The sequence below is a fragment of the Physcomitrium patens genome, chromosome 1, assembly GCF_059467195.1.
Source record: "Physcomitrium patens ecotype Gransden chromosome 1, ASM5946719v1, whole genome shotgun sequence".
NCBI classification, from domain to species: domain Eukaryota; kingdom Viridiplantae; phylum Streptophyta; class Bryopsida; order Funariales; family Funariaceae; genus Physcomitrium; species Physcomitrium patens.
Window position 1 is genome coordinate 22169753 of NC_143410.1, and position 144179 is coordinate 22313931.

A 144179-nucleotide genomic window follows, 5' to 3' on the forward strand; every position below is an offset into this window, starting at 1 on the left:
AATGCTTAAAATAACTCACTATATCATGCAAATATGTATGTTGTGTATACACTTATTATCACATGATCCCAAGTTAGTAGAATATGGTTCATTCAATTGAAAATGATACTAATGCAAGAACTATGTTGCAACAAAAAAAAAAATAGATCCATTATTGGAATACATCAAGTGCACCTCATTAGTGAATAGCAAAATTCTTGCAATCAATATTTTCAAAGTTTTACTTTCATCAATAAAGTTGAAAATAAAATTTAAATAGGAAAATTTTGGTATAAACTTATTTTTTATATTTCAATGTATTCAAGCATGAATGCCAAATGTTTTTTTAGAATCTCCAAAGTTTAAATAGAAGTTACCGCTAGAGCTAATTTTGATGCTAGATGGAAGCCATCCTAGGCAGATTTTGATTTTGTCTCTTCTTTATTCTTTTTTTTTTTAAAAAAAATATATTATTATTCTCTTGATATCTGATTTAGGTATAGTTGTTTGTATATAGTCTCAAATCATGTAATTCTAAAGATACTCATTTAAACAAGCTTGTAATTCTAAACCTTCAATTATTATTGGAAATACTCTCAAGTATATCAAAAAATAATTATTAAAAAAAGAAAATCTTTACATGATGGCAAAAAATAAAATTATCTATAAAACCATTACTTGATTTTTAAGTTTTTTTATAACACATATTGATTTTTATATAAAAAGATATTAGATTAAAATGTCAAAATATTGATGCTAAAAAAAGGTATATATAAATTTTTAGTTGATGCAACATATTACCTTATTAAAATGTTTCAAAAGTCCTAACAACAACAACAAAAACTATGTATATAATAAATTAAAATCTTACAATTTTTAATTTTGATTTAAGATTTAAGATTTAGAACTTAGAATATTTTAGAAATAAAGTGTAAATAAAAATTAATTTATATTTTTTATTTTATATCCATAGTATGAATAGAGACTAACTCAAATTAGATATTTTAAATTCATAAAATATTTAAAATTAATTTAAAAATTAAAATTTTACCAAAATTATAAACTTTAATCTAAAAGCATAAAATTCTAAATTTTAAGTATAAAATCATATTAATTCTAAACTTAAAAGTAAAAAAAATTCAAATTCAATTTTACATATTTTTATAAGTTTAATTTCTAATGTCTATAAATCTAAAATAATTTACAATAAATTATTAATATCTATGGAATCTTAAATTTTAAAATATTAAAATAAATTAATATAAAATTTCTAAAATTCATATATTTTTATAATAAATTAAAAATAATAAATTCAAAAAAATTATAATTTAAAATCTAAGAGCATATGTATTATATTTTTTAGAATATTTAAATCCTAAACCTTAAGAACAAATAGTATAAAAAACAAGAGGTTCTTTTAAAGAAAAATAAAGAAAGATGTAAGAAGATTGAAATACTTATGAAATTAAAAATCTTAAATTATAAATTCTAAATTTAAGTTTAAGATTTAATTTAATTTAATAAAAAAATATAAAAATAAATATATGATCTATGAATTTAACTTGCTCAAGTAACACTTAAATTTTGTTATGTGATATATAAGATTTTTAGGATATCAAATCATATCTAATAATAGGCTATTCTATCCTCTTACATAAGTTTTAAAAATCTTAAATCTAAATTTTTATGCCATATATTTTGGTAATAAGATTCCATCCAATATTTTTGGTAATAAAGTTAAGCATGAATACTAGCTTATATCAAAAGTAGTAAAAAAAATTGTGAGATTGTAAAATTTATTTGGTAATTTTATCATGTTTAAGTCTAAATTCATATTAAAAATAGTGAAATATGTGAGATTGATTAATTTATTTGGCAATAATGTCAAGTTTGAGTACAACCTCATATTTAAGGTAGTCAAAGATGTGAATTTGTAAAATTCAATTAGTAGTGATGTCAAGCTTAAGCACCTTGATATATTTAAGATAGTCAAAGATATGAAGTTGCTCAATTTATTTGGCAATAATGTGAAGCTTGAGCACCTTCACATATTTAAGATAGTGAAAGATACGAGGTTGTCTAACTCATTTGGCAATAATGTCAAGCTTAAGCATCTATCCATGTCAAAGGTAGTTAAGGACATGAGGCTGGTTAATTCATTTGGCAATAATTTCAAGCTTGAATACTTTCTTATATATATGGTAGTCAAAGATGTGAGGTTCTCTAATTCATTTAGAAATATTATCAAGCTTGATCACCTTGATATATTTAAGGTTATCAAAGATGTAAATTTGTCCAATTCATTTGACAATGACGTCAAGCTTAAGTACTCTATTATATCTAAGGTGGACAATGTTGTCAAGTTGCTTAATTCATTTGATAGTGATGTAAAGCTTTAGCACCTTTAAATATTTAAGGTAGTCAAAGATGTGACATTTTTAAAATTTATTTGGCAATAATATTAAGTTTAAACACCACAACATATTTAAGGTAGTCAAAGATGTATATTTTCTCAATTTATTTGGTAATAATGTCAAGCTTAAGAACTCACTTATATCCAAGGTAGTCAAATATTTGAAATTCTCCAATTCAATATTATTACAAATTGAATTTCTTTAAAAATCTTTTTATAAAAGTGCAACCCTTTAATTATAAGACATTCAAAGTCTTAAATCTTTTCCAAATATCTTTTTAATTTAGCATTTATCTTGCTCTGTCTAATACATCTTGATCTATATAATATATAGATGACATATTTAGTAGAAAATATTTTAAATTAACAAATATTTTTTTCAAATTATAAAATGTGCTTAATCTTCTTGTGTCATCTCTTGATATAAGATTACTAACAAATATTAACAATCAAAGTGTTTAAAAACAAATTCTTCGAATTTTATCACATATGTTGTTATTTAAATGTTGAAATAGAATCCCTCCAACTGTAAAATAACATAATTCTAATGCACAACAAGTTTTAATTTTTTCATACATTTCAAGCACTTCCTATACATCTAAAATTTAATAACAATGAAAAACAAATAAATCAATATATAACTTTGCATCAACATATACCTCAAAAACACAATAGCACTTGAATTATATTACTATGTCCTACCTCTAAACTCTAAATATATGTCTTTTTTATTATTATTTACTCTATACTTGCAATATAAATAACTGCTAGATAAATTTATATTTTTAGAATTTTAAGAGATTCCTCTATATTTATATTTTACATTTATATATCTTTATATTCTATTTTTGTTTCAACAATCTTTCTATCTATGTCTTCTAATTAGTCATGCATTCTTATAATTCTATCTTTATCTACTTTTATCAAAATATTAAATATATATTCTATATCTTTTTCAAATAGCTTTTTTGTATTATTAGTCTATATTTGTAATGCTCTTTCTTTTAATATCCCATTTGGATATACATCATTACAAAAGAATAAACATATGTCCGAAATATATTTTTTTTCTTCAACTTTTAAGTTATCAAAACTTATTTTTGATACATTCCAAATCTTATGGCTACTAATTTTTTTTTAATCCCCTTCTAAATCCCTTATCCTTTTTAATCTTTGTAAAGCTCTTTTCTAATACCTCAACCTTTTTTTCTTTCTTAAAAATGCACCCATAACTTTTAAGCTCAATGATAGGATATTACAATATTTTATAATTTTTTTTCTAAATTTAGTAGGTTCATTACATAACTTATCTTGGTTTCTATAAAAATAAATAATAAACAATCTTAAATTTGTTTCTTTATCAAGTTCTTAAATATTCACTTTATAATTTTTTTTAACGCAATACTCCATGGCTTTTCTATCTCAATTTGCCTTTGATTCTTTACATTATCAAATTACTATTAACCAAACAATATTTCTTCAACACCCTTCAAATCTTTTGGTTTTGTTTTAATTTTTAATTTCTCTAAAATATTGCGAGGAGTTTTATAACAATCACAATTGCTTTCAATGCACTCAACAAAACATGAGGCATTATTCATAAGCTTCACATAATTCAATGTGGCCTTTGCTATTACAATCTTGCCTATTCTACATATTCCAACAAAATACAATGTCTTCACTTTATTTGCACATAGTTTTATTACTTGCAATAAGCATTGTATTCTATTAAATACTTATTTTTTAATTTTACCAACCTAAAATAAGATAAAAAACCATCTATTAACAAAAATAAAAAAAAACAAATGCATAATATATATTTTCTATTTAAATATAATTTTACAAACGTGTTCTTATATTTAAGTATCTAACCATCATCATAATTTATAAGTATTTATACAAAAAATAAAAATTATAAAATTATAAAATTAATCCACTTAATTTAATAAGTAAATATCATAAATTTTGATATAAGGCTTACTAATAGCAATCCATTATATGGTTGTTGTAATTCTATATTTTAATAACTTTTATCTTTTGACACATTAAAATATAGTGCCTTTCTATGAACTATTCTAATCATAAATTTCTTCTTAAATACAATTAATTTCTTACCATTATAAATTAATAAATATTTTTTATTCTTTCTAATATATCTTCTATTGAATAGGAATCATAAAATGGATCTTTCTTCGAAAGCATCTTATAATATACTATTGCAAATAAATAAACATTTGCTTCAAAAGAATACATAGTCATTGTTTAAAATTTATTCTTTAATTCCTCAAGAGCCATACATTTTGCACTACTATACACATACTTATTCTTTGTACCTTTTTGATTTCTTCCAATTTCATTTTTAGACATTTTAAGTAAAATATTATCAAGTTTCAAATCACAATGTGCAATATGCATGTCACATGAGTACAATATTCTTCTTGAAATTTGATATATGATATCAATAAGAAAAATGTAAAACAATTCTCTATTTTTTTCAACCATCTTGCTTATACTTTTTTGCATCAATTCCATTTCTAAGTACAAATTATATATTTTTTTAGTTTTTAGATAGCAACAATCTCTACTTTTATTTGTATTATCTTTTATTCCAAAAGATATTCTATAAATTACCTTTACATATACTTCTCTACCAATAAATGCATTCAATCTATGTACAAAATCTTGCATAATCTTATACTACATCCTTGGTTGAAAATTAGCTACACGACTTTTAAAACACCACATTTTCTCCTCAACCATCAGTAAACACTCTAAATATATATTATATTGATAGTAAGTATGTAATTCCTATACATCAATTATAAAATTAATATTATATATTAATTTTACTTTATAGTTTGTTGGTACTTATTTATACTTAATAAAGATAAATAAAATCACAATAATATGATTCACATAAATCACTAAATCATAAGATATCATAAAAATAAATTTAGATTTTATGATTTCTAATTCTCTACTAAATACATCACAAATAAGATTAGTACAAAAGATAAAATCTAAAAAAATTAAAATCTAATAGATTATAATTATACTACAAAAATTATTTTCAAAAAATTTACAATAATAAAAAAACATCTTTAAATATTCTATACCAAATCCATATTATATTATAAAATATTTTAATACTTAAAAGATTTTTAAAAAAATCTTTAACTTAGTAATACAACCTAGCAACATTTGACACTTTTTTTCAGTTATTCAAAATTTTGCATTACAATACCTATACTTACAACATTTTATATTTGAGTACCAATCTTAATAATTGTAGTTTATTTATTACAATATCCAAAATATTTACCATACTATTTTCCATACTTTCCTTCGATAACCTTATCTATATTTAACTAAATTTATGGTTGATCCACAACCTACTTCAAATATTGCTAATCACAAAAATACCAAATTACATATTAATATTATTATTTAATTTATATCCAAAAATATATTAATTATACTATTTTCGACCCTCTCTACTTTTCAATGTCTCCATCTAAACATAATGTCCATTAATTTCTATAATAGAATATGTCTTAAATTAGGAATCCTAAACCCAAATGTTTTTACTTATGTCTCATTGACAAACACATAGGGAGAGAACTCAATCCTATCTAGCATGTAAATGTGTGAGATGTATACCAACTCATTTAACAACAATTAAAGGTTAGACAATATTATGAAGTAATAATATGCTACATCCCATCTAGCATGTAAGTGTGTGAGATGTATATCAACTCACTTAACAACAACAATTAAGGGTTAGTCAAAAGCAAAGTACACAAAAACTTGTACACAACAATAAATGAGTTCACTACGTTGAATACAAAGCTACTCCTACTGTAAATAGATTTTCAGAATATGCACCCGAAAAAAAGAAAGAAGGGATATAAACTATCGAACTAGACTTAGAATCCATGACCTCGTTGTCTCCGTCCTCTTCCTTTCTCTGAAGCTGGTGGAGCAACATGCTCTTTTGACAAGTCTTCCGGCACCTCGACTACAACCATTGAAAAGAAGAAAATTTGGCTTTCGTGGAAATCATCGTGCAGAACTTCACGCAAATTTCGAGAAAATCCAAATCGACTTGAAAAGTCAGGGACAACTGGCTCTGAACTCCGTGAGGGTAGAGCAGTAAGTTTTCGAAACAATTTCCGACACTACTCAGGTGAGTAAGAGGGCCTCGATTTCCACGGACAAGCACAAACAATGGAAAAGCAAGAAGAAAAAAAATCAGCATTCATTCAAGACTGCATAGCAGAGCATGTCAAAACTGAGGCATAATACGCGCACCATCTGGTCCTCGGGCCATCATACTAAAAAAATGTGTTAATGAGCTTCTCCATCTTCCTCAAATCCTGGGCTTGTTCGGTCTTGAACTTCAGACACTGCAGAAACAAATGGCAGTAGAATACACAAAGTTAAAATAAAACTACGCAATTTTCATACTCTAAAATCATTAGGAAGATGAACGTGAATTAATGTCGTGAACACGAAGAGGAATCACGTCCACTTGTGTAGGGTATGGCTGTCAACATATGTATTGACAAGCCTGTACATTCAAGTATCATTCTTCCAGGTCTCGCATGCAAACCGAGCACCGCTTGGCTTGAACAAATAAACTGCTCCAACGAACAGGCTGCCTCGATACCCTCTGGTATAGGATCTCCATAACTTTGACTTTCTCCAACTTTTAGCAACTTGGACCAACTTGAGGGCATGTTCAATTGGAAACCATGCTATCTTCTGTTTTTTTTAAGCTTCCAGTGACAAAAAACTATTGAAATCTGACTAAAAAGGGGCTTCTAAATCAAAACATAATGGTTACAAAGGCTGAATTACATCCTGTTTTGGGGTGGAAGGAGCCCACTCCCCTGCAGTTTCCTGCTCCACTCTGAGCAATTTAAGGCTCCACTCCTTTCACTGTTTGTTTTAGTGGATTTTGTTTTTGTTTTTGTTTTTGTATTTTTTTTCTTACTCTTGTCTGCTTGATCATTCTTGGTATTTAGTTTAGCTTCAGGTGCTTATTCTCAGCTCATTTGATTTTTAATTCAACCGAAAATAACTAATATCAGAACTATATCTCATCATGTTACACCTTTTAACTTGAGAATATCAAAAACATGTGAAGAATACAACAAAAGAAACAAACCATAAGATTTTCCAGAATAGAGCTACAAATTACTTGGAGAGAGCCTCTGCCCTCTAATACAATGTGTTCTAATTCTGGCCATATAATATATATATATATATATTTTTCTTTTTTCCTTTTTTTCTTTGTCATGTTGGCATAAGTCTTCATTGAAAAAAGTTTAAATTGAAATGAACAAGATATAAGAATTATAATGAAATAAAATATTTGTATTGTAACTTATAAGTAAGCAATGAAATTTTATAGAATAGATATCCAAAAATGTATATCTTTGCAAAGAAGACAACTTATATTTCTTTTTTATGTATTGTCAACTTATAATCTTCTAAAATATGATAAATTTTGTTTTAAAATAGTACTAAAAGAATCAAATAAAATCTTATTAAAATAATTAAATAAGACCTTATAATATATTAAACCTATTTTTTTAGTTATAATGTTAAAGACAAGATATGCAATTCATTACTACTTTGAAATATGTAATGGGATATAGATAAGATATTTGTATTGTTAACACATAGGGATAGATAGTTAGAACCATATTTGAGAAATTATAGAAGTTTTTAGAATTAGGGCTTGGTTAGTAGACTATATAGGATCCACTATGGAACATTCTAGAAAGAGCTTAGGGCGGTTATTTAAGTAGGGCCCACCATATAATATTCTAGAAAGAACTTAGGATGGTTATTTAAGTGGGGCCTATCATAGAACCTTTTAGAAAGAATTTAGGACACTTATCTAAATAGGGTCCATTATTATGAACAAAGTATAAATAGGACTAGCCAGGGCCTTTTGGGTAGCTCATTAAGTATGGCTTTGAATCTTTTCTCTTAGTAAAGTTTGATTTTGTATTGTCACGGACATACATATAATTACCTATATGAATAGATAAAAGTATGTAAAAGTAGGTTAATTGTGTAATATCTTCTAGAGAAGCTTCTTAGAAGCTTCATAGATTCTGCTTTGACTTTATAGGAGTCTATAGTTGACTTTTAGGTTAGAAACTTGGTCAACAAGTTAGCCATGTGCCACGCATGTTGGAAGCTTAAAGAACAAGCTAACTACGTGGTCCATCCATAGAAAACTTGCCTTGCAAGCAAAGGCATGTGGCCTAGAAAGTCAACATATATTGGAGGTCTTATAGAACATCGCCACGTGGCTTCTAGTTAGATAGTATATATAGAGGCAAGAGTGAAGCCCTCTTCACTCTTGTCAACTCCTTTCTTGCTTCTAGTCTAGTTTCAAGGGTCTCTAGTTTTCTTGTATTTTGGCAATAGCCATTCCAGTTTCTTTCTTAATATACATATTTCTATTTTGTCCTATTTCTTTTTGAGAAAAGTCTCACTTACTCTTTAGCTTTCATCGAGTTCTTGTCCTTGACAGATTGACAAGAGTCCACTTACAATATCAGAGCTTTGTCTTTTCTTGATTAAGAGTGGATTACCCCTTTTTCTTGATAAGACATAAGCGCATTAGAAGTTGCGGATTACCCTCTTTTAAACTGATATTGTTCTTAGTATTTTCTTTGTTATTAATTCCTCTCTTCTATTTGTTTTGAGCGTTATTAGGCATCTTCTCTTTTCTAAGTGCTACTATGGCAGAGCTTGTTGAAATGAAGAGTGCAATGGCACAGATGCAAGAACAATTGAGGGAGTTAATGCTTGCGATGCATCAACTCAATTTACCACCACAAGGAGCAACAAGAATGGTAGGAAGTGAAGATATAGAGATGATTGGGGCTGCTTCAACATCTGCACCAAACCATGTCCCTTCTCCCAGAATGGAACACCCTTCGAGTGTTAGAGAACCGAGAGTTGCCTTGCCCGAGAAGTTTGATGGTACCAGATCCAAGTTTCGAGGATTCATCAATCAGGTCCAACTAGTGATTGAACTTCAACCCCAGAGCTATCCAACTCCAGGGTCACAAGTAAGATTCATTGGTACACTTCTTTCAGGTTCAGCATTGTCATGGTTTTCATCTTTTCTTGAACGACGAGATCCAATATTGGATAATCTGGAGGCTTTTTTGGCGGAGTTTCGATCCATGTTTGGAGAACATGATGCAATTCGTGTTGCAACCAACAAGATCCGTATTTTGCGACAAGGCAATCGATCAGTAACATTATATGCTTCGCAATTTCGACAACTTGCAACTGATATCAAGTGGGATGATGCCGCACTTGTGAGTCAATTTCTCTACGGATTACAATATGAGGTAAAGAAATTGATGCTTAATTTACCTGATCCTCAAACATTGAGTCAAGCAATTGACTTTGCTGTGAAGTGCGACAATCGACTTTTTGAATTTCGATCCGAGAGTCGCACAAGTGGGCCTCAACGTTACTACAATTCAATGGCAACACCGACGTCTCCTCAACACATACCTTCAGAAGTAGAGGATATGCAAATTGATGCGGTACGTTTCAAACCTCTTACTGAGCAAGAAAAGTCTCGTCGTCGACAAGAAGGATTGTGCTTATATTGTGGAGAACCTAAGCACACTGCTCAACATTGTCCAAAGAAGCGACGTAACTACAAAATGAGGAGTACGGCTGTCAAAGAAGACAGTATGTCGGAAAACGAGTACGTCCAGCTACAATAGGGACCGTGCGGCTGGAATCTTGTACAACTTCTAATAAAGGTCCTATCCTCTCCTCAGAACCATCTCCTTGTTTTATAATAGATGTGCGTTTAGGACCTAATAATTACAAAGCCTCTGCCTTGGTAGATTCAGGAGCCTCATCTTGTTTTTTAGATGAAGAATTTGCTAGATGTCATAGAATATCATTAATACAAAAAACTAAACCTGTACACGTAGAAGTCATAGATGGTCGTCCGTTGTCTTCTGGAGATGTAACTCACGAAACACTTCCTGTAGATGTAGTAATAAATGGTCATAGTAATTGCGTAATTTTTAATATAATTAGATCTCCCTCTAATCCAGTAATTTTAGGCTTATCATGGTTAGAAAAGTATAATCCTCGAATAGATTGGATTTCTCGTAAACTTGATTTTCCTCAGAGCATTAGTAACAGTTCTATTAACCAAGTAAAAAACCATGAGTCTAGTATAGTAAAACTCGCACCTATAGGTGCAAAAGCATTTATACACGCAGCAAAAGAAGGATCAACTTTTGCTATTTATGCTGCACCTATTTCTGAAAGCGTAAAGACTTCAAGTGGCATTCCAAGTCAATATCAGGATTATCAAGACGTTTTTGAGAAAAAGAATGCAGATATTCTTCCTGAGCATCGCCCATACGATTGTTCAATCGATCTCAAGGAAGGAACTCAGCCACCATTTGGACCAATTTACAGTTTATCGCAAGATGAGTTGGCTGAACTCAAGACATATATTGACGAAAATTTAGCGAAGAATTTCATACGCCATTCAAAATCTCCAGCAGGAGCTCCAATTCTATTCGTAAAGAAAAAAGATGGATCTTTACGAATGTGTGTTGACTATCGAGGACTCAACAAGATCACAATCAAGAACATGTATCCATTACCTTTGATATCAGGACTCCTTGACCAGTTAAATCAAGCTAAGATCTATACAAAAATAGATCTAAGAGGAGCATATAATCTAGTACGGATCAAAGAAGGAGATGAATGGAAGACTGCGTTTCGAACCAGGTACGGGCATTTTGAATATAATGTCATGCCTTTTGGACTCACGAATGCACCAGCTGCTTTTCAACATCTCATGAATGATGTATTTCGTGAATTCTTAGACAATTTTGTCGTCTGCTACCTAGACGATATCCTGATTTATTCTAAGAATGTTGAAGAACATGAAATACATGTTCGTCAAGTATTACAAAAACTCAGAGATGCAGGATTGTACGCCAAGATGGAAAAGTGTATATTTCACACTACTCAAGTTGACTTTTTAGGATACATCATTTCAAATGATGGTCTTATGATGGATTCCAAGAAAGTCCAAACAATCATGGATTGGAAGATTCCAAAGACTGTAAGAGATGTCCAATGTTTCTTGGGATTTGCCAATTACTATCGGATCTTCATCAAAGACTTCTCACGAGTTGCAGCTCCACTTACACGCTTGACTAGTAAAGATAAATTCCAATGGAATCAAGAAGCGGAAGCAGCATTTGAAGCCTTGAAGACATCGTTTGTCTCTGCACCAGTCTTATATCGTGTTGACTTTTCCAAGGCATTTTTTATGGAAACAGACGCATCAGATTTTGCCTTGGGTGCAGTTTTATCACAAATGGGAACAGATGACAAACTTCATCCGATAGCTTTTCATTCAAGAAAATTCTCAGCAGCCGAGATCAATTATGAGATCCACGATAAAGAACTTCTTGCAATCGTGGATTCTTTTCAAGAATGGCGTCATTATCTAGAAGGTGCTTCTAGTCCAGTCATTGTGTATACAGATCACAAGAACCTCGAGTATTTCATGTCAGCACGCGTGTTGAATCGTCGTCAAGCTCGTTGGAGTATGTCTTTGTCAAGATTCGACTTCATTATCACTTATCGGCCAGGAAAACAACAAGGTTTGTCCGATGCCCTGTCTAGACGTTCTTATTTTGCACCAAAAGAAGGAGATGCAGCTTTTGAGCAACAAAGAACGGTCCTCTTGAAACCGGAGCAATTTCATCTCCGAGCAGTGAAATCAACATTGACTGTTGATTCAACTTTTCTCAAGCAAATCCAGTCCAGTATGTCCTCAGACCCTCTTGTTCATGATATCGAGAATAATTCTTCCAAGTCTCATGATTCTTCTAAGTTCGAGTTCAAGAATAATCTATTATATTTTGAAGGACGCCTATATGTTCCAGAAGGAAAAGCACGTTTGCGTGTTCTTCAAGCACGTCATGACTTTCCAGCAGCAGGACACTTTGGATATAATAAGACTTTGGAACTCATATCAAGAGATTTTTGGTGGCCACAAATGTGGAAGTCAGTCAAAGACTTTGTACAATCATGTGATATTTGTTCAAGATCAAAAATTCCTCGACATCGACCTTACGGACTTCTTCAGCCATTACCTATACCAGAACAACCATGGTCTTCTGTTTCTATGGATTTCATCACAGATCTTCCAAACTCAAGATCTTATGATTCTATATTTGTGATAGTAGATCGTTTCACCAAGATGGCACATTTTATGCCATGTACAAAATCTATCACAGGTGAAGAAACAGCTAAGCTTTTCATTGATAATATCTATCGCTATCATGGATTGCCTAAAGATATCATATCGGATAGGGGAACTCAATTTGTGTCGAGATTTTGGAGGACTCTTTTCAAGATTTTAAAAGTGGACATAAAGCTATCTTCAGCTTTCCATCCTCAAACTGATGGACAAACAGAGCGCGTAAACCAAGTCTTGGAACAGTATTTAAGGTGTAACATCAACTACCAACAAGATGATTGGACAAACCTTCTGCCATTGGCAGAGTTTGCTTATAATAATACGGTACATTCCTCCACGCAACAAACACCTTTCTTTGCCAATTATGGCTATCATCCACGACTTGATACTTTTGATTTTTCAAAAGTTGATAATCCTGCAACAGAAGATATGGCAAATCGGTTGTCAGAGTTACATGCAATAATGAAGGCACAGTTGAAGAAAGCTCAAGAACGACAAAAGATAAATGCAGATGTATATCGTAAAGAGCAACCACAACTCAACGTGGGTGATAAGGTATGGCTACTTCGTCGCAATATCAAGACCACTCGACCTTGTGACAAATTGGACTATCGTAGGCTTGGCCCCTTTTCTGTTTCTGAACAGATCAACCCAGTTGCATATCGGTTACATCTATCGGAGTCAATGAAGATCCATCCTGTATTCCACGTGTCTCTTCTTGAACCATATAAGACAGTGGATATACAAGGAAGAAGACAAATGCCACCGCCTCCTATAGAAGTAGATAATAATGAAGAATTTGAGGTGGAAGAGATATTAGACTCAAGGCGGCGCCGAAATAAGCTGGAATATCTTGTTCATTGGCACGGATATGATATTAGTGAAAGCACATGGGAGCCATCCAGGAATCTAGCAAATGTATCAACTAAAGTCAAAGTTTTTCATCAACGACATCCATCAAAACCAAGATGAAAACCTCTCTTATAAAAGAGACAAGATTGAGGAAGTTATGAAGGCCTCAACAGTGATCAAATAACAGGGTGGTCTTCTCGCCCTGGAATGGGACACTATCGATGGCTAAGAGGACCCATCAACTATCTTCGAAGAGAACAAAGATCAGAGTATGTAGCAAATACAATTCGCCGCATATTAGATTTTCTCAATATATAATCACCGCTCCTCGTGGAACTCGTCCCTAGAAGGGGGGGTAATGTCACGGACATACATATAATTACCTATATGAATAGATAAAAGTATGTAAAAGTAGGTTAATTGTGTAATATCTTCTAGAGAAGCTTCTTAGAAGCTTCATAGACGCTGCTTTGACTTTATAGGAGTCTATAGTTGACTTTTAGGTTAGAAACTTGGTCAACAAGTTAGCCATGTGCCACGCATGTTGGAAGCTTAAAGAACAAGCTAACTACGTGGTCCATCCATAGAAAACTTGTCTTGCAAGCAAAGGCATGTGGCCTAGAAAGTCAACATATATTGGAGGTCTTATAGAACATCGCCACGTGGCTTCTAGTTAGATAGTATATATAGAGGCAAGAGTGAAGCCCTCTTCACTCTTGTCAACTCCTTTCTTGCTTCTAGTCTAGTTTCAAGGGTCTCTAGTTTTCTTGTATTTTGGCAATAGCCATTCCAGTTTCTTTCTTAATATACATATTTCTATTTTGTCCTATTTCTTTTTGAGAAAAGTCTCACTTACTCTTTAGCTTTCATCGAGTTCTTGTCCTTGACATGTATCTGTTTATTCAATTTTGTTTTATATTTGTCTTTCGTATCTTATTTTGATTAGTTCTTTTTAGTTTAGTTTTGGTCCATTTTGTTCTATTTTGTGATAAGGCTTTATATTGCTATGGATTAGAAGAATTTTAGACTCTTGAGATAGACTAGTCCTATTTCAAAATCTTTTACTTTAATAAAAATAGAATTGGTTAAATTTTTAAAATATATATATTTATATATTTATGATTATTTTATACTTTATTTTTCATATTTATCTTATATACAACTTTAAATTATATATATACATATATATATATATATATATATATGTATATATTCAAAAATCTACTTTTATAAGAATTTTTTCCATAAATATATAATAAATCTATAAGATTTTTTATTACATGATATTATATTTATCTTTTCTTTAAATATTTCTTTAAAATTATTTTAAAACATAATTATTAAATATTTAAATATTTAAATATTTATATATAATATAACACGTCTATTGTATTGAATTTTATCATTATTTTAGATATTTAAAACACTGTATTTGTTTTCTTATATTACCAATCATTAGATTTTTATAATACGTTGAAATAAATTCATTTTTTTATATTTTTATATTTATGTTTTATTTTAATCTAATAGGGCTATGATATAGAAGGTCTCAATATTAAATATATTGTTTTTTTTTTTTTTTTTTTTTTTTTTTCTATCACTTCTTTAAATAAAGAGTTTTTTAAACTTATGTGGTATTAAACATAATATCCATTGTTTCTAAATATACATTGTTACTTTTTTATATTATCATTTTCTTTATCTGAAAATATATATACATGACAGTACTTAGGTCAAAACAGTAAAAATATACAATGAAATTTTTTAAATAGATAAACGTGTATTATTTTAGGAAATAACCAAAAATATTACAATTGAAACTACAATAAACATTTTACATACAACTAAGAAATTAATATATTTGTCATAGCTTGATTATGATTAATTAAAATAATAATAACAAGAAGAAGAAGAAGGAGAAGTCAGCTCTGGATTTTTTCTGAACGGTAATAAAATAAAGGAAAATGTCTTCAAATCCTACAATAAAAGTCAACCTCTCTTCTTAGATCGAAGTATATGCAAACCTTCCAAACAAAAGTCATAATAGAGAGTTCAAAATTTTTTCTCGGAAAAGTCGAGCAGTATTTTATTAGAGCCCTTCGAGGATTTTCAAACATGTCATGGAATAATTCTCAATAAGTCGTATGAATGTTGAAAAAAGCCTCGTTGACCTAATCATTTATTTCAAACAATTCCTCCGCATGTCCTTGGAGAAATCAAAACACGATAGACATCCTCACTATCATAAATAGTAGTGATACTAAAACCATGCTACAGGTAGAGTTTTTCCTTTCTTATCACTACATTTCACAATATCAAAACCTCATTACCACAAAATTACAAGAAGCATCACAATTCTGATCTTTCTTATTCCCACAAGAGTACAATACCAAGAAAAGCACAATGTTAGTGCTATGCCCAGTTTTCAGATGTTCAACAGCACCGATGCCGCACAATTGTGCAATGAAGCTGTCGATATTTTCGCAGTGAGACTAAGTTAATGACAATTGCAACGGTGCCGTTTCAAGCATTCACTTGGGATTCTTGTCCAATGGCCTGGTCAATGACACTGAAATAGTGTAGCCTGTAGCCAGCTTGATCTGAAGTGTGTGTGTGAATGTTTTATCATTTGATACAATTCTGACTCGAAAGCCACTACTGCCTACTGGTTCCTGCAGCAAATTTCCTTGTGTAGGAATAGGCACCCAGTAACACACCCGTGGCAGGAGCCAGAGTGCTGCAGAGGGTTATTGCTGTAACACACATATGCACAAGACGAAAAGCTTCACCAATACTCATATAAAAGTTCAGTGACCGTAGCTGGGGAAAAAAAGTGGCTCGATTGCAGTAAAAGCTTAGATTGTCTACAAAGAAGAAACAGTCAAAATTGTTCAGACTAACTATGAGCCTTGTGAGTTCATGGTGTGCATTCATGGAAAGGTTAGTGGTGGAATGCTCGATGAAATCCCTCTCATGTGTCAATTGATTCAGAGGCTGGACTCGGTGAACAACATCATCGTGTCGCTCTGAAGACTCGTCGAATCGCAGGGGGGTCACTGTCACATCTTCGGCATTTCGCCTGAACTTTGCCGTCTAGTTGAAAGCCAGTCAATTGATGCGACCATGATCGCCCATCCTCAAGGTCGGTATCGTAGTCTCAATAACTGAGTAATTCAGTAAAGGCAACTGCAGGTTATGGGTAAGTGGGATCATATACTGGACTAGGATTTGCTGCTGCCACTATCTCCCCGTAGTCATTTTGTAAGAACATTAGCTGTTCTTGATAGCGGACCCATTTCCTGTGCTTGCTGGCGTTTGAAGATGTGGGCACCTGAGAATTATTACCAGCCGCAAAATTTTGGATCATTGTCGTTTTCAACTATGTTAAGTGGTGGTCCTTGCATAAAAGTGACAAAAAGAAGAAAATGGAGTAGCAGACATGCACATATGTAACTACAGGCAAGGAACTACAAACGAGTAAATAATGGAATAAAATAAGACGCACCGAATCGTCCCCAGATGCTTGTTCACTCCAGTTCGATGCTCGCCTTTCCAATTCATAATCTTCTGCGGCTAAGCTCCTATCTGAGAGATGGAGATTGCAATATACGGGCACATATCAGCATAATGCCATCACCAGAACTGCCAACAGTCACGAGTGCTAGATTACAAGCGTTTTGTGTACAGACATCATAATACGTAGGACATTTGTAATCCATACCGCAAAATACGTAGGACATTACCATAATTCAGAATCGGGTAAAATTACACAAGAAGCACAATGAATGAATGACCTTCCCTCCTAACCTTCTATTGCATGACTTCTGATGAACTAGCAAAGTTTCAGATCTACCAGAACGTTACTTAATTCTAGCTCTGACTTTCCTTATATGGACTTTGCGAACACCGACCTAGTTCGTTAATTAAGTTTGACCCAATAGCCACTAAGGTCATAAGATATTATATTCTAGTTCTTCAGGTCGTTATATGCTGCCTAAGGTAGACTGCACCTGCGTCAAATAAAACCTATTTGCTGCAACCCACCTAAGATTCATGCACAGGGAACAATACTTCAAAGAGTTATTTTGTAAACCGGCAAGCGATGTTCAAGTACTAGCGCTGATTCACATTACTCACGCAAACGGTTATAACCAACTAGCAGGAGTTCTCAGAATTCATCACCTGAGTCACGGAGGGTGCGGGCAGCATAGCACGGGGTCGACACTAGCAACACTACCAAGAATACACACAGCAGCGTGGACGTGGTAACTGTCCTCGCCATCCTAGCGCTTCGAGATGGATTGCATGCCAAGCCCATACGCTGCAGAATTTGAGACCAGGGGCAAGGTTGACGGAGCGAGTGTCAAACCCAGAAACTAGTCAGCCACACACACTAGCAAATCCTAGGCGCGGCGAATGTCAACGAGCAAGCAGAACTGAGTGGGGTCTGGATTCCCTTAAGCGGCAACCAAAATCATGGCACTGAGTGAGGCTAGATATTCAAGGGAGCATGGACGAGGCAAGTGCGGCGGCATCTTCCTTTTCTCATTTGTTAATTTGCCTGCAGCAATCAAGTTCCCTTCTTATTGCCCCGTATATCCGCAATGAAGTCTATTAAAACTGTGCAGGCCGATTTCCTGCTTTAGAAGAGTCAACGTGAGTGCTAAACTTAGCATCCATAAGGCTGTCGCTGGCAAATCCTTGCATTGTCCACGCTTCTCACACTCTGCGGCACTTCGCGGCTTATTCGGCGTCGTTTCACCCCTGGCCCTTGACGCCGAAGCTGCCGCGAGCTGACGCGCGATCGCTACGCCGGTGAATGCCTTGTTGCTGGCTATTTTATTTGGGGATATTAAAGAGGTAGAATGAATGGGCTGGAGAATAATGTTTCAATAGAATTCTGCAATAAAAAGGCAATTCTGTCTAAGGGAATGTGATTTTTCGGGGGATTGGGAGAAGGGTATTTTTTCAATGAAGGAGATACTTGTTTGGAATCTAATTTGTTGGGTGATAAGAAAGATGTAATCTTGCAATTTTAATTATGAATTTTCCTGAGCCAATTGGAAAAGAGTGATTGAATGAATCATTGACATGTTCTTTAAAAAATACATTCTCCTTTTCCTTTAGCACGTTGGATTCTTCATTGAATTTTATGGTCGCACTATGTCGTTGGTCTCTTAGTTTAGGAGGATTTTAAATGAGATCTCTTTCCAATTTTTTATGGTATGTTTTTCTATGAAGATTCATTAATCCTTAATTTGGCCATGAAGATTGCATAGGAATTATATTATTTATTAAAAAGCATAAAGAAGATCATATGTTTATAAAAGGTTCAAATACCACATTTAAAAAATTTTGAACTTACATTTCATGGAGAAAAAGAAAAAGAAAAAGAATATATATACTTATACATGTAGTTTTAGAATTTTCTTTCAAATATTTGAATATATTTTTAATTAAATACAACAAAAAGACATTACAAACTCTATACATTCAAAAAAATATATAATAATATTTTTTTATATTTTCCTAAAAAATCAATGTTACTATAGTAGGAAAAATAATACTCCTCAAAAACAAATTATCAGGTTTGATTTTATAATATTTTTAATCCATTCAATTGTAATTTTTTTATCACAATCTTTTTCAAAAATAGGACACAAAAATTAATCTTAATAAAACACTTTTTTTTCAAAAATCAAGAAAAATTATATTTAATTTAAGTATAAACCATTTATCATAGAAGATAGATAAAAAAAATATATAAATTTAAAAAACATATATATAAGGGAATGGTAAATAGGCCCATATTTTTACTAAATAGACCCATTCTTGATGAAGAACATGGTAATTATAATAAATGTGGTTGGTTTTTATTGGTTGCAGATTCAATAGTAGAGAAATGAATCTAGAGTTTTTTTTCTTCTTCTTCTTCTTCAGATCGTGTAATCAATCACGCTAATTCACAGACACGTTGTGAACAGAAACCCTAATCACAGTGACAGAAACGAGTCACTGCCATTCTCGGTGGTAGTGGCAGAATCATCAACCATCAGCACACATACACACATTTGACTGAACCAAGTTAACACAGATTGCAAGCGATGTGGGGGTTCAGTATCAATATCAACAGCATTCTGACGATGAGCACAATGACATGAGGGAGACATAGTTGCAGCATCCCGAACAGCTAAAGGACCACGCGGTGACCTCGAAGCACTACATACACATGCTTTTCTGTTTTACTGCACAGAAAACAAAGTGAGTGTTGCGTAAAACAGTGCTGTGCCTGCGAGAGCGTGGAACCAGCGCAGCGTTGACATGGGATGGGTAAGTTTAAACCATCGTTACTGCAGTGTGGACGTGGGTCCTTTTCGTTTTCAGTTTATTTTATTTTATTGTCTTGTACATGACGGCATCGTTTGCCGCGTCTGAGCGGCACCTGACGTGGGAAGCACCAGTGCAGTGAGCTGTCTTGTGCTCTGTAATCCTGTAGCCTTGTAATCTTGTGGCTCGCTCATGCCCCGAAATCCGCTCTTTGTTCGGTGTGTTGACATGGTTCGGGGATGCACTGCAAAGCACATCCTCTCGACGCTCATGCGACAGTGCATTAGTCCAGCCGTGCAAACAACCTCGTGCCGAAATCTAGACAAGGAAAGTACCCAGGGCACAGCTTGTGAGACGAGCGCTGGATGATGCCACCAGTCGTGGTCCACGAATTACGGTGTATGATCGAAATAAACGACTGGACTTTGTGTGTGAATAGCGGCAAAGCGCACGACAACATCGATCTGAAACGGACTGTCGAAAGTCCGCCGGGAAGAGTTTAGTTCTGGTCAGTTCAGGTCAGTGGCGATGAAGGCCTTTCTTCGACAAGGGTCATCAGATCTTCGAGCGTGTTGTGTTGGCACCTAAACTTGAATTCGAACATGACTGCAGAGCCAAAAGCGTCTTGGGAGCGCTGACCCGACACCGAGATTCATTCCGCGTGGTGGGATGCGGCCCTGCTTGCAAATGAGGCTCAGATCCTTGACAGCGCAACTGATTTCCGGCATTGTCTCTTGTGATTCTGACTCCACTGGTTGTATACTAGGTCATAGAAGCAGCGTTGGGGGAGTGTTCCCAAGTTGCTACTGCAATTGTGTCGCCCTTGCACTTCGGAGAATCGGCTTGCATTGCGAACCCCCTTCCGCTTTCTGCCTCTGGATTCTTCTTCATCATGCCTCCCTCAGTTGCTTACTCCGTCGGTCCACATGTGTGTTGGGTTTCATCGCCGAGAGTTCTGGTTTTTCACATTTTCTTCCGCCTGATTGGCAGCCATGGACTGGTTTCGGATTGGGGTGAGACTGCCGAAGAGAGGATGTGGTTTATCAGGATAGAATAAAAAGGTGAGGCCTTTCAGGTTCAAATCCACCAACGCCTTCTTGCCATTTTTGTCCTCCGCCTGCAAAATCCTTTCCACTTTTAAGAAAATGCGTTCACGATCACCAAATAAATGAAGCTGCTCTTGGCATGTCTCCCATCTAACCGTGATCGGCGTTGGTGTACTATTAGCGCAACACACACAAACCTCTTCAAGTTTTTCTTTTTCAGACTGTTGTTTTAATAATGTAAATGTCGTTGTAATTTATTCGTTGCATGAATTAGGTTGATGTTATTTTGGCCAACTCTTTCTTAAGATTTTAAAATATAAATGTGGTATAATTGGGAAATTTGTTTAACAAAAAACGCATGTTATACAGTTCTTTTTATTCATAACAATTCAAAAGAGATATCAGTTATTTCGCATGCTAAATTCTAAAACTAACATGAGTTTGCAGCATGTGAGAATAATTTACAAAATTAAAAAAACGTTTGTGATGTGTTAAGGAATTGGAATTCTTTACTCTTTCTTGTCCTGGTTAGAAAGTCAATCAATTTTGAATATTTAGGTTCCAATGTTCAATGGAAAAAAATAACAATACGTTCCTTATTTCATAGTTAAGAATTTGAAGATCATTCAGTTTTCATTGAATGAATTTGTCCTATAACACATTTTAAAAAAATGCCCATAAATTAAATTTTTCAACATTCAATGTTTTTTTGTGCACAAATTCTCAAATTTTACCAATTTCATTCATATGTATACAAATGCACATGTTCATGTGTACAACTGTTCAGAGATTCAGAGAGGGTTTATAACTTTAATATATTCTTAGATGCAACGGTTTCTATACTAGCTTCTTTAAAGAACAATAGTATAACTTCAATATATCCTTAGAAACATGCATGCACTTCTATATACCATGTATTAGCAAAAAGAATGACACCTAAATGCTTTTATTTGTATAATATTTGTATTCTATTTTAATCCCACAAATTAATAATGGGTAACATTTTTAAAAACCTATTACAAAAGAAACAAGCAGTAGTAATAAAAAGAGTTGAAATATGATTATTTACATTTGAGATACATTTATAACAACAAATACCATTAATACTTACAGACAATAATTCTAAAATTCGAAGATCGGACGGCTGGGATGCCTCGGTCTAGTCGGTAGAGTTGCGAGGAATCTGCAACACGTATTGACGAGGTAGTGACGAGGGTTGTGAAGAGGGAGATCTCGAATTCGACCACGTCGAGATGATCCAATCTCTAAACTGCAGACACTATCTCCCCGCAATTTGTGTTGCAGCATCTACCACTTGCATTGCCAACGATCTGTAGGGTTTCGTGGCGACTCTATCCCCACTCCCACTCGCTGTGCTTCTCATCGGCTTCTTGCACTATCGCAACAGCTTATGCGTCCTCGACAGCATGGGTTTGCTGAGTTTTCTAGTGAGAGTATCGAATAACAAGGTCATTCTCGCAAATAAAAGTATCTGTTCTTGGCTTTTCAAGGCCTGTAGTCCTAGATGTTAGGTTATTGTAAATGAACCACACAGCAAAGTCCAAGAGTGTCACTCACCTCAAAATCTACCTCCAAATTAAGTTGCAAGTCGGATTCAAGCGCACATCATACGCTGTGTCTTTCCGTTTCCAGGTTAGATAGTGATTGAAAGCAGCTTACAGAACTAAGATGCAGGTGCTACATTGAACGTTCTCATTCTTATTAGAGAGGAGCACTGGCCCTGCCTAGTTCCATGAGAATTGGGTGCGTGGAAGATGGCAAAGTTTGTCTACAAGAGCATATTCAGTTTTATGGCCACTTCGGAATATGGTAAGTTCCGCTCATTTAGGGAAGGATGCGTGCAGGTAGGCGTAGTTCGAGCATCAGGTTCATCTCCAAGTGATGTGTGGTTGCACTTACAACATGTGTACGAATGTCGTGATATTCAATTTGATGTTCAGTTCTCTTTTCCTTGACTGAGTACGACTTTCAGGTATAGTTTCCTTGTTTTGTGTGTCCTTTCAAGATCGGAAGACCTAACGCCGGCACAATGTGCCGAATGATGTGGTGATTGTGGTCTTTACGCAGCCGACACTCCTGAGCAGTTCCTGAAGCTCACCAAAGAATGCAGTGAACGAGCTCAAAAGATGAATACGCCAAGTTCGTTTTCCAGCCCACCTAAAGTCAACTCTGAACTGTGCAAACATCTAGCTGATAAGCTGAAGTCGGCTGTCGAGAGGGCACAGTCGTTCCTCCACATAAGATTTCTTTTATATGGGGGCACGCCTAAGTATGTCGATGCTTTCAAGCTGTTTTATGGTTTAGCTAACATGGCAGTGGAGGTCATCCGAAGTTGTTGCCAAGAGGAATGGATTCAAGCCGCGTTTCTGATGACGAATGTGGCGAAACATATTCTGTCAACAAGTTTTGACTTGGAGATGTTAACTCATTTCTTTTCTGGATGCTGGACATCGTCTAAAGTACTTGAGAATATTTTCAAAGCTGAACTTGCAATTGTCAACAAGAAAGCCTCACAAGATAGAGAGTCGTTGGTAGAGGATTTGAATGCATTGCTCCAGAGAAGAGAAAATGTGAGCACAGAAACGTATCGGCTAGCTTCTCTTCTTCTGGAGAGGCTTGATCCCCAAAGGCAGAACTTGGGAGGCAGCTCATCAGGGGCATATAGCGTGGACATGGAGAGTTTGAAAGAGATGGAGCAGTTGGGAAAAGGTTCCTTTGCTACCGTGTTCAAAGCAATGTGGCTGGGAGTTGAGGTTGCCAAGAAGACGTTCTATGCACCAAGTTCCCCAGATTTTGAGCAGGAAGTGTCAATCCTAGCACGGCTGTCTCATCCCAATATAGTGTCGTTCCTTAGTTATGCAGAAGGTAAGCGGGAGTGCTGCATGGTGATGGAGTTGATGGATCATGACCTTTGCGGGTTAATGCGGAAGATCATGGCCAAGGACAAGCATCGCAGTAGTCCATTTAGCATGTTGGAAGCAGTTGACCTCATGCTTCAAGTTGGAAGAGGCATTGAGTACTTGCACGAGATGAGGATTGTTCACCGAGGTTTGAAGGCGATGAACATCCTTGTGAAACAGGTGAAAGGAAAAGACGGTAGAAGTTGGTATATATGGGCAAAGGTGGCAGAGTTTGGGATGTCAAAGACGAAAGAAAGGAGTGTAACTTACAGTAACCAGACTCTGAATACGGGGACAACACGATGGATGGCTCCTGAGATGATGAAAGAAAGTGTAAATGAAGGGCAAGAACAAGTGTCAAATGTCGGTATGACAGCAAAGTATCCTTTTGGTGGTGACGTGTGTAGTTTCGCAATGGTGTGTTATGAGATTTTGACTGGAGATGTGCCCTTTTATGACATAGCACAACATAATGAGGTGAAGAAGAAGGTATTGAAGGGTGATCGTCCTGGGCTACCAAAAGATTGTCCAACTTCATTGGAGCGATTGATAAGGAGGTGTTGGAGCCAAGATGCAAGTGCACGGCCTCGATTTGATGAAATATGTGTTGAATTGCGGAATGTGAAATGTCAACTGCTCAGATCAGTCCCCATAGCAATAAATTGGTTCATGCTGCCTTACTTGTCTCTAGTTTGTTTTCTCCCGTCCGGATCAGTCTTGTATCCCTTGTTTTATTATCTGTTGAAGTACGTTTCAAGATCAAGTTGGTCGTGTCTTGTTTATGACAGTCGCCAACCGAAAGTGAGCTTAGTCTATCATGCCACATGACTGGCTGCATTTGTTGATTTAGTCATCCGCAGCGGTCACGAAGGGTATTTGTCTTCGGAAGTTGGATTCACAGAGGGATTTTTGTATTTGTGCTGTATTTTTGGCCTCAAAAATTGGGAAATCCTCCGTGAATCTCTAACGTTATTAATCGGCCAGTAATCGCGCAAGCGCTAAATGTATCAGATGTTGGAATTCCATCCTCTAAAGGAGTGACGGCTCTGTGAATAACATTATCTGGCCTCACTGATGCGCACATGTGACATGTTGAATGACGTGACTATCGCAGAATCAACGACTCAAGATCTGTCGAGCCATCATTCCATAAGCAGACGTATCTCCCCAAGTCCTGGATTCGAACAGGGAAAGACTGGGGGAATGGTGAAGTTTAGAGTTGCTGAATTGAAAAAAATTACTGGTAACTTTTCCGAATCTCACTTGATCGGAGAAGGAGATTTTTGCAAAGTTTACCGAGGGAAGCTCAAAGATGGTAATGTGCTTGCTACCAATCGAACCAGGAAGGTAAAATTGGTTGAGGGCTTTGTGATGGGATTCATTATTCTGAAATGTAGATTTTTCTGAACCTGTGTTGGTTTTATCATAGTTTATTTTACATGTACTGTACTTTCTATGCTTGGAATTCTGAAGGAGTGGATGTATTTCTGGTGCACATTGATTTTGAGGAATTATTGAAGAAAAAGAAGTCTAAAGGCTACAAACACTTAGCATCAGCAAGGATTGTACTCTAAGAGAAAGTGTGGAGGAAGATAATTCTTACTTCCAACACTCTTTACTTATAGGTGGTGGTTTACGCAACAACGAGGCAACTTCCATCCATTTGATATTACATCCATTTCTACCTCATCTTACTAAAGCCTCGGTACTACTACAATAACTTATTTACCTCTTTGCTGTCTTTTTACTATTAACAATATACTATGCTTAAACTTTATGTGATTGTAACTAAGCAAGTACTTGCTATTCTTCAACACTCCCACTTTGCTAATATTCAAAAGGCTTTTAATTTAATCTTTAAATCAAGTCATGATGACTATCCTTGACCAATGCCTTTGTAAGCATATCAGCAAGCATGTCATTTGTAGCACAATACTTCAGACCTATTATTCCGTCTTCAATCTTCTCTCGTATAAAATGATATTGAGCATCAATGTACTTGGTCCTTGAGTAGTGTTTTTGGCAACGGGTGCATAAGTCTCATTAAAAACAATTCCAGCAACTTGTGAGTATCTTTTGGCAACTAATCTTGCATTGTGCCTCACCACCTCACCCATTGCATCTCTTTTAGTCCTAAACACCCATTTATAACCAACACTAGATCGATTTGGTGGAAGAGGTGCCAATTCCCATGTACCATTGTCTATAAGAGATTGGTACTCTTCTTCCATAGCCTTCTTCCACTTGATTGCATCTTCACACTTCATAGCATCACACAATGACAACGGATCAGCAAGAAGAGCAATGTTTGCATGTTCTTCACTTATTTGAGGGAAGATGTGATCCTTCCACCATTCACCATGTTGCCTTCTTTCTCTCAAGGGATATCTCCTTTCACTTGTAGAAGAACATTCACCTTGTTGCACTTTATCAATCTTCTTCTCTCTTAAACCTTGTCATTTTTCATCCAATGGTTGGTACTCTTCATCATTGTCATCATCCTAATCTTCAACATCTTCATTTCTTTCATTGCTAGTCCTTTCAATTGTAGGAGCCTTCATCTTTTCAACCTTCTTTGGCTTTTCATCTTCATCATCTTCATTATCTTCATCTTCTTGTGTCTTTGCTGAATTCAAAGATGTGTCCACAAACACACCATTACTCCCACTTGGATACATCTCCAAGTGCTCACAAGCACTCTTATGCTCCAAAAACTCCACATCATGACTTTTGATGATCTTCTTGGATTCCAAGCACATTAGCCTATATGCCTTAGTACCTTCACAATAACCAAGAAATACATACTTTGTACCTTTTGCATCAAGTTTGGACCTCATATAATCTAGTGTTTTTGCATATGCAATGCAATCAAAGGTCCTCATATGAAAAATGCAAGGTTGTCTCCCACTCCAAGCTTCTTGTGGTGTCATTGATGCAAGAGCACTTGTTGGACACCTATTTCTTGTGTACACTGCATTCACTACAGCTTCCGCCCAAAATTCATAGCCAAGGTTTTGAGCATGTAACATATTCCTTTCCATTTTTACAATGGTTCGATTTGCCCTTTCAGCAACACCATTTTATTTTGGAGTGTATGGAGTTGTGGTTTGTCTAGCAATTCCTTCATTCTTCAAATAAACATCAAATTGCTTAGACATGTACTCACCTCCATTGTCTGTACGCAGCACCTTGATCTTGCATTCACTTTGTTTCTCAACTAGTGCTTTAAACTCCTTAAACCTCCAAAAGCATTCACTCTTGGCTTTAAGAATGTAGATCCAAATCTTTCTTGAATAATCATCAATGAAAGTGAAGAAATACCTTGATCCTCCAATACTTGTGTTCTTCATAGGTCCACATACATCTAAATGGACAATCTCTAGCAACTTGGTAGCACGTATTGCTACACTCCTTGGAAATGAGGCACTTTGTTGTTTGCCTTGTATGCATCCTTCACATGCAAGTTATTTTGTATTTTGGCTTCTATTTCCAAGATCTAAGCTACTTACCATGGTCTTGAGCTCTCTCATGCTTTTCACATTCAAATGGCCAAGGCGACGATGCCATATATTCAACTTGTCTTCGTTTGATGTAAATTCAGTAAATGCAGCTACCTCCACTCCATTCACCTTCTTACAAATGAGGTAGTACAAATTTCCGTCTTTCAAGCCTTTGAAGACCTTGTCTCCACTCAATGATCTTACAAAACATCCATTCATGTCAAATTAAACTTTAAAACCTTTCATTACAAGTTTACTCACCGAAAGAAGGTTTTGCTTCATCTTAGGCACATGGAGGACGTTTTTGAGTCTGATCCTATTGGTTTGTCCATTCATAACCACCTCCACCATAATAGAGCCAATTCCAATGGCTTCACATGTTCTACTATCCTCCAACACCACATTTGATGTTGGAATAGCCTCATAAGTGTCAAATGAACACATATAAGGTGTCATATACTTTGAACAACCTGAATCCACAATCAAACTTGACATGGCAGCCATAGAGGTTCCATTTGTTGCCATGAATGCATAATCTTATCTTCCAAATTCATCTTGTACATTATTTGCATTCTCCTTCTCCATCCTTTTGACTTTGTAGCAATTTCAAGCAAAATGGCCTACTTTTCCACAAATGAAGCAAGATTTGATATTACCTAGTTGATTTGGATAGTTGCCCTTGCCTTGACGTGAATAGAGTACTGAATCTTTGCTTTGGGGCTTCTTTTCTTTCTTCTTGGTTACTTCATGGGTAAGTCTTGCCGTCACATAGTCCATTGTAAGTTCTTTTACCTTGATGGACTCCAATGCCACAATAAGGTAGTTGTAGGATTCTGGAAGGTTCATTAGCAAGGTCATGACAATATCACTTTCTTCTAAAGGCTTGTCAACAATTGCTAGTTGGTTTGCAAGAGCCTTTACCTTATTGACATGAGCCATGAGGTCTTCACCTTCTTCCATCTTGCAAATGAAGAACTTTCTCCTTGTATACATGATGTTGGATAAGTTCTTGCTCTCATAGATGTTGCAAAGAGTCTTCCATGCTTCTACTAGTCCTTTACAAGAGATAATGTGAGAGAAGTTGGCTTCATTCACATTTATTGCAATCAATCCAAAAGCCTTCTTTTCACGACGTTTGAACTCCTTCTTCTCCTTCATATCAGCATCTTTGCTTGGAGCCTCTTCACTTTCATCTACAATATTTCAAAGATCCAAAGACGCCAACAAAAGCTCCATTTTGACCTTCCAATGGTAGAAATTTTTACCTCTAAACTTCTCAATAACTCTCAATCCTTCACCCTCACTTGATGCCATGTCTAAAGAAGAATTGTATCAAAAAAGATTGCAAGAAGAAGTCCTAATGCTCCCAAAATCAGCAAAAAAGTTTTACTGCCTTAGAATCCCAGAATCCTTCTTTGTGAACAAACTAGTGTTTTAACTCTCATAAACACTTTCAACTTCACTTCTAAGACTTCTCACAAGTTTGATGACCTTTCCAAATCTAAATTGTTACTCAAATATCTCTCTTATATTCACAAATCACCTCTCTATATCGAAAGAGGCCTTTTAAGGACAATCAGCAACTTTAGGACATGAAATTATAAAGTAAGGTCACCAAGGATCTATCTCAACAATAGCACAATGCAAAGTTTGTCTTTAGGTGATAAACCAACCAACAACACCAAAATTCTCTTAACAACAAGTAAAGAACAAACCAAGATCTAGATCTAGATCTGAATCTAAAAGTTAGGTACTTTTAATGCCTAACATCAGCAACAACAACTTAATCTACTCCACACTTACAAAATAAAATACTTCAAAGACTTTAAAAGACACTCAAGCAAATGTGAGTGGGTCCATAATCTATTGAAGTAAAAGAAGTCTAATGTCACGGCCATAATCATGTAAGTTAATAATTACATATAGAAATAGGTAGAAGTAAATAAAAGTAGATAAAAGTAAGTCAATTCTATAATATTTAATATAGAAGCTTCTTAGAAACTTCCTAGATGCTGCTTTGACTTCATAGGTGTCTTTAATTGACTTTTTGGATTAGAAACGTGGTCAACAAGTTGGCCATGTGCCACACATGTTGTTAGCTTGAAGATCAAGCTAACTATGTGGCCCACACATAGAAAAACTTGCCTTTTAAGTCAAGGCATGTGTCCTACAAAGTCAACACATATTAGAGGTCCTATAGAACGTCGCCATGTAGCCCCTAGTTAGATAGTATATATAGAGACAAGAGTGAAGGCTTCTTCACTCTTGTCAACTCCTTTCTTGCTTCTAGTCTAGGTTCAAGAGTCTTTAGTTTCTTGTCTTGTGGCAATAGCCATTCCAGTTTCCTTTTAATATACCTACTTGTTTATATTTTGACTTATTATATCGAGATAGCCTTTTTGTGTATATTTTCCCTCATCGAGTCTTTGTCCTTGACAGATTGACAAGAGTGCACTTACAATATGAGAGCTTTGTTTTTCTTGAGTAAGAGTGGATTATCCCTTTCTCTTGACAAGACATAAGCATATTAGAAGTTTGCGGATTACCCACTTCTAAACTGATATTGTTCTTAGTATCTTCTTTGTTATCAAGTCTTTCTTTTCTTTTGTCTTGAGCAGTATCAAACAAATTTTTCTTCTTAGTGTCATTATGGCAGAGCTTGTTGAAATGAAGAGTGCAATGGCACAAATGCAAGAGCAAATGAGGGAGTTAATGCTTGCGATGCATCAACTCAATTCACCAACACAGGAAAGAACAAGAATAGCAGAATGTGGGGATATAGAGATGATCGGAGCTGCTTCAACATCTACAACAAATCACGTTCCTTCTCCAATTGTACAACACCCTGTAAGCACTAGAGAACCAAGAATTGCCTTACCCGAGAAATTTGATGGTACGAGATCAAAGTTTCGAGGGTTCATCAATCAAGTACAATTGGCAATTGAACTTCAACCGCAAAGCTATCCAACTCCATGATCACAAGTCAGGTTTATTGGCACTCTACTTTCTGGTTCTGCATTATCGTGGTTTTCGTCTTTTCTTGAATAACGAAATCCAATATTGGACAATTTGAAAGCTTTTTTGGCGGAGTTTCGATCTATGTATGGTGAACACGATGCAACTCGTGTTGCAACAAATAAGATCCGAATTCTGCGACAAGGAAATCGCTCAGTAATAGTGTATGCTTCACAATTTTGACAACTTGCAATTGACATCAAGTGGGATGATGCTGCACTCATCAGTCAATTTCTTTATGGATTGCAATATGAAGTAAAGAAATTGATGCTCAACTTACCTGATCCTCAAACTTTGAGTCAAGCAATCGATTTTACGATAAAATGTGATAATCGACTTTTCGAATTTCGATCCGAGAATCATTCACGGGAACCTCAACGTTATTACTCAATGGCAACATCAACATCTTTGCCAAACGTACATTCGGAAGTAGAAGACATGCAAATTGACGCGGTATGTTTTAAACCCCTAACTGAGCAAGAAAAGATTCGTCGTCGTCAAGAAGGATTATGTTTATATTGCGGAGAATCTAAGCACAATACTCAACATTGTCCAAAGAAACGACGCAACTATAAAATGAGGGGTACGACGATCAAAGAAAACAACATGTCAGAAAACGGATTTGTCCAGCTACAATAGGGACCATGCAGCTGGAACCTTGTACAATTCCTAATGAAGGTCCTATCCTCTCCTCAGAACCCTCTCCTTGTTTTATAATAGACTTATATTTAGGACCTAAGAATTACAAAGCCTCTACTTTATTAGATTCGGGAGCCTCAGCATGTTTTTTAGATGAACAATTTGTTAAAAGTCGTAAAATACCTTTTATACAGAAACCTAAACCAGTACATGTAGAAGTCATAGATGGTCGTCCCTTGTCTTCTGGAGATGTCACTCATGAAACTCATCCTATAAAAGTAACAATAGACGGTCATGATAGCTACATAGCTTTTAACATAATTAAATCCCCGTCCAATCCAGTTATTTTAGGTTTATCCTGGCTAGAAAAATATAACCCTCAAATAGATTGGAATTCGCGTAAACTTGACTTTTTCCAGAGCGTTATTAATAGTTCTACCAACCAAGTAAAAAATTATAAGTCTAGTATAGTAAAATCCGTACTGATAGGTCCAAAAGCATTTATACATGCAGCAAAAGAAAGATCAACTTTTGCTATTTATGCTGCACCTATTTCTGAAAACGTAAAGACTTCAAGTGGCATTCCAAGTCAATATCAGGAGTATCAAGACGTTTTTGAGAAAAAGAATGCAGATATTCTTCCTGAGCATCGCCCATATGATTGTTCAATCGACCTCAAGGAACGAACTCAACCACCATTTGGACCAATTTACAATTTATCGCAAGATGAGATGGCTGAACTCAAGACATATATTGACGAGAATTTAGCGAAGAATTTCATACGCCATTCAAAATCTCCAGCAGGAGCTCCAATTCTATTCATAAAGAAAAAAGATGGATCTTTACGAATGAGTGTTGATTATCGAGGACTCAACAAGATCACAATCAAGAACAGGTATCCATTACCTTTGATATCAGGACTCCTTGACTAGTTAAATCAAGCTAAGATCTATACAAAAATAGATCTAAGAGGAGCATATAATCTAGTACGGATCAAAGAAAGAGATGAATGGAAGACTGCGTTTCGAACCAGGTATGGACATTTCGAATATAATGTCATGCCCTTTGGACTCACGAATGCACCAGCTGCTTTTCAACATCTCATGAATAATGTATTTCGTGAATTCTTAGACAATTTTGTCGTTTGCTATCTAGACGATATCCTGATCTATTCTAAGAACGTCAAAGAACATGAAATACATGTTCGTCAAGTATTACAAAAACTTAGAGATGCAGGATTGTACGCCAAGATGGAAAAGTGTGTATTTCACACTACTCAAGTTGACTTTTTAGGATACATCATTTCAAATGATGGTCTCATGATGGATTCTAAGAAAGTCCAAACAATCATGGATTGGAAGATTCCAAAGACTGTAAGAGATGTCTAATGTTTCTTGAGATTTGCCAATTACTATCGGATCTTCATCAAAGATTTCTCACGAGTTGCAGCTCCACTTACACGCTTGACTAGTAAAGATAAATTCCAATGGAATCAAGAAGCGGAAGCAGCATTTGAAGCCTTAAAGACATCGTTTGTCTCTACACCAGTCTTATATCGTGTTGACTTTTCCAAGGCATTTTTTATGGAAACAGATGCATCAGATTTTGCCTGGGTGTAGTTTTATCACAAATGGGATCAGATGACAAACTTCATCCGATAGCTTTTCATTCAAGAAAATTCTCAGCAGCCGAGATCAATTATGAGATCCACGATAAAGAACTTCTTGCGATCGTGGATTCCTTTCAAGAATGGCGTCATTATCTAGAAGGCGCTTCTAGTCCAATCACTGTATATACAGATCACAAGAACCTCAAGTATTTCATGTCAGCACACGTATTGAATCGTCGTCAAGCTCGTTGGAGTATGTCTTTGTCAAGATTCGAGTTCATTATCACTTATCGGCCAGGAAAACAATAAGGTTTGTCCAATGCATTGTCAAGACGTTCTTATTTTGCACCAAAAGAAGGAGATGCAGCTTTTGAGCAACAAAGAACGGTCCTCTTGAAACCGGAGTAATTTCATCTCCGAGCAATGAAATCAACATTGACTGTTGATTCAACTTTTCTCAAGCAAATCTAGTCCAATATGTCCTCAAACCCTCTTGTTCATGATATCGAGAATAATTCTTCCAAGTCTCATGATCCTTTTAAGTTCGAGTTCAAGAATAATCTATTATATTTTGAAGGACGCCTATATGTTCCAGAAGGAGAAGCACGTTTACGTGTTCTTCAAGCACGTCATGACTTTCCAGCAGCAGGGCACTTTGGATATAATAAGACTTTGGAACTCATATCAAGAGATTTTTGGTGGCCACAAATGTGGAAGTCAGTCAAAGACTTTGTACAATCATGTGATATTTGTTCAAGATCAAAAATTCCTTGTCATCGACCTTACGAACTTCTTCAGCCATTACCTATACCAAAACAACCATGGTCTTCTGTTTCTATGGATTTCATTACAGATCTTCCAAGCTCAAGATCTTATGATTTTATATTTGTGATAGTAGATCGTTTCACCAAGATGGCACATTTTGTGCCATGTACAAAATCTATCACAGGTAAAGAAACAGCTAAGCTTTTCATTGATAATATCTATCGCTATCATGGATTACCTAAAGATATCATATTGGATAGGGGAACTCAATTTGTGTCAAGATTTTGGAGGACCCTTTTCAAGATTTTAAAAGTGGACATAAAGCTATCTTCAGCTTTCCATCCTCAAACTGATGGACAAACAGAGCGCGTAAACCAAGTCTTGGAGCAATATTTAAGGTGTACTATCAACTACCAACAAGATGATTGGACAACCTTTCTGTCATTGACAGAGTTTGCTTATAATAATACGGTACATTCTTCCACGCAACAAACACCTTTCTTTGCCAATTAAGGCTATCATCCACGACTTGATACTTTTGATTTTTCAAAAGTTGATAATCCTGCAGCAGAAGATATGGAAAATCAGTTGTTAGAGTTACATGCAATAATGAAGACGCAATTGAAGGAAGCTCAAGAACGACAAAAGATAAACGCAAATCTATATCGTAAGGAGCAACCACAACTCAACGTGGGTGATAAGGTATGGCTACTTCGTCGCAATATCAAGCCTACTCGACCTTGTGACAAGTTGGACTATCGTAGGCTTGGCCCCTTTTCTGTTTCTGAACAGATCAACCCAGTTGCATATCGGTTACATCTACCGGAGTCAATGAAGATCCATCATGTATTCCACGTGTCTCTTCTTGAACCATATAAGATAGTGGATATACAAGGAAGAAGACAAATGCCACCGCCTCCTATAGAAGTAGATAATAATGAAGAATTTGAGGTGGAAGAGATATTAGACTCAAGGCGGCGCCGAAATAAGCTGGAATATCTTGTTCATTGGCACGGATATGATATTAGTGAAAGCACATGGGAGCCATCCAGGAATCTAGCAAATGTATCAACTAAAGTCAAAGTTTTTCATCAACGACATCCATCAAAACCAAGATGAAAATCTCTCTTATAAAAGAGACAAGATTGAGGCAAGATAACATTCAATTTCCTATCCTTGTTTGTAACTTCTTTGCATTTGTGATGCTAATTAGATGGAGAGCCAACAACCAGCAGATTCAACTCAAGAACCTTCGTTTGTTGACCTGCCGGACGAGACATTACGATTGTCACAACCTTCAAGACGACGCAATCGAGATGAAGATCTTCAAGAACGACATGTTCTTCTTCAAATAGATGGTGAGATACAACGCGTTTGGTATCACGATTTGGGAAGGGACTCCCAATGTTTGGTGATTTTGCTAGAGGTAGGAATAACTCCTGATGGTGTTCCAAATATTCTATTCGAAAGAAGTTACGAAGGCCTCAACAATGATCAAATAACTGGGTGGTCTTCCCGCCCTGGTATGGGACACTACCGATGGTTGAGAGGCCCTATCAATCATCTTCGAAGAGAACAGAGATCAGAGTATGTGGCGAATACAATTCGTCGCATCATAGATTTCCTCAACATATGATGACCGCTCCTCGTGGAACTCGTCTCTAGAAGGGGGGATAATGTCACGGCCATAATCATGTAAGCTAATAATTACATATAGAAATAGGTAGAAGTAAGTAAAAATAAATAAAAGTAAGTTAATTCTATAATATTTAATATAGAAGCTTCTTAGAAACTTCCTAGACGCTGCTTTGACTTCATAGGTGTCTTTAATTGACTTTTTGGATTAGAAACGTGGTCAACAAGTTGGCCATGTGCCACACATGTTGTTAGCTTGAAGATCAAGCTAACTATGTGGCCCACACATAGAAAAACTTGCCTTTTAAGTCAAGGCATGTGTCCTACAAAGTCAACACATATTAGAGGTCCTATAGAACGTCGCCATGTAGCCCCTAGTTAGATAGTATATATAGAGACAAGAGTGAAGGCTTCTTCACTCTTGTCAACTCCTTTCTTGCTTCTAGTCTAGGTTCAAGAGTCTTTAGTTTCTTGTCTTGTGGCAATAGCCATTCCAGTTTCCTTTTAATATACCTACTTGTTTATATTTTGACTTATTATATCGAGATAGCCTTTTGTGTATATTTTCCCTCATCGAGTCTTTGTCCTTGACATCTAAAGGCTACAAACACTTAGCATCAGCAAGGATTGTACTCTAAGAGAAAGTGTGGAGGAAGATAATTCTTACTTCCAACACTCTTTACTTATAGGTGGTGGTTTGCTCACCAACGAGGCAACTTCCATCCATTTGATATTACATCCATTTCTACCTCATCTTATTAAAGCCTCGGTAATACTACAATAACTTACTTTACCTCTTTGCTACCTTTTTACTATGAGCAACATACTATGCTTAAACTTTATGTGATTGTAACTAAGCAAGTACTTGCTGTTCTTCAACAGGAATTTCAGTCCGTAGTTGAAGTTTATACTCAACTAGAGCACATGAACTTGGTGAAGGTGACAAGCTTCGTGGACGCGAAGAATGAGCGCCTTCTTGTGACTGAGTATGTAACAAATGGAAACTTGAGGCAACATCTTGACGGTACAGCTTGGAGACATAGAACCTAGGTTGAATGTCTTTTTTTGATGTGCTTTTGAGGCCTTATTTCTCATCTACTACTGTAATTCTGTACTAAAAGTCTAGAGATATTCTCTCTTTCTCTGTTTTGATGCCAGCATGTATCAGATATAATTGCACATCAGTTAGGATACCAAATGATTGTTTTAGCCAGTAATGGAAATTACCTTCTTGTAACCAGCTTCACATGATGTACTTTGTTTCTTAAATGAATGCTGTTTCGACACAATGGTGTTTTCCCAAATGATATGCTCTTTTGATAATACTGTCGGAGTTTAGTTTCATTGCTCGATTCAATTTATGACGGGCGATGGGTGAGTTTTTGTGGGCATTCCTAATGGGATTATTCTGGACATGAGCACCCTCTTGAATATTGCCATCGATGTCGCTGAAGCTCTTACATACCTTCTCTATTTTTCTGGTAACTGTTATTTGACTTGGGATTTGAAAATGTGTATAAAGATATTTGACTCGGACTTCTCCCTTCTAGTATAGAGGAAATACCCACAGTGCAGCGGAGATACAAAGATGTTTAGTACTGGGGCATATGGTTGCACCGACAGTGTTTTCGCTACATATAGGATGAGGTTTGTGGGAAGTCGATACAGTCGATTCGGTTTCTTGTCAACAGTTGACTCATTCACAAGTTTTCTGCTATTTGATGTTTGCAGACAGGCCTATAATTCATAGAGGTGCGAAGTCTAGCAACATTTTACTCACTGATAGCTTTCGCGCTAAGGTTAACTATTCCGAAATTTCTCGATTCGGTCCCTGGCGAGAAGGTGCTACAATTGTTACTACGAGAATTATGGGGACCGTAGGGTATCTGGACCCAGAGTATTTTGCAACGTGTGAACTGAACGTGGAAATTGATGTATACTCTTTTGGGATATTGCTGCTCGAGCTTTTCAGAGGGAGGCGCCGTTTTGAGCTGGGATGAGCTACGCCTAGAGAGATGGGTAATTTTTCTTCCCTTTTGCACATTGTTGAATTTTTTGGATGGCAGATATTTTGAACTTCTCAATGTCATTCAGTGTGTCGTATACGTACTGACTCTGTTACGTGGTAGGTCTTGCATTTGCCACCCTGAAATTCAGAGTTGATCAGATATAAATATAATAAGCTCGATTAATGTAATAGTTCCTCAAGTGAAGCTTATTCACTTTAATTCGCAGAAAAACAAGCACCGTGGTATTTAGGAGAGTCCTTCCTTTATATTTATATATAAACATATATGTGTGTGTCTAGTTTTTGACCATCTCGGAACCTGTAGAATAGGTTACACCCTACCTGATCTAGAGTGCTGTTGGCCATACTACTTTTCCACCCGAAGCACGTTCCTTCCACAGTGTATGGTGCTTCTATTATAGTAAGAGCCTGATCCAGGTGAATATACGCCTGTTGTGTTTTCATTTCTTTAAGCGATTATTTTGGTCCTTCAGTATGTTGGTCTGCAGATTTAAATGCCCTTGGGCCCTTGTGCTCCCATCTCGTGTCCACTTTTAGATCCTGTTTATGCTCGCTTAACACAATAACCAACTCCCAGGTAAACGGTGTTAGAGTAAGGTTGGTCGCATGACTGGATCTAGACCTGGTTTGGATTATTCCATCAATGAACTTTTTAATGTCGTGATCACTTGCTGGTTTTTAGGTCAATCGATCTCTCTGAAACGTTTACGTTTTTTTTTTTTTTTTTTTTTTTTGTTTTTTCTCCTTCAGGCTTTCATAGAATATTTGGCGGGAAGGCTGAGGGATATTATTGATCCAAAGCTTCAGTTAACAGCTGCCCCTTAGTTGATTTTGGAGCGCGTATTTGAGCTTGCATTTTCATGTTTAGCACCTACGAAAGTTGATCGCCCTAACATAAGAGAGGCCAAGGAGATGTTATGGAGCATCAGAGAAGATATCAACTGAGTGTAGATCGACAACAGGAAGGTTTAGAGGCAGAGTCAGAATATGGTGTCTCTTAGAACAATGGCAGCCATACTCCCCGGGGGAGGTCGTCGCTATCATGGTACTCTCATGGAGATTCCGAGAGTATGAAGGCTCGGACAAGCAGGCGCCCAGAGGATAATCACAGAGGTTACTTGACCTGAGAAATATTTGAGAACCAACTGAATACAGGACTACGAGGATGAGGAGAGTCAGGTCAACAAAGAGGTCATGGGACATTGCGAGGATCCTCCTGGGGAATAGGGGGCGTTAAATGGTGGCTACGTTTCATCTTATATTCTCAATCGCTTCATATCCCCTGTCAGAGATATTCTGTGAACGGTACAGACTAGATACCTTGTTTTCTTTTTTCTTTTTTCTTTTTGTTTTGATTGGCACTGGCTGATTACTGTAATCCTAAAAGCAGGTCCATCGCTTACCTGTCGAATATTTTGTGTTATTGGAAACTTCAGAAAATCGTTTACGGCGACCACAGAAGGTCATGGCTCTCGGGGGCGACGGTTTGTGCCTCTGGGAGGGCTCAGACCCTTAACGCTTCATGAATTTGAAAATATCAACCTTGAGCTGTACATCTTTTGATCTCTTAAGTATCATGTTAACTAAATTGATTGTCATTGTTAACAAAGTAAGTCGGTCGCATCTATTGAAACTACTTTCTTTCCATGGTTGGAAGTTATGGTGCATTATAAGTTTTTTCCTGCTGTTGCAGGGTGACAGGGTGAGAATTCGTTGAAGGAGGTTCACCGTCAGGGTTCAGGCCAATTTTTCTTCTGATACTCTTGAGACTCAGATTCGTGCAGACGTTGGTAAGGAGTGAGCCTGTTCTGCTTGAAAAGACTGCCTCATTTTATTCGATGAGATTTGGCTGGAGTGTCGGCATTCAAAGCTGAGGTCCAGTCAGTTTGACAAGGTGACGGCATATCAGGAGTTACTGATATTGCTTTCAGATTCATGTACTGTAGGGTATCGAATAGTTTATGAGGAGCTCAAATTGACCAAAAGATGTTTCCAATGCTGTTTCATGTGCGTCTCTGAGGCCCGAGTTTGTGCACAGAAGCCGAAGTGGTAATATAGTTTTTCTCTTTTGTGCAATATACATCCCTAGTTATCTGAATTTCAACACATGCTCTTAAGCAACGTGGATCAATCAAAAATCGACCAGATATAGCTCCTTCAGCAGTTATGGTTTGAACGAATCTTAGAGATTTAGTTTGATCTTCGGGGTTTGCTAGTTTTGCTAAAGAAGCTTTGAAACGTTTCAACTTTTGACAAATGATTGTAATTTTTGAGCAGGGTGCGGATAACATTAGAAGATAATTGGTTATGGACGAAAATGTGTTTTTGAAATTATTTTAATTTTTATTTTCATCTCACATTTAATTCCACAATGGCATCATGAGCTGACCACATCTGAATGGCACCATTTTTCTCTGTTTACACGATTCACAATTCTTTTATTATTAAGTATGTACAGTGCTTCTTTGAACTTTTTCAAAAGACTTTGCAATCTCTTGAAACTCCTCAAAAGTTGAAACTCCTCAAAGCTTGTTGAAAGACTCTTTTGAGTAATGTTACATGTTCTTGCATGATGGCTTAGAAAAGAAATCAGATATCTACTTCAATACACAATAGTGAGAAGTTTTTTTGACTAACATCGATGAAATTTCATAACAATTTTGATTAAATAAAGCAATTACAAGTGGTCAGAAAGACCTGTTTGCTAAAAATTAATGATTTGTGGTTGAAAATTGTTTACGATAGATTAAAATAACATTTTAATATGTTGAGGAAAGTATTTTTTTTTTAACTAATTAGTTTGTGGGTGTGTTTTTTCTCTTCTTTTTTGGAATAAAAATCAATTGTAGTTTATTATTTTATTAAATTATTTGTAATAATCAAAAGATGAAACTATGATTTTAGAGTTTATAATAATATTAAAAGAATGATAAAATTGTAGACTTTATAGCCAACACATTCAACTTCAAAATACTTATTTTGAAGTTATCTTATTTTAACAACTAACATAATTCAATTAATTATTTATCTACCAAAAAGATTTCTTTTTTAATGAATGAAAAGAAAGAATTAATATTAAAGGTCTTTTGTACTTGATATGAATTCTCTTACAAAATATTAGGCTTTTAAATAATCTAATTATAGACAATATTTTTACTGGATTATCCAAAGAATATCTTCATCAAAAAATCTGAAATGGATCAAATTGGATCTTCATCAAAAAATGAAAACCATTCCTGATAATAGTTGTGTTGCAATTTCTTTCAATAAATAATATTATTTTGAAGTCATTTCCAAAGACCATGATATATAATCCATGCCCAGCTATGTTGCATTTTTAAAAATAGACCATTGCATTGAACATGCTGCCAAGGATCAAAAGCCAAAATAGTGATGCATAGTATATGTAATATAACCTTGAATTTAGTACATAAAATAATCCGGCAAGCAGTGCAATCAGATTCTAAATCGAAGTAAGCTCTGCATGTGCTATATAAAAAAATAAAAAGGCTTGCAAGCCACAGAGCAAATTTGAGTTCAAAGTTGGCAAAACAATAGACAATGTTGACTAAGTTACTTGTAAAAATTCAACTTCTACGCAAGTTTTTTGGAGGCTGACTCAGTTTAAATAATTGTTGTCTTGCTTGTTCGGTGTATTTTTAAAGGTATATAATTAGAGAAACTAATAAAAAATTCAGTAATATCTATGAAGAATTAACTACAACATTCTAAATATATATATATATATATATATATTTATATTTATGTACATATATATATGAAATATTTGATGAAGTGTTTAAGAGATTACCACAAACCTTTATTTTCATTGCTAAGAATGATTTCGAAATTTTAGAAACATTAATTTTAGATAATTCAGAAAAATATGTAATCATACAAAAATATGATTAATAATATAAAGTCATATTGCTAACATTTTATGTTCCAAAAAAATTGCTGCTAGTAAATTTTGTTTATCTTTTATTTAATGATAGAATTAAGAATGATTAAGTTTTAAAAGTTTTCTTTTTCAAAAGGATAAAGAGTATTTGATTTGATATAATATTAGTGAAAATAAATAAATTTTAAATAGATTCTTTAAAGTAATATTTTAACACAAAAATTAAATACTTAATACAATTCTAAGGGGGTCTTCATACCTATTAAACAAGGTGAGATGCCAAGTTATGGTAGCCATGAGTTGTTAATAAACAATGCATTTTCAATTTCATATTATTAAGCTTATTTTGTGTGACAGAAAAATTGTATTTATATATGTATATAGAAATAAAATTTTAAAAGAATAAATCCATAAAATAACCATTTAAATTTCTGAACAACAATATGACCATACTTTGTAAGATCATAAACATCTTTTTCCCAATAAAATAAAATTTGGAAATATTGTTGGGAAGAATTCTTAGAGAACATTCTGAAATTTCACTTTTTAAGAAAAGTAAGAATAGATTCAACTATGAATGTAGCATGATATTTTAACTTTTATACCTTGGTAGTACTTTATTATGTCGGAATTATCTTGCCGCAATTTGGCATTATCAACTTCATCTTCTTCATGTACTTTAAAAATTAAACTAGCTCTGTTAACTAATAATACATCTTATGTTCAATTTTTTTTTACTTTTGTTTTAGATTTAAAATTTAAAGAAAAAAAAAATGATATAGTCCAATACGAATTTCGTTTTGAGAAACAAATAAAAGTCATATTATTGAATATTTTCTCACACATAGATATATCACAAATCCCAACCGACCACGGTCTAGAGTGAAGGACCTATAATCGTGTAAGTAGCCTATAACCGTGCCAATAACCTAGTCTTCCCAGCACTGGAAAACGCAAACAAACAAACAGAAAAGAAATTTTTATTTTTAAAAATAACAATAATAATAAACACAATAGAAAATGAGTGGATAAATGAACGAGCTAATGCTCAAGCTTTCTCAGCAGTGCACTTGTTGCTGAAGAACTGGAACAATGGATCAGGACCCAGCTTCAAGATCACAGCCTTCAACTGTACAGTGTTACAGTGCCACTGCTTGGCTCTCGTGCTCTCTCCCCTCGTAATGCTGGCTAGACATTTCCTTTACTGTGACGCTTAATGAGAGTCTTGGTGTTGTATTCTGAAACGCTTCCTGGTTGTTGATTTGATGCACGCCTCCTCCTTGTCTGTTGTGTAGACCAGGCACTGTTAAGCTCATTTTTTGTCGTTGTGGATAGTCCCTCGGTGATTAATTGGGCGTTTAGGGTGGGAGCGGGAGAGGGTGGAGAAGCTGACAAAACTCCACTTACGGTGATGGTCTTGCAACAGTTATGACTGCTGACACCAATTGGAGCCGCGTTTAGGAACTGGAGCTAGTTTGTGCAGCCAGCATTGCGAGCGATCGGCTCCGACCGTTTGTCATTTACTGGGTGTTGACGTTTGTGGAAACACTAGCACCACAGTCGATTGGTTGGCAGTGTAAAGGCGTTAGGCTTCTGTGAGCTTGTTCAAGATGTTTGCAGCTCTCATTGAGCCTAATGAAAAGGGCCTCTGCGGTAAGCTGTTCCTCAGTGTGTCCATCAGGTTACATCGCCTTTTCACCTATCTTATTAAAGTTTGTGTTGTGAACCATTCAGTTCGTGGTCTTTGAGGTGCAGAGTACACCAAATGACAGTCTTGATCATAAAAATAATCGGCAGGCACATCCTTGTAACGTTCTCTGAGATCCAACAACGAGTAGGTTACGATATCCTGGCGTATTCTGTACACTCAAGCGTGTGTTGTGATACCCTCTGAATAGTCACAAGAACTTGGCTGGCTGTGCAGATTATGGGTATCGGTGTGTGAAGTTGCAAATTGGTTATTTCTACGTCCAAATAATTCCTTTTATTTCGAGGGATGGTTATTATCTTCACTGTTCGTGACATATTTAAGCAGGAGTGGAGTTCATCATACCTTGAAGGATTTCATCTGAAGCGTGAGGATCGTTCATGGTCAAAAGATGCATCTCAAAACGTTCCTCGCGGATGAAAATGAGGACACGAGGAATCTTTTCTCACTCTTCAAGTGAAAGGCTTTAATTTGAGTTTGCGACTTACATTGCCGTGAATAATGAGATTTGTGAGAAGCTCTCGGATTGACCTCGCACTTCAACTACATGTAAGAGTGGATGGAGAACGAGGAAACTGAGAATGATACCTGAGTGGAAAGAGCTTGTTACAAACTGAGGATTTTAAAATTAAACGAGAAGGCGGATGTTGGCTTTTCCGAAAATGAGGGAGCCCACCGGGGTCCCCCAGTGACCACTGTAGGTTCCATCCATAATTTTTGCGTCCTTACTTGGCGTAAACTAGTACCTAAATTTAGTAAACATACATTTTGTTTGGAGAAGTTGATGCATCATCCATGAAATTTGCACTTGAAACTTCAACTCCACCTACGTACACTAAACATGTGAAGACAAACTAAAAATACTCATAATTAATTGATTGTTGAGTGCATCTTCAAGCTACCATGCAAATCAATGGTATAGACCATATCCGCAGGAACAAAGATCACATAGAAGATAAATTAGTGTGCTGACGGGAAGCAACGTAACAGTATAGGCTTGCCAATTCGGTGATCTAAACCTAAGATTCTTGCACGATATCATCATCCTTCGACTTCATCTTACCAGAAAGCGCGTCTGTACAAGTATTCGTAACAATGTGCTAATAGAACACTGCGCCAATAACGCACCACAATCGTAGCACTGTGGTATGGGAATCAGCTTTACCTAACTCGGTCTCTACATTTCCTGGATCATCCGCGTAGGGTTTTCTCAACAGCAAAGTGCACTTCCGGATCATCCTTCAACACCGATCCCAATCATTGATGCACAATGAAGTGATGAATGTCATGGGGAATATCATGACAAAAAGACGACCTCCACGCCTTAGTTATCAGTTGCTCCAAGGTACAAAGGCAGCTGATCATAAAACCGTGAAATTTCCAAGCTTCTCAACTTGTTTCGTTCATACAACTGGATTGCTGGCATGCGTGGACGCAACCAAGTCTTCAACATAATCAGACAAAACTTGGTCATACAACTTTTTCAGCCGCTCCAGAGCCCTCTCCTTATCCCGCTCTGGCGCAATTTCTAGCTGGAAGTGAACTTCGATGAATCGCTGAAACCCACCTTCTGCATCAAACTGGAGCACACAAAGTTTCAGAGGGAAGTCAGCACAGCGAAAACATCCTTCTATACTTCACACCATTCACATTCCAAGAAATTGGCTCCTCATGAAGTCACTGAGGATCTTCCATCTAATGAGATCGAAAAGTAAGGCTTCCGGCTTTAAAGTAGATGAAAATTAACCAGTTCTACAGGAAAATACACTTTAGTTCCCACAACACCAAGACCTTCACAACACCCCGTATGTGCTGGAACAAAGCTACCTGAGCGCGCCCTCCTGCTTCAAAGGCTGCTTTTGCCAATCCACTAATGTCCACTTTGTGTCCAACCACCTGAGGCTTTCCTGTAGGCACGGGCTTTCCTTTCGCACGCAAATAATCGAATACCGTCTTCAAAGCGAACCGTTGATCCTCCATCACCATCATCTTCGAGGGAATCCGCTGCTCCTCACCACCAACATGCACTGCTCCTGTCACTTCATCAAAACTACGCCACATAATTTAGAGCATTACATACTGGTACTTGCTTTTCTACTGAAAACTGAGCCACCACCACTACAGCCGCCATCGTCATATTCAAATATAGTAAGACTCCACTTCAGCAAGGCAAAAATCATTCAACATAATGATCGCAGGTTTCTGCGCCTTTGTGGATTCAAAACAGGTATAAAACAGTTTGTTGAATGGCTTTCCAGGATTGGAAAAAGCTGTTGTCCCCGTCAACTTCAAGACAATCAGTTCAGAGTCTTACAAGGAAGCATCTGACCATGTTGGTCTTGGACTACTTCCACCATTCCTAGTTCACTATCCTGGTTCGCTGACCACCCAGGTTCGTATGCTTCCAGAAAAGCCTGCTTTGCTTTGTTAGGCAGGTCATGAGGGTGAACAAATGGAACACCCACAGGCCAATTCATCGCCTCTCGCAGGTGTCCACACGGACTCTGCGCTGCGTTCAGGTGCTGCTCCTCGCACTCCTTCAAGTTGCAGTATCGGATCTTCAGGCCCTTAGCGTCTGCAATCTCTTGAACTCGTTCCTTCAGTACACGCTGAGCTTCCAGCCGTAAACGTTTTGATGGAGCAAGTGGCTTCCCTCTAGACACTTGCTTCTTCCGCTTCATTGCTGCCTTCAATTGAGATGTAGCGGGAACAAAAACTGTCCACAAGTTTCACATAGATTTGCATCATCAGTACCGCGGAAGACAGAACTACATGCAGTAAGCGAGCAGCACCGACACATTGAAGCAACAGTGAGCAATCCCAAAGGATCACTACCACTGAGTTTGAATTGCAACAAGAAATGTACTAGTATTGTGCCTAAGACATAACCTTCATACAATACATAAAACACTTCCCTATGTTTTTGTGTCTGGTGAGAAACACCACTCTACTGTAACGAGTCACAACATTTCAGACAAACGAAGTCAAACAGATGCAGAATGGCACCTTCGACTGGAGCTGTAAATGAAAAGGTTGGAACACCAGGTCGAGCCAAAAGCTGATCCATGGTTTGAGTTCGTTGCATAAAATCATGGACAGCCACAGGATGCTGGAAAGGACTTCCTATAGCATGCCCTGCAGCAGTCATCGCCGAGCAATGCAAGATGGCAGTCGCACGGGGCATCAGTTTGAAAGCCACCGTGCAACGACCAAGATGTATTGAACCTTGTGCCTGACTAAGGTCCGCATTGTTGTCTGTTCGATGAAAAGACGGACTAAGGTACCCTCCAGTGGCTTGATACAGTGACGTTCCAGTGTACAAAATCATGTCCTGGGGACCCAAGTCTGCGTCTACAACAAACCACCGACCCTGTAGATCTCTTATCTGAAGGCCGGGCTTGTCAGACTTCATTAACGTCAGCAATCCTTTATCTGCGTCCTCTTCGTACAATTGAAGCGCCCCTTGCTCACTTGTCAATAAATTAGCTGGGTGGTGAGCTCCAGGCCTGCATATAATCAAAAGTTTCAATTCAATTCCACAAACCAAACGCCAGCCTTAATAACACAGTTTCACCAAACAATAGCACTCTGCTTTCATCGATAGCCAGAACATGACTAGACAGGAAGCAGGGAACCACGCCCCAATATGAGCTAAATGAAATCAGCATCCTACTTTGGAGGATAGTGTCTAGGTCAAGAACTAGACAGAAATGATAATTCACTGTATAACCACAGAAACAATTACATTTCCTTCAATAGTATGCATTCATCCCAGATTGCAGCTTAAGAGAGCGACGAAGAAACAAATCTTCTACACTGGGTTCCCAGCAGGACCGGCATCAGACCACATCAGATCCCCCTTGCTCCAATCACTAACTCTACATACCTGTTGTGACAGCAACTTGATAGCACTGAGGTAGCCATTTCCCCCGGCTTAAGAGGCATATTATCCAATAGATCTGTAAACGAAAAGCTCCGCATCTCCAGCGAGCAAGCAATAGCATCCAAGCAAACTCGGGTTGCATTTCCCAATATGGCAAATAGCTCAGGCAAGCCCGTAGGAGGCAGCTCGGTTACAACTGCCCCTTCCACATTCATCCTCCCAGGTCGGTAATCAAACACCTCGCGAAAATGTTGTGGTTCCGCATAATAACCAGCTGTACGATTCCAGTTCTGAGGGTCTTCCGCGCGAACGTTATCTGCACCAACCATCGGCTTCGAGTGGAAGAACATACGAACTGAATCCAATACACATCGCAGCAGCACGTCATCAGGCTGAGGGACTTGGATGATGGCCGCATTGAAGTTTCGGAGAGACTGGGACAAACTTGCCACAGCAATCTTATAATCCTGCGATGAAAGCCCATCGATAGCGACCAGATCCTTCAGCTTGATACGGGCTGGAGATGTAACGCCCGCTGCTGCCATGGCGCCCATGCAATCTCAAAGCGTTATCACCATAGGATACTTCAAGTTGCCCTCACCACACATGCTCATCGTGATGTGCACACTCGATCATAAACAAAATTCTCTCTTTTATACCGTTTTTTGTGGCAGATCTATTCGGTTACGGATATGAATTCTGTACTTTTCGGATGACTAAAGCAAGAATATACCGAAAAACTAAAACAAAAGAAAGTGAAATAAAAATTCCGCGAACACTTTTCGAGTGCCTCTACATCTTCTTCGAAAATCTAGCGCCCTTCTACAGAAACAGGAGGAGGAAACTTGAAGGTTTGAAAGAAGTACTACAGGGGTGGCTGCAAGGTAGAAAAGAAGACCCAACATGCACCGCAGGCTGAAAGGCAGAGCTGAAGTTGTCAAGATTGAAGAGAAGAAAGAGCGTATAGATAGTACCACTCGAATATCGTGACTTTGACACTCAAATACTTACTAGAATCTCCAGCACTAAGCTTTAACGATCACCCAGCACCCTGTCGTCTAGCCTGCACCGTGATGCTTCCACCACCCATCCCGAACTTGAATCGCTTGGCAAAGAAACCCACAAATCTCCTTGATCTTGGACAAAACAATACGTTCTCCGCAAAAAGCAACCAAGACGAATCTTGTCGCATTATTGCAACGCCCCTATGTGATGAGTACCCTTTGGCTTCCGAGCAGCCATCTAACGGAGCAACAATCTTGTTTCACTTCACTGCTCCCACTCCTCCAAAACCTTCAATTACGCAGACCTAAATAATTGTACTCTAATGATCACTTAAACCCACCAACCCCACTTACAAAGGAAATCATTTCACCACCACAACCAGACAAGTGTTCCTCTCCTTCCCTCGCTGCCACAGTAACACGTCCAACTCACACGCCCTTCAGTCTCTCTCGCTCTCCATCGCCCTCGGGAAGGGGGAAGGAAATAAAGAAACGACCGAACAGCCCGCGTGCGACCTGGAACCGCAATCGCCCGCAACACCCAAACACCCGAACGGCTGAATCAATTCCCTCACCCTCGCGGTCGCTGTCCGATTCCGATGGCCCCTGTCCGTGGCTCACAGGGGGGAGCAGGCCAGGGCAGAAACCGTGCCTTCCAAATCAGCACGCCTCTCGCGCATCCCTCTGCGCTGCCCGCTTCTCAAAATACAACCTTCCCAGCGCCGCCCTTTTTTCATACGAGGTGCGCTTTTTCCGACCCTCTTGCCAGATTCCTCTTCTGCCGCCAGTGCCCGCTCAAACTCCCAGAAATCCCGTCCCCCTCACTCACGCACGCACTCTCTCTCTCTCTCTCTCTCTCTCTCCCTCTCTCTCTCCAGTCCTCCGCCGCGGTATCGACCTCCACCCACACAACCCAACAAAATAAATAAATAAATAAATAAATAGATGAAAAAGCACAGTCTGTGCCATTAAATTCTTCGGGCCAGGGCTGGCAGCGATGGATATGGCGGGCAGGCCAGCTCCACGCCACCCAATCCGAAGTTGACCTCCTGGTCTCTCCGATGGGGATCATCGGACGACCACCAGCGTCGCACGCCGTACTGGGGATGAAGAAGAAGAAACCCAAAACCAAAGCCAGAGAGAGAGAGAGAGAGGCAGGGCGTGGAACGAAGGGAAGGGAAAGGGGAAAGGGAATGAGATCCACCGCAGCAGCAGGTGGTGCTGGGACTGGCATGTGCCGGCGTCACTCACTCTCTCTCGCTGTCACAACTTCCTCGTTTGAGGGGTGTGGTGTTGATGGTTCGAAGGGCGTCGTGTCCCCGTTCTCACCGGGGCTACCCTCTTTCATCCATACGCTCATTCACTCGTTCACCTCGCCGTCCCCCCCCCCTTCTCTCTCTCTCTCTCTCTCTTTCTGTTCATCCTGGCTGTCTGGCTGTCTGGCTGAGTTCATATACGCTTGTGTGCTGGTGCTACTGAGCAGAGTGTCTTTGCTGATACGTGGTAAACAGAATTCATCTTCTGCTGCGTATCGTTTTCATCGGGATACGGTAATAGATACAGCTTGCTTGCTTGGGTCTGGTTATCATAAGAATGTATTACAAATAAATGATGGAGAATCGCTGGCGTAAGGGATAAACGATAGTACTCTGCAACACCTATGTATGTATGTATGTATATGTATATGTATATGTGTATGTATTGAAAACTTCTTGTTGATGGCAGGATTTCGATGGGTATACATGATTATATATATACATATATATATATATATATATATATGTGTGTGTGTGTGTATGTGTGTGTGTTGATAAGTGTGAGATTTTTTTCTAAAGATTGTACATTGATCTTATTTGTCTTATATATCTATAAGAAAACTTGGTATGATTTCAAGTTTAGAATATCACACATGATTTGTTTTCTGTGTGAAGTTTTGGTCCACAACTAACAATAGAATCAGTGAGAATAAAGAGTAATACATGTCCATTACTGCGTTTTTTTTAACAAAATTGATGTTGCCGAGGTGGAATGGACATGGTTTCTTTCTAAAATAGCAAGCTGATATTGGTTTTATTTAAATGTAGTAGAAAAAAATAAAAAATAATAAAAAATAACACTTTATTAACAATCTGATAAGATATAAATATTTGATTTCATATTCTTAATTGCCTATACTTGTAATGTTCGAACAAAATTAGAGTATTAAGATAATATTATCCCAGATGCAAGGATATATACATAGACAAGGTAACATCAAATTATTCAAAATTCTGATCAAAATCATGTGGAAAATCATAAAAGTAATATCACTAATAAATGACTACCAAAGCACTTTATAAAAAAATTGAAACTGATAATTATTATTCTGATTATGACATGACTTTATTATTATTTTAAAGATTATTCAATATCAATTATAATATTAAATTGAGATATTTTATGATGTTTTTTTTTTTTTAATGTTACAGAAATTTTCTATTATTTCCGTTCTTTTTTATTTATTTTTTTAATGTAAATGTACCACTATTGTTTTTGAATCAAACTGCATCTCCATGTTCAAATTCTTTAATTATATTTTACAATTACTGAAATAGGTATCCAACTCAAGGAGTAATGATTCTAATTTCTAGATCAATGTTTTATTTAAGCCATTAATACAAAAAATTGGGCAGTTGTCAAGAAATCTTGAGATGAAGCCAAAATATGCATTGAAACTTGGGTCAGCCCATTCCATTCAATTCAGTTGAACTAAAGTAAATCAAGAGTTTTATACAATAAATGCCACAAAAGCACAGAACGTTTTAGTGAAAAATACATGCCACAACCTGCAACTAGAAAGTATCACACCTACACATATTCAAATAAAGACATAAAACTGGGAATCAAAAATCCTAGACAATTTTTACTTTAATTATAACTTTTTGAGCGTTGTCATAAAGGGAGAAATCCACTTGCCAAGTCAGTGTGAAAAGCACTTTAAACGCAGTGCCGCTTTAGAAGGGGGATTATGACGGGAGTGATGGAGATGCGGCAGATTCTGTTTGGAATCATGCCCCTGAACGGTCCAGCCATCAACGCGGCGTCGAACCTCGCTGCACGCATCTCATGCTCAATCGCGTCACTCCGCACCCGTCGCCCACTATCTCGCGCTCCAGGCCGCGACACATATCCCACGCAAATCCACAGCGCCTCGCTGCCGCTGCTGCGTCGTCTAGGTTTCGCTACCTCTTCGTGCCAATTTTGCCGCATCTCATGGGAGCTCTGGCAATTGCTCGTCGCAAGCAGGGAAGGGGTCGATGCGTTGCGCGCCTTTCTTCCTCTTGCTGCTGGCTGCCGGTGAGTTGTTGCTCTTCACATTTGTCAGTTTAGTGGTCAGGATCTGAATTCAGCGGATGGGAAATGATCTGGGAGATTGGTTTCGCGAGGACGCTTACTGGGCTCTCTCGCATGTTTGTCCGAAGGGAGGAATGCGACCCATGTGAGAGACGTGGGTTGTTGTGAGTGAGTGAGTGAGTGCGTGAGGGAGCGGAATGCGGTGAATGTCGAAGCAACAGGGTGAGAAGATGGTTTGGATCTCTGCTTCGTTGTACTTCGTGTCCCGTCATGGTGCTGTACGCCTGATTAGCTGCTGTACAACTGATGCCGGAGTTGACCCTGTAGGTTTTCTGGTCGTCGAAATTAGGAGATAGGAGGCTTGGCGGATGGTTCCCCTCCTTGCATTGCGGCGCATTAGAATGTCGTTCAGGCGAGGCCTGTCGCTGTTGTAGCGTGGGTGCGTCATTGCTCATGTGGGCCGGGCGGTCGGTTTCAGCGTGAGAGTGCAAGGGCGCGTTTTTTCGGTACTTAATGTCTCTGGATCAAGCTGATGATTCGCTTGGTTTGTAATCATTTTAACGCCGAGGTCGAGTATGTAGGGAATTTTGGCCAGTATTCATTCAAGAGTGATGAACTTCGAAAGCTAGACACTGTTTGCTTCAAGATTCATATATCACTTTGGGTTTTGAAGCAGATAAGTGGGCATTTTTATTTACAGATTATGTAATGTTAAAGAAAGTTCCGAGGGTTTGTTTCGAGATATGTCAGGGTTTCACTTTTCTGTGTTTGAATTTTGAATGTGGTCATGGCTTCAAGCTTTTAGCGCTACGTTTAGCCGTGAGGAGATCAAAAGAAGCTTTCTTGCGTCATTTCACTCGTTAGGTAGAATGGGTAGGAAATGAAAGAGTTGAAAGAATTTTGTAAATGAGAATCGCAGCTTACGAGATGGCAGAAGTTCTAGACGCTGAGTTGAAGTTTGAATTGCCGAATGGACTTCCACAAGCGTTTTCTTCTAGCTTCATTAGAGCTTTGTTTCGTCTTGTACGATTGACAATCTCAAACATTCATGTATCTCAACACGGCAGTTACTTCTATTCCTTACGGAGGTGTGATTACACACAGTTTCCTGCGTTCGTGTAGAAATTATTGTCAGTTGTTCATCCATTCGCTCATTTCTATTTAATGGCAATACTTCTGAGTGCTGACATCCCTTCATCTCAAAAAACTATCTTTATTGGTTGAATATCTATTTAGTGTATCGTTGAACTTTCCTCGATTCTTGGTTTGACTGAGCAATTATTGGTAAGTAACTGATACTTGACTTTTTGAATTGGAGCTAAAAGTATATATCATGCATTTTTAGAGGCAACCTTAAGTACGTCGAAGTGTCTGACGGCTGTGTCCGTTTTATTGGCCGTACTCATTCGTTACAGAATTCGCTTGGAGTCTATCCACATCAGAATATAATCGAACTATATCTTTACAATCCCCAGTATGGTTTAGGAAAAAGTATTGTAGGTGGTATGAATGAAGTTGTTACTTCTGGATTCAGTGTTGGCTTTTGGGCATTTCATCCAATATCTACTTCTTTGTTACTGGTTGTGGTGTATTTATTATGTTGAGGGATGTTGGTTGTGAGATAATGAACTGCTCTGATGATTTCCGAGTTATAGATGTGCCGTACTATTATGATAGCCTCCTGACATCCTTTGTCATGTCAAGTTCTAATTGCAGTAATTTGTTGTGATTCGTGGACAGATTCCAGGGATTGTAAGAGTGTGAGATAATGTTTCTCTCATAATTAGGCGACACAATCCTAGGCATTAGAGGCTGGAAACGCTTAAAATGTGTAAGCTTGAGGCTTGAATATCAACCAGCTGTGTTCTACAGCACGACATGTCCACCACTTTTAGTAATGCAAAGCTCTATGGCTCTACTGTCTCCTGTTTTACGACCATCAAAATAACTCTCATTTGACCTACGCCAGCATGGTGATGGAGCCTTCCTTGCCAGCGGTTTTACCGGCCCGTAACGAGAATAGATTAGCGAGTTCTGCAAGGGATAGCCAACGTGCGAATCAAAGTTCTTCAAGCAAGGTACTCAAACCCAAGTCGGGTCTCATCAAGAAGTCACCAGACTTGGCCCCAAAAGCTAGTACGTTGAGCCAAACAAAAGTTGATACCGTCAAGAGATCTGTCACCAAATTACCTCATCATGCACTTGAAAAGTCTCAATCTGGTGGACCCGAGAGACCAAGAAAGAGCACTACAGAGAAGCCCAGGATTGCTACCACGGCAAATAGTAGGAACAAGGAAAAGCAAGAATTGGAGGCCCTTGTGAGGAAACTGTCAAATCCTACTCTTGGTACTAATCGTTCTCCGGTGGTGCAAGCGCATGAGAGGGGTGAAGCAAAACCTGCGACAAGGGCCAATGACAAGACTCCAGACGCCGAATCACTACCTTCACAAAGTGATACAAAAGAGCTAGCTCCTCCGCAGGAATCTGTAAGTCCAAAACTAGAAAATCCCCGCCTTAATCCTCAGGAGTCTCAAGCTACTACCCAAGAGGTCCCGACTGCACGGAAAAGCAGGAACATGATTCCCATAAGGAGGGAAAGCAGTGCAAACGTTAGTGATGCTGGAAGTGAAGATATCAGTACAAACGTACCAGAAACACCATCTAAAGTGATGCCCTTGATGACGGTAGCTGCAATTGATGCTATGATGAATGATGAATCACAGAACTCCAACATGAATTTAGGTCCTTATCTAATCAAGCTGACCAAGTTGTATTCTATAGAAGAGGACCAATCCAAAGCAGTTGAATACGGTATTAGAGCAGTTAGGTTCTACGAGAAGCAAGCTGACGATGGACAACTTAGCTTGGAATTCATTGCTGCTCTCCAGATATTGGCAGCATTGTATGCTAGGCTGGGCAACTTCGATGAGGCCATCCCCTTGCTGGAAAGATCAGTGGTCATTCCTGTTACAGGAGAAAGTGAGGATCATGCTTTGGCAAAGTTTTCTGGCTATATGCAGCTCGGAGACTCATACAACCTGCTCGGAAAGCAAAGTCCTGCATTAGATTCGTATCATCGTGCCCTTAGGGTGCAGAAGGCCATGCTTGGAGATTTGGATTCTCGAGTTGGTGAAACATGTCACTACATTGCTGAAGCTCACTTACAGGTTGGTTTATCTCATCCAGGTGGTTACAGTTGATCAATTTGGTCAAAGTAAGTTTTCTTATGGAGTGTGTCGTATGTCCATGACGAGGGCGGATTCTTAGCAGAAAGTTGTGTACCTTTCGTGCAGGCATTGGATTTCGACAAAGCCGAGGCTTTGTGTGAACATGCGCTTTCCATTCATAAAGAACATGGTGAGGAGAGCTCCTTGGAAGAAGCAGCGGATAGGCGCCTTTTGGCACTAGTCTTGAGTGCTAAGGGGAATAATGAAAAGTCGTTGGAGAATTTGACGATTGCTTTGTCGATCCTACAAGAACACAATTTGGAGGTATATTATTACACCATTAAGATGTAGAGGTGTTACGATAGAGGATTCGGTTCTTATTTGTCTGCCTAGTTTCTGGTCCTAGAAATTCTGAGAGAAGTAGCCAGGTGCGACTTGCATCTGAAGTGACCGAGCGAAGATGCCTGTTCTTGTCATGTTACCTCGTTCTGAACTGTTTTTAATTTCGATGTCAGTAGAATATTACCGTTATCCAAAATGGATGCAGGCTAATAAATTTGTCTGCTCTCTCTTTAATTTGATGAACTTACTAGCTTGTTACAGGATCAAATTTCAACCTGAAGTCATGCTAGTATATATGGTAACTCTTTTACTTATGATAATAGTGACCGTCAGGTAGCGTCTCCTTATATGTTTTGGGCGTACATTCAATCATTATATGCCAGTTATATTAATGCTGTGTTCTACCCTATTTGGAATCTAGCTCGATGCTGCAGCAGTGAATCTGAGCATTGGTGATGAACTGCTTGCGCTCGGTCGGAATGCTGAGGCAGTTAATGTATACCAGAAAGCTATTACGATGTTCAAGGCTCTCAAAGGCGACAATCACACATCAGTGGCTGGGTGTTATGTTAGTCTTGCTGAGCTTTATGTGAAGACCAACAAGTTCCGGGAGGCCAAGTCGTATTGCGAAAATGCTCTACACATCTACGGAAAGCAGGGAGTAGGTAACAATCCCAATGACACTGCAAGTGGACTGTCTGATGTGGCGGCCGTATATGAGATCATGAATGAGAAGGACACGTCCCTTGTGCTCCTCCAGCGGGCCCTTACCATCCAGGAGTGTCTTCCAGGTTAAACTCATTCTCCACCATTATATTATTGAAACAGTGAATCATGTAATTTTCACTGTGCTGTATCCTGTTTATCAATCCACTTGGTAAGCGATTTTCTTGTCTAATTTTAATAGGCTATATGCAGGTCAGCCAGCTGCAGTGGGTGGCCTTGAAGGACAAATAGGAATTCTGTACTACATGATGGAGAAATTTGAGGCCGCGTTGGACGCTTTCAAGAGAGCGGTTTGCAAGTTGCGAGATGGGGGTTTAGAAAAGACGTCTCTGTTAGGCATGCTCTTGAACCAAATGGGCATTACATGCGTCGAGCTTGGCGATATCGAGCAGGCCACCGAGTTGTTTGAAAATTCTCGGAGTATTTTAGAGGACACTTGCGGCTCCTATCATCTGGACACTTTGGATGTGTGCACTAACCTTGCTGGCACCTACGATGCACTCGGAAGGTGATGTTATGGACAGACTCACTGTTCCTGTGTCAATTTATGAACAGATGTGTCATGTGGCGAGCTCTCTTGTGGGCATTTTGAACTTCACTCGGTCATTGTATATGCAGATTAGCATGGTTTTATAATGAAATTCAAGTAAATTAATGGTTAGGATCACGATTTTGACAATGATTGTAGCTCTTGATTAGCATAAGCTTCAAGCCTACACGGCACGAAGAACTGAATCATTTTACAGCTTTCTTTCACCTTGGGTGAACTATTGAGTATGCATCTTGTACATAGATTGGTTATGTCAGGCGTTTGACGGTTCAACGTTTGATGCAGATTGGATGAGGCCACTCAGCTTTTGGAAGATATTGTACAAGCCAAGGAAGAAAAGCTAGGCACCGTTCACCCAGACGTGCATGACGATCGAGAACGGCTGCAGGAGCTGCTCAAGGATGTTGGGCGAACCTATACACCTAAATCACGCAGACTCGAAGAATTGCTCTTAACTGCTAGGAAAGAGAATCGTAAAAGGTGAAGACTCTTGAATTCAATCTGGTTTCCAACATTGCAACCTGCAATAAAGTCGAGTGATGTGTGCTCATGTTTTCAGGGAGACTTCTTCATTCTCTGCTTCATGAGAATTGAACCATGTACGATGTCAAGCGAAAGAAAGCTTCTCAACCTAGAGTAGACTAGCTCGGTTAAGACCTTTTTGTCTGATTTACAGAGTCGTAGGATTGCAAGAGGGTGATTGAGGTTTAACGAATGCATTGTATACATTTCTGTTCTTAAATTTCTGTAGATGATTTTTTCATTCTTCGTATATTTTTTGTACCTCGGAATTTTTTAAATATTCTGTCCCCGTCATGAAAATCGTTTTTTTTAATACCTTTCTGGTTCGGCAACGTGAAGGAATTGTACTGCAGTACCTTTGCATGTTGTACCCTCAGATGTGGAGAGTTTACTAGCCGTTCTTCATCTGTCAGTTCTTGACACATAAGCAGGCATCCGAATAGATGAGGCCATTAGTATGGCTATGAAAATGACTTTGTTACCTTCTCCTATGTATTTATCCTCTTTTTTTTTTCTTTTTTGTTTTTTTCCCTTCCCCTTTGAAGATGGACTTATTCCACACCATCTAAACTTGCACGCCTTTGTAATGAACTTTGTTTTTCCCTTGTATTATTTTTTGTTCATCTTGTACAGTAGTTTTGTGCAGTACTTCAACACTAATCAATGACGTGTGCGGTTTTTTCACACCAATATCATGTCCTTAAGACTTGTGGACCCTTGTGTACATTCCTGGACACCCATTTCATCACCGACAAGGCTGGAAAAATGTTCGACTATTCACTATTTATGAACATAAGAGCTTTCAATTTTCAGGACATAAGAGTAGTAAAGTGTCCTTCAAATGCAGCAGAATCACTGTCCAACGGACAATTAACTGGAAAGTGAGTGTAATGTAACGTTTAGCATTTGTCTCGGCGATCTGCAGGCGAGCTATTATACTGGTTCTTTCACTTCCTCTGACAAAACATAGAAGTCTGCACTCCATTTCCTAAGTTCCAAAACACTTTTTGGTGCAGCTCATTTGTATTCCAACCACAACTACAGTCTCACTACGTGGGTGTTGGCATCTTACGCAGCTATCTTACAACAGTGCTGGTGCCGCGTCTCCTCAAGTAGGAATAGAACTAGTGTGTCAACAACAGTCACTACGCTACACACAGCTGTCACTAACTATTTTCTCACCCAAATTAACCAATCCTCAAAACCTCATTCGTATTTTTGATATGGAAAGAATGGCTAAAATGAGTCCTCAGTTTTGTATAAAGTTTTTTTTTTGAAGAAGAAATAAAAAAAAAAAAAAAAAAAAAAAAAAAAACAGACATAATGCTTTATGTTAGTACAGTGACTAAATGACAAGTTATCACAAATGATGTGGATGTATTCCTTTTTCAGCAAGCTACAACTGATGATTTGGCGTGTAGCATATGGCACGGTCTTGCAGGGTACAAAGGGGGAGAACACATTTTCTTCCCACAGAATACGCACATTGGGTTTTCATCGTCGTGCCACGGTGAGAAAGAATCACCGCCAAGACGCGTGCGGAGTCGGCAAAAAGAGCTCCAGAACTTCTGCTTCCACGTACTCAACAGCCTGATGCGTGTGACCATCTTACCCGTCAGCACAATCCACCTGGATCCACCCCCAGTGTGGGTGCGTGTCGATCGATTCCCGAGCTTGACGAATTCCTTCCATTCAATGCATCGCTGTCATTCAAACCATTGTCATCAAATGTGGAGTTCGCCCACCCTGAGCCGGCCGTTGAATCGTTGCGTTTTGAATCAGGGTGTGGAGGCCCCCTTCCGGGCCCCAGATGTGCCGTTGCTCGTGAGGAGGATCTGTGGGACGAGCGTTGGAGTTTAGGTTACGAAAGCTCGGAACAGAGTTCAGGAATATTCACAATTTTCTGGGATTTTGCCCATCTTTTGGTGAAGAATTTTGAGGTGTTTGGGGATTGTGGGTTGTTGAGATGAAGGAGGGTGAGGAGGAGATGGTGGCTCCAACTGCCCCTGCGCCAGCGCCATCGGCAGATCGGAAAACGCAGAGAGGGATGGGGAGTAGGATTTGGGGCCTCATGGGGTCGCTGTTCTCAAGGGGGAATAAAAATGATTTCGAGAAGAAGTTGCAGCACTTGTCTAAGGAGGAGGTTACTGTCCATACTCGCTTGAAGCGGCGGACGCAGAGATGGCGGAAGCTTGCCAGAGTGATGATCATCTACTCTGTCATTGGTGAGGTAAGGCTTTGCCCCGTTTTGGGGGCTTTGAGATCGTCATTTAAGCTCGAATTGACATCTTCATGTGTCTGTGGAGGAACGTCTTTGCTGTTTTTTCTAAATAATTTTCGAGTGAAGTATTCAAGTTGATTCGTCGCGTGCCTTCTCAGGTTCATGAAGTCATGAACGTGTTAAGTGGTGGCATTCCTATTTTCTAATTTTGTGTAGATTCTAAGTGCTCCCTGAATTAGCTCACTTCATTAGCGAAGATTTTTAGTTTCCCATTTCTTTTCATTTCTCAATTGCGAGCTACTTCATCACAATGTTAGGGTGGAACAGTGGCTGCATATGTTGCGAAGTGCTGACTGTTGTAATTCTGCTGTCAGGCTCTAGCGTTGGGGTTCGCGATCCTGTCAAACAGGACTGCTGATCTGCCGTGGAATGTTCGCGCTATTCGAGCCCTCCCAGTTTTTGCTTCGCCCGTCATCGTTGCTCTACTATATTCCACCTGCGCAGGATATCACCGGATGAGTAATACTCTGTCCTCTTGGCAATTTTCAATCCTCAATTAGGTCCTTCAACTTTGTATTAAACTAAGTTCATCTTACCTCTTGCCTTGAATGGTCAACCTGAAGTAGACTTTTGATGGAGCTTGTAACAGTGGAGCGGAAGGATAACGACCGACTTGAGCGATTGAAGGCGGAACGCCAAGAAAAGATAAATGAGTTGAAAGAAAGGACTAACTATTACATCACACAGCAACTCATCCAGGTGATTGCATTCCTCAAACACACAGCTGGCGGTGAACCTTATTTCTGAAACCGACATCCAAGTCTGGGTCTATGTGTCCTTGCTATGTGCAGTGTACTTTTCCGCCTCACAGATAAAGTAATCAGTAGGTAGAATAACGATGTTCTGTTAACTTATCCAATTTTTTTGCAAGCAAGGTTTGATATTCTAGAGGGACCACGTGTTCCGTTATTGGTGTGAATTTATGCTATGTTTTACTGAATTCAGGGTTTTACATGGTTGTTCTGTTGCTCCGGAAGCACGTTAGCTTTCTTTTAATTGTCACTAACTAGTCCAGTGTGGGCGAACAGCAATATGACCCTGATCCAGCTTCAAAAGCAGCAGCAGCAAGTATCCTTGCATCCAAATTAGGTGCCGAGTCTGGCCTCAAGCTAGCTTTGGCTGCAGGTCTTACCAGCACCGAGGATTTAGATGCTCAAAGGAAGAGTCAAGGGGCCCCTAATCAACAGGGTAATAGATTGGATGGAGAGGTTATGCATCCCACAGGATTGCGGAATCGAAGGTCTCAACACCGTAGCCAGGTTGCTGGACCAGATGCTTCTCAAGGAATGTCTCAAATGGAGGCGTTTTCTCGGGAGAATAATATACCAGGGGATATGGGACGCGCCTCTGAGGTGTGGGAGGAGCAAGGAATGGATGTGAGGGGACCTCCTCGCAATCCTTCCAATGGAGGCTGGATCGCAAGGTTGGCTGCAATGCTTGTTGGCGAAGACCCCACTCAATGTTATGCGCTCATCTGCAAACGGTGCCACGCACACAATGGTGAGTCGACTCTTCCTTTTTGAGTTATCGATGAACATTATGCATATAAAAAAACTACTCAAGTGAAATGGGAAGTAAACAAATTCTTGTAGTTATTTTGCAGATGCATGTCGCTGATTGACATCCTTTAATGTTCCAGGTCTTGCTAAGAAAGAGGACTATAAGTATATCCAGTACTATTGCCCACACTGCCAGACATTGAACGGTATGCGATCGCCTGGAGATGGACTTTCACTTACCGACGAACCAGCCGAAACATCTCCCAAACCGGAGGAAACAAAAGCCACGTCAACTGTCGATGGCGAAAGGCCAGATATCTCCGACAGTGCAGCACCTGCCCTCATATCGCAGATCATTTCTGGTGAGCTGGATCAATCTCACAGTTCAAATGAAAGCAGCTAGACCCAAGGACTTTTTAGATTTCCGTACAGTAAGTAAAGAGTTTCACTTGCGAAGTTTGCAGGCTAGGTGTTTGATGTAAATTTAGCCATGATGCTTCCAAGTCGATTAGGCATGTCTTATGCCACCTGCATTTGAGCCGAGACTCGAATGTTTAGACTAGGTTAGTCCATGTGTGTTGTGATAGGGATCTGGTCTTAAATCCATCCTTGAGAGACAGTAAATGCATCGAGGTACAGCTGTGACTAAGCCTTGCTCAAATCCTAGTAAGATCCGTCTAGTGCTCTGAACACACATCGCTGCCCATTTCATCCTGTGACCCAAGGAGTTTTTAGATTTCAACAATCCTAGAGAAGGTCCGTTTCACAACCTAGATTCTGCTCACGAACATGTGCAGCAGAGGTTGCGAGTATTGGAAGGCACCCTGTGGGCTTGAATTCTTATCTTGCAAACGTAGTAGTAAAATGCCCAGTATGGTATTCAACCGGTGTATCACACTGTGGACGACTTATAAGCGTGTAAGCAGTGTATCATGTCATTTCTGGTTGTTGGTGCCCCTGTTGTATATCGACCGTATACTTCTGTTTGTGCTTTGAAGAACAACATTACCTTGTACTGTTGGTCCGTTAAAGAATAATTGCAGTGGTCAGATAATTATCTAGATGTACATTAGAATGGTTTACATGGTTGCTTATACAACTATTAGTGTAGGGTGTTGCTAATGCTACTGCAATTTTTTCTTATATCTTTTAACTATTTTTTATTGAGATTAATTTACTTTTGACATGGATTTGGAAAGAGAAATAAAAAGAAAAAATATATTAAAAATATTAATAGAACTTTTTATTTGAATAAAAAGATTTAAAGAAATATATTGAGTGGTTGTAGCTCAACTAATTGTAGAAGCACTAGAAGTACCTTATTTATTTATATATATATATATATATATATATGCAAGATTTTTTAATTTTCTATCTTAATTACTTTATTTTGATTTTATTGTTGACAAACTTAGATAAACTTGTAACCATGGAGATATTCACAAGTGTGTTAGATTTCTTTTGAAAGGTATTGTTGAACTAACTTAAGGTAAATATTCTTTCCTTTCTATTGTATTGACTTTGTATAATAAATGATGATGAAGACAAAGAGCATAAATCTCAAAATCATTCTTTGAAGCACTCAATTTGCATGAATATGCTAAAAGATTGTTTACATACATGTGTAATTCTTATTAGACATTACATGATTATTTATATGAATGGTTAAAGTTGCATTATTAATTGACAACTGGTAACCACCACATTAGTTGGAAGTCATATAGTTATTATCACCTACCAAATTATCATGCGGCCTAATAAGACAAGTGTCTAGATTTCAATTGGACATCATTGGCTAAGCTAGTTTTTAGTGTGTTCGCACTAGAAAGTCCATGTCAATAGATCACAAACTTATAGTAAAAGAATTAAAATTCAAGGCTTATTTAAGGTAATTAGTTCTTTTGAATCCTCGATGGTTGGATAGTGAGCTCATATGTATTTCAAATCAATATACTTCTATTCTATAGCAATATATACCTTATTTTTTTTGACAAACTATTAGAATTGGATTTATTAGTTTAAACTTCCTACTTTGCTTCACCTTTATATTCACTATCTATAAATTTTTTATTATTGTGAGGCTTATTGACAACAATAAATAATAAGCCAATATTAACATCATGCCACATTAGTGTTTCAAAAATGCAAAGTATTTGTAACTTAAACTTCAATGGTTTGATATATTAATGATTACAAGTTATATATATATATATATATATATATATATATATATATATATATATATATATATATATATATATATATACATATACATATACAAAAATACAAAAGTAGATACAATTCAATATACAAATAATACAAATAAATTACATGGATTTTATTATAAAATTCTTTGAAATATAAAATGTAAAAGAAAATAATAATATGTATAATATTCTAAGAATTTTTCTAAGTTTATAGTATTTCTACTTATTTTATATAATTTATGTTTTTTATCATTATTTTTAAATATTAAATATTATAATATTATACAAGTATATATCTATAATATAATATCATTTGAATAAATAATTCTAATATATTTTAGAAAACATATTGAGATAGAATTACATTAAATGGAATTTATTAAATCTAAAGTCTAATAGATATATATATATATATATATATTTATATATATATAGATATATATTTTACATTATACAATAATTAGATTTAAGTTTTATTACTTATTATTGCAAAAATATATTTTTCTACAAGTGTTATTACTAAAATTAAAAAGAATAATTTTATAATAATAATAAAATGTTATTAGAATAAAACCTAATTGCCTCTTATGGTTTTATATTATCAGTTTGTTTTAATAACATAATTTGTAAGTATTTTTGTCATTTAGTTTTTATTAAATGCACGATTAATACTATCATTAGTCTTATAATATATTTTTTTATGCTCCAACTTTGATTCAAGATCTTTTAATTGCTTGTCTTTAGTAAGAACCTTTCTATTACATTTTTATCTTTTTCTTATGAAAATTAGACATGTTATTTGATAACAAAAATCTATTACTGTACTTGAGAAAAAAAATCTATTAATGTACTTGAATAAAATTCATAAAAAAAAGTAGTAGCAACTAAAGTAGCAAACTTAATATCTCAAAGATGCAATTGCTTTGGTTTTAATAGATTTTTTAATTTAATTTTATTGATTATATGTTATATATCCTTTCTTATCCAAAATAAGAATATCTAAACCAAGCATCTAATAAATCTTATTGTTTAAAAGACAATATGTAATATAACATACAAATGTTGACAAATATATGCTCTAACGTGCTTCGCAATAATTTAAGAGATGTACTGACATGAATTACTTAAGATTCTAGTATAAATAGTGATTAGATTAGAAGTACCTTGTAGGTAGTGACGCCATTGTTGGAATTAATCTACAACAATAAAAAGTTCTTTGTCTTGAAGCTTGTGATTAATTTGAATTGCTAAGAAATTTTATTAAATGAAAAGAAATAGAATGAAGTCTATTATTTCCATCCATTTGAAATACAATTTTATTGAATATAAAGTTTCATGCATTTGTTTTCATAAAAATTTCTTTGAAAAATCTAAACAATATAAAATAGAAGTTAAAAAATATTTTTTTAATATATATATATATATATAAATGTATTTCTTCTATATCCTTATTCTATTCTGATGTGTCCTTGGAAGTTAGTTGTGTAAAACGAATAGCACATTGAGAGAAGTTCTTAATGAATATTCAATAATAATGTGTAAATCTCAAAAAGAATTAAACAACACATATTGTTCTTGGAGTTATTCAATCTATAATAGTCTATAAATTTTTAGACTTATTTTAGAAACCACTCTTTGAAATAATATATTCCAAAAATTATATTTGAGTTGTGTAAAATTCATATTTATTTAACTTGATAAACAATCTTGTATCTCTGAGTTTTTGTAATATGATGTTTAATATACTTGTTTTGAATACAAGTTTTGCAAGATTAAGTTTTTTAATATGATATTTTATCTATTATTTTACAACCAGAAAATCTAATATAATTTTAAAAAATCAGAAAAAATATTTAAATTATTCAACCCACAAATATTATATGAAGGAGATAGATTTGTACATCAAATAAATAAAAGAAGAAGGATAAAGATTTTAAAAGCATTAGAATTGGTAGGAAAAAAAATTCTTTGTGAAATCAATATTGGTCTTGAAAATGCTTGCATTATAGAGATTCTCTTGGCATATATTTGAGATTGTACTAATATGCACTTAGAAACTTGTAGTGTGATTGTTTGTAAGATGTAAAGGTAAAGATTATTTTTATATGGCTGCTCATTCATATGCTGATTTATAGATCTTGTTTAATTCGTCTCTACATTCTCTATTTGTAAAAATTGTTCAACCAAAATCAAATTAGTAATAAAGTATTAATTTTGGGATAAAAGTGAAGGCTTATTATTATTGGGATGCAAGTTGCTACATTATACATTAACAACATAGATACAGATTGTATCAGAGTTGAGATTTTAAAAATAATAGATAAAGGTTGGATCTTATATTTAGATCAAGTAGTTAAAATACAAGCAACAAAGTTAAAAACTCATTTTTTTTACAACTCATTTTCTTTATCAAGCATCTAAATCTATATAATTTAGATCTTTTTATAAATTGCATGCTATTATATGTCTCTTCTGGTAGTTTCTTTAAATAGACTATATTTTTCTTATCAAAAATATTACACATACCCATATTCTTGATCTTATTTCTTTCTTCTTACTTATATACAACTATATTGTATTTTGACGAAAAATAATTAAACTTAAAATTTTAATTTTTTGACACAATCATTTCAATTTATTTATTAAAAGGACACAGATAGAAAATTTACCAATATTTCTTTTGATTTTAAATATATATATATATATATATATATATATATATATATATGTAGAATATAAAATTTCTCAATTCTTTAAAAAAAATTACCTGATACTTCTTTAAAATACTTCATTTATTTTGTTCACCTTTTAAAAAATTTACATTAGAAAATATACTATTAAATAAATCTTTTTATTTTCTTTAAAGTTTTGAAGTAAAATCCTAAGATAATTTGATTTACTTGTATTAGCATCAACAAAATAATTCATTTTTTAATTGTAATTCTATATTGATAAATTTGTATAAAAAATATTATTAAATTTTTAATATCTCTAATAATAAGAATTATAAAAATTAGAATATATTAAAAATATATTAATACATGTAAAATAAGATAGTAAAATAAATAGAAGAAAATATTTCAAAAATCAAAAATTGTATGTATCTATATATATATATATATATATATATATATGTTTGTTTTTTTTGTCATAATATTATTATTTATAAAAATAATTTTGAATTAAAAATGTAATTATGTACTTTTAGAAGATGTAATACTAATTGAATAATATTTGGTATTTCATCATATAATATAATTCCAAAAAAATATTATAATCCTTTTGGATTTGCAATTGTTGTAGTTATGTGTTGTCTTTTGTCCACTAGATTAAAGACACAACATAATAGGCTTGTCCACTATTTAAGATAGCCTTGATAGAGGTTCTATGAGAGGCTTGTTCTCTATTTAAGACTTTTTATCCCTCTCTTGGCAAAAGGAGCAAAGTTGCTATTCTTGTAACATAAAAGATATTTTTTTCAAGGAGTGATTAGAACGTTCTATAAACAACTTTTAAGAAGTTTTTAAACTCTAGTTTGTAATTTAAGAAATATTTGAATAAACTTATATTAATTAAATCTTCATAATACAACCTTAGTGTAAATGTTTCTATGCTTATATGTAATCTTATGTTTTTTCTTTTAACTATAATATAATTTCTATAAATATATTATTAAACTATATTATTAAACTATATTATTGATATTTCTTATTTTTATAGATGTTCTATTAAATTGCTTATAGCCAAATATTAATATCAACATTATTCTTTTTAAATTTAGAATTTGTGAAATGTCTTGGATTTTCACACTTAATTAATAAAAAACACCCTTTTAATAATTTCTCTCAAAAAGATAAAATATAAAAATAAAAAGACTTATTAATTAATTTTTGTTTATAATTTCTTAAATAAATTTTTGACATCTTTTTTATGTTGTGTCCAAAAAAATTGGATTATTATTTTTCAATGAACCATATATCACACGAAATTTTATAATTTGAGATAAAATAGGTTTTTCTTCTTTGATAGAAAAATCAACACACACACAATAATACTGTCAACAATTACTTTCTATATTTTTCTATATGAATGATTTTTTTTTTTCTGAAATTAAATAATAAACACTTTTTCCAGATCATTAAAAACAATTTCTAATTAATAATTAATAATTAAAAATGCTTTGATTCAAATATCCTTCAAATTGATTATAAAATTCATGTGCTCATCAGCTCAGAAGAAAAAAATTATTGTTTTTTTGAATAATTTTTAAATTTCTATTATTGTATAAAATAATTTAAAACATTATACATATAGATAATTGGCACTAATTCAAAAATATTTTAAATAAAATATATGGAATTTTAATATATAATGAACAAAGAATTATTATTTGTTGTAGATATATTTTTTTTAAATTATACCCGTTTCTAATTACATTTTCAAACCTTTAATAAAAAATTTCATAATTAATTATTATAAATTTTTACTTTTCTTAATCAATTCATTTATTTTTCTAACCAACTATTTTGAATCTCTGCAATAACTTTCTACCACAGTTAAATAATTAAAAATGTTATTTTTCTAAACGATTTTATGTATTTTTTTACTTTTATTTTATAATAATTGGTTCCATTTTCTTTTGGTTAATATTAGTACTACAATTATCTCTTTGGATGTTTTCCATTTTTACATTTTGTTTAATTTAAATTTATTTTTTTTCAATTTTAATTTTTTTGGATTTTTATTACCTAAATTAATTACTTTTTTCTTTTTAATGGAATTTTTGAATATATACATATATAAAGTTCATTGATACATTCAAAATTTAATTTTTTTTTGAAATTTTGATTTATATATTAAATTTTATCTCTAAAATTAAATACTTTTAACAAGTTGCTTATTTTTTTTCACATTATTTCAAATATTTCAAGTATTCCTATCTGTGCTAATTCTTATCTATATAATGGTTGAAGAATTTTTTTCTCACTAGATTGAAACTTTTATTTATGCATATATCCATCTCTAGAAGAAATTTTATTTATATATTTGCACACATGTTCAATAAGATGATATTACTCAATTGTTTGATCAATTATAGTTGTATATTTTAACATACCCATATTTCTTGAAATTTTGAAACTAACACAGTTGTCTAGCTGTATTAAAATTTTGTATTTTTTCACAAACTTTGATCTTATTTTTTATAAATTTAAATTGAAAAAGAAGAAGAAGAAGAAGTAGAAGAAGAAGAAGAAGAAGCACAGACCAAAAATTTGCATCACGCAATGTATGGTTAAAATTTTTAAAATCCCTATCTTCCAATGTCACAAATCCAACCTGGTTAAGAACGTAATTTTCACCAATCCATAACATAAAATCCAAAATTAAGACTGTTTCAAAGACTAATACTCCAACAAGATTATTATAATTCCATTCTTAAAAGAAATAGTAAAAAAGTAAAAAAATAGTCAGATACAAAAAATAAATAAATAATAATTTGTAAATAATAATAAGATCTTACAAAATTAGACCCCAATATACTAGCATTTAAAAATCCTAATTACATTTTATTAGTAACTTCAACAAGCTTATGTTAGTGGTGCAATTTATGATCATCTTGTGCTACATGAACTACAATCTTTGTTCATTGCAAAGTTTTTGTAGATATAAGTCTTTGAATCTAAGATTTTACATATTTGATTCAAAGTAGTCTAGGAATGTCAACCAATATAGAAGTGTTAGAGATGTTGTATTTTGAAATTTAATTTGATTATATTACTAAAAATCCAAGGACTTGATTTCTTCTATTTCAAATCAATCTTTAATAGTTTGCATCTCTATATTTTGTATCCAACTTCAAAGATAAAACATAATACAAGATCCCAATTTGTTTTCATCTTTTTAAAAAATATACAATGTTGCTCAACAATCTTGAAAATACGACCTTATTTTACGTAATAAATGTAAGAGGTTTATGCTACACTTACAACTTCATTTCTATTTTTTTTTTCTACTCCTACTTTGTAAGATTTTTTTTTTTTTTTTTTTTTTTTTTTTTAGAACTCTTAACAATACTCAATTGCCAAATTGTAGTAAAACTTGTGGTTTACAACTTTTTTACAAAAGAGTTTTTTTAAAAACTAATACAATCATTAAAAACAAAAAAATGGTACTAAAGTCCCTGATATCATAATTTCATGATAGATTAGAAGTAATTTGCACAATGACTTATAAAATTTCTAATGAAAGCGAACATCTAAAACATTACAAACATTGTAAAATTAGAAATCTAAATAATATATACTAAATCAATTACGATTCATGTAAATTCCTAAAAGCATCTATAAATTAACACATTGTGGTTTTTGTATCTTATTGTCTAAGTCCTAACTTCTTGTAAAAGAAAATAAAACATATATATATATATATATATATATATATAGAATCTTTGGAATCTTTTTAAACTTGGCTACCAATAAAGATTGATGTATATGTAACATCTTGTTTGCTAGAGTTTACCTTTTGAAGCAACTTTATATTCATGCATTTTAGGATGTTTGAAACGAATCTAGATCAGTAAGTTGAGTACATTAATGGATCAACAGAAGAAAGAATACTTATGAACTTACAAAAGAAATAAAGAAAAACAATGTAAGAGGTTAGAATACATAATCAATGCCAATAATTATATACATATATGTATATATATATATATATATATTAGTGGCATTAGTGGTTGCTACCAAGAAGTTTGTAATAAGACTTGTGAATTTACTATAGAGGAAAAAGAAAAAGAATAATGTAGAAGAAAACACAAAGTGTAAAGTAGAAATATGATATCTTTTCAATGGAAATATGATAAACTTTATATAGGTATATATGACTGCGTGTATTTAAAAATAAATAAATAAATAATGTTGAAGACACTTTTGTCACTTTAAATGTCTCCATGTTAATGTTCACTTTATATTTTAGAAAGATCGTTCGAAAACAAAATTGATTTGCACGTGCAAAACTTTGGTGAGATGTGTGGTTTCAAGTTCAATTTTATAAGAGCTTTATTTAAGCCATATATAACCTATTAGCTAATAAAAAGTTCCTAAAACATTCTTGAGATTTAATGTTTGTTCCAGATTATTTTTTATACATGTGTATGCATGTATATACACATACTACTACTATTATTATTATTAATATTTATTAATATTTTTATTAATATTTATTTATTTATTTATTTCAATTTTATTTGATCTTTTTTAAATGGTAAAGTTTATATACTAAAATATATAAAAATAAATATTCTAGATTATAGAATTCTAAGAAAATTTTGATTAATAAAGAAGTTCTCTTTTTATATTTGAAGATAAAAGTTTCCAATTTTATAATTTATAATTTAAATTTAATAGAATAAAATCAAGTATTGAATTAATCTCTTATTTTAATTTTTTTATTTTATATATATATATATATGAAAAAATATATCTTTTTAATCAAATTCTTATTTTAAAACGAGAGCTTTTAGAAAATAAGCAGATTTTATTTTTAGTTATAATAGATCCAAAAAAGTAATTTTATTTTTATAATATAGTTTACTATTTCTAAAAACACTTTGATGAATTTAATCAATAAAAAAATTGATATATGAATATAAATCTATATAAGAGTAAAAAATTCTAAAAATACACAAAAATTGTAATTTAGAAAAAACAAAAAACAAACGATTTAATTACCCAAAAGAATTATTACACATTCAACTACATGAATGAAGTGGCTTCTATACTTTGCAAATAATATAATCTTTATATTTATTATTTTTTAATATATTATTAAGAATTTTCTTAAAATAGCAATGATTTTTTAGATTGTTATAGATTTCTTTTATTTTATTTTGTTTTAATGAAAAGGTATTGGTGGCATTCATGTCCTTATTAAATCTTATTGTGTTTTAATGGCGCATTCTAAAGTATATATAGTATAATTCGCAACCCCTCTCCATTATTATTCTTATTAATAGCTTCATTATTATTTCCCTCTTTCCTATTATCAGATGCAATTTTGCTGAGAACTATACCCTTGTGCTCTAAAAGTTCCACATTTGCAATTTAGACTACAAAACCTACACATACAAATGACACATACTAAGAATGAATCCAAGTCTTTTAATTCCAAATTTATTACACTATTTCAAATAATTTTAACCCTCCACCAAAGGTTGCAGATGAGTTAGTTTTTTCTTTCAAACCTTGCTCTTTACAGTGTTTGAGATTTCTAACCACATTTCCTAATGTTGGTTTTCTTTCTTTGCATGGAATAGCATATTAAGTGCAAGTAATCAGTTGTATTTTTATAGATATTTCTCTAACCGCCATACAAAACAATAGAATTATCATGTATTATATTTGTATTTTGTGTTGTTTTGCAATTGAAATGTTATGAGGTTGTGTTGGTAGGGTTTATGGTGTTTATTCAGAATGTAAACCTTATGCAGTGTGTGTTTGTGGCATGCATACTATGAATTACAAAAAGATTTGAATAAGTTCATTGCATGATGAAAATAGGGGATGACAAAAAAGAAACCACAAATCAACATAAGCTATTTGAAAAAGAATTATTTATAACTTTTTTCAGATAGATTCATATTTAAGAAATAATTTCAACTCTGAAGTAAATCACAATTTATTTTATTTTTAATTAATTTTTTTGTATTTAAAATTTTAACTTTCTATTTTAAAGCTAAATATGATTTAAGCCGATTATAAAACTTGATTATAAAAGATGCCAGAACATAAATCTTGAATCTAACATGTAAGTTGATTTCTCAACTATAAAAATGTGAATCCATGAAAAAAAAGGATATCATATGTAGTGTTAGATATTTGACTTTTAAAACTTTATATATACATGTATATATTCTTATTAAATTTTTTAATTAATTCATAAATCAATGATAGTATAATAGTGATATAGTGGATTTTATATTATGTAAAATATATAAACTTATTACTTGAAAAAGTAGACAAGTTATATCAAACTTAACAGTAATAATTCTATCTCTTTGTATACATAATAAAAATATCACATGTACAAACATGTAAACTTAAAGAAGTGCTAGATGTAAAAAGGCCAATGGTTCTTCATATTTATATCTAATACTTCTAAAAATATTATCTTAGAATTACAAACAAATAAATACAACAAATGATATGTTATTATATAAATCAAATAAATCTAACATGAATTAAATATTTAGATTGGAATAAAGAGTAATGAGCATCCAAATCTACTTAATGTAGAGTAACATATTTGTAAGCACCAAAAACATCCATTGCAACAAATCTAACATGTCAAAAGACATAATATAAGTGGTGAAATGAAGTTTTGGAGTTAGTGGAGATTTGGTGGCAAGCATTAGATTGCATTTTATGGCCCCATTTTATGTCCTTTTAACATTTGATGCTTTGAAGAATGCATTATTGAGTCCAATAGATGAAAAGATGATAAAACATCAAAATAATTAAAGAACATAATTATTTTATTGATGAAATTAAAAATATTATTTTTGATATAAAAAAATTTTAAAAACTTTGTAAGATTAATTTAAGAGAAATTTATATAATTTAGAAATGATTAATACAAAAAAAGTTACAAGTATCTTATAAAATAGGTAGAATGCCATATATTAAAAGAAATAATAAGATATAATTATATTAAAGAACACACTAGAAAAAAGGATGTGTATTTTTTAATTTCTATTTAAAAATAATATTATTTATTTAAAAAATTATGAATGTTATATCTCTAATTGATGTTGCTACACTCTAATTAATACTTATCATAATTATAGGAGAAAGAGAGAGAACACCTTACAATGTTGCATTGTAATGCAACTATTTAAGTAAAAGAAAAAATGAAGGATTACATTTTAGCAAATTATTTTAGAAGTATAGATAATAGTTAAAGAAGTAATAAGCTTAGTAATTGTTAATACTTTCTCATTGCAAAATAGACTTCTACTTATATTGTACAGCTATAAATGAGGCAAAACAAAGTAGATAAGAAAAATAAATAATATAGGCAACTTTAGAAACTAATTTAGAATATTTTGAAGTAAAAATTATCTTAAAAAACTAAGAATTGATACATAGAGACTGCTAATTGTGAACTAAAGTCAAAATCAGACTTTAAGGCATAAAATTACATACCTATGGCAATTTTGAGCTTTTTTAGTTGTTTGAAAAGGAAAACATGAAAACAAACTAAATCAATTCTTTGGGCTTTAATTTTGAGGAAACCAAGTTTGTAATGAATTTGTAAAAGCTTTGTAAAATTAGAATTATTTTGGGGTGAATTTGGATTTTTAAGAAATATAAAGAATTTATATTTTAGTTTTTTTTTTGAGATTGGTAGATAATCTACAAATAAAATTTTATGATTAAATAATTATTATTATATTAAATATTTTTTATAAGTTTAAGCTTGATCAAACCATTGATTTGAGATTATTGAAATTAAAAACTATTGGGGTCTCAAGAATTGGAGATTAGATGATTAGTGAGGGTTTTTAAGATTTGCAATGGCTTATCAGTTGGATTGAAATAAAAATTTGTGCATTAGTAGTAGACTTGATATTCAAATTTTTTAAAAAATTTTGAGAGATATTGAATGGTGAAATGAAGAGATATTAGTTCTAAAAGATTGAAATTTCAATCATTAATATTTAACTAGAATTTAGGATTTATTTAATATTTACTTAGAATTTATTTAAAATTATATTAATATTTTATTAAGATTTATTTTAGAATTTCATTAGGATTTATTTAGGATTTATAGGACTTATTTAGAATTTATTCAAGATTATATTTTTTAGTAATTTTTTAAAATTTCTATATTTAATATTTTAAAGAATTATTTTAGAATTATTTTTTATTTTTTATGATTTTTATATTATTCTTTATGATTTCTTTAGAATTTATTTTATAATTTCTTTAAGACTTCTTTTGGATCTAAGTAAGTCTTGATTAGGATTGCTAAGCTTTAATTGACTTTTATTTAAGATTTTAATAGATTTGTTAAGATCTTTTTGGTACAATTTCTAGTTTATCTTCTATTGCTAAGTACTGGATACACTTTCAAAAAAGACTTCATCTAAAATAATATATTTGGTGGTATTTCTAAATAAAGAAGGTTCTTTTTTGGAACTCTAGTCTCCAAAATTATCTCTTTCACATCTTCAAATTATTAAGACAAGTAAGAATATTATGCCCAATTTCACCATATTTCTTATATTTTTAATATCTTAGCTCATTACTTTCTACAATCTTAAATAAGAAATGATCATATTACATAGATGAATGCTAGTATACAACTCAAAACCCCAAGAGGATATTTTCTCAACCTTTGGAGGATTATATTATTTAAAGCACAATAGCATTGTAATGCCAATTGAATCAACATTTCTTTTGCTACAATCCATTGATTTGAATTCATAGTAGAATAGATGTCAACAAGCACAATGCAAATTGAAGTCATTATAGGCTTTCTATTTTTCTAAAGAAGATGAATAATTAGTAGAGAAAAAAAATGATCAAGGTGTCATTCAAGATGAAAGTTGCCAATGTGCAATACACTATCTCTTGCAAGATACATATACATTATATACTTACAAGGCATTCCAAATGAGGTAGGAAAATTTCTAAAAGATACTTTTTCTTCTCTTGCTTCTTTAGATTGCAAAGCATGGACCTTCAACAATGCAAAAGAAAATATCTTTTTTATGACTAGATTATAAAAATTCTCACCAATATCTAGCCAAAATTGCATCTTTTCATCTCCAATCTTTACCTTTAATTTATTCTCCCAATGATTAAGTTATATAATGATCTAATAATGTACGTCATAAAAATCAAGTGTCAATACTTAAAGCCATTTTTTGAATGCCAAGTGATCCTTTTTTATGCAAAAAGTGTTAATGTTGCTGAAGTGGAGATGTTGAAAGGACCAAAATATAGCAAATTGCTCATACAAAAGTATTTAGGTTATAAAAATGTAAGTGACAACATTTAAGTGACCAATGTCATATTTTGTCTTGAATCTTTTCTAATTATCATCAAAGGCTTTTGTTGTATAATATCTTATGACTTGATTGTATTCTTATAAGAAGATTAGTCATTTATCATGGAAGAAATTGTATTTACAATGCACCAAAATATTCTTATTGATGTACCACACAAAAAAGAGATTTAAAAATAAAAAAAAATAGTTTGCAATGTAGACATGAATGCAAGTTTGCAATTAATTATAAAGGTCTTTGGCATGATTCTATCACCAAATACGTTTTGTATTTGTTTAAGAATCTAGATATAATTTGCTTCTTCCTTCAAAAAATAAAAATAAAAATAAAAAACAAAGAATTTAATGGTATCATATTTGTGATATAAAACTAATGCATATAAATATTTTTGGTCTTATAGATGCAATTCAATAAGAAGACATAAAGATAGTTGCAAGTTAAGGCAATCAAAGATGGACGCACATAGAAGAATTGTGACAAAAAAAAAAATGTAATGTCACATATCTTGTCAAATTGATAGTTAGAGGTTTACATTGTATTGAAGAGTGCCGATTGGAAGTATGGCCTTTGAATCTTTTATGTTACATAGTTGCACATTCATTATACATGTTCAATGAAATAGCTAGTACATTGGTATTTATTTGCTTAATGGATGTCAATATTGTACATGCTCTAGTTGATATAGTAAGAAGATTCCAAACACACATGTACATATAACGAACATGGTGTCATGCTTTAGTATATGCAAACATATTTGTTGTCTATAAATTATTATATGTGCCAATTTTTATTGAAAACATTTACTTTTTTCAATGTTTTATTACATTATGCAATAGTTTTAAAAGGACAATTGGTCAAGCAAGTATCTTAGTGCCATGCACCAACTATGGCTTTGTCAACATGATGTCCCTCTTGTTTCATTTAAACCAAACTTTTTTCTTACCTGTTGATTGATTTTTAATAATGATATAGTGATAGAAAAGTAAAAATTAGTGGATGTTAATGATGAGATATTTGAGTAAATTATATTGGTTATCACAATAGAAACCATATTATGATGTGATTCTATACATCTGCCACTTGTTATTAGATTATCCTTTGTTCTCTCTTGCTTGTACTTTCTAAGTTTCTTTTGTTTGTTCTATCTTTTTTTTTTTTTTTTTTTTGTCTTTGTTTGTTTTATTTTCTATTTTTCATTTTTTTTTGTCTTCTATTCTCTATTTTTTTTTTCTATTCTTTTTTTTAGATTTTTTTTTCTTTCTTTTTTAGCTTGTTCTCACTCTTTGACTTTTTTAGTGTCTCTCTCAACCATGGTCTTTAATACAACTATAACACCCTTGTAATGCAAGGCTTAGGTACTAGGATTTTTTATTCTCCAATTGCATTCCGTTTAGAGAAATGAGCAAAAAAATAAAGAATGTGAGAGAGATAATTTTGGAGACTAGGATTCCAAAAAAGAACCTCCTAAATTAAATGGAACAATTGCAATGAGATAACTTTGGCAATAAGCCTATGTCCTTGGCCACACTAGGTTTTTTCTTTTGTTTTCTCCCAATGAATCAATATTACAAGAAAATATTCTATTTATATCTAAAAGTCTAGAATTCTAAAAAAAACATGATAATTATAAAATTATTTTTTAAAATATTTATTAAAAGAAAATTTAAATTAGATAATATGATTTTAAATTTGTGTAATATATTTTATAACCTTAGTATCTTCAAAAATAATTTCAGAATATTTTGTTGTATTTACAAATAAAACCATACTAGACCAACAAATATCATTGAATATTTATAGATAAAGAAAGAATAAAGATCCTTATTTGCAGATTTTTTAGATTGACTATTATTCTTAAATTTAAAATTATTTTTTTATTCAATGTGTCTAAAGTATATTAAAATTATTAACGTGCTTTTATGTTCAATGTTTTTAGAAGAATGTTGGTAGTAAACTATAATATTTTAGCATCTAATTTTTTCTATGAAGGTATAAAATAAAACCTTGCATGCCATAAAAGTAATCAAGAGGTTGGTTGAAAATTTTCCACAAGTTAAGAAAAAATACAATGCAATAGCAAGGATGCCATTGCATATTAGTAGTTAATGCATTTAAAGTAGTAGATCCAACCACTTCAACCTTACAGCAATCCTAAATATATTAGAAATTACATCAATTTCTTAGTTTTAGTTTTTAGTTTTTAGTTTTTTTTTTAGGTTTTTACATTCAGCATTATCTAATAAAAAATACAATAATTACAATCATTCTTATAAATTATTAGGTATAATCCTTATTTACAATAGATGATCAAAATATTTATAAAATATACTAGTGATTTAAAGATTTAAATAAGAATTTGTACAATATATGATCTTATGTCAAAAAAAAACTAAGATGTATTTCATTTAATAATTTTTACTTAATATACATTTTTTCTTGTAGAATAGACCTTGTTATTATTTTATAATTATTATTTTTTTATAAAAAAAATAATTCAATTACACATGTTGAGTATCTATTAAATTAGAGATATTTGGTATAAACAATCTCAAAGTTGGTTGAAATAAAAAAAAAATAGCCAATATAAAATTAAATTACTAAAAAAGATTGATAGACATAAAATTTTATTTTATTTTATTTTAAAATTTTACACCTTTGATCCAAAATATATTATGTATATCTAAAAAATATAAATAAAAGATTAAATATGGCTATATAAAGATTATAATTTTAATTTATTAATCTACATATTTTAGATATTTTTAGAAAATTTGGATGCATTGATTGCAATATTTTTTCTATGATAAAAGACATACTTTGAATTGATTTTACAACTAATAAACTAAAATTTATTTAAAAAGAAACAAAAATTAGGTAATCAAGGCTTTAAGAAATGTATTGAAATAAATTTATATGTGGTCTACTTTTATGTTGTATTATAATATCTTTCACTAACAAGGTTGTCACTTCTAAAAGAAAAATCCTCTTATCTTCTTTAGATCAATATGTTGTTTTATAGTTCAATTCTAAAGGTTTTTTTGTAAGTGATTGCTATTTCCTAAATAAATATATGTGATTATATATATAGCTTTTATTTTTATATAAATTTCCAAATAGAATAAAATGTTGCCTCTGAAGTTTTGTATGCATTCAAAAATATATATATATATATATATATATATATATATATATACATAGAATAAGATGAGAATAAAAAAAGAATCTATATCTATTTATTGAGTATGACACAAAAAATAGTTATTAATGCATGGAAGAAGAAAATTAGAAATCACATCAATGACCCTTGTTTGTTTGTTTGTTTGTTTGTTTTTTTGTTTTTTTTTTTGTTTTTTTTTGAGAGACAATTCTACATAAACTTTGGAATTATCTTGTTGCAAAATGGACTTGGAAGCAAAATACTATTACATTCTATAATCTCAACAAACAAAGCCTATGCAAGTTGATGTTGTTGACACTTAGTTTACAACTAATAACATTAAACAAAGCTATCAGCAATATAAATTAAATAAAGATATTTTAACCTCTTATAGTAGAATACAAGTTTTTAGATCATGGAAAAATAATACAAATGACGATATTTAAACAAGCAAACAGAAAAAAAACAGACACACTACAAATTTACATAGTAATATGATATAAATTAATAGATTATACTAAAAACATGTTGAAAAACTTCTTTAAGGTTCATTATATAGAATGTTACAACATGAATTATACTACCGAATTCATTTTTTTGAAATAATAAAAACTAGAGAAGATAAGTTAGAATTATAATTCTAAAGAAGGGTGTAACAGAATATTATACTCCTTCCTTAAAGGTACGCATACTTTGTCCAGAAATAGGGAGCCTTAAACTAAAGCTTCTTAATGTACCGAATCTTTTTTCATCAGCAAATGGATGCACCCCTTATGTTTTAGATAATCAAAACAAAACAACAACAATAACAACAACAACAACACATTGTTCACACGTTCCAGAATAATCAACTTTTCCTTTCAATAAGGATAAAAGCTAACACAAATGAATATGCGCAAAAACAAGCTCATAGTGCAGAAGAGCTGGAAAAGCAAAGTCTGCTGGAGCGAAGCACAGATTGTTGGTTATTTCTTATTCAGAACAACGCATGTGCACATTATGGTGTGTGTACAGCGATGGAGTGATGGAGTCTACGAAAGGGCCAGACAATGTAGAACCTGCACCACAAAGGGACCCCACCCACACTTAGCCCATCTCCAGTGAAGCCCTACACAAGTTTTGAATTAATGGCTCTCACATGTGAGATTGGGAAATGGTAGCGCCAGTCCCCTGCCACCCCCCTCAACGCCCTCCTTCAAGCATGTGAGCCAGCACCGTCACAGTACAAAATGATCAGTAAGTTGGTAGTCACAGATGTGCAAATTCTAGCTTCATTTACCACCACAAAAGAGATCAAAACGCAAAGTTGGAGAGCACTCCGAACGGTAATGTTAAGAGGCATCGATTGGGTGCTCAGAACACCATCAGGGCTCCTCCTCAACAACGCTGAGAGTCATGAATACTGTGGTTGTGGTGAAAAGAGAAAAAATAAAATAAAATAAAAAATAAAAGAAAAAGAAGCATTGGATACTGTCGACAGGGGGGAGTTTTATGATGATGAGTCAGTCAGTCTCTGCGCCAGTGCTCAGCTTGCTTTCAATGCAAAGAAGCGTGTTGCGGTTCGCGGTGGGTCACGATCATTGGTCTGCTTCAGGTGTACTAGTTGTTGAAGAAATATCCGGAGTGAATGTCAATCACGGCTCAAGCTCATTCTAGAGAATGTTAGTATTTTCCTACATCCCCCCCCCTCCCCGGTGTTTCCACTGATGGCGGAGATAAGTTGATGTTACACGAGAAGTCGACGTGCGTAATCACCGCATCAGCGGGTTGGACCTTGGAAGTTCTTGTTTGATCGTAGAGATCGCCCTATTTTGCTGTATTGTAACGTTTTTTAGCTGATGAGTAACTCGAATTTTGTGGAAAGCCCGTTTTGTAAGATGTAGTTTTCAAACTGGGATCATTAGAAACTTATGTGTTGTCAGGTATTTAATTTAATTTTTGCCCGATTCATTGTATACCAAACATTTTTGCGCGATTTCATACAATGTTTGGTATTCATACAATGTGCACTGCGTGAAGAAGTATTACTAGCAATGTTGACTTGTTTCAGCTTGAAGGGCAGAACCTGAATCTGTTACGAGTTTGGTGGCAGAGGACGACTAACTTTCAAGTGCAGGTTCGTCGTCACCTTGACAATGCCTGTGCGACCTCCTGCCACCGCATGATTTTGGCACAGCTGCCCCATTATGCGAACTACATAGCGGAATTAATACCCTTTTCGCGGACATTGGTAAAATCGCAGCCCACCCCTAGCTCCCAGAAGGTTTTTTTAATCCTAAAATAAGTTTACAAAAGAAAAACGAAAAAAGAAAATGAGTTCAACCGTACACAAACAAATGAGAAGTACGTAATCAGCGTTTTTTACATCCATGTTCCGATTTCCGATTCCCACACAAAGAGTTCCATGATTTAAAGCCAGTGCTGCGTCAAGTGGATGGAAGTAGGTGGCTCAGAGTTCTGCCGGGCGATACAATGTGAAAACCTGGTGTGGTCCGTCAACCTTTGTAATAAGTCATTGAGTTCGGACGTATGGATATGATGGTATAAACTACATTAAATTATATTCACCAGTAAATGTTCGTGATCACATTGCAGCAGCGCCACTGTCAAGACCGAGCTAGTGTAATGACAGGTTTGGTGGTCGGCAGACGTCATTCGCGTGGAGTTTAATGTAGCTGGCTGTGCTCTACTGAGGTGCCTTCAATGCTAACAGCTGTTTAGGGTAAAAGAATTAAACATCGTAGCTTGGCATTGCAATTTCCTCCCCAGCCACCCCCGACCTGCTTAGTTGAACCTGCTACGCCGAGATTTTGTTGCAATTTTCAGAACTTCCGTTGCTGGTTGCAGGGAAGCGCGTTGCGTGTGAGCTCCTTCAGCTCAGCTGCTGCAAACATGGCCGCAGTTAGGGGCACGAGGAAGGCTTTAGCAGCTCTGGTGGTCATGTTTGTGATGTGCACCGCTGCAGCTAGCGCCCAAACCGATTGCAGCACGCAGTTCAATGACTTGGCTTCGTGTTTCGATTTCGTGAACAGCAACATTACCACTGCGCCTTCAGCGCCGTGCTGCTCTGCTTTCAAAACAACTCAGGCTCAGTTTCCCGTTTGCCTTTGCCAGCTGCAACAAGCATTCAATGATCCCGCCACCGCCCCCGGGAACGTCACGCGAGCAAACCAGATTCCTGCTCTGTGTGCTGTTGCAGTGGACCCTAGCAGGTGCCCCGGTCTCCTCGGGCTAGCTCCCGTAGTGGCTCCTGTGGTAGCCCCTGTGGTGGCTCCAGTGGTAGCGCCGGTCGCTGCAACTCCGACAGCTACTCCAACAATTGCACCCACAACTCCAGCTCCCGCTTCAACTCCAGTGACGGCCCCTGCGGCAGCAGGACCCACAGGCATGAACGTCGACTGTTCGAATGAGTTCAACGAGCTTGCATCGTGCTTCGCGTACGTCACGTCAAATGACACTAAACCAAGTACCGACTGCTGCTCGTCTCTTCTCCAAGTGCACCTGAACAGGCCCGTGTGTCTTTGCCAAATCCTGAACGAGGTGAATAGCGGAGACCCGTCTACTGCCGGAATCAATGTTACCAAAGGTCTCGGCCTCCCCGCCGCATGCAACGTCAACGCGGACGTGAACTCCTGCCCAGCACTTCTGGGGCAACCCATGTCTTCGCCACTTCCAGAATCTCCGACGACTTCGCCTTCTCCAACATCTGGCGCAGGTGAACCTTCAGTTGTTGGCGGCGGCGGAGCTCCAGACTCCTCCAACGCTGGCGCTGAACCGAGCAGCGCCACTGCCCTTCACGCTGGAACCAGTTTTTCGATGCTTCTAAGTGTGTTTTACGCCGCTTTGCTCCACTTCATGTCGTAATTCTTTCGTAGCTCCTCCCCCAAGCATGTCACTTAATGTCGACTGAGTGTTTCAGGTCAATCCCGTTCATTCGATGAGTCGGTAACATGTTCACCGCAGTGGGAGTTCTAGCAAGCTGCAATGGCACTGTATGTGAGTCACGTTAACCCGCTACATCGAGCATTGTTATGCCCGATGGGTAGATTGTAGGCAGAGTTTTGGTTTTTGCACTAGCCAGCATTATTTGCGATTGCGTCGCGGTACTCGACAGAGGCACGAAGCTGTTCTCTGGTTTCAGATTCTTATCCTGCGTAGAAGGCAGGGATTTCGATGTACTTTAGCTCCTTTGAGGTGACTAGGAATACAAGCTAAGTGGCTGTGGCGTGTAGCACTTCATTTGTCGTACATTCGCAAGCCTCTTTGTTTGATGCATTCGTTTTCTGCTCGTGCTGTTTCATGCGTGATTTTCTGAGTGTTACAGCACAAAACTGAGAGTTCTAGTCCCATATGCTTGAGGGATCTAGAGAATTTTAATCTGGAATGTATCTCAGACCTTAACAATTATTTTAGTGTTTTCATTACCAGTTCACATAGGAATCCAGAAATAATGACTTGTAATATGCAACACTTCCACTGTTTGGACATGTCCTCCATTAACACTAGTATTTTAGTGCCTCCCCTTCAATGTAAACGCTGTTTTAATTACAAATCATGTCGAGCTTATGAATTGTCGTATTGATTGTTTGAACCGGTTCTGTGTAGATTTACTGTTAGTAGGATTTGGTGTTTTGCTGTTGAGCTATGTTTTTCTTAATGAAGGTTAGATGATTGATTTGATGAGGCTGCTGGTATATTACGTACGAGGTTATTTTGGTTGAATTCTCACTCAAACGCTGGTCTGCTGTGTTTTATGATGAAGCATAATAGTATCATTTTGTGAATGATTATGAAGAACTAATTATGTTGTGCACTTGGAACACAGAATAAGTAGTTTATTTATCTCGTAATGATTTTTAGAACGTTATTTGATTTTGAAGTTATGGAATTTAAAAATGTAGTGTATTAAATTTTGTGGCCATTAACTATCGAATGGACAAAACTCATTACATCATACTTTTGACATCACCAAAAGACTTACGAATTGACCTAACCAATTTATGCAAACATTAGATGGTTGTGCTTCTAAATATAAAACATTACTTCAAGCCTTGTCTCTGGAGATATAAATTCATATATTTCGTAGTATGAGGTAAATCATATATCCTAGATAAAATCACTATAAAATCTGCTTTAGAATATTCCGTTTTTGTACATGTAGATCAATTAAAATAGTTAGATTATCTGAACATATAAATATTAGATTTTTTTAAACAGTTATATTCAATGTTTAATCTATGATACAACTCAAGAATTATTACTCTGGTCTTGTAAGAACCATTTACTCAAAAATAAATAAAAATATCTTCTTCCTAGCAAAATTTTGTAAACCGGTTTTTACAACAAAAAGAATATAAATGAATATATATAAAATATTACTTATGTATCAATGAAGTAGACACATGTATTGGCTACATTTTAATTATGTATTAAAGTTTGAAGTAAATACTAACAATTACTTTTATGATTGAAATCATAGTTAAAATCTTCATTTTAAACATATATATGTATATATATATATATATATATATATATAAGCCAAATTATTTTTGTAATAATTTGATTCATCAAAATTAAGAATTTATATATATATTATTTAATATGTATATATATATAATTATTTATTACTTAATTAATATCTAAAATATTTGATTGATGCAAACCTATTCAAATTTACAAATACTAATATCAAAATAATCATCAAAGAATACATATAAAAAAAATACATGTAATATTATTGTGAATATTCTTTGTGGCAAGATATGATTTGAATGTGTCTGACTACCCATTTATTTTAATATATGTGGCATCAAATTGAAATTTTTACTAAAATAAAAAAATATATATTTAAAATAAAAGAGCCATAAAAAAAAGTATGTTAGTTATGACAAGGTCATAACTTCAAAACTACTCACATGTCTTATGCTAGAAATTATCATAATATTATGAATTTGTAAAATCAAAATTCAAAAAATTTTAAAAAAATCAAAATACAAATTTTAAATAAATAAATTTAAAGGTTTTTTTAAAAAATATTTCTCTACAATAGTTGGAATATAATATTAATGCAAAATTCAATTGATTATCTAATAGATAGAATATGCATTATATTTAATGGTAATAAATAATAAAAATAAATCTATTATTTAACCTATTTTTAGTCATTCTTAATTTGATTTATGAATAATAGTAGTTTTAGAATCATGTACATTATCATTATGCGGACAATAAAATTTGATGGAAGAAAAAAAATTTGTCACAGATTGTAATTATCAATATTACATAATATGATAATATCTTATATATATATATATATATATATATATACACATATGTAGATATACACACATGTAATAAAATTTCGTTTTTATTGAAATATTTTTTACTTAAGTTTTATTAGAAAATAAATTATAAATATAGATTATAATTATTTATCTTGTTATCTGTACCAATTTTTAATTATTTGTATCTTAAATATAATAGTATGAATATATATATATATATATATATATATATATATATATTTATATATATGTTTATATATTTAATTATTTATTTTTAAAAAATAAACTATTATTTATAATCAAATTAGTGAAAAATTAGTACTATTGAATCTTCATACTTAGAGACTTTATTTAAATTAATTTTGTCCAAGAAAAAAGATTGATTATATTAATTTGCTTTTATCATAGCTTAAACTTTACCTTCAAAACACATCAGTGTAAAATACAGATGTACTTTTCTTATTTTACTAAATAATATAATAATAGTATTAAATTTATTTAGCTATAAATTTATTCAATCAGATATTTTTAAATTTAATTTAATAAACATCTGAATATTAATTATAATATTAATTAAACAAATAAAAATTCTAAATTCTAAATGAATAATTTTAAAAAGTAATTTATTAAATTTACTTTTTTTGTAATAAAATTCAAAACATATTTTTAATTCAAAATTTAATTGATTTAATATAGTTTTTATGTAAAGAAATATATTTTGTGGTTAAATTACTTTAATGATGAATTCACCATAATATCTCTCTGTGGCATCAAGTAGTCTTTTTAATTTGTAAAAAATTCAAATTTAATATATATATATATATATATATATATATATTTATATTTATATTTTTTAATATTTTTTAAAGTATAATTTTGAAACTTGAATTTTGAAGATTTATTCGAACAACCATATTTCAAAAAAAAATACTTATTATAAATAATATAATAATAAAGAAATTAAAAAGATATCTTATATAAAATAAAAATTAGATTTTTTAAATAAATTTTCTATAGAATAAAGTAATATTTAAATTTGATAGAAAAATATATAAATAAATATATATCTTTATTTAAAGTATATAAGCTAGAATGAATGCTATATTACATCTAATGAATGATGTCTTTTGTGATTTTCTTAATGAATTAGTTATTTGTTATCTAAACAACACCTTAATCTACTCTAAGAACACTAAAGAACATGAAGTTTATGTTCACCATCTGTTATAAAAACTAAGAGATGTAGGATTATATCCTAAGATAAAAAAGTGTGTATTTCAGATTACTCAAGTTCACTTCATAAGACACATTATTTCAAAGGATGGCTTTAAGATAGATCCTAAAAAAGTCTAGAATATCATGGATTGGAAGACCTCAAATACAATCAGAGATGTGTAATTTTTTTTAAGATTTGCCAACTATTATTGAATCTTTGTCAAGAACTTTTTTCAAGTTGCAGATCTTCTTATATACCTGACATATAAAGAAACATTTGAACAGAGTAAAAAAGTTGAAGCATTTATTGAAGCCTTAAAAATATTATTTATTTCTATACTAATTTTATATTGCATCAATTTTTTTAAGATATTCTTTGTAGAAACAAATACATCAAACTTTGTTATAAATGTTGTTTTATTACAAATAGAAGCAAATAATAAGCTCCACCTAATAGCTTTTTATTCCAAGAAATTTTTAATAGCCAAGATTAATTATAAGATCTACAAAAAAGAACTTCTTACAATTATAGATTCATCTGAAGAATGGCATCATTATCTAGAAGGTTCTTCTAATTTAATTACCATATATACAGATCAGAAGAACCTCAAGTACTTCATGTTGGCATGTATTTTAAATTATCACAAAGTTTATTAAAACATGTCTTTAACAAGATTTGATTTAAGATCACTTGTCAATTCAAAAAACAACAAAATTGATTAGATGTCATTTTTAGACATTCTTATCTTACACCAAAAGAAAGAGACATAGGCTATAATCAACAAAGAACAATTTTCTTGAAGTTTGAGCATTTTTATTTTTGAGCAATGAGATCAACATTGATTGTTGATTCAATCTTTCTTAAGCAAATTCAATCGAGTATGTCCTCTGATCCTCTTATTTATAATATTAAGAACAATTCTTCTAAGTCTCATGATACTTTTAAGTTTAAACTCAAAAATAATCCATATTATTTTAAAAGACAATTATATATTCTAGAAGGCAAAATATGATTACGTGTTCTTCAAGCTTGTCATGATTTTCTATCAACTAGATATTTTGGATACAAAAAGACTTTGAGCTAATATCTAAAGATTTTTGGTGGCTTCAAATATTGAAAGAAGTCAAAGACTTTGTACAATCATATAACATTTGTTGAAAATTAAAAACTCCTCGTCATCAATCTTATAGACTTCTTTAGCCATTACTTATTCTGAAACAACTATGGTCTTTTGTTTCTATGGATTTTATCATGGATCTTCTAATTTCAAGTTTGTATGATTTTGTATTCATGTTAGTAGATTATTTTATCAAAATAGTATATTTTGTATTATATACAAAATCTATCATAAATTAAAAAATAGCTAAATTTTTTCTTGATAACATCTATTACTATCATGGATTATTCAAAGATATTATATCAAATAGGAAGACCCAATTTGTATCAAGATTTTTAAAAATATTTTTTAAGATTTTAAAGATGGATATAAAGCTCTTTTTGGCTTTTCATCTTCAAACTCATAAACACATGGAGCACTTAAACTAAGTTTTAGAATAATATTTAAGATGTACCATCAAATACCAATAAAATGATTGGATAACTTATTTGTCATTGGCAAAGTTTGCTAATAATATGCTACATTCTTCTATGCAATAAATACATTTTTTTTATTAATTATAGTTATCATCTACAATTTGATGCTTTTGACTTCTCAAAAGATAATAATCCTATGGCAAAAGATTTGGTAAATTATTTATTTAAGCTCCATAAAACAATGAAGGCATAATTAAAAAAAAGTTCTAGAATAACAAAAGATTAATGCAGATGCTTATTGCAAGGAGCTACTTTAATTCTACATTAATAACAAGGTATGATTACTTTGTTGCAATATCAACACTAGCCATCCTTATAATAAGTTGGATTAATGTAAGCTTGGACTATTTTTTATTTATGAATAAATCAACCATATCGCCTATCAATTGTATTTACTAAAGTCTATGAAGATCCATCTTGTATTTCATATATCTCTTCTTGAGTTATATAAGACAATGAATATCTCGAGAAGAAGACAAATGCTACTTCTTTCTGTAAAAGTAGATAATAATGAAGAGTTTGATGTAGAAGAAGTCTTTAACTTAAGGTGGCACCGTAATAAGTTGAAATATCTTGTTCATTAGTGTAGATATGATATTAGTGAATGCACATGAAAATTAACAAAGAAACTTGCAAATACAACAAAGGAGGTTGATACTTTTCATTAATGACATCTATAAAAACCAAGATGAAGAAAAAAAAATCTTTACCATAAAAGAAACAAGATCTAAAGAAGATAGTATTCTATCTTCTATTGTTGTCAACAATTTTTATGTATTTGTTGTACTAAAAAATTGAAGAACCAAATATCAACAAATTCAATATAAGAGTTATTGTTTGCTGATTTATCACACAAAATATTAGAGTTGTACAACCTTCAAGACAACATAATATAATTTAATATTATACCAACTTTGAGTGATTATCTAGTCTTTTCAAGTGACACAAGAGTGTCATGATCTTTCAATTCTTTGAGATTCATGTCTTTAACAAGAATACAAGCAAAATTGAAAGTAACTTTAATTTTAATTTTCTTAGAATTTTATTTTTATATAGCTTTAAAAGAAGCCCTTCAAAAAAAAATCTAAAAATAAATAAAATTGAAATAGAGTGTTTTATACATATTTTGAAATACTATTAAAATTAGTAAGAAAAGATAGAAGAATCTACACAAAGTGAAATTTAATGCTTGTATTACAAATGGTATATGTTGTTTTAGATACAACATATATGTTTTTAAAATAATTTATATGTGTGATATTGTAAAGATCATTTTATATTTTAATGAGAGGATATTAAAAATAATTGAAAGCATCTTTTAATGAGTTTTAAAATAATTGAAGACTTTAATCATATATATATATATATATATGGAATTCTATTCTAAAATTAAGTAATTTAATTTTTCATAATAAATGCATCTTATAAATTTCTAAATATAATATCATGATACCAAAAAAAAATGTAAAGAATACCATTAAATTGTGAAAATTGCATAAAATGTATTGGTGGAATGTACACTGAAGTTTCTCATTGAATGGAAGAATGCTCATGTTTGAAATAAAATAAAATAAAATTATTACTACTAAATCTGAAACTAAATTGTAATACAAATGCATAAATAAATTCCTTTGAATTTAATCCTAATTAATTGAAATATGTATGTTATATTCTTTTCATGCAATTAAAAATTAAAATTTGATTTGTCTAACTTATACATACAATTAAATTTTGATAGTACTATGAATTTGATAACCACATTTGATTTAAAAATTAGTCATTGTTTATATCAGTTTTGTTTCTATAGGAGAGGTATCAACACATGGTGTTTGAATCATTCTTTTCCTAATCATGGATCCTACATTGGAGACAAGTCTTGAAGTACTATATATGAGTCAAAGCTTGTCCCTAACGAATTGATATAAACAAAATAAATATTAATACATGTTTGTCATTTTAACAGTCATGTATTAACACAGAAAGACTTATTGGATATTGAAAATTTTAACGACATAAATTAATATTTACTAAGTTTTATTTAACTTGAAACCTTTTGAACCTTATCATCTTGTTGGAATAGTTCAATGGGTAAAATTACTTGAGGATGATTTCTATTCATTGCATTTACGTTGACACTAGCTGAAACATTTTCATATTGAGAAAACTATGTTTTTGTAAGATTTTTGGTTAAGTTTCAAGTAACAATGTAAATGTTTTTAGGACAGTGGTCCAAATGCTTAGAATTCCAAGAGTCAAAAGATCAATCATCATTTTATATCACAGTTAAGTTGCTTACAATCAATGATAATCAAAAACTTAAGTTACAACTTGTTTAATTACAATAATCATAGTTTCATCTTGAGAATTAAGATAAAATGAAACGCATTGATACTGAGTATTACTTCATTTGTTAACTAGGAAAACCACAAATCCTTGCACAAAACAGTTCATCTTTAAGCTAATTTGTTGATGCCTCAACTGAAAGATTATCAACAATTTGTCAATGTAATATTAAATGAATTTTACTTGAAAACCACCCTCTTTGTTGCGAAACATTGAAGTAGTAACATCAGACTGATGATTTTTCAAGTAGAAATTTCAATGTTTTCAGTTAATAACACAATTTTCACTTGGCTTCCTACTCATTTGAGAAGTTGCTTGAAGCAAAAAAGAAAAAAAAAAAAAAAAAATACAGAGAGAAGAGAAACTTGCACACAATACAGCTAATCCCACAATTGGGTTGTCAAGGTACAGAACCAAAGCTCAGATATGAAAATAATATTGCTTGAACTTGAGTCTACGATTTGGTGAAAGCTTCATCGGAGACTTATGAAGACCACATGGTAAGCTTCTCAAAATCATTTACTTTGTAAGGGATCAGAATATGAGAGTTCTCGTGCTCTTTGTCGAAGAAAGTGGAGGGTATTCCTTCACAAGAGCTTCGTAGTTCACCAGGACCGAGCTGGAACTTGCACTCTACCCAGTCCAGATCCGGGTTATTGTGCTCCTGATTCATATCAGCCCGCATCTGTTTCGTTGATGTTGTTGGTGCTGCACAACGGCAGAGTTTCAAGGTTTCCTGAGAGCACAATTCTTGTAGTTGTCACCGCCGAAGGCAAACGAACTGTCTCTGGGATTCGTCTGCTGCAAAAAAAACAAGCTGGACCTGTGTCTGACTAATAGCTATTAGCTGAGACTTCGACTTGAAATGAGTCAAATTGGCGGACTCGGAAAAAATCGCCATCTGTTGGTTAATCTGAACGGTCTAGTAATTCATTAAAATTTCAGTCTAATCTGTTCAGTGTTCGTGATTCACATGTTCAATATCTCGCTTTTTTTTTATAGAAAGGTTAGAACTTACAATCGGCCAAGCAGCAATTTCAATGCACTGAACGCTAACAAAAATCATGAATAAGTCCATAGATCAACATGAATCAGTTCCTTGCATCTGCTGGTCTGGACTGGTCCTCAAAAACGACAAATCGGTGAACTTGTTATCACGGTGGGATTTCAGTGGACCTTAACATTGAACCACAGTGAAACCTTAAGTTTTTGATGAACAGAAACTTGGCGAAGGGCGTGGAGGAGCTTATCATGGAAGGACTAAACCACGCAGGGTAGACACAGGAGGAGCAGGCAGACCGTACAGGTGGATAAACTATAAAAAAAAGCTGATGGTTTAAAAGATTGACAAACTACGACACAGCAATTGCATCTCGAGCAGATGGTAGGTTGAACATAACCCTCAGACAGATCAAAACACAAACATTCAATGATAGTGTTGCGACAATTTGAGACAATTGGGAGACACAGTGATTTACACAATCTATATCAAAAATAGAAAAACATCGTCTGTCGGGCTCCCTTTGAGTCCAACGAAAGAATAATAAGCTAACTGAGAACTGAAAGGTTTTGAATGTTGATGATGAGTCAACTTGAATGAAGTTTTGAACCCTGATACAAGAAGGCTGACTGAAGCGGGAAGAATAATACAAAGGACTTCTGATCCCCAAGTCTGCGGTTTTCTTAAGCTACAATTGTTGATATTGTACATGCCAGGCAAGAAGATCCCTTCTGGTCTTATCTAGGAGCTCCCGACGTCTGCGAACTGAGTCGTCTGATGACACAGGTGACATTTCCGGTGAAGCTAGTGACACTTCAGAGGTAGCCTCCGAGGGAGCTCGAGGTGAGTCGCGAATTGAGCAAGTATGTAGAGGCGAGTGATGCACTGGAAGCGGAGAGGGGGGACACAATGGCAGTTCTTGACAGAGTTCCTTCACGAGTTTTAATTCGATGGAGAAAATATCTTGCACAAGCTCCTCCACTAATTCCTGAAGAAGCATGCTCTCCAACTCACACCCCACATCACCAACTTCGACACTGAAATCAAGCCACTGGAAACTCTTCCGCATGAAATCCTTTTGCAAAACTGCATACAGTGCGTCGTAAGCTGCACTGGTAGGCCAATGCATGTCCTTCAATTCATCCCAGACTTCGTCAATAAGACGCTGGCCACGAGGCATCCTGCGTACAACAGGAGTACCCCATGGTTGTGGATTCAGGTAAGGGCTCATCTTCCTTTCTAAGATCTCATTCATGCAGTCGAAAATCAATCTGCGATCAAGACTTTCTTTGTATCTGAGTTCTTCAGTTTTCTCCAGCTCCCCTCTGTCTATTCTCTCCAGCTCCTCTGTCTGCAACTCCTCCTCCTTTCTGGTGAACACTTCAAACTGCATAATCTCTGCTGCGTCCTCAGTTAACCGAGAATCTTCCTGGGTAAGTCCTGACTCTGTTAATATGCTCTGCACATAGAGCCTTTCCTTGCTTTTTTCAACAGAAATTACCTCAACTACGTTCCCATGTGTCTGGTGAGTGTCTACTATGAACGGAATCTGAAGATCTGCAACTAATTGACCTCGACAAATTTCCTTCTCATTCATCTCCAGAGTAGAGGCCAATTTGGTGTATATGTCTCTGAGGGGATCGGATGTGTCCTTGCTTGCCCAAGAGCGGGGCGTTAAAACCTCTGGCTCGGGTTCGCATGCGACTGCACCATCAAGGTGTGGAATAGCCTCAACATCTGCAAGAAAAAAACCAACAGGTTGTCAACCAGATACACGACCATCTGCCTACTAGGATCAAAGTAAAACAATGAAACGGTGTCAACCAAGAGTTCCTAGAAAGGTTTGAGCTCATTCGAACTTTCAAACAACATTTATCTTCCACTAGAAAACGCTATGTCAAAACTGTTGTTTATTACAAACGATGTTAAAGCAAAGCAAGAGAAAAACTACATGCACACCTTCATGTCCAGCCATAACTGACTTGACAGAATCGGGACTTGCACTCAGCTCCTCAAGGTGAAATTCTTCTCGGTAAATTGGGCTGTCAAGAACTGATACTGGACTTGGGTGGTCAGCCCCTTGAAGACCCAAAGCGCCATCTTCAGAAAAACATTTATCTCTTCCGGAGGAAAAGCCCTCTGAGATCTGTCCAACAGTACCGTCAAAAGCGTCTTCCATCTAAAACATATAAAATCAGTGACCAAGTTAGTGAAACTGCTTCTACAAAGAAACAGATAAGAAGAATATTGTAAACTGATGATAATCATGACCTCAGATCCCAAGTCATAACAAAGAACAATCGACTTAAGCATTTCTGTGAACAAGAATGTTAGAACTGAATCGTTTGTTATCACCTTGACATCTTCTTCTTCTTGTTCTTGCTCGGAGTGTGCAGAAGGAACAACTTGAGGATTCGGGACTACTTCAACAGAGGTACTGAAATCCTCTTCTTCATTTGAAGGACCCTTCACCTCGACTACAGGAGTAACAACTCGGGGCAGTTGAGGCTTCTCCTCTTCGAGCATAACAACAGGCTCTGCAGTTTTCCTCTTCTTGGGCGTCACTCTTGAATCAACATCTGGTATCTTCAACGATTCTTCTTGGGCCGTAGAATTCAAAGCTGAGCTAGATTCCTTATGGTCCTTAAGGTCAAGAATGGGATCCTGAACTACCTGATCTGCCGACGAGCTAGCCTCAGTGTTGCCACTTGAGGGCGATTTTGAGGATGCTTTTGCATTGAGATCGCCAGGATGTGATGCTCTATGCTTGTCCTTCGAGCGGCTCGACTTAACTGATGTTCTCTTATTTCGAACGACTGAAACTTGAGCAGAGACTTTGTCGAGGGAGGCATCCATAGCATCCACTGCTTCGGTCGAAGCTGCAGAAACCTGTAGGTCAGATTTGCTGCGGCCGACCATCTTAAACTTGTCTTCGTCATGACTAGAATACTCTTGCGCATCAGAGAGCACTTTCCTTGAAAGAGCATCATTCTCCTCTCTATTATTAAACAAGTATTCTTCAATACTTGCTTGCGGCCTTGGACTCCGACTCCCAGCCCTTCTCTCTGTTGAGCCTGCATCTCTAGCATCATACTGTAAAGGGCTTACTTCTCGAGACCGATGTTTTACCGGAGTAGAACTCTTGGAGCGAGAGTGCGGTTTAGCTTCTGCCATGTCAATTGAGGCCTTTCTAGCCGCGTCTGCTGCAATGCGTTCCCTCCAAGAAAGCATAACGTTGGCAAAACTTTGATCTTCAACCTGAACCTTGTCGGCAGATCTCTTTTCCAGAGATTCGAGAGAGTGAGACCTAGAAGCTCTACCGCTGCTGCCAGCTCGACGTTCAGATCCCCTTCCTCTGGTAGTCACACATCATGGGTCATGAAAACCTTAGAACTTGAACGTAGAAAACACAACTCACAGGTAAAGCCATAAATTAACAGAATGGCTTTTTAATACCAATGGAAGAAAGATTTATAACATCCAAGAATCAAAACATGAATTTGTTGATTGGATTAAATTCCACAAGCTTCAAACCGAAAAGATCTATTGGGGATGCATGAGTAAAAACAGAATCATAGATAGTTAAAACTTCTTTGGTTGTCGCCAACAAATCCCATCCAGGGAATGATCATAAGGTTAAAGTTTTCTCAGCTTGAAGAATTACCTGTGGCGGATCTCGATTTTTTCTCTCTCAAACCCAGAAGGACCCGATGTTTCTGAATTGAAATCAACGTCTTTGGTTGCAGGTGGAGGGGTAACAGGCCTGCTGGAGTGATAGTTAACAGGCTTCATCAGTACAATTGACGCTTCTCCAGTGTGATCAATATCAAGTGCTGGTTCTTCCTGAACATGGGGATCCATCCGAATTAAATCCTCAAAAGTCAACTGCTCCTGATAATCCTTGCGACTTGATCCTGTCATATTGCTCAAACTTGAAGATGCAAAATCATGTAACGGGCGTTGGGCTTCCTCTCGCAAAAAACCTTGTTCAAGGAGCTCTGCCCTAGGAGATTTAGGAGGCTTCTTTTGAGGTGGGTGAAGCAATCCCTTCAGGTGCATGGCTTCCAGAATTTGCTTGAGAGTTCTATGCTCCTGAATTGAGTTCTTGATGCGGAGCTGATGCAGCCTCTGGTCAAGGTCCCCGGAAGAAAGTTCTTGGGGTCTTTTGTTGAATACTTTCGGCATTCCTTCCATCTGGTGATGTTTAGGGGACATTGGTTGCCGGGGAAGAGGGCTTCCAGGATCACCTAGACGTCCAATTACACCATAGCTGTGATGATAGCCAAACCTCCGCGATTCCTTGTCTTCGTGGGCTGGAGCTGGAGCAGGCGGTGGAGAACGGGACCGCGACTGCGTCTTAGACTTCGTTTTGGGCTTTCGCTTAGGGCGTGTCTCCACCGGGACTTGCACAGACTTCTGACGCAGTTGTGAATCCTGGTGAAGACGAGCTGCGACTTGCTTCATCTGTTGAGCTACCTCAGTTAAATGAAGTTGTGATTTGCCCCAATCGGATTGTGGAGAAGTAGCTTCAGGTGGAGTCGTGACTGACAACTTCTTCGACAACTTTCCGTCTCGACCCTGAGGCTTATCTGAGTACGAGAGGGAAGTGTCTTTGTCAGGAAGTTCCGCTAATCCCATCAACCGAGCCACCACACTCGGACCGCGTCTCTTAAATTCCCCTGATGCACTGCTACTATCCATAGAGTTGGTTCTCAGCTGAACCTGTGCATCCACTGAAGACGCCCTCGAAGAATGAAGACTGCTAGCACGCAAATGCTCCCTACCATCCACAGAAAGCCGAGGTGTGCTCGACTGGTACTGGCGGCTATCAACTGAAACCCGAGACACGTTTGATGTGCGAGGTGGATCTCTACCATCGACGGAGTTGCGTGATGACCCATCCCGCAACTTCTCAGAAGCCCATTGAGAGTCCTTGAAGTCTATAGCCCTCAAAATTTCCCTTAGATCATAGGATCCTGACACACTTTCGGAAGACAGTTGAGATGTCTCTGGAACAACTGCAGGCTTCTGGAGCTCGCCACGGTAACTATCTCTAGGAGCAGGAGTGTGAGTACTTTCCCTAACCTGCACGTTCAACCTAGCTAAGTCTCTGATATCAATTAAGCTTCTAGGTGATCTGGGCGGCAGATCCCTGGCAGAAGACCTAGGCGGCAGGTCCCTGCTGTATCCTGCAGGAGATTCTTTCTCTTTAAAATTAGGCACACGAGTATCAACAGATAAACGGAGCTTCGCAGCCTCTTGTGAGGCAATAGAGGAATTCGAGCCTCGCTGTCTTCGCTCTCCTCTGGATTCTACAGAAGAGTTTCTCCTACGTACCTCCTTCGAACCAGCAGGTATCAAGAGGCTAGGAGCAACGTTAGCTTCATGGGCGACCCACTCTACGGTTCTATCGTTAGAGCGGATGTGCTGATATTCATCGGTAATTCCCCTCGAGGCAGTGACAGACTCGTATTTACGACCTTCTCTAACAGACGACCTGCTCCTGTCAGATCGCTTCTCATCATTTGATGAACTGTATCTCCTGTAAGCATCTTCGTTGCCCGATGAGTACCTTCTGTGTGCATCTGTCACAGAAGAGTAACGTCGAGCATCATCTCGAGCATTGGTCCGATTTGGTTGTGGGAACACCTCTCTGTCCTCATCAGAAGACTCATTCCTCCATCCATTATAGCTGTCAAGAGGCGGCTCATGCCTCTTGCCACCTCTCTCCTCAGCAGACGCATACATCCTGTGCGTTCCCCTTTCATCCCCAGAAGAATGATACCGGGGACCTTCAAAGCTACTAGTGGAAGATTGGTGTCTAGAACCCTTCGCAGAGTACGTATGATGCCTGTTTCCAAACTTCTCTTCATCAACAGACTGGTGTCTATGGCGGTTATTCAGTTCGGTAGCTGCCTGATGCTTGTGAACTGAGATGAATCCGGAAGAATCTCTACGATGCACGTCCTTGGAAGACACACGTCTCTGGCCACCCCTTTCATCCCCGGAAAAGTGCATGCCTTGAATTTCTCTGCCTGCATCGTGGGCATGAATTCTTCTCCCTTCGGCTCTTTCTTTTGATGAGGGATGCTTGTGACCCCTTTCATCAGAAGACGCAAGCGAGCGACGACTTCGGGTAGAGGGGTAGGGTCTCTGCACAACTCTCTCATCTCCAGTGGATGACTCGTATGCATCGCCTCCAGATTGATGTCTTAGACCATCCCTGTTATCCATGGGCCAGTAACTTCTGTTACTTTCAGGATCCTGAGATGCACGGTGTCTCACACCATCCCTGCGTTCAACGCGTTGGTGAAACCTCCGAGCTCCCCTCTCATCCCCAGATGACAAATTCGACCTCCGACTATCCATTTCATCACCAGAGGACATATACCTGGCGATTTCCCTGATGTGGCTTGGCGCTTGGGTCTTGAGGCCTTCGTCAACATGCCAAGAACGCAAGAACTCCTTCCCCTCAGAAGGAAACTGGGGTCTGTGATGGTCCGGTTCATCGTCGAAGGCGTGCTCCTCATAACTCTCAGCAACCGAGGAGTACCTTCGAGCGTCCCTTGTCTCACTAGCTGAAAGATGCCGATGACCGTCTCTTTCGTCGCCCGAAGACTGATAGCTGCGACCATCCCTGCGATACCTGTCACCTTCCCGTTCATCACCAGAGGAATGGTAACGCTGCACGTCTCTCCTTGTGACAGAAGATGAAAGCCGGGGAGCCTCTCTCGCCTCAAATGCTTGTTGTGCTGGCTCCCTCATCTGCATGATCGCTCGAGAAATATCTCTTGCGTCGTTGGGATATGCCACCGTCTCCACGGTCGTCCTTGACCTGTCCCTGTGAGATGAGGGTTTAAATGCACTCCGTGTATCTCGAGGTGGAAGCTTGGAACCATCTTTGACTCTGTGATCCACAGAGCTCCTAGACGGAGCCGCAGACTTCGGCGTAACAGCGTCAGATAAATAGCTCTCAGGGATCTTCGAGGTATCCTTGTAACCACTCGCTTCACTCTGGGTTGCTCGGGGTGACCGGGATTTATTAGCGGCGAAGCTAGGCTTTTGAGAGTCAGTAGATGGTCGGGCAGAATGGGGCTTCTGCACGTTTTGAGGCTCTTTGGAAGCTGCCAAAGTCTTCACCACGACCTCGCTAATGTCTGCAGAGGAAGACCTACGAGAGTCCCGTGAAGCTTCTGACCATGCCTGATCAGACGGTGCTCTCCTTGCCACACCATCACCTTCAACCTGCTTTCATGTGCAGATTCCATAATCGTTCAGAAAACTAGAAAGCCCGTAATGAGAAAATGCGTAAATTCTACGAAAAAATAGTCATTACAGTGGGATCTAACGCATCATTGCAAGGCAATATCAATGTAACTCTCCATGAAGAAGCTGGAGAATGTAGACGAATTTACCAAATAGTATTTCGGAACCGCTTTGACGTCGGAGTCTCCTGCAGTTCAAAATCTTAGAGCTCAGTTTGACTGACCAGCTAGAAGAATAAAGAACGAGCTTTTTGTTCTTCGCATGCAAAATGAACTACCCCATACGAAGACATCTGTGACCATTTCAAAGTTTTGAAGTGGCAACGATTTTATCTCCTTTTCATACAATACCCTAAAGCGCAGTGACAGATGATCTCCAGATATCCAAAGACTAACGATGTAAGACTAGAAAGCTCACCATTTTTGCTCCTCCTGCTATCATTTTTGGCATAGGACTTCGACTTGTAACGGTCGAATATCTGAAAAATCCCTGTCATAGCCCTCGTCTCCTTCTCAGCGAGGCTGATCTGGACCTGTAAATTATCATTCGCTTTCCTGGTAACTAAGGAAGCTCGTCAGGATACACTTGTCTCACGGCCGTCCCACCTCCCCAGCACATTGCTGTTCGAATTCCGTAATAATCGGCAGAAACCAATCCCGAATCCAAAGCCGCTCACCTGCGATTGTAATAACAAGAGTTTCAATCGAAAAGCACGGACCGTGGAACCAAGGGAAAATATGTGTTAACTCCTAAGGTTAATGGACCGTTCTTTCACCATTACACCCAGGTTCCACATTGACTCAAAGCGTGGTGAGGCTTCCTCAGGATGGGGAGCATTCCAATCAATTCAAGTGTGCTTAAACTGCACTGGATAATTGTGCATAACAGGTCGCTTACATATATACTTTCAACAGCAGTTCTACAAGATCAAATCGCCGTCAACCCAGTACTCCCAGATATCTAGTCCGATTAAGGACTGAGAATTTGTGAAAGAACAAGTGGAACTGCACAGCGCTGCGAAAAGAATTGTGCGACACACTAAGCAAGATCGTGCTCCACCAATGTGGCCGCTAACGACTTCCAGTGTCACCTACGCACAATACCGTCAAAATATACATCCTGCGGCAACACTATTTCGTGTCCACAAATCATCGCCTGACGTGAAACGCAGGTATTGGGACTATACTCTAAATATTTGTCTACAACCAGTGGACATGCCACATACAGATGCCACAGCGAGTGCAGAGATCAACCACCGCTTCGCTTTACGGTCTACAAGGCAAAGCTGTTCAATCCCTCGGGGCGAAATTGACGGACATTCACAACTCACAATTTGAATACTCAGCACATACGTTAATCCATTTCACTCGCAGACCCACTTCCACGTCTACGAAGAAGCGAAGCTCTCTTCCCACCCACCGCCTGAAACCGTCTGCCACATTGGCTCCTCAGGAATCATACGCCGTGCACACCCCCACACCTAAAACCCACACCCACCCGACTCAAACGCAGAACCTACGCATCCTACTACTACAGTACACCAACAACCTCCCCCCACGCTAAACCCACAGATCCGAAAAATAAGATCCCCCGTTACAATTAGGCCGCCAACCTCCCCTAAACCCCCCACACAGCTGCCCCCCAAAAACGAGCGTCGCATCACCTGTTATAACCAGTACACTCCTGCATCCATCATTGTCCAAGGCTACGCATTCCCCACCTCGTTGCTAGCTACAACCTCACTCCATTGAACAACTCGTGAAACTAGGAACAACAGCCGAGACGGGGATACAGAAAGGGAGGGAGAGAGAGAGAGAGAGGAGGAGGAGGCAGCAGGGAGGAGCGAACCAGAATAGCTGTGTTGCACATTGTGGAGCAACTGAGGCGCGAGGCAAGCGGGGTCGAGTAGCGCGCCGTAGCCAGGTTTGGCGCGAGTGCCAGAGCTGCAAAGGGGGTCGGGGGGGGGGGGGGGAGACGATGAGAAAAAGGGGCAACAGGGGAGGAGGAGGAGGGGATTCGAAATACCGCGAAGAAGGAGATGAAATCAAGCACACAGGCACGGGACAACGGGGATGGAGATGAAGGGGATGGCGATGGCGATGGCGGTGAAAACGCAAGAGCCCTGCGAGCGAGGGCGAGGACGAGGGGACAAGAGGGGGAAAGCTCGGCGGCGCAGCGACAACTTCGCGCTTCGCCTCCGCGCAGCTTTGGTGTATACTGTTCCAGGGAGTGGGGTCCGCTGGCGGGCCAATGGCATAAAAAGTCCACTTGGCAATTCTCGTTCTGCTCGCGTGGCAGTCCACTGAATAGGGCAGGTGATCACCCCACCCCTATTACCGCCCCTTATTTCCCCTCCCCCCCTCTCTCCCTCCCACCGTTAGCGACGTGCTTCGTTAACACTTTTCTACTGTCCACCCTCTCTTTTTAATCTCCCCATCACTGTACAAACAGAAAAGTAAAAAATCAGTTGCAAAGGGTTGCTTTTCTTAATTTCTTTTTCTTTTTCTTTTCCTCTTCCTTTTCTTTCTTACTACCCATGTCGACATATATATATATATATATATATTTTGATGCTGGTGTTGTGGAGGAAATAATAGACACACAGGCTCTATCGAAGCTGATGGAACCATGAGAAGGGGAAATTTGACAAGCTAGTGAGGCGTACTGAAAAACACTTTTCCGATGACTTCACTCCGACTCACTGATTTCCCAGTCAGTTATTATAACCTTTGTACCTTTCCATTACACTACATATTTACCTTCATGGTTGTGGTTAAATCAAAACAAATCAAAAAGCATGCGGAAGGGGGGGGGGAGGAAAAAAAAAAAAAAAAAAAAGTATGCGGAAGGGGAAAATAAAAGTATGTGGTTTCAGAACCTTGAACGAAGATCTGATGAGGGTCATGTTTCTTTTATTCTTTTGCTTCTTTCCGTGTGTTTTTTCAGTTATTTATTTATCTATTTATTTATTTATTTGTTTCTATCTATTATGATCATGCTGTTATGGTGTTTGCCGTTTCGGATGTTCTGAATCATTAAGTGATGAATGTACACTCTGATACTAATTCATGGGTGTGAATATATCATTATCCTCCCTCCTAAAAATCGCTGATCTTATTAATGATATGGCCACATCACCCTAAAGATCTGGATGATAGCAAAGTCCCAGTTTAAAGTGTAATTAATTAAAACACTCTAATTAGCTGTTACGTAAAACCCATAAACTTACACTGGGAGAACATATTTTTTAACGTATGCTTTTTAAAGTAAGATGTAAGGATGTTGAGGTTTTGAATTTGATTTTAATTTTTCATAATCCAGCATAGCTTACTATATTTAACAAGTGTCCTGGAATTAAGCTAGTTCTAATTGTTAACAAATATTGCCACTGGTATAGGATTTGGAAGATCTGTATGCATGCATAAAAATGATACGTGACTAAATGTAAAGAAGTGTTAAAGTAAGAATATAAATTAAAATAAAATAAAATAAGCAATGTTGTTAAATGATAGAAGATATGCTTAATAGTATTTATTGGAAGTCAATTGTCAGCCAAGGTCCTTGCTTACATTGTTTAACATCAAGCTGAAAAAGAAATAATATTAATAATAATGTGCTTATCTAAGGCTTTTAGACCATAAAGGTGAAAGTCAGAAAGTGTGGAGGATTGTTTTTTCTACTACCAAGAAAAAAAATATCAAAAGATGATGCTAGAAACAATATCCTATTTCATCCAACAGTTAAGTGTAGGATATTGTATTATCATTGTCACTATATTTTTTTCTTTTTCTATTGCCACCACAACTAATTTATGATATGCTTTTCAAATCATTTGATAAAACAAAAAATTTGATTGGAGTAAAAAAAAAATAATAATAAAAAAAAACTAAAGAAATGTCATATGGTTAGGACTAATTGTGGTAGCACTAGCAAAAAGTTATAGTAACATTAACAAAAACTCTTCTTTAATTAAGTATGTATATATATATATATATATATATAGAGAGAGAGAGAGAGAGAGAGAGAGAGAGATTCTATAAAGATATAAGAAGGTTTCATAGAAGTGTTACCTTTTGTCTCATACTAAAATAAATAGAATATATATAAAGAAATAAAACTAAAGATGTCAGTTTTTTATTTTTAGAATGAATTAATAATAAAAGTCTAATAATTTGAGGGTTTTTTTTTAAGGTAATTTATGCATAGATTTTAAAAAGTCAATTGAAGTGAAATTGAAAAATCTTTGAGAGTCATAATATTTTGCCAAAAGCTTAGTTAATCAAACTTATTTATATGACTCTTAATTATTTTCAATCATTCATGTCTACTATTATCTAGAAAGAGACTACAAAAAAAATGGCATCCAACAACATAAGATGGAATACACTAGCAGGAGCGTCAAACCAAAGTTTAAAATGTCACATGTTTAATCCACACTTACCACGTTGTTTTTACTCCGTAATTAAGAAACTTTAGTAACAACGCCAATGGTTGAAAAAAATGCCTCATGGTAGTATTGGCCAAAAATTATGGTGGTATGTGATGGATGGTTAGTTGTGGTGCAAATAGCTCAAGTTGGGGTGACAATAGCAACACCATATGTATGTATATATATATATATATATATATATAATTTTAATCTATAAATTATAAAAAAAATAATATTTGATTAATAAACTTAAATTTTGCATTGGTACTATGGTATAAAATTTTAAGTAATATACTTAACTAAATTGAATATGGTTTTTTATGCTCTTAAAATAACTTTATAAAACTATTTGACAAGGTTATTTGATTGTTTTAATATTTTATTATTAATAAACATAATATATAAGAAAAATTCTATATTCGTAAAGACTCACAATAAACTAAAGAAATATTTATAGTTTATTTAAAGTCCTTAATCTTCATACTATATTATAAGGTAAAAAAGAAGAAAAAAAGGAGAAAAAAAAACATAAATTATATTATGTCTTCCTTATTTTAATTATTTTAATATATTCATTTTACCTATATTAATAAAAAATTTAAATTATATTTTTTAATATATATATATATTTATTTAATCTAATATATTTATTCTTAAATTATTATAAAATACTATTTATGCCATATAAGAAAATAATATTAATGATTAATCCTCCAACTTGTGTGTAACTTGAATAAAAGGTTCATACTTACTTACTTAGTCTAAATAGGATTTTATATTATGTATAAATTCATACTTACACACACTTGTTTTAATTTGATGTTTTCTAGCAAAGTAAAAGCCACCAAAAAGGAAAACCATGAAGGTTGTGTCGGAGCAAATGAGCACCACAATTATAGGTCCATCTATTTGTCCAACCTTTCTGGACTTTTGTGTTGCACTAATAAGACGATACTTTGTGGGTCATTGCAAACTGAACCACCCACAACCATTCACATGGACAAAGAAGCTGTTCCGACTGCTTCTTCAAAACAATGAATTGTTGCCCTTAAAGTTTCATACAAACTTCCTAAAGAACAACTTCACTTTTGGCAGCAGTAGAACTGGCATGGCATGGTAAGAAAAGGACGAACTAACTAAATCAATACATATACATATACATATAAATATAATCCAACCAATCCCAAACCCCAGACTGACAAGGAGGGTAACATACATACATACATACATACATACATACGTACGTAGAGGAGGGTCAACCTCAGATTATTCAGTCAATGTTCCTGTAAGTGCCCGTGATGTGCGAGGAGTTCCCCTCTGATACAGCCCCTTCAACTGCCCTCCCCACTGCCCTCTTTTCCCACTGCACCGTTGCCCCAACCCCCCTTTGAGTGAAATGGGGGAGTACTGCTCTGTTCTGTGGCAGGACTTAGTTGCTATTCATTCATTCATGAGGGGATTGGTTTGTTTGTGCATCTCGTTTGAGACTGTTGTTGTTTCACTTTTGCCAGGCTCTGATCTCCATGGTCCCTTCCTTGACTTTCAGGGCCTGGCCCAGGCAGGCGCTCAGATAGGGGAACACCACCCTCTGTGCTTGTCAGAGCTTCTCCCCCCCTTCATTATCTGGATATATATATATATATATATATATATACATATATAAGCAACTGTTTGTTTGTTTGTTTGGTTATCTATCTATTTCTTTATCTACGAGTGTTGTTATGTAATTCTTCAGTGTAAGCTTCATATGGGTTGTTGAGGGGATTTGCAAGCCTGTGGGGATTGAGCTTTGCATCCCCCCCCCCCATGACAGTGCAAACTAATCCAGTCTGGTGAGTGAGTGACGGACGGATGGATGGATGGATAGATGGATGATTATTGGATGATAGAGAGTGAGTGCAAAGTTGGGGTATTGTGGATGGATGAAAGTGGGCAGTCAGCTTCCACTGTGACTGACTGCTGATGTTGCCTGTCCAACTTGCAAACAGTGTGTGTGTGTGTTTGTGTCAGTTTTGCAAGGATGTGGACTTAACCTTTGCTTGCCACGCTCTTTGATGCCAATCTGAATCTGGTTGCCATGAGGAAAGGGTATTCGAAACTAACCCATTCTTTCTGATGGTGTAATAGTGTCACAGCCTGCACCAATGATTACTTTTTTTTGTGAAACATGTAACCCTAATTTTGTGCATTGGCTACATCTTCTATTCTTCACAATTTGTGGTGGCTTGGGATAAAAAGATGTGTTGTTGTTGAGTTATTGGGTTAAATTCCACATGCTAAAGTAGAAAAAGGAAAAAAAGAAGAAGTTTACAGTGAGCTGAATTGTTTAATAAGAATAGAAGTCATAGTCAGTGTGTCTGGTAAAGCTTATCACAAAAACCCAGAGAATAATAAATTCTTTTTCATAATGGAGCCAAAAACATATCACAACCACGACAATCCACAAAGCAGATCATGTGCTGCAAATTCATGTTTCATGCATGTGTGTGTGGACAATTAACATACCATTAAACAATTGTTTGTAAGAGGGAAAAAGTGTCCAGTATCGAAGCCAATATTGAAGACAACAGCAATGACAAAAGAACAAAATGAAAGAAAAATAACATAAAATAAAAGAACATAAGATGGTTACACAACAGCAAGTGCATTCCAAAGCAAATGCATCTTTTGTCAGGACCTACACAAAAAGACCTACTTCCCCTTTTACTGCAACCTTACTTCCTTAGAAAAACATAACCCACTTCAATCTCCAACACTCTTACACACGAAAGTTACAAACAATAACTGGAGCGACATTTGCACAGAAAAACTAGCTTCTCAAGTGTCAACATACAAGCACACATTCAAGTCTTATAAAAGCAAACTCACACTTCATCCTGCGTAACAAAAGAGGGTTACTACTAAAGTGAAGCCAATGGGGAGAAACCTCCGAAGAAAGCTCGAGAATGACAACAGCTAGGGAGTGTTTTCTTGCTATAAATATGTATATTTTTTTTTATCTGAAAGCACAAATTAGGTGGAAGTGGCCGCGAGTGCGTCACGCAGCATGGTCGTGGAAGAGCTGAGTGCCGATAGCTTCGAATCGGCAGCCGAGCTGGGTGCAGCTTTCGAACGGATTTCATTGCATTGTATCCGGTGGGACTGATCCCTACCTAGTGTGGGTGGGTTGCATAATCACCCGCCTCCGCATGGTTAGGTATTAACATCAGGCGCAGGATCGCTTAAACTGGGAATTTGCCTTCCATCGATCCTGTAGCCAAATCCAGAAATTGTGAGGAGTGCGAGAGCTTTCGAATTTTTAGCTCCCATCCTGGGTGTGTCTCCATTTTGGTATTTGAATCCCCCCCCCCCCCCAGCTCGAATTAGCAACCTGGGGTTTGGTGAATTTCAGCAAAACGCTTGCTTTCGCAGTATCACGATCCCGGAGATTCCACTTCGCCGTTGGAACGGGCGGGTGGGGGGGTTAGGAAGAGGAGTGGGCGCTTTCAGGAGTATATTTAGCCGCTCACGGACGCGGGTGTTCTATAATGGAGAGACTTAATTTACTGGGAATGCGTTTTTGATAAGGTTTGACGTAAGCCTGCGGCCACTTGTTGTCACCGCATGCACGTCCGGGGACATAAACGAGGGTTACCCCATGTGGAAAACAAAACAAGGGAATGGGGATGGGCAGTCGGAGCCCGAGGCTTCGCATCGGTGGCCGCTTCACAATGGCGTCGCCGGCTCCTTCGCTTCCTCTTTCCCTAGTTCAGACCGAGAATTCATCCTTGAATCTGCAATAGCCAATGCATGTCACGCACTTGGTGCGATCCGGTCTGAGCACATTCTAAAAATCCAGTCACGCAATCTGCCTGCTAGGTAGGGTCGGAGGAGGGTTTCCGAAAAGAATTGTTACGCGACACCTTAAATGCTCGTGATTGAAAAACGAGTCGTTGCGCGCATGCACAACCCATTCCTATTCGACGAACCTGTCACGTCACTGAGCGTATGGGACGAATAAGTTCGTCGTACCGCATTGGAGGAAAGGCAAAGACGTTGGGTGGGGTTTGCGGTGTGTGACCTAAATTGCAGGATGGCAGGGAGGATCTTCACATAAAATCGAATACAAATAAGGCCCTAGTTCTGAGATCTTATTCATTGACTACCAGTACAAGACACCGCTACTTGATTCGAGACCACCCCAAAAGCACCGACGTAACCAATGTACGTGAAAGTGGCTTTGGACTCACACTCATGAAAGCGGTGTATAAATGAAGTGGGCGATACAGCACCATACGAGGCTAAATTAATAGCAATCAAAGCTCTCCCTCATCTGCTCATGCCTGTGCAAAAATCCTGCCCCTCACGCTCTGGCCGTCTGTGCCTTGGGAGCCAACCCAAAAGATAAGCTATTCCACCGCAAGGTAACATAAATACAGAACATGGAAAAGAGTTATTTGTAAGAGACGACGACGACGACTACGAGGAGGGGGTGAATGGCTGTCCAACTTTGCATACGTGGTGTTGTCACCGGCAACAGCAGAGCAACATTGGTTTCGGTGCATGCTCGTGGGTCTCAGCCATCCACGGTGCTTTCGAAGCTTTTGCAAAGCAATCTGCAGATAATGAGTCAGAAACTGTGTCCCTGCTTGGCTTCTTCCCCATGGCTCCTTGTTTTTGCTTTGAACAGATCTAATGCGAGGTGTGATTTGTTTGAATCTGGTGCATGCGAAACGGAGCGAGAGAGAGCGAATTTCCAAGCAAACTGATTGCATTCACCACAAAAAGTTTACCATAGCAACTGTCTAGACGCGGGAATGACTAAGACAATGAATTAGCTGATGAAGTATGCGAGCCAATGAAAATATAAATATATGAAAAAGTAATGATTTTGGAGACGTTCTTGTGATGCTTTTTTGGAAAACGTTAAACAATAGATTTGCAAATATGAGGCAAACAAAAAGGAATCTTTCTTATTCTGACACCAGCAACGAGCAAAACAAGGATGAGAGGATAAACTCAAAAGATGAAAATTTTCTCCTTCCTGGGAAACAAATAACATCCTCTAGACATTATTCACATACATGACCCACCCAAATGAATCCTTTAATTTTAATATGTATATATATATATATATCCACGTCATCGGAGGAGGCGAAGAATGCGAGCTCGCCGTGAGACGAAGAAGGAGCGTGCGCACTGTGGAGCCAGATGATGAGATGCGAAGGAATCTGACAGATGTGCAACCAGCACATGTTTCGGAGACTGATTCGACGCTTCCTCATTCGAGGTGATTCTTCAACGTTCATATTTCGTAGAATAGATTCTGGATCTTTCCCTTGTACAGTTGTGAGAGTTGTGGAGTGTGGGACGCGTTGCCGCGGGTTCTGGTTGAAGGCTACTGCTCATCGTGTCTTCAGCCATACTTCTTCTTCCTCATTCTTACGTAGTAGGTCGCGCAATTTGCGAACTGTTCGTTTGCTATGTATGCTGGCGGTGATCACTTTGTGGAGGACTCTAGGTCGGGCCTTCCTGCGGCCATGGCTTCTTCCATGCGTGGCATGTATGAACGACGTGGTCCGCGCAGCTCGCGTGTATGGTTGATATGGAAAGAAAATATAATGTGAAGAATAATTACTTTGTGATTGTCGCTAGTCCTGGCAGTGGCATGATGAACAGCGTCCTTCGACAGCTATCCCTGAGGCGTGTGGAAAATGGAGATCACTGATGTCATCGCAGGAATCATGTTTTGAAGCGACGATAGGAATTCCCGAACTGTAAAAATCAATCCGTCCGAAGTTTGAACAGCGTCGTGCAATGAAATGGTTGAAAACAAGTGGGTGACATGGTTTAGGCATTCGGTGACAAACGGCCTCCTCCGCAACGGAAAATGTGGTCTGCTCTTTCATGGGAATGTGAAAACGCTGTGGATCAGATGATTATTAACTTTCATCAAAGATGTCATCTGCCAGAAACTAACTTCAAAATGCACAGCTTCCGGATGAATCCACGAAAGGGGACACGGCAGATGGCAACGAAGTGAGGAAAACACCAAACCCTACGGAGGGAAAACTCGATTGAGCAAGTTCGAGTTCAGGAGAGCTGCGTAATCGAGAACAGAGGCTACACTCCGTCCTATTCCCCAAATCCTCTCGATTCCACTGCCACCCCACCAAACAGAAACACGCCGCACCAGCACGGCAAACACCGTTCGCCTGATCAGGTCTTCCGAACTCCCAACTAAGCTGGTCTCATGAGCACGGAAGCCACAGCAATCATATCCATCAGCCGAACGGAACTCCGGATTCCTGAGAGGCCACGAAACATGCGTCTAAAACGTTCGGCGCCCCCGATGGAGGACCGACTGCGTCCCAAAGGACCGAAGAGAACGAACGAACGAACGAACGTGCTTCATCCGTTGGACGGACGGACGTATTTCATTCGTTAGAAAGACTGACGTAGGTTGGTTTCGTTCCTACCTACTTTCATTCGATGAGTTTCGGTTGCAATTTTTAGATTGGATGGATGTTTGAGACAATTAGAAGTATAGTGTTGGAAGAGTATTCTTAAGAAATATTTGGAAAACCATTGAATAAATTGTGTGTGTATGTATATGTAAGCAAGTAATGTTAACGGTTTTGTTTGAAAATAAGAGTAATTGTTGTGTTACATGTGTTGTTAAACAAATCCAAAATAAAAAGGCCGCATAGAGGAATACCTCTTAAAACTTTCTATTTAGATCTCCATTTTGTTTGGATGATGCATTGAAATGAAGTTTCATTTGATTCTTAAAAGCGTTTTAGCACCACATAAATATTAGGCTTACAATGAAGACTTAACGTCCCAAAAAGAAAGGGAATTAAAATGATCAACAAATAACTTAAATTCCATAAGTTTAGGTTAATTATTTAGGCTATTTATATATATATATATATATATATATATATATATATAATGCGTTCTATTTCTTTATAGAAATTGAATACCGTATTGATGTGTGGAGGATTGATACATAATTTAGTGTCTATATGATTTTATTTATTTTTTGAAACAACCAAAAAGTTTAATCCTTGTTTCTAAATTTTCTGCATGTGCACATGAATATATTATCCACACTTAACAATTAGAGCAACCTGTACTTTATCAGTGTTTGCTTGATTAGAACTCTTAGGTTCATTTATTTACTTCAGTAGATTCTTATTACTATTTTTATTACATTTTTAACTTTTACTGAATGAAAATTACTACATATATATATATATATATATATATATTTGAAGCAAGTTATAATGTTTAAATACTGTTTGTTCTACTGGGTTCTACAAACCATGTAAATTTATAATGAAAAGGAATATTGTGGAATATATAATTTCTTTTGATATGGTTGTTCTATACTGTATGATGGTGTGTAAATTTAATTTTTACATAAGTTTCAATGGGATCCTATATATATATATATATATATTTTCCCTTGTTTGTAACATTTTAAAATTGTTATTATAAAATATATTATCCACACTTAACATTTTAAAATACATATATTACTTTTTAGTTTATATATAAAAAAAACACATTCTACAAAGATTAAAAAATTCAAAGAGTCCTTGTTTTCCAAAGTCACTTTAAGAAGCCATGGTTTGGAAGATTTATGACAGTTTATATTTGGCAAAGAACAACTATCTTCTAGAAGTCATGGTCTTTTGAAATATAGTCGACCTTTGTTATAGTCAATTTCTTGGAACCATAGAAATTATTGCAGCAATCTCACACAAACTTAGTACCAGAATTCTAATGTTTGCATCACTTGGGTAATCTTAAAGTTGGAGTTATTTTTAAAATTTCCATTTTCATTAAGACATACGAATCTTTAGTTTCTGTAAACTTTTTAAGCATCCGTTAAAATCTCCACTAATTCACTAATCCTAGTTGATTTGAAGTTTCTGCATCATTATTAAATGGCCTAAATGAAATGACCATTAATAAAAAGAAAAAGAAAAAAGGAAAAAGACCCAATAACAGTAACATCAATGTCATAATTAAAATGTTTTTTCTGAAAAAAAAAAACCCAATTCATAGAAATACTATCCATAAATGAATCTCATCTACACTTACATATGTTCATATTGGTAGAAACAGATTTTTATGATTGTTCAACATTAACTTGAATGATGTGTTGTAGAAATTACATCTTGGATGCATCATAGTTTGAAGATTCTATTCAAAGTTGCATGGGGTTTAGTAAAATTTGTTATACCAGCTCACAAAATTGAAATAATGGCAACAACTTTCAAAAGAAGTATGTAAATGAACTATTTTGTACAAATGATTGTGTGCAGTGATGTGGGTTTTGAAATACACCAGGTTAATTCAAACATTCTGTCAGGGTAATGAATTGCATTCTTTTTTTTAATAACATATCTTATAACAGAAGAGTACATCAACATGTTGATTTTTAATTTTTAATTTATTCGTTTCTAATATGTGTTTGTAAAATAAAATGCACAGAGTGTGCATTTTGTTGTTGTTGTTGTTGTATGTAAGCATTCTAGTGCATCAATGACTAGTTTAGAGAGGGTAATCATCAGCCTAATTCAGTAAAGTTGAAATTTTTAGGCATGCCATTTTATCTAATTACATTTGCTAGAGAACACATCTTAATGCTTTAGCAATATGTAGTTCAAGTATGGTGCAAATTTACAATAAAGAAAGATACATGACTACTTGGTGGGATATTGTTTGTGCTTCAAGAGCATCCATTTAAAAAGTGCCATGGCTTTTGGTTGAATCTATACAATCATTAGTAAAATTCCAGTTATACATTTTGTTCTCAATTTGAAAATATGACATACAATACCTTTTATGTTTAAAAACTAAGTATGTATATATGTGCATGTATGTGTATAGATAGATAGATAGAGGAATGTTAAATAGATGTAGATTTTTACTAAATCAACCTAACCGTGATAAAAAAAAAATTAGGTAATCATGTTAAATGTAGTTGGTTGTCATTGGTGTTGGGTCCAATAGTGGAGAAATGAATCTAGAGGTCATTTTTTTTCTTTTCTTTTCATGATGGTTAGGATGGGTGGATCAATTTAGTAAAAGCTTGAATCTATTTAACATTCCCATATATATATATATATATATATACATACATACATACATACATAGGGTTTTGATATTGCCATCACAAGTTTTACTATTGCTACCACAACTTATCAATCACTCAATGTATTTTTTTAGTATTCAAGTTTTTACAATTAATTTTTTTGTTGAATCAAATGGTTTGATAGGTATTGAACAAATGTGACATATAATGAATGAGGTTATGATACTAATGCAGAAATTATAATGACATTAGCAACACTGTATATTTTTACATATATACATAGATAGTAAAAATCATTATTAATATCTATATCTTTACTTGATGATTGTGGCCATCTTCAATAATCCATGAAGAATTATAACTAATTCAAATGAAATTTGTAAGTTAAAAAAATATTTCCTAATTTATGTTAATTACTTAATTATTGTTTCATAATCTTATGCTAAATTCATTTCAAAAACTCAAATTTCATTGATGTCACAAGCATTTATTATAATTGATTTTGCAATTATAATTTGGTACTTCTTTTTGTTATAGTATGGGTTTATGTAATTAATTGTAATGACAACTAAAAATATGTGGTTACTTTTTATTCAGAAGGACTTATTCTTTATGTTAAATTGCATTGATAAAATCACATATAATGCTTAATGACATATGTTTAAATGTTTGTATATATATATATATATATATAAAACTTGGAACTGGAAAAAGATCAAAGTCATAGCATCACACACCCAAACATACATGTATGTTAAACTCCAAACTTTGATGTATATAAGATGCAAAGAATTACATTATTTTGCGTGTTTGTATATGAGTTTTACAAACTGTATTAGCAATTTATTTATTTTTAAATCATTATTATTAGTATTAAATCACTAATTTGGATTTTTTGATGCGGCATCTTTCATAAACTTTTGAAAACTGAGTAGCACATTGAGTTTTTATTTCTTTTAATCTGAAAAACTAATGGAGTTTTTATTATGACTTAATATCAGACGTTTATTTCTTTTCCATGGTTTAATCTATACCACAGTCACATTCAATACAATCATTTTTTTTCTTACTGTTAGTAAAAAGATGAAAAGAACAATGCAAAATTCTTAAAATATGGAGTTTGTTTAAACTACAAATACTTTAAGCTTTTAATATTACATTTGCATTTAAAAATTGCATCATGTCCAATGAAATTCAACACTGCATCTTCACATTCAAAGCTTCTTAATCAACAAGACCCACATGAACAACAGTTATCCTTTCACCACACAAACACATCACACCAACAATCAAACTTCCACATTCCACAGTCTCAAACTATCAAACTCCCCCCCCCCCCGCCCCCCCACCAAAACGATGCACACAACTACCAGCAAAAAACAAAAAACTCAACTCAAGAAGAAGACGAAAAAAAAAACACGCACTGTCAATCAGCCCTTGAAACCACAGATCAAACCCAGAAGACGAAATTTTGCTTTTGCAGAGCCATAGTTTGCAAAAATCAATGCAAACTCTGTCAGTGGGGATAAACCGAGAGCTTCAATGCTCAAACTAGTTCCTTCATGGGACTCAAGAAAGGGTTGTAGAGTGTTGAGGATTGTGTAAGTGGCAGCTCCATGTGCTGAAGCCCTGCAAGCAAGTAAGTCTGCATGCATGCATGAAGCAGAGTACAATATTAGAACTGTGGGTGAGATTCTGCAAGGGGCCTGCTCCTCCTTCCTCTTCGTCTTCCTCTTCCTGGTGTGCAGGCACTTGTCTCAACTGTCTCTCTGTCTGCACAATCTGCAAGGTGGTCCGGCATCCAACAGGTCGATGGAGGCGATGGGAGAGCGAGAGAGAGAGATACTCTCTGGCATCAGCAATTTTCATGGCAGGCCAATGTCAAGGGTGCAGGTTCTGCAGATTCCGTTTCTCCAGAGCCTCGACATTTGCTGAGCACTTTGGTACCCAATCTCAAGCCCTCTTTAAGTTCTCAATTCCAGTGGGTGAGAGTTGTGCGTCAACTGACGCTTTTGCACCATTCTCCATTCATGGTTAGGGTGGCTGTCACTTTTTTTTTTTTTTTTTTTGGTACTCATACGAATAGCGCTTTATGATGTTGCCGAGAGGTTTAAGTCGTGTATCGTCGTAGTCGATCTTTGCCGGAGGACGAGCCGGCGCCATGTCGGTCTGGTGGGCTGCATTTCCCAAGGATTCACTGGTTTGCGGTTTAGGGTTTTACACAGAGATTCAAGTTTTCATTTCACATGTACCTCTTTGAGTTTCTTGTGTCATGGCAGCATCGCCTTCGTGTAATTTCCGTGAAAACCAAACATATTCTTCTGTATGTATGTATTATTGTATACACTTGAATGACTAACTCTACGTATTTGGTAAATAGAGAATAAGGCCATTCACACTCCAAGCGGCAGCACTCTGATGCTTCGAGTTTATTCACCATGTTGATCCATAATGCTTTTACTGTTGCCCAGATTTGCAAACAGAGAGCTACCTTGCACATCCAATGTAGAGTTACAAAACCATGCGTATGAATTAGAAAGGACTTCCTTCTTTGGACTTGTCTCTAGCGTTTACTGTTCCCCTTGTTTTTGGCGCACCTTTTTACCAAGACCTGCAGGGCACACATTTCCAAGAGTCCCGTAAAATAGAGGGGAAATATATATATATATATATATATATATACATACAACAAATCAAACGACTCGCAAGTTTTGCTGATTCTGCAGTTGACAACTGGAAAAGGCTAAATCGTAAAAGAGAATTCAACATAAGTGGAACCTTCTTCAGTGAATCGCCGTCACCGCGAAGTGAACAGTGAGGAGATCTTAGAAACAAACTGACTGCACACGCTGTGGGAACCATCGACGCCCAGAACTAGCATTCTTTGGGCTGAATCGGAAACGAGCTTCGATTTTGCTACCTTGAACGGAACTGGATTCGTCTCTTGTGCTCATCCCATGAGCAATAGTCGTTAGATCTTGCCACTACGAAACCAGTGACATAGTCTGAAACAAAGTAACCACCGAGAGGTTACCCAGTCGCACAATCTGGCTGCTCCACGATGAGCCTATTCTCTTTCGTGTGGACGGAAAAGGCAGAAAGGGGTGTAATGAACGGATCCTCAGGTCATGAATGAGTAGCCGGTTGCGACAAGAGTGGTGCTGCGTTACGTCTCGCTCGCCGAGCTTCTTGCAGCGCCGCTAGTAACTCCACCCTCTTCCATCACCATGCACCTTACGTGTTCGGCTTCCTCCTTTGCTTGTATATGTGCGGTCCAGCCACACTTTGCTGGCGGGATCGGGCTCCCAATATTCTTGGTTTAACCGATGTGTGTGCCCTTTTTCCTCCGCCCCAACAAATGTGAGGATGGAGATGTAGGGATGTTGCTGCTTGAAGTCAATGAAATCATGACAGCTTGGTTGTGGCGCAGAGTCCAAGAGCTGGAATGGTTGTTTCTAGTGTTGTGAACTGCGATCCTTTTGCGGTTGATTGATCTGAGACTCGTTTTCGCGAAGGGAAAAGCGATTGAATCTGCTTGCTATAGAGTTCGGGTAGAGGATTTGGAGGGGAAGAAAAGTGAGAGGCGGTCGATTAGTTTTCTGGGGCTTGGGATGGTGACTTTGAATGCAGAATTGGTAATGGCAGTCATGGATGCATGCAGATGCGCACGTAGTTTCCGTGTTGTGGTGTTAGTGTTGATTGGAAGCACCCTGGTGGGTTTATGTCTACCCACTCCTGTGTCGGGGCGGGTTCCTGAGGGGTACACCCTGATCAGGTCCCAGGCTCCGATCCCTCGTAGTAATTCACAAATTAGGGGAGTTTTGGCCGAAGACAGCGAAACGTACAGTACTGACGCGGCGCCGAATACTTTTAGACCCAGAGACTCAATTTCACAGTCAAACGTGACGGTTCGGATGGTGGCGCTGAAGCACGTTGTCGGAGAGCGAGGGGAGTTGCGAGGCGAGGAGCTAGATTCCAACGACGGTGCTGCAACATTGAGGGGGATGGATCCCACCACTGATTCAAACGGGATCAGGATCGGCAAACTCGAGATGGTCACAAAGGTGCGTGGTCGTGCCCTGCGCACCTCGAAACCATACCCGTGCAGCTTGCCATCAGGGTCATGCAAGCCGTCGGACAGTTGCTGTGGGCGTTCCTGCGCCAACTTCGCTGTGAATCCCAACCACTGTGGTCGTTGCGGACGCATATGCAAACCAGACAGGGCCTGCTGCGGCGGGAAGTGCAGACGCCTCGCGACTGATGAGAAAAGCTGCGGGAGCTGTGGCACGAGGTGCGCTCCAGGGACGAGGTGTGTTTATGGTCTTTGCGGGTACTGACGACCTGTGCAGCGACAATCCACGGCGCTGCAAAAAAGCAACAAATGAATCAGACGATCATCACAGATTGCATTGTCGTCTAATTGACTGCTTCTGACAGCGAATAAGCCCCTTTTTGCATGGGGATACGCATCTAAGTGGTGAAGGGGATTATTCCAGATGACTGTTCTGAAAAATCCTGCTCAAATTAGATTTGGGTTACTCGTAGTCCGGATGTGATACCCTCCCTGCTGTACTTGACCACGCCAATTAATCCTGTCAATCGATTAAGATTGTGTTCAAGCTGCACGGTCGGATCCTTCGAAATCCGTCCGGAGATCACCTCCTGTACTCGTTGAACCCTCTGAGTGTGACCAAGTTGCGAAGATGTCAGTCTGTATTTTTGCATTTCTCGTTGTTGCATCGCACCCTCACGCCCAAGCCCTCCATCACCCTCTCAAGAGCTTGCTTGAGAGTTGTTTGCCACTTGCTTGATAAAACCCACAGCCCTAGATGTCGATCAGTGTTTGTGCATGCTAGTTCGACGTCACCGAGCTAGTTTTGTCTGTGCCCAGGTTCATGAAACTGAGAACCCATGTACTCGTGATACTCTCTCTCGATGTGTGTGAATGCATTTGTTTCTTGTGCAGGATCAGCACTGCAGCAATGTCGCAAAATGGTTGCATGGTTATGATCTGAGCACTTTGTGCAACATTTTCTTCTTCGGGAATGCGCTTCGTGTATGACGTTTTGGTTTGTGTCGTCGAGGTTTCTTCTTCGTTTCATGTTCTCATTCTGGTGTCGGTGGTTCCAGTTGCACATAAATTACCTTCAACAGAGATTCTATATATATATATATATATATATATATAGTTTTTGTTATCAGTGCCCATCCCACGTCCTGTTCCTTGCATTCTCATCATGCGTTCCCATCGCCGTCCTCCATCTCGACCCCTAGTCCCTCCTTCCGGATCTGCGCCAACTTGGAGCTTTGGCCCTGAGAGGAAGTAACGGATAAGGTGGCGATGGAGGGAGAAGAAGCTGTATCAATGGTGTGGATGGTCGGAAGCAAGAGCCAATGTGACGAAGTAGTAGATCTCGAGATCGGCACCTACAACACAGCATTTGCAGAAGATCCATGGGATTATTCTTATTCTTATTTACTATTATTATTTTGTGTATACAAAGGCTCAAAGAAAGAAAAGTAAATGAAGGGTAAGCTCCAGAGGAATTCTTAAACACGATTGCAACAACAGTTGCTTTAGGCTGAAGAGGGGAAATTCTTCAGCCAGAGGGGAAATTCTTCAGCGAGAGGGGAGTTCCCCCTCTGAAACCTTTGAACTCACACCTTTAGATTCAATTGTGAATACATAAAACGGCACATGTGATAGATTGCTGGGTATATTAGAGAGTATGCGATCTAAGATTAGAGATTAATCAATCCAAAATACAAACGCAATGAAAGAATCCTTAGAATTTAATTCTATCCAAGAAATGATTTACTTAGAATGTGTACAAGATGGACGTTGCAGGCCACTTTGGTGTAGCAGCTTCTCAACACCCTATCAAGTTAATGACCAAGTCCCTAAATGCTCGTCATCTCTTTTACTTCTGGAGAGGGCTTTCGGCTTTCACAAGACTTGAAAGAAAATCAACTTAATATTGTTATGTAATTTAGCGTTGCATGTGAACTGGCGGTTGTGTAACACAATTGATCAACAAGGAACACACAACCCTTAAGCGAGTTTTGATGAGCAGCCTGGACTGTTTGGCGTTGAGCTTCTCCTCAATCGAATTGAGTAGAATGCATCACTCGCTCGTTTGTCCATGTTGCAGCACATGTGGTTGTGCTTGTGTCCAGTGCATGGTTCCATGCAATGTTCGGGGATCAGCTACTTGGCCAACTAGAGAGGAGCCTTGCAGATTGAGATTTCATTAGGATTAAATGTCGATTTAGATTTGATGTCGTCGCCAGCGACAACCAACAAATCTCATTCATTTTCACAAATTTTGCAAGGCTGATATGATATGCTTGGTATACACAAAAAAAAAAAAAAAAAAAAAAATTCCTTGGATCTTCTGCAAATGCTGTGTTGTAAGTGCCGATCTCAAGATCTACTACTTTGTCGCATTGGCTCGTGCTTCCAACCATTGGCACCATCGATCCAAGCTTCTTCTCCTTCCATCGCCACCTTGATCCGTTGCTTCCTCTCAGGGCAAAGTTCCAAGTGGCGCAGATCTGGGACAAGCGACTGAGGGTCGAGATGGAGGAGGACGGGCAATGGAAACACATAATAGGAATGCAAAGAACCGGGACGTGAGATGGACATTGATAACAAGAACTACGAAATGAGGGAACGGAGAGGTGCAATGATGGTGGGTCGATTTAGTAAAAACATGGGTTGATTTAACATTCCTATGTATATATATATATATATATATATATACATATACAATGTCTTATACATGGATATATGAATGAGTATACAGTTTTAGTTGTTGTTTGGAATGTTTTTGAAATGAGAATAAGAGGAATATATATTTTTTTGTTGTGGAATCAAATACAATGTCAATGTGTTGACATGTTTGCATGTGCTAAGTGGACAAGTTCTTTCTTCCTTCTTTTGTTTGTTCCTTCATTTCATTTTTGAAGGATTTTAAATCTGTTTTCATAACCAAAATATTCATCTAATATAAGTATACATTGCTTTAAATAATACATAAATAAATTTAGGATAGGAATAAATTATGTTATATTGCTTGCAAGTGTGTAAACAAACCTTGCAAACACAGATCTTACAATGAATTCTTCCATGAATTTGCTTGTTTGTAGATTCTAAACAATAATGTTGAAGCAAGAAGAAATGAAGGTATTTGTAAAGAGCCATGATCTAATTTTTTTTTACCTTTACTTTTATTTAAAATAAGACTTAATAAGTAAATAAAAAATCATATATATATATATATATATATATATATATAGAAAAATAAAAAAAATAAAAAGGTTTTCTCTTATATTATGTTGATGTCAAAAATTTCAATAAAAAGTCTCAAATTAAAAATTGCATTTTAAAGAAATTATGCTTTTGTAACTATGGAGTAAAAAACTTCCTTCTAAATTATTTTCTTGAATAAAATGTTCACTAATATTTATTAATTTTTTAAAAAATGTGTTGTAGAATTAGTCATTCTAGGCATATATATATATATATATATATATATATATATATATAATTCTAAAAAGAAAGATAGTTTTTTCATTATTTTTTATTTTATTTTCAAGCATTTTGCATGTCCTAATAAAGAATTAAGGATGTTTTGGAATGAAATTATGTTTTATTATTTTTTCTTCATGGTTATCTGGAAAATTAAGTATTTATTTTTATAATTTGTTGTTTTTTTGTCTTTTAAAAATACAATTTTTTGAATTTTATTTTCAATGATTTGTGAAACTTCACTTATTCTATTTAAAATCTCAAACGTTTTAGTAAAATTTGAGTTTGATTTTGTAATAAAATTAAGCTAAAATAAAATTTATGGAAGTTATGCATTAATTCAATCATGTGATTTTCTATCAAAATTTGATTATATATAATCAAAATAAAAGAAAAATATTACCTCAATTGCTTATAGCAACTTTGTTCACATATAAAAAATCAAAGATTAAAAAATCATTTTAAAGTTTAGAATAAGTAAATATTATAAATTAGCATTCAAATGATGAAGTCATAATATGCTAATAAATTGATAGAATAATGCATAGAAATTTTACAAAGTTTGATGAAATTGATACTATCCAATTTAAAAGTTTGATGAAAAATTAGAACAAATTTGATTATACTTGTATTAAAAAATTATCTATTAAAAATATTTTATATGAAATGAATTATAGTTTTTATCTTTTATTTTATTTTATACTTTTGTTGCACTTAGTGCATTAATAAAAAATATATCTACAACTTCTTATATATGCTTTTAGTAAAAATATTTGCTATAAATTCTAATAAAAAAGTATATAACAAACCAAGATGAAAATTTTAGAATATATTTCAAATTGAGTATAATTATTTCAAATAGAATGTCACTTATTTTGGATTTAAAAGATGTGTTAATTCTCCCTCAACTTTTACTATATGATATTTTCAGATTTCCCAAAGTATTACATAAATGATATTTTGGTATGTTCTAAAAAAGATGATGATAAAAAAGTAAAAATATATTTCTATTCTTTCATCAAAATTTTAAAAGCATAGAATGTTTGCTAAATCTTAGTGTTTTTTATTTCATCAATTTCAATGATAATCCATTTGTATATTTAGAAACAACATGGATTGTTATACAAGGCTCACTGCTTCTTCTTCTTCTTCTTTTTTAAATGTAATTTATTATATTTGTTGAATATCAAAGAAGACAACTACAAAACATCCTTAGTTGATGTTGTAGATGTGACATCAATAGTCCACTTGACCTTCCAATTTATAGTAATAAAATTAAGTTAATTTATAATTAACTTAAGTTATTATGTATACATGGAATATTATTTGATGAAATAAAAAACTTTATTTTTTAATAGATTCTAGTAAGATCAAGATATTAATCACTTTCATGGTATTAAATTATAATTACAATAAGTAAGTATTTATGTTCATCATGGCTAAGGATAGATCATAGTTTAGTATTGGAAAACTAATAAGTTAGAAAGAGAGAGCAACTACCATGTGTAGAACTTGAAGATAAAGGCTCTTCATTTCAAAGAAGATTTATGGCACATTATTGAGGCTAAAGTAATACTTATTATTGTTCCTGCTATAATTAATGGTCAAATGTTGAGTGAGTTTTTTCTTAAGTAGAGCAAGTATAAGACTTATACAAGTATTTTTATGTTTATAAAAGATAAACTTATAGATAATATTGCTAAGAAACTTGATCCAATTGATAAATGGAAAATATAGCAAAACATGCTTTGGAATAAAAATCAATTTTAGATTCTTTTATTAATAACAAAACTTCATTTAATGAAGATAAAAGAAAAATGAGACATTGGAGTATATCTAAAGAATGCAAAAAAGCTCTATAACAAACAAACATCAATTACAGAGAAAGTCCCATAGGATATGATGGTCAACATTGTGATGAATGATTTATCTTAAGCAATTGATAAACTCATTATTAGGATAATAATTAATCTATTTAATCATAGTGACAATGAATTTCTCTTCAATAGTCATAAATCTTGAAGAAATAAATCCTCAATAAATTCTTATATCATTGAAAAGAACTACAAAGTCACTCAAAGATAATATAATATTGAATCAAAATAGCTGTTGCTAAAAACAAGAAAACTAGAAAGTCATGAAATAAGACTAAAGACTAAAAATATGTTGATAAGAATGAAGAAAGCTTCATTCTTGTCTCCATATATACTCTTAATTAGGAGCTATGTGGCAATGTCTTATAAGACCTCCAAAACATATTGACTTTACAAGACACATATCTTAATTTAGAAGGCAAGTTTTTATATGTACACCACATGGCTAGCTTTTTTTGTAAGCTATCAACACATGGTTAACTTGTTGATCAAGTTTCTAATTTATCAATTAACTACAAATACATATAAAGTCAAAGCAATGTCTATGAAGCTTTTAGAAGGCTCTTGTAAAAGATATTATAAAATTAATCTATTTTTCTCTACTTTTATCTACTTCTACTTAATCATATAGGTATTTACTAATATATATATTTATATATATATATATATATATATATATATATATATATATATATATATATATATGTGGCATTAACTTCCCTTCTAGAGATAAGTTCCATAAGGAGTAGTGTTGTATTACGTGAAGTTTGGCTTGAAAATATACCAGGCACCTAGCTGTGGAAGATAAAAAGAAAATTGCAACAAGAAGTCTTAAAAATTCTAATAGATTCTTAAATAAATTATAATTAAAGATTAGTAAATATAATCAAATATCAATTAAATTCAATTAAAATTTCAAAAGAATTATATAAGAAATATAAAAAATTCTTAGAGACCATTTAAAGAAATCATAAAGAAATAAAATTGAAATTAAAAAAATATATACTAAATTAGAAATCTTAATAAAATATTAAAATAAAAACCTTAATTAAATCTTAGTCAAAATCTAGTCAAACCTTGGTTCAATCCTTATCAAATCCTAGTAAAAATCTAGTAAAACCTTGATCAAATCTTTGTCAAACTCTAATCAAATCATAATCAAATCCTAATCAAATCTTAGTCAAATCTTAGACAAATTCTAAATAAGCCGTGATCGAACCTTAGACAAATCCTAAAAAAATCCTAATTAAATCCTAATCAAATATAAATCAAATGTCAAGGACATGAATCTTGAAGAAAGAGAATCCTCAATACACTCTTCTATCACTGAAGAGAACTAGAAAGTCTCTCAAAAAGTGATGTAATATTAATTAGAATGGCTATTGCAAAAACAAAGAAGACTAAAAAGTCTTAAAACAAGACTAAGACTAAAAAGACATTAACAAGAGTGAAGAAGACTTCACTCTTCCCTCCATATATACTATCTAACTAAGAGCTATATGGCGATGTCCTATAGGACCTCCAACATGTGTTGACTTTGTTAGCCACATGTCTTATCTTGCAAGGCAAGTTATCTATTTATGCGCCATGTAGTTGGGTTGTTCTACAAGCTACTACACGGAGATAAGTTGTTCTATAAGCTATCAATACATGGTTACATTTTTGGCCAAGTTTCTAACTTACAAATACATCTAAAGTCAAAATCGCATCTATGAAGCTTCTAGGAAGCTTTTCTATAAGATTTTATAAAATTTTTTAATTTTACCTACTTCTATTTAATCATATAAGTAACTATTGAGGTAAATATATATGTTTGTGACATTACCTCCCCCCCCTCCCTTCCCCCTTCTAGGAATGAGTTCCACGAGGATTGGTCTTCAAATGTTGAGAAAGTCCAAGTTATAACAAATTATATTTGCTACATATTCCGATCTTTGCTTTCTTCGAAGATGGTTGATAGGTCCTTTCAACTATCTATAGTGTCCGATACCAGGGCGAGAAGACCATCTTGTTATTTGGTTATTGTTGAGGTCTTCATAACTTCCTTCAAATAAAACATTTGAAACATCATCATGAGTTGTTCCTACCTCTAATAAAATCACTAAACATCGAGAGTCTCTTCCAAGGTCGTGATACCAAACACGTTGTATCTCGCCATCTATTTGAGGAAGGACATGTCGTTCTTGAGGATCTTCATCTCAATTCCGTCATCCTGAAGGTTGTAACAATCATAATGTCTCATCTGGTAAGTCCGCAAATAAAAGCTCTTGAGTTGAATCTGTTGGTTGTTGGTACTCCATCTCATCACAAATACACAGAAGCTACAATGAAAGATAGAAGGTAGAATGTTATTTTCCTTTGATCTTGTTTCTTTTATAGCAAAGGTTTGCTATTCTTCAACTTGGTTTTGATGGATGTTGTTGATGAAAGACTTCAACTTTCTTTGTTGTATTTCTAAGATTTTTTGATGGCTCCCATGTGCATTCACTAATATCATATCCACGCCAATGAACAAGATATTTCAACCTATTTTGGTGCCATCTTGAGTCTAAAACTTCTTCCACCTCAAATTCTTGGTTATTATCCACTTCTATAAGAGGAGGTGGCATTTGTCTTCTTTTCAAGATATTCACTATTTTATACGGTTCCAAAAGAGACACGTGAAATACAAGGTGGATCTTCATAGACTCTGATAGATGTAATCGATAGGCAACATGATTGATTTGTTCACAAATAAGAAAAGGTTCCAATCTATGACAATGTAATTTATTACAAGGACAAGTAGTCTTGATATTACAACAAAGTAATCATACCTTATCACCCATATTATATTGTGGTTACTCCTTGCGATAGGCATCTGCATTGGTCTTTTGTCATTCTTGAGCTTCCTTTAATTATATCTTCATTGTTGTATGTAGCTCTGACAAGCGATTTGCTAAATCTTCCACCGTAGGATTATCAACTTTTGAAAAGTTAAAATTATGAAGATGCGGATGATAACCATAATTGGCAAAGAAAGGTGTTTGTTGAGTGGAAGAATGTATCAAATTATTATATGCAAACTCTGCCAATGATAAAAGAGTTCTTCAATCATCTTGGTGATAGTTGATGGTACATCTCAAATAGTGCTCTAGAACTTGATTTATCCATTCTGTTTGTCCATCAGTTTGAAGATGAAAAGCTGAAGAAAGCTTTATATCCAACTTTAAAATCTTGAATAGGATTCTCCAAAATCTTGATACAAATTGAGTCCTCCTATCCGATATAATATCCTTTGGCAATCCATGATAGCGATAGATATTGTCAATGAAAGCTTAGCTATTTCTTCACCTATGATAGATTTTGTATATGGTACAAATATGCCATCTTGATAAAATGATCTACTATCATGAATATAGAATCATAAGAACCTGAGATTGGAAGATCCATGATGAAATCCATAGAAACAGAAGACTATGGTTGTTTTGGAATAGATAACGGTTGAAGAAGTCCGTAAGGTCAATGACAAGGAGTTTTTGATCTTGAGCAAACATCACAAGATTGTACAAAATCTTTGATTGCCTTCCACATTTGCAACCACCAAAAATCCTTAGATATTAGTTCCAAAGTTTTATTGTATCCAAAATGTGATGTTGAAAAGTCATGACGAGCTTGAAGAACATGTAATCGAGCTTCATCTTCTAGAATATAGAGGCGTCTTTTGAAATATAATAGATTATTCTTGAATTCAAACTTGGAAGTATCATGGGACTTAGAGGAAGTATCTTTGATATCCTAAACAAGAAGATCAGAGGACATGTTTGATTGAATTTGCTTCACAAATGTTGAATCAATAATCAATGTTGATTTTATAGCTCGAAGATAAAAATGCTCGGGCTTCAAGAGAACTGATCTTTCTTGATCAAAAGATGCATGTCCTTTTTTTACTGCAAGATAAGAATGTCTAGAAAGAGCGTCCAATAGACCTTGTTGTTTTTTGGATCGATAAGTAATTTTGAAATTGAATTTAGATAAAGACATGCTCCAATGAGCTTCACGATGATTCAAAACACATGTTGACATGAAGTATTCGAGATTCTTATGGTCTGTATATATAGTAACTGGACTTGAGGTGCCTTCTAGATAATGATGCCATTCTTGAAATAAATCCACAATTGCAAGGAGCTCTTTGTCATGGATCTCATAATTAATCTTGGCTGCTAAAAATTTCCTTGAATGCAAAGCTATTAGGTGGAGTTTATCATTTATTCCCATTTATGACAACATGACACTTATAGCAAAATCTGACACGTCTGTTTCCATAAAAAATGCCTTACAGAAATCAACGCAATATAAGATTGGTATAAAAATAAATTCCTTCTTTAAATCATCAAATGATGCTTTTGCTTCTTCATTCCACTCAAGTTTGTCTTTATAAGTCAAATGTATAAGTGGAGCTACAAGTTGAGAAAAATTCTTGATGAAGATTTGATAGTAATTAGCGAAGTCCAAAAAGCATTGTACATCTCATATTGTTTTTGGAATCTTCTAATCTATGATAGTTTGAACCTTCTTGGGATCCATCATAAGGCCTTCGTTGAAAATGATGTACCTTAAAAAGTCAACTTGAGTAGTATGGAATACACACTTTTCTAACTTGGCATATAATCTTGCATCTCTAAGTTTCTGTTACTTGTGACGAACATAAAGCTCATATTCTCCTGTGTTCTTAGAGTAGATTAGAATGTCATCTAAATACCAAACAACGAAATCATCTAAAAATTCATGAAAAATATCATTCATAAGATGTTGAAAAGCGGTCAATGCATTCGTGAGTCCAAAAGGCATGACATTATATTCAAAATGTCCATACCTAGTTTGAAAAGCAATCTTCTATTCATCTCCTTTTTTGATACGAATTAAGTTTTATGCTTCTTATAGATTAATTTTGGTATAGATCTTTGCTTGATTGAGTTGGTCAAGAAGTCCTGAAATCAAAAACAAAGGATACTTATTTTTGATGGTAATCTTGTTGAATCCTCGATAATCCACACACATTTGTAAAGATCCGTCTTTCTTCTTTATAAATAAGATAGGAGCCTTGATTGGAGGTTTAGAATGGCATATGAAAATTTTTACCAAATTTTCATCAATGTACTCTTTTAATGCAACCAACTCATTCTGTAATAAGCTATAGATTGGTCCGAATGGTGGTTGAGCTCTTTCTTACAGATCAATTGAACAATCATAAGATCGATGCTTGGAAAGAATATATGTATTATTCTTTTCAAAAATATCTTAGAATTCCTAATATTGCTTAGGAATACCACTCAACGTTGTTTCGCTATTAGAAATGGGTGTAGCATATGTAGCAAAAGATGTTCTTTCTTTTGCAGCATGCATGAAAGCTTTTACACCTACTAGAAAAGATTTGGATGTACTAGACTTACGTATTTCTACTTTGCTAATGCAATCTTAGATTATACTATCAAAAAAGTTAAAGTTATGAGAAATCCAATCTATTTGAAGGTTATATTTTTCTAGCCATGATGATTCTAAAATAATCAGATTAGAGGGAGATTTTATTACATGAAATATTACTACGTTGTTATGATCTTTAATTGCTATATCTAAAGGAATAATTTCAGAGATAACATTTTCAGAAGACAACAAATGACCATCTTTGACTTCTACATGTACAAATTTAACTTTCTTCACTAAAAGTATTTTTTGATTTTTGACAAAATCTTCATCTATAAAACATGCTGAGGCTCTTGAATCTAACAAAACAAAGACTTTGTGAATATTAGGTTCTAAATATACTTCTATTATAAAATAAGGTGAAGGATTTGAGGAGAGGATAGGAAGGTTGCACATGATTCCAGCTGCACGGCCCCTATTGTAGATGGAGAAACTCATTATCTTCTTTGGTAATTGTGCTCCTCATTTTGTAATTGTATTGCTTCTTTAGACAATATTGAACAGTGTGCTTAGCTTCTCCACAATATAAACACAATCCAACTTGGTATCGTTGAGTCTTTTTCTGCTTTGTGAGAGATTTAAAATATATCATATCAATTTGCATTGGATCCGGCTTTGACGAGTACGTTTTAAAAAATTTGGGAGCTGGCGCCATTACTTGACTTGTCCCTCTCCAACCAAATCTTTGTTCTTAACACCTTTCAAATAAACGATTGTCGCATGCAATGGCTTGAGTAATAAATTTTTCCAAAGATTCTACTTTCAGCATTGTTAATAACAAAACTTTGATGCTATCCTTTAATCCATATCGAAATTGGTTGATAAATGCTTTGTCATTCCAGTCGACATTGCAAGCAAGATTTTGGAATTTGGCAGCATATATAGTAACTGATTGTGATCCTTATTGTAAGGATAAAAGCTTAGTCTCTACTACCCGTTCTTGATCACTTTCTCTGAATGTGGCCATAAACACTTCTAGGAATGAATTCAAATCATAAAGGAGTCGTGAATCTTTTTTCATTAAAGGTGCAAACCAAGAGAGAGCACTTCGTGATAGTAGTATGTCTATAAATCCAACTTGAGTAAATCCATCAAGATATTGGAAAAGGTACAACCTTAGATAAAGCTTGACTTGTTTTAAAAATCCTCAAAATTTTGATCTTGTTCTATCAAACTTCTCACGCATATTAATCCTTGTCCCTATAAAACTTACAGAAAAAAAACTCCCCGGATTTGGTTGTCACGTTGATCTACTTGCTTCTTTCAACTACACAACTTCTTGCCACACACTTTGAACTTCTTCTATAGGCGTAGGCATAGTACTTCTATGATTCACGTTGGAAATACATGAGATTTCCACTCTTAGAGTATTGACAAGCTCATGAAGATCTGCCATAGTTGCAAATCTATTCTCACTTCTATTGAGAGTAGCATCCATAATCTTTTCTTCTATAGACAACTCAAATGAATTCAAAAGTTAAATTAGAGGAGAGTAATCTGCAACCTCTAAAAACAAAGAAGAGTAATCCTACAAAGAGAGGTAATCCAGTCTCTTTAAGGAAAAGATTAGTATTAGAAAACAAGTTTTTTTTTTTAAAGGTGAGTAATTTGTAACCTTCAAAATACAAGAATAGAAGTGGGATAATCTACTCACTTCTAAAATAAGACAAAAATAATATGTTAGCACTCTTGTCAAACTATCAAGGACATGAATCTCGAAGAAAGAGAATCCTCAATACACTCTTCTATCACTGAAGAGAACTAGAAAGTCTCTCAAAATGTGATGTAATATTAACTAGAATGGCTATTGCCAAAAAAAAAAGACTAAAAAGTCTTGAAACAAGACTAAAACTAGAAAGGCGTTGACAAGAATGAAGAAGGCTTCACTCTTCCTTCCATATATACTATCTAACTAAGAGTTACGTGGCAATGTCCTATAGGACCTCTAACATGTGTTGACTTTGCTAGCCACATGTCTTATCTTACAAGGCAAGTTATCTATTTATGCGCCACGTAATTAGATTGTTCTACAAGCTACTATACGGAAATGACTTGTTCTATTAGCTACCAATATATGATTAGCTTTTTGGCCAAGTTTCTAACCTACAAATACATCTAAAGTCAAAATTGCATCTATGAAGCTTTTAGGAAGCTTTTCTAGAAGACTTTATGAAATTATTCTATTTTACCTACTTCTACTTAATCATATAAATAACTATTGAAGTAAATATATATGTCCATGTCACCAAATCCTAATCAAATCCTAAATAAATCTTAATCAAATCTTAGAAAAATTATAAATAAGCCTTTATCAAATCCTAGACAAATCCCAATCAAATCCTAATCGAGTCTTAATCAAATCCTAAACAAACTCTAACCAAATCCTAAACAAATCCTAATCAAATTTTAATCAAATTCTAATAAAATTCTAAACAAATTCTAATCAAATCCTAAATAAGTCCTAATCAAATCTTAGACAAATCTTAGTCAAGCTTAAATCAAACTAAAACCCTAATCCTAACCCTAAACCAAATCCTAATCAAATCCTAATTAATCTAAAGTAATTCCTATATTAGATTTAAACCTCAATAATTAATGAATGAACTATTGATTTTAATTCAGAAATTACACATCTCTTAATAATTAAGTTGACAAAAAGTAAAAATAATTAAAAAAAGATCCAAATCACCAAAAAGAAGATCAATCCTAAAAACTGTTCAAGTATTGGCCGCCGTCCTACTCAAATCTAAATGATAAAGTTCCAATGGCAAAATTTCTCTTTCAAACTATTCAATTATTTTAAAATTAATATATATACATATATTGAAATTCAATATATGTGTAGCACATCAAGTCTACTACCCTCACAAATAAATTTTACTTCAATTCAAGAATTAGATTGCTAAAGATCTTAGAAACTCTAATTGCCTTTCAAAGTTCAATTTTTGAAATCTCAATCTACTTGAAATTCAATGATTAAAAATTCAACTATCCAATCAAGTTCAAACTTAGAATATATATTGAGCACATATGTATTCACAAATTCTTAAAATTTCACTCATAGATCTACTACCAAACTTACAAAATTCTAAGGTAATTTTTGCTACAAACTACTCTTAACTTCTTTTTAAAGGTGCATATATTAATTTTTTCTAATCTACCTTATTTTACTCTATTTGTGATCCTACAAAGTGAATAGAAGTATATTCTATAAAAATGGCAATATTAGTACTTTTAATTTTCCTACTCCTTAACTATTATCTATTTTTTTAAGATAATTTGTTATAATATATTTAAAATAAGACCTTCAAAAATTTGATATTTTCTTCACCTTCTCACATATTACTCGTTTTACATCATGACATCAATCATCATGTATTGATGAAATCCAAGATACGATAAATTATCTTTACCACATAATCTAATCTTTTTTTTTCTTCAAAAATAGTTGATAAGTCCTTTTAGCCATTAATAGTATTCCATATTATGGCAAAAAGACCACCCTATTATTTGATTTTTGTTGAGGCCTTCATAACTTCATTCAAATAAAATATTTAGAACATCGTCAAGGCTTGTTCTTATTTCTAATAAAATCACCAAATATCAAAATTTTCTTCCAAAGTCATGATACTAAACATGTTGTATTTTTCCATTTACTTGAGGAAGGACATGTTGTTCTTAAGAATCTTCACTTTGATTACATTGTCTTGAAGGTTGTCACAATTTCAATATCTCGTCCAATAAATCAGCAAATAAAAGCTCTTCAATTGAAGCTACTAGTTGTTGATTCTCCATCTCTTTAACGTTACAAATATACAAAAGCTACAAAGCAAGATAAAAGATAGAATGTTATTTTTTTTACATCTTCTTTCTTTTATAGTAAAGATTTGCTATTCTTTATTTTAATTTTGATTGATGTTGTTAATGAAAAGCATCAACTCTCTTTGCTATATTTCCAAGATTCTTTGTTGGCTTCTATGTACATTTACTAATATCATATCTATACTAATGAATAAGATATTTCAACCTATTTTGGTGCCGCCTTGAATCTAAGACTTCTTCTAGTTCAAATTCTTAATTATTATCTACTTATATAAGAAGAAGTGGCATTTATCTTCTTCTCAAGATATTTCTTATTTTATATGGCTCAAAAAGAGATACGTGAAATGTGGAATAGATCTTCATAGACTCCAATAGATATAATCAATAAGCAATATGATTGACTTATTCACTAATGAAAAAGGTCTAAGCCTACAATAGTCTAACTTGTCACAAAGACAAGTAGTCTTGATATTGCGACGAAGTAATCATATCTTGTCATCCATACTAAATTATAATTATTCCTTGAAAAAGAAATTAGTATTAATCTTTTTTCATTCTTGAACTCCCTTTAATTGCACCTTTATTATTGCATGTAGCTCTGACAAATAATTTGCTAGATCTTTTGCCATAAGATTATTAACTTCTAAAAAGTCAAAAATTTCAAGTTGTAGATAATAACCATAATTGACTAAAAAAAATATTTATTGAGTAGAAGAATGTATCATATTATTGTAAGTAAATTTTGTCAATAGTAAAGGAGTTATCCAATCATCTTGATGATAGTTGATGGTACACCTTAAGTACCACTTTAAAACTAGATTCACTCATTCTACTTATCCATCAATTTGAGGATGAAAAGCCAAAGAGAGCTTTATATCTACTTTTAAAATTTTGAAAAGGGTTCTCTAAAATATTGATATAAATTGAATCTTCATATTCAATATAATATTCTTAGGCAATCCATGATAATATTAGATATTCTTAAAAAAAAAACTTAACCAATTCTTCACCTAAAATAGTTTTTGTATATAGTATAAAATATACCATCTTGGTAAAACAATCTATTATCACAAATATAGAATCATATGAACTTATGACTAGAAGATCCATGATAAAATCCATAGAAATAGGCAACTGTAGTTGTTCTATAATAGATAATGGCTTAAGAAGTCCATAAGGTCAATGGCAAGGAGTTTTGGATCTTGAACAAATATCACATGATTATACAAAGTCTTTGACTACCTTTCACATTTGAGGCTACCAATTGTTTTTTGATATTAGCTCCTAAGTCTTGTTATATCCAAAATATTTGGCTATTGGAAAGTCATGATGAATTTGAAGAACATGAAATTATGTCCCACCTTCTAGAATATATAATTGTGCCTCAAAATAAAGTAGCATATTCTTGAATTCAAACTTAGAAGTATCATGAGTCTTAGAAGAATAATTCTTGATATCATGGATAAAAGAATCAAAGGACATATTTGATTGAATTTTCTTCACAAAAGTTGAATCAATAGTCAATATTGATTTTTTTGCTTGAAAGTGAAAATGCTCCAATTTCAAGTGAATTGTTCTTTATTGATCAAAAGATACATCTCCTTCTTTTGGTATAAGATAAGAATGTCTAGAAATAGTATCCAACAAACCTTATTATTTTCCAAGTTAATAAGTGATCTTGAAAATAAATTTTGACAAAGACATGTTTCAATGAGTTTCACGATGATTTAAAATACTTATTGACATGAAGTACTTGAAGTTCTTGTGATCTATAAATATGGTAATTAGACTAAAGTTGTCTAAATAATGATGTCATTCTTGAAATGAATTCATAATTCTAGGAGCTCTTTGTTGTAAAACTCATAATTAATCTTGACTACTGTAAATTTTCTAAAATGAGAACAATAGGATGGAGTTTATCATCTGCTTCTATTTATGATAATATTGCACTTAAGGCAAAGTCTGATGCATCTATTTCCATGGAAAATACCTTGAAGAAGTCAGCATGATATAAGATTGGTACAAAAATAAACTCTTTTTTTAAAGCATCAAACAACTTTTCAACTTCTTTATTCTACTCAAGTTTGTCTTTATAAGTTAAATGTATAAGTGGAGTTGCAATTTGAAAAAAAATCTTGATGAAGATCTAATAGTAATTGGCAAAGCCAAAAAAAGCATTACACATCTTTTACTATTTTTGAAATCTTTTAATCTATAATAATTTAGACTTTCTTTAAATCCATCATTAGCTCTTTGTTAGAAATGATATATTTTAGGAAGTTAACTTGAGTAGTGTGGAATACATACTTTTTTAACTTAGCATATAATCTTGTATCTTTAAGTTTTTGTAACACACAATGAACATGAATTTCATACTCTTTTGTGTTTTTAGATTAGATTAATATGTTGTCTAAATAATAGATGGCAAAATCATCAAAAAACTCATAAAAGATATTATTCATTAGTTTTTGAAAAGTAGATAGTGTATTTGTGAGTCCAAAAGGCATGACATTATATTCAAAATGCCCATGCCTAATTTAAAATGTAGTTTCTATTCATCTCCTTCTTTAATGCTTACCAGATTATATATTCCTTATAGATCTATTTTTTTATATATCTTTGTTTGATTCAATTGATTAAGAAGTCCTAAAATCAGAGATAAAAGATACCTATTGTTGATAGTAATCTTGTTGAGTCCTCAATAGTCCACAAATATTTGCAAAGATCCATCTTTATACTTCATAAATAAGATAAGAACCTCGATTGGAGTTTTAGAATGACATATGAAATTCTTAGCCAAGTTTTCATCAATATATTCTTTTAGTATAGCCAACTTGGTTTGTGATAGAATAAAAATTATTCCAAATAGTGGTTGAGCTCTTTTGTGAAGATCGATGGAACAATCACAAGGACGATGTTCTAGAAGAATATTTGCATTCTTCTTTTCAAAAACATCTTAGAAATCCTAGTATTGGCTTAGAATATTACTTGACATCTTTTCACCATTAGAAATAGGCATGGCATATATAACAAAAGATAATCCTTCTTTTATGGCATGTATGAAAGCTATTGCACCTATTAGTAGAGATTTGGATGTACTAAACTTATATATTTCTACTTGACTTATGAAAATTTTGATTAAACTATCAAAAAATTTAAGGTTACAAGAAATCTAATCTATTTGAAGATTATATTTTTCTAACCAAGATAATCCTAAAATAACCAGATTAAATGGAGATTTTATTACATTAAATATTACTATGCTATTATAATCTTGAATTGTTACATCTAAAAGAACACTCTCATACGTAATATCTTTTGAAGATATTACAATCATCTATGACTTCTACATGTGTAAGTTTAGTTTTCTTCACTAACAATATTTCTTCTTTCTTGTCAAAATCTTAGTTTATAAAATATGTTGATTATCTTAAATCTAACAAAGCTAAGACTTTGTAATTTTTTGGTCTTAAATAAACTTCTATTGTAAAACAAAGTAAAAGGTTTGAAGAGAGAATATGACCTTTACTAGGAATTATGTAAGATTCTAGCCACATAGTCCTTATTGTAGCTAGAAAAACTTATTTTCTAACATATTATCTTCTTTGGCAACCATGCTTTTCATTTTGTGGTTGTATTGTTTCTTTGGCAACCATACTTCTTATTTTGTGGTTACATTGTTTCTTTGGATAATATTAAGCAATGTGTTTAACTTCTCTATAATACAAGTATAAGCCTTCTTCATATCATTGAGTCTTTTCCTACTCTATGAAGGATATAAAACATATCATATTAATTTACATTGATTTTGGCCTTGATGAATAAGTTTTTAAAAACTTGGGAGCAATTCTCATTATCTGACATTTTCTTCTTCAACCAAGTCTTTATTCTAGATGTCTTTCAAATAATCGATTGTCACATGTAATGGCTTAAGCAATAAATTATTTTAAAGATTCTGCCTTTGGCATTATTAATAATAAATCTTTGATATTATCTTTCAACCTATATTAAAATTGATTGATAAATGCTTTGTCATTCTAGTTCACATGGCAAATAAGGTTTTGGAATTCAGTACTATATATGGTAGCTAACCGTGATTCATGTCATAAAGATAAGAGCTTTTATTTGTGCTACTCTTTTTCAATCACTTTCTCCAAATGTAGCCATAAAAATTTCTAAGAATAAATTCAAATTATAAAAAATTTATGAATCATTTTTCATTAAAGGTGCAAATATAAAAAGAATACTTCTTGATAAAAGTGTATCTATGAATGTGACTTGAGTAAATCCATCAGGATATTGGAAGGGATTCAATCTTAAATAGAGCTTGACTTGTTGCAAAAATCCTCAAAATTTTAGTCTTATTCTATCAAACTTCTTAAGCATACTAATTCTTATCCTCATCATATTTATAGAAGAAAAATTGATTTGATTGTAAAACGAATCTACTTACTTCTTTTAATTTCACAACTTCTTGTCATAGACTCTAAACTTCTTTCGTAAGTATAGGAATAGTATCTCTATAATTCACATTAGAAATACTTGAGATTTTTACTTTTAGAGTATTGACAAGCTTATACAGATTTACAATAGTTGCAAATCTATTTTTACTTCTATTAAAATAACATCTATAATATATTTTTCTATCAAAAATCTAAACAAATCGAAAAAAATCCAAAAAATTAATTTAAAAGAGGATAATCCACATCCTTTGATATTGAATGAAAATTTCTTCAAAGTTATAAATTCCACTCTCTTTTAGGAAAAGATCAATATTAAAAAACAAGATTATTTTTTTAAAGATAGATAGTCTCTAAACTTCAAAACACAACAATTTTTAAGGATAAGAATCTCAAAAAAAAGAAATCTTTAATATACTCTTATGTCACTAAAGAGAATTAAAAAGTCACTCAAAAAGTGATCTAGTATTAAACTAGAATAGCTATTACTAAAAATAAAAAGACCAGAAAGCCTTGAAATAAGACTAAGGACTAGAAAAGCATTGAGAAGAGTGAAGAAGGCTTTATTCTTGCTTCCATATATACTCTCTAACTAAGAGCTATGTTGCGATATTCTACAGGACTTCCAACATGTGTTAATTTTGCTAGCCACATGTCTTAACTTATAAGGCAAGTTATCTATGTATGTACCACATAATTAATTTGATCCACAAGCTATTATATGGAGTTAACTTATTCCACAAGCTATCAACATGTGGTTAACTTATTGGCCAAGTTTCTAACTTACAAACATATCTAAAGTCAAAATCGTGTTTATGAAGCTTTTAGAAAGCTTCTCTAGAAGACTTTATAAAATTAATCCATATTTATCTATTTCTATCTAATCATATAAGTAACTATTGGAATAAATGTATATGTCCGTGATGCTACCTCTCCTTCTTGGGACGAGTTCCACAAGAAGCGATCATCATCTTTTATGGATCTTTATAATTCTTCATCTTAGTTTTGATGGATATCATCAATGAAAGGCCTCAACCTTCTTTATTGCATTTGTAAGATTCTTTGCTAGCTTCTATGTATATTTGCTAATATCATATCTACACCAATGAATAAGATATTCTAATCTATTTTGGTGCTTTCTTGAATCTAAGACTTCTTTCATCTTGAATTCTTGATTATTATTTATTTCTATAGGAAAAAGTAGCATTTGTCTTCTTTCCGAGATATTCACTATCTTATATGGCTTAAGAAGGGATATATGAAATATAAGATAGATCTTTATAGACTCTAATAGATATAATCGATAAGCAACAAGATTGATTTGTTTACAATAGAAAAAGGTCTTAGCCTATAATAATCCAACTTATCACAAGGACAAGTAGTCTTGATATTGTGACAAAGTAACCATACCTTATCACCCACATTGAATTGTGGTTACTCCTTGTAATAGGCATCCGTATTGGTCTTTTATCATTCTTGAGCTTTTTTTTAATTATATCTTGATTGTTGCATGTAGCTCAGACAAAGAATTTTCTAACTCTTCCATCATAGGATTATTAATTTTTTAAAAATCAAAAATATCAAGTCATAGATGATAACCATAATTGGCAAAGAAAGGTATTTGTTGGGTAGAAGAATATATTGAATTATTGTATACAAACTATGCCAATGGAAAAAGAGTTGTCTAATCATCTTGATGATAGTTGATGGTATATCTCAAATATTACTCCAAAACTTGATTCACTTCTTTCGTTTGCCTATCAGTTTGAAGATGAAAAGTTGATTAGAGCTTTATATTATCTTTTAAAATCTTGATACAAATTGAATCCTCCTATCCGATATAATATCCTTTGATAATCTATGGTAGCGATAGATATTATCAATAAAAAGCTTAATTATTTTTTTACTTGAAATAGATTTTGTACATGGTATAAAATGTACTATTTTGGTGAAGCAATTTATAATTACAAATATAGAGTCATATAATCTTGAACTTTGAAGATCTTTTATAAAATCCTAGAAATGGAAGACCATGGTTGTTTCAATATAGGCAATGGTTGGAGAAGTCTATAGGGTCGATGACAAGGAGTTTTTAATCTTGAAAAAATGTCACATGATTGGACAAAGACTTTTACCGCCTTTCACATTTGCAGCCACCAAAAAATCTTAAGATATAAGCTATAAAGTCTTATTGTATTCAAAATGTTCTACTGTTGAAAAGTCATGACGAGCTTTAAAAATACGTAAATATATTTCTTCTTTTGAATCATAAAGGTGTCCTTCAAAATAAAAAAAGATTATTTTTGAACTCTAACTTTGAAACATCATGAAACTTAGAAGAAAGATTCTTGATATCATGAATAAGAGAATCAAAGGACATGCTTGATTGGATTTGTTTGATAAAGATTAAATCAATAGTCAATATTGATTTCATTACTCGAAGATGAAAATACTCTAGCTTTAAGAAGATTGTTCTTTGTTGATCAAAAAGTATGTCTCTTTTTTTTAGTGCAAAATAAGAGCGTCTAAAAAAAACATGTAATAAACCTTATTATTTTTGAGGTCTGTATGTCATCTTAAAATCAAATATTGATAATGACATGCTTCAATAAGCTTGGAAAGGATTCAAAATACATGGCAATATGCAATACTCGAGATTCTTATGATCTATATATACTGAGACTAGACTTGAAGCATCTTCTAAATAATGATGCCATTCTTGAAATGAATCTACAATTGCAAGAAGTTCTTTGTCATAGATTTTATAGTTAATCTTAGTTGTTGAAAATTTCTTGGAATGAAAAGCTACTGGATGGAATTTGTCATCTGTTTCCATTCGTGATAATACTGCACGTAAGGCAAAGTCTGATACATTTGTTTCCATTAAGAATGCCTTAAAAAACTTGACATGATACAAACTTGGTGCAAAAGTAAATTTTTTCTTCAAAGTGACAAATGATACTTTGATTTTTTTATTCCATTCAAGTTTGTTTTTACAAGTCAAACTTGTAAGTGGAGCTACAACTTGAGAAAAGTTTTTAATGAAGATTCGGTAATAATTAGCAAAGCTTAAAAAGTATTGTACATCTTATACTATTTTTAGAATCTTTTGATTTATGATAGTTTGGACCTTCTTAGGATCTATTATGAGGCCTTTGTTGGAAATGATGTCCTCTAAAAAGTCAACTTGAGTAGTGTATAATACACACTTTTTCAACTTGGCATATAATCTTACATCTCTAAGTTCCTGTAACATGCGATAAAGATGAAATTCATTTTCCTTTGTATTCTTAGAATAAATTAGAATGTTGTCTAAATAAAAAAATAATAAGATCATCCAAAATTCACAAAAAATATCATTTATAAGATGTTGAAAAGTGGCCGGTGAATTTGTGAGTCCAAAAGATATGACATTATATTCAAAATGTTCATACCTAATTCAAAAAGTAGTCTTCAATTCATCTCCTTCTTTGATACAAACTAAGTTGTATGCTCCTTGTAGATCTATTTTGGTATATGATTGATTTGGTCAAGAAGTCCTCAAATCAAAGGCAAAAGATACCTATTTTTTATTATGATCTTATTAAGTCTTTGATAATCTACACATATTTGCAAAGATCCATCTTCACAAATTAGATAGGAGCTCCGGCGTGAGATTTAGAATGGCATATGAAATTCTTTGCCAAGTTTTTATTAATGTGTTCATTTAATGCAACCAACTCATACTACAATAAGCTATAGATTGATCCGAATGGTGGTTGAGCTTTTTCTTGCAGATCAATTGAACAATCATAAGTTTTATACTTTAGAAGAATATTTATATTTTTTTTTTCAAAATTATCTTAAAATTCTTAACATTGGCTAAGAATACCACTTGACATTTTTCCACCATTAGAAATGGGCGTAGGATATATAGCAAAAGATAATCCTTTTTTTACAACATGCACAAAAGTTCTCACATGTATCAGTAAAGGTTTGGATGTATTAGACTTATATACTTCTACTTCACTAACATGATCTTAGATTATAGTACTAAAAAAATTAAGGTTATAAGAAATCCAATCTATTTGAAGGTTATATTTTTTCAGCCACAATAATTCTAAAAAAATCGGATTAGAGAAAAATCTTATTACATTAAATATTACTATGCTATTATGATCTTTAATTGCTACATCTAAAGGAACAGTCTCATGGATAACATTTCTAAAAGACACTGAATGACCATCTTTGACTTCTATATGTACAGATTTAATTTTCTTAATTAAAGGTATTTTTTGATTTTTGACAAAATCTTCATCTATAAAATAGGCTGAGACTCCTAAATCTAATAAGACAAAGACTTTGTGATTTTTAGGTCCTAAACATACATCTATTGTAAAATAAGGTAAAGGATCTGAAGAGAGAATAAGACCTTTATTAGGTGTTGCTCATGATTTTTGCTACATAGTTCCTATTATAGCTGAAAAAAATCGTTTTTTGACACATTATCTTTTTTGGTAATTGTGTCCTCATTTTGTAATTATATTGCTTCTTTAGACAATGTTGAGCAATGTGCTTACCTTCTCTACAATATAAATACAAATCTTCTTAGCGACATTAAGTCTTCTCATGCTCCATGAGAAGTTTAAAACATATCATATGAATTTGTATTGATTCTGGCCTTGATGAATATATTTTAAAAAACTTCGAAGTTGCCACTATTACTTGAATAATTCTTCTCCAACCAAGTCTTTGTTCTTGATGCCTTTCAAATAATCAATTATCGCATGCAATGGCTTGAGCAATAGATTATTCTAAAGATTCTACTTTCAACATTATTAATAAAAAATCTTTGACGCTATCCTTTAATCCATATCAAAATTGATTGATAAGTCCTTTGTCATTCCAATCCATGTTACAAGCAAGGTTTTAGAATTCAGTAGCATATGTGATGGCTGATTGTAATCTTTGTCGTAAAAATAAGAGTTTGGTCTTTCCTACTCGTTTTCGATCACTTTTTCCAAATGTGGTTGTAAATACTTCTAAGAATGAATTTAAATTATAAAGAAGTCATGAATCTTTTTCCATCAAAGGTACAAACTAAGAAAGATCACTTCCATATAGAAATGTGCGTATGAAGTTAACTTTAGTAAATCCATTGGTGTATTAGAAAAGATATAAACTTAAGTAGAGCTTAACTTATTGTAAAACTCCTCAAAATTTTGATCTTATTCCATCAAACTTCTCAGGCATACTAATTATTGTTTCTCTTGAGCTTGTAGAAGCAAGATCCCCTAAATTTGGTTATAAGGCTGATCAACTTATTTTCTTCAATTGTACAACTTCTTAATATAGACTCTGGACTTCTTCTATATGTATAGAAGTAATGGTCTCATAGTTGACATTAATGATGCATGAAATTTTTGCCCTAAGAATATTGACAAGCTCATGAAGATCTGCAATAGTTGCAAATCTATTCTCACTTTCGCTTGGAATAGCATTGATAATCTTTCCTTTTATAGAAATCTCAAACAAATCTAAAAAATTAAATTAAAGGAAGGTAATCTACAATCTTTAATAAAAATTTCCACAAAGAAGAATAATCTACTTTCTTTTAAGAAAAAGATTAATGTTAAAAAATAAGATTTTTTGTTTAAAGGGAGATAGTTTATAACCTTGAAAATACAATAATAGAAGTGGAATAATCCACTCTCTTCTAAAACAAGACAAAAACAATATGTTAGTACTCTTATCAAACTGTCAAGGATATGAATCTCAAAGAAATGAAATCTTCAATACACTCTTGTATTAATATAGAAAATTAGAAAGTCACTCAAAAGGTAATATAATATCAAATTAAAATGGCTATTGCTAAAAACAAGAAGACTAGAAAGTCTTGAAACAAGACTAAGGATTGGAAAGGCATTGACAAGAGTGAAGAAGGCTTCACTCTTGCCTCTATATATACTCTCTAACTAAGAGCTACGTGGCAATATTCTATAGGACCTCGAACATGTATTAACTTTACTAACCATATGTCTTAACTTGCAAGGCAAATTATCTATGTATGCGCCACATAGTTAGCTTGTTTCACAAGCTATTATACAAAGTTAACTTATTCTACAAGCTACCAACACATTATTAACTTGTTGGCCAAGTTTCTAACCTACAAACACATCTAAAGTCAAAAATGTGTGTATAAAGCTTCTAAGAAGCTTTTTAGAAGATTTTATGAAATTAATCCATATTTACCTATTTCTACCTAATCATATAAATAACTATTGGAATAAATGTATATATTCATAATAAAAATAAAAATGGAGTAATCCACTCACATCGAAAATAAGACAAAAATTGTAAGTTAGCACTCTTGTCAACCTATCAAGGATATAAATTTTAAAGAAAGAAAACCTCAATATATTCTTGTGTCACTAAAAAACAAGAAAATCAATCAAAGATGATATAATATTAAACTAGAATGGCTATTGCCAAAAACAAGAAGACTAAAAAGTCTTAAAATAAGATTAAAGACTAAAAAAGTATTGACAAGAGTAAAGAAGGCTTCATTATTACTTCCATATATACTCTTAACTAAGAGCTATGTGGTAATGAAATTCCAAAATGTGTTGACTTTGTAAGCCACGTATTTTAACTTAGAAGGCAAGTTTTTTATTTGTGCAGCACATAGTTGATTTGTTCTGCAAACTACCAACACATAGTTAACTTGTTGATCAAGTTTTTAACCTATCAATTAACTACAAATACATGTAAAGTCAAAGCAACATCTATGAAGCTTCTAGAAAGCTTCTCTAGAAGGTAATATGAAATTAATCTATTTTTATTTACTTTTATCTATTTCTACTTAATCATATAGGTATTTATTAGAATATGTATGTATATTTGTGATACTAGAGAGATGACTAAAAAAAGATAGTTGGTAGCTAATATTAATATAAAAAAAGTCTAAGTGTACAAAACCAAATTTCAACAATATTTTGAACTTATTTAACACTCAATAAAGCTTTATAAATCAAGCACCAACTTAAAAAACTATTATGTATTATTTGTCAAGGCCACTAATTAGGAGCCTCACTTGTATATTATGGCCATTATTTAAAAAGGCTAATAAGATGTAATTCAATAAGAAATTAATGTTGTAACTAAAAATTAGACTTAAAAATTAGTAAAAAAATTAATTAATAAACATATTATAAACTCCAAATAGATTTTTGAATCAAAGAAGGAAAATACAAGTGATATAAATAAATTCAAAGCTTGTATTAGTATACAATAGGATAGACAAGTTTCAAGCATCAATTTTTTTATGACCTTTGCTCTTGTATTGCATTGCTCTATAATTCATAATATTATAGCTATAAAAATTTAATGCAAATAGTTTGTTATTTTTAATTTTTTATGGTGCCATGTTGTAACATGATTATATGGCAAAAGATAATAATATGGATCTTATTATAAAAGAGCCAAGTTAAAAGATAAAGTAAAAAATATGGATAAAAGATAGGAAGGTAATAAAACCTTTAATATTAATGCTATATTTTTTAAAAAGTGACTTCTACTTACTTTGTAGGGCCATAAATAAGGCAAAATAAGATAGATTAGAAAAATAAAAGATATAGGCATATGTAGGAAGGAATTAGGAGTTGGTTTTAGCAAAAGTTATATAGAAAAGCTAGCTATTGATACTTGGAGAGGGCTGGTTATAAACATGGATTGAAAATAGACCCCAAGGTACAAAATCAAGTCTTGATGATGATTTGGAGGTTCTTTTGTTAATCAGAGAATGGGATTTGAGATGAGACTTAATAAGATTTCTATAGGCACTAATTTTGGAGGATTAGAGTAGATAATGACTTTGTAAGAGATTAGCAAAGTGGATGTTGTTTTCAATGACTCTGGTTTTAGAAAATAAAATAGGGTTGATATTTTGGACAATTTCAAGAGTTTGGTAACAGATCTATAGATGAATTTTTTTTAGGTTTGTGGATGTAATTCTACTAGATGTGTGCTTTGAATTTGAATTTGATTGAACAGTTAGATTAAAAAGCAAAAAAGTTTTTATAGGTTATGATCTTGGAATTTAGGATTTTGAAGGCCAGTGAGGTTTTCTTATATATGTGTCAATCTGCCAATTAGATTGAGTCAAAAAAAATCCATAAAGATAGTCAACTTGATTTTTAACAAGTGTATAAAGTTTGAGAGTAAATTAAGAGTTTAATCAGGAGTAATTGGCTCTAAGAGATTAGCATCAAAGTTAAAGAAGGAAGCAGGCCAATGCCCGAGCACATTTTTGAGGTTATCATCTATTTGATAATTTCAATCTTTTTTAATTTTTTTGTGCTTATTATTAACTTAATTAATAAAGAATGTAAAAAATTTGAGTTGAAATCATTGATTCAAATATTAATTATTGAATTTCAAAATCTATTGTGAAGTTATTAGAATTTTTTTTGAGATTTTAAAAATTCACTAGGATTTAGTTAGGATTAGGAATCGATTAAAAATTAGGATTTGGTTAGAATTGGGATTTTTTTAGGGTTAGGGTTTGGTTTGATTTAAGATTGGTTTAGATTTCTTTAAGATTCTTTAGGATTCTTTAAGGTTCTTTAAGATTCTTTAGGATTCTTTAAGGTTCTTTAAGATTCTTTAGGATTCTTTAAGGTTCTTTAAGATTCTTCAAGGTTCTTTAAGATTTCTTTAGGATTTTTTTAGGATTTCTTTGTAATTTTTTATTGATTTATTTCAAAAATATAAATATAAATATAAATATAAAATAAAATAAAATATTAATAATTAAACTTAATTGATGCTTCATTATATTTGTTAAGCTTCTATAGCAATTTATATATGATTTTATCAGAGTGGTTAGGACTTGTTGTTGCAAATTCCTTTTATATTCGACAGCCAAGTACCTAGTGGATTTTCAAGCAAGATTTCACATAATATAACAACAATTTATGATCAAATTATAAGAGATGCACTTACATGCAAGAAGAAATATCTTAAGATATTTAAAATAAACTATATACTATTGCATTTTCTATCTTGTTGGAAAAAAAAAGAATGATTACTTATATTTAATGATGCTAATTTTGGTCTTCACTATAATAGTAGAAGATTGTTTGTTAGGATTTTATACCATTATAGACATGCTTCAATTCATTGGAGAACTAATCTACAAAAAATAATTATCATATCAATGAAAAAAGCAAAGTATTGAGTTGTCTTTGAAAGAGGTTATGATTTCATGTATTGGTGAAGGTTATTGAAAGACTTGCAAATGAGCACCAATATGCCAACTACAATTCTAAGTAATGATATAAGCTACATCAAGTTAAAAAATAATCCAATCATGCATAAAAAAACAAAGCACAATGAATTCAAATACCATTGTATATTTAAAAAGGTTGAAGATGGATTAATATATAATCTTTATTCTAAATGAAGCTTAGTTAGCTAATATATTGACAAAATCTTTATCAATATTTTATCACAATAATTTGCAAGAATTAAAAAGAATTATACAACTATCAAAAAAACCTCAATTAATTCAAGGATTTAATTTCTACCACAAAAAGCATTCTTATTACAAGTTGATAATATAAAATTTCTTCTATAATTAGAATACCTTATTAAAGTAATACTCTGCTTCTTCATAGGATTTAAAGCTCTTATACTTAGAACTACTAATACCTTATATTTGTTTTTTTTATAATTAGATAAATTAAAAACAAAAAACCAAGATTATAACCTTATTGCATAGCATAGAACTTTTTAGACTAAAAAGCAATAATATAATTACAAACATATCAGTTATATTCAAGAAAACATACTTCCAAATCTTTAAAACCTATGGTCTTTTCTTTCTCTTCTTCTATTGCAACATTAAAAAAAAATTCTTCGTTAAGATATTCTTTACAATGGAGTGACTCTATGAACTAGACAAATGATAATCTAATAATCAAATTACAGACTTTATAAAGTATAATGCCAAACATCTATAAGATGGATAAAAGAATCTATAGCTACAACAAGTAGCAATTCACTTAATTTGAATTAAAATACATGTAGTGATTAAAAAGATAGAATAATAATAATAATATATAAAAATAGAAGGTATAAACTTATGAATGACATAGATTTAATTAGTAAGCAAAGCATATCAATAACCTCTGATAGCAAGAATTTGCTTCTAAGATGTGGCATGGTTGCAAAGAAAAAGAAAAGAGAGATGTTTGTATTGAGAGGGAGTGTTGAACTTCAAAAAAAAACAATTATAAAGCATTCTTAGATGTGACATCAACAACCAATTTGAACTTCTAGTCCACAATCATAAACTTAAATTAACTTAAGATTAACTTAAGTTATCATATACATATAGAATATTGTTTAATGAAATAAATAATTTTATTATTGAATAGATTCTAATATAATCAAGATAT

At 34.4% G+C, this 144179-nt stretch overlaps 7 protein-coding genes and 3 long non-coding RNA genes across 17 annotated transcripts; 7 read left to right on the plus strand and 3 right to left on the minus strand.

The window, feature by feature from the left end:
* Positions 1–16359: 16359 nt before the first annotated feature.
* On the minus strand, positions 16360–18019 carry LOC112281538 (uncharacterized). The gene is made up of 3 exons (XM_024518191.3): positions 17721–18019; positions 17044–17123; positions 16360–16869 (listed from the first exon to the last, which is right to left on the minus strand). Exons 1-3 carry the CDS (start codon positions 17854–17856, stop codon positions 16732–16734), a joined length of 354 nt encoding a protein of 117 aa, XP_024373959.1. The 5' UTR covers positions 17857–18019; the 3' UTR covers positions 16360–16731.
* An 18449-nt stretch (positions 18020–36468) lies between these two features.
* LOC112281363 (uncharacterized) lies at positions 36469–39399 on the plus strand. 2 transcript variants are annotated; one of them, XR_002969591.3, is made up of 3 exons: positions 36469–37014; positions 37775–38329; positions 38461–39399. It is a non-coding gene; the product is annotated as an uncharacterized LOC112281363 (long non-coding RNA). The 2 variants fall into 2 exon arrangements; XR_012218355.2 differs by lacking the exon at positions 36469–37014 and having other exon boundaries at positions 37112–38329; positions 38461–39073; positions 39302–39399.
* Positions 39400–41984: 2585 nt separating this feature from the next.
* Positions 41985–43413, plus strand: LOC149989937 (uncharacterized). Its single transcript, XR_016504995.1, has 3 exons — positions 41985–42103; positions 42352–42578; positions 42850–43413. It is a non-coding gene; the product is annotated as an uncharacterized LOC149989937 (long non-coding RNA).
* Positions 43414–43561: 148 nt separating this feature from the next.
* LOC112285608 (uncharacterized) lies at positions 43562–48374 on the minus strand. Its single transcript, XM_024526564.3, has 5 exons — positions 46520–48374; positions 45640–46139; positions 44948–45349; positions 44461–44672; positions 43562–44213 (listed from the first exon to the last, which is right to left on the minus strand). Exons 1-5 carry the CDS (start codon positions 47068–47070, stop codon positions 44037–44039), a joined length of 1842 nt encoding a protein of 613 aa, XP_024382332.1. The 5' UTR covers positions 47071–48374; the 3' UTR covers positions 43562–44036.
* A 2268-nt stretch (positions 48375–50642) lies between these two features.
* Positions 50643–56473, plus strand: LOC112287842 (protein KINESIN LIGHT CHAIN-RELATED 1). Of its 2 annotated transcripts, XM_090253506.1 has the most exons (7): positions 50723–50856; positions 51181–51359; positions 52594–54020; positions 54147–54344; positions 54784–55153; positions 55281–55596; positions 55924–56473. In XM_090253506.1, exons 3-7 carry the CDS (start codon positions 52824–52826, stop codon positions 56120–56122), a joined length of 2280 nt encoding a protein of 759 aa, XP_090109632.1. In that variant the 5' UTR covers positions 50723–50856; positions 51181–51359; positions 52594–52823; the 3' UTR covers positions 56123–56473. The 2 variants fall into 2 exon arrangements, with proteins under 2 accessions (XP_024387135.1, XP_090109632.1); XM_024531367.3 differs by lacking the exon at positions 51181–51359 and having other exon boundaries at positions 50643–50856.
* Positions 56474–57925: 1452 nt separating this feature from the next.
* On the plus strand, positions 57926–60878 carry LOC112291610 (uncharacterized protein At2g24330). Its single transcript, XM_024539272.3, has 5 exons — positions 57926–58390; positions 58756–58900; positions 59031–59140; positions 59470–59941; positions 60081–60878. Exons 1-5 carry the CDS (start codon positions 58127–58129, stop codon positions 60341–60343), a joined length of 1254 nt encoding a protein of 417 aa, XP_024395040.1. The 5' UTR covers positions 57926–58126; the 3' UTR covers positions 60344–60878.
* An 18951-nt stretch (positions 60879–79829) lies between these two features.
* LOC112291729 (uncharacterized) lies at positions 79830–81622 on the plus strand. Of its 3 annotated transcripts, none has more exons than XM_024539555.3 (2): positions 79830–79859; positions 80222–81622. In XM_024539555.3, exon 2 carries the CDS (start codon positions 80267–80269, stop codon positions 81236–81238), a length of 972 nt encoding a protein of 323 aa, XP_024395323.2. In that variant the 5' UTR covers positions 79830–79859; positions 80222–80266; the 3' UTR covers positions 81239–81622. The 3 variants fall into 3 exon arrangements, with proteins under 3 accessions (XP_024395323.2, XP_024395334.1, XP_024395340.1); XM_024539566.3 differs by lacking the exon at positions 79830–79859 and adding an exon at positions 79896–80096; XM_024539572.3 differs by lacking the exon at positions 79830–79859 and adding an exon at positions 79911–80068.
* Positions 81623–90257: 8635 nt separating this feature from the next.
* Positions 90258–99099, minus strand: LOC112285844 (uncharacterized). Of its 4 annotated transcripts, none has more exons than XM_073536750.2 (7): positions 98925–99099; positions 97494–97752; positions 97226–97263; positions 93475–97055; positions 92166–93165; positions 91770–91989; positions 90258–91547 (listed from the first exon to the last, which is right to left on the minus strand). In XM_073536750.2, the coding sequence occupies exons 2-7, from the start codon at positions 97570–97572 to the stop codon at positions 90499–90501; spliced, it is 5967 nt and encodes a 1988-aa protein (XP_073392851.1). In that variant the 5' UTR covers positions 97573–97752; positions 98925–99099; the 3' UTR covers positions 90258–90498. The 4 variants fall into 4 exon arrangements, with proteins under 4 accessions (XP_073392851.1, XP_024382926.1, XP_073392855.1 ...); XM_024527158.3 differs by lacking the exon at positions 98925–99099 and adding an exon at positions 98740–98913; XM_073536754.2 differs by lacking the exon at positions 98925–99099 and adding an exon at positions 98429–98569.
* On the plus strand, positions 99093–99962 carry LOC149989938 (uncharacterized). Its single transcript, XR_016505017.1, has 2 exons — positions 99093–99391; positions 99674–99962. It is a non-coding gene; the product is annotated as an uncharacterized LOC149989938 (long non-coding RNA).
* Positions 99963–113294: 13332 nt separating this feature from the next.
* Positions 113295–115250, plus strand: LOC112281931 (uncharacterized). Its single transcript, XM_024518980.3, has one exon. It carries the CDS (start codon positions 114205–114207, stop codon positions 114928–114930), a length of 726 nt encoding a protein of 241 aa, XP_024374748.1. The 5' UTR covers positions 113295–114204; the 3' UTR covers positions 114931–115250.
* Positions 115251–144179: the final 28929 nt, after the last annotated feature.

Bases quoted from the DNA above. Each gene is read 5' to 3' on its own strand.
- LOC112285608 (XM_024526564.3), bottom strand. From the start codon at position 47,070: ATGGGCGCCATGGCAGCAGCGGGCGTTACATCTCCAGCCCGTATCAAG. The intron at 45,350-45,639 runs GTGCCATTCTGC...ACTTGTGGACAG, and splicing joins ATTTACAGCTCCAGTCGAAG to TTTTTGTTCCCGCTACATCT. The intron at 44,214-44,460 runs GTAGCTTTGTTC...TGTGTGCTCCAG, and splicing joins AAGCAGGAGGGCGCGCTCAG to TTTGATGCAGAAGGTGGGTT.
- LOC112291610 (XM_024539272.3), top strand. From the start codon at position 58,127: ATGAAGGAGGGTGAGGAGGAGATGGTGGCTCCAACTGCCCCTGCGCCA. The intron at 59,141-59,469 runs GTGATTGCATTC...GTGGGCGAACAG, and splicing joins TCACACAGCAACTCATCCAG to CAATATGACCCTGATCCAGC. The intron at 59,942-60,080 runs GTGAGTCGACTC...TTAATGTTCCAG, and splicing joins ACGGTGCCACGCACACAATG to GTCTTGCTAAGAAAGAGGAC.
- LOC112291729 (XM_024539555.3), top strand. From the start codon at position 80,267: ATGGCCGCAGTTAGGGGCACGAGGAAGGCTTTAGCAGCTCTGGTGGTC.
- LOC112287842 (XM_024531367.3), top strand. From the start codon at position 52,824: ATGGTGATGGAGCCTTCCTTGCCAGCGGTTTTACCGGCCCGTAACGAG. The intron at 54,021-54,146 runs GTTGGTTTATCT...CCTTTCGTGCAG, and splicing joins TTGCTGAAGCTCACTTACAG to GCATTGGATTTCGACAAAGC. The intron at 54,345-54,783 runs GTATATTATTAC...TTTGGAATCTAG, and splicing joins TACAAGAACACAATTTGGAG to CTCGATGCTGCAGCAGTGAA.
- LOC112285844 (XM_073536750.2), bottom strand. From the start codon at position 97,572: ATGACAGGGATTTTTCAGATATTCGACCGTTACAAGTCGAAGTCCTAT. The intron at 97,056-97,225 runs GTAAATTCGTCT...ACATGAAAGCAG, and splicing joins CGGTTCCGAAATACTATTTG to GTTGAAGGTGATGGTGTGGC. The intron at 91,548-91,769 runs GTGTGCATGTAG...TTTTTCTTGCAG, and splicing joins AGTTATGGCTGGACATGAAG to ATGTTGAGGCTATTCCACAC.
- LOC112281931 (XM_024518980.3), top strand. From the start codon at position 114,205: ATGGTGACTTTGAATGCAGAATTGGTAATGGCAGTCATGGATGCATGC.
- LOC112281538 (XM_024518191.3), bottom strand. From the start codon at position 17,856: ATGGGCTTGGCATGCAATCCATCTCGAAGCGCTAGGATGGCGAGGACA. The intron at 17,124-17,720 runs GTGATGAATTCT...TCCATCTCTCAG, and splicing joins CCGCACCCTCCGTGACTCAG to ATAGGAGCTTAGCCGCAGAA. The intron at 16,870-17,043 runs GTGCGTCTTATT...AATAATTCTCAG, and splicing joins AAGCATCTGGGGACGATTCG to GTGCCCACATCTTCAAACGC.